The sequence below is a fragment of the Ochotona princeps genome, chromosome 22 (genome assembly GCF_030435755.1).
Source record: "Ochotona princeps isolate mOchPri1 chromosome 22, mOchPri1.hap1, whole genome shotgun sequence".
NCBI lineage: Eukaryota > Metazoa > Chordata > Mammalia > Lagomorpha > Ochotonidae > Ochotona > Ochotona princeps.
Genome location: NC_080853.1, coordinates 2,563,919 through 2,705,869, shown reverse-complemented (window position 1 = coordinate 2,705,869; position 141,951 = coordinate 2,563,919). Strand labels below are relative to the sequence as shown.

The 141,951-nt window shown below is 51.4% G+C and overlaps 2 protein-coding genes and 2 long non-coding RNA genes across 4 annotated transcripts; 1 reads left to right on the top strand and 3 right to left on the bottom strand.

Moving 5' to 3' along the window:
* Nucleotides 1-20,086: 20,086 nt before the first annotated feature.
* On the bottom strand, nucleotides 20,087-28,209 carry ANKRD60 (ankyrin repeat domain 60). Its single transcript, XM_004586105.3, has 4 exons — nucleotides 27,835-28,209; nucleotides 23,233-23,363; nucleotides 21,998-22,163; nucleotides 20,087-20,454 (listed from the first exon to the last, which is right to left on the bottom strand). The coding sequence occupies exons 1-4, from the start codon at nucleotides 28,157-28,159 to the stop codon at nucleotides 20,087-20,089; spliced, it is 990 nt and encodes a 329-aa protein (XP_004586162.3). The 5' UTR covers nucleotides 28,160-28,209.
* A 2,885-nt stretch (nucleotides 28,210-31,094) lies between these two features.
* LOC131482966 (uncharacterized) lies at nucleotides 31,095-40,485 on the bottom strand. Its single transcript, XR_009247445.1, has 3 exons — nucleotides 40,368-40,485; nucleotides 36,490-36,675; nucleotides 31,095-31,279 (listed from the first exon to the last, which is right to left on the bottom strand). It is a non-coding gene; the product is annotated as an uncharacterized LOC131482966 (long non-coding RNA).
* Nucleotides 40,486-51,710: 11,225 nt separating this feature from the next.
* LOC131482967 (uncharacterized) lies at nucleotides 51,711-92,714 on the bottom strand. The gene is made up of 3 exons (XR_009247446.1): nucleotides 92,520-92,714; nucleotides 51,873-51,965; nucleotides 51,711-51,779 (listed from the first exon to the last, which is right to left on the bottom strand). It is a non-coding gene; the product is annotated as an uncharacterized LOC131482967 (long non-coding RNA).
* Nucleotides 92,715-92,755: 41 nt separating this feature from the next.
* Nucleotides 92,756-128,590, top strand: RAB22A (RAB22A, member RAS oncogene family). The gene is made up of 7 exons (XM_058679493.1): nucleotides 92,756-93,094; nucleotides 93,928-94,007; nucleotides 112,251-112,332; nucleotides 121,884-121,955; nucleotides 122,043-122,149; nucleotides 123,116-123,225; nucleotides 128,011-128,590. Exons 1-7 carry the CDS (start codon nucleotides 93,059-93,061, stop codon nucleotides 128,106-128,108), a joined length of 585 nt encoding a protein of 194 aa, XP_058535476.1. The 5' UTR covers nucleotides 92,756-93,058; the 3' UTR covers nucleotides 128,109-128,590.
* The last annotated feature ends 13,361 nt before the right edge of the window (nucleotides 128,591-141,951 follow it).

The window sequence follows — 141,951 nt, the reverse complement described above, 5'->3', positions numbered from 1 at the left end:
CCTCTGCCTCTCCAGTCCAGAGACAGGAAATTCCTAGCCTTCCACGGGCTGCTGTGGCTGGAAGAGCCAGCACACACAAGCACAGCCCTTCATCTGTCACCTGCCCATGGGCCACAGTCGCCAGGAACTGTCACACTCATTAGGACCTCGGGAGGGGATTATGGGTAGAGATTTGCTGAAATGCTAACCTCTGGCACCTGGAGAGGTGAAGTATGCTAGAAATGAGGTCAGCGTAGGAGACTGGCCAGGAGGTCATGCACAGAGCACGGTGGTGTCCTACCCACTGTGACCCACAGGGGGTGGAGGACAGACCCTGCCGAGGGAGGAGGCTCCGGGGCACCGGAAGCAGAAATGGAAAGGATGTGTGTGGGATGCTGGGGATGCCGAAAGCTGCCCCCGCCCCGCCCCAGGACCAGCAGAGGTCAGGAAGGCTTCTGTGGGTGCCCTGACTTGAGACTTCAGGACCCCCGCAAGGTGAGAAAGTGAGTAAAAGCCCCACCTTGGTGTCCTTGGCGGCGCAGCCCTGGGAACTGAATCCAGTCCCAAACACACTGCCCCACCTTCTGCCCCCTTGGCCACCTGCCTCTGGTCATGCTTTCAGCGACCACACCACGTGGCCCCCTCCACTCTAGAGATATCTCCAAGCAGCCAGCTGTGTGGAGCAAGGCAGCTGAACAACCGAAGTTTGGCCAAGCCCATCCCCACTTCAGCCTAGTGTTCTGGCGTGGCAGCGTCCCCTCAGACAAGGCCCCTGCCCTTAACGAAGACCTGTTATTCTTCGTGCTCAGACGCCCCAGCCACGGAGAGCGAACAGGTCTCCAGCCCAGTGTGAGGGTCACGTTCCTGCCAAGCTGCAGACATGGGGCAGTTTGCACGTTGTCATGGGTGAGCATGTTCCCTGTCATTCAGATTCCCAAGAAATCTGGGCATGTCCACCAGGCAGTCCAGCAGAAAGCTCCCCGGCCTGTCCCGACCAGCCCGACCCAGCTGAAACCAGAACCAACTTTACCTGATGGGTCTGTGCGGAGTGGGGAGGGAGGAGGAATCCTGGACCTGTAGAAAGGAGGCTGGTGAGCGGGAATTGTTGCTGGAACGGCCTGCGTTGGGGTCACTGTGTGGACTGGCCGAGTGAGCCTTCGAGAACCCCAGCGGTGAACCCCAGCGGCGGAGGCAGTGGGCACATGTGTACCCACGTTCTGTCCACTCAAAGATGCACATGCCGTCAGGACACCTGGGTGGCTGCCCCACCCTTGAAGCGCCCATGGCAGAGTGGATGCTCCTGTGTTTAATTAACGCTCCCACAACCACCTCAACAGACGTCTAAGCACACTCGGCTCTCCTCAATGCACGGGAGTTAGAGGCCTCAGTCTAACCGACGCCAGAAAACCTCAGGCTGTGGGTAGATCTTTCATTCCCTGTCTCCAATAATGTATTCACCAACTAACCACAGAAGTGCTTTTATTTAAAGAAATGAAAACAAAGCAACAATTCTGCCAGGATCAGACTGCACAATTGTGAGCACAGCGCCTGACCCCCCGCACCCGAACCCCTTCTCTGGACTCTGAACCCCCTCTTTCTGCCCTCAACAATTTGAGCTGCACCCACGGGCTTTTTGTGGAGCCCAGAGTGTGCCCAATGGCTGAGCCGAGAGCCCACGTGGACAGCCCTCGCGGGCAGCACCCATGCAGATGGTCCTCGGGGATTCCCTCACCCCGAGGGCTGCCAACTTGACATTTAATCTATGGCGGACAACCACTTTGGGGCCCATAAATGTCACCACATGCCATATAATACCACAACACATGACAGGTCCATGGACTGGTGACCCTGCACATGCTGCGTCACTCTCCATCACAGCAATGGCCCACCCACTGGGCCCCAACCCACGTGGGATGTCCTGAGGTCAGGGACCCACAACAAATCAGGAGTGTTTGAGCAGGACGGGGAGGATGGGAGCAGAGTGAGCGGAGGGCAAGACACCGGCTCGGGGACACGGAGACACACCCTGGACTCCATGTAGAGACTGCTCAGGGACACGGGCGTTGAGGCTGCGACAGCCCGTGGGCTACGCGAGTCCTAAGCCCTCCAGCGAGCTCCGGCGAGCCCCACCCAAATGCTCCATTCATATTTTGTAGCGAGACTTGTCACAGAACTTGTCACGGAACAGAAGAAACACTCTAGGACATCACACCATCACTCTGGTTGGGACTTGCTGATGATCTAATGAAACTCTTCCTGGGCTTGGGGGCACTTGGGAATTTGGATCTGAGAAAGCATTTGGACTTGAAATTTTGCCATCACAGAAAACGAGAGGGGTGACACTTTTGGGTCAGCCTGACTATGAACTTCACAGGCACTTTGTTACAAGAGCAGGCGACCCCACCAAGCTGGCCAAAGCACAAAGAGAGCCCAGGGACGTCTGTGACTCCATGGCACCTGCTTCAGACCCAGCCTGATCGAGGATTGAAACAATGTCGCTGGGACCCAGGCTCTCCCATCTCCTTCAGGCTGCTCCACCTGACTGCTTTCCGTGATAGGAAAGGTGGCTCCCTGCAGAGGGGGTTGCTCAGACCACAAAGAAGAGGCCCAGGGGAGGCCCGGGCCAGGCTGCTGCTGCCCTTCCCCCAGCTTTGCCAAGCCCAGTGCCAGCTGCCCCCAACCCACACCCCTGTTGGTCTTTGGCAGCGGAAATGGAGGTTTGCTAGCCATTCAGCTCTGGAAATCATGTCTCCTTGGGCAGACTTGGGAACTAGGTCCCCCTTCTCACCTTGGCTAGGCCAACCACGCCAGCTTCTTCCCACGCTGCACTTGGGTCAGCCCACACTGCTCAGCAGGGGCCAGGGCAGCAGCAGGAGGGACCAACCCAGCAGGCACTGAGACTTCATTCTCAGGGTGGCTCGGTCCTCAGGACACAAGGAGGCTGCAGCAGCCCCCGACTTTGCTAACTGATTGCCTCAAGCAGGGTGGGGTGTCCAAGGGGAGATCCAAAGGCCACCTGCCACGATTCTCTCCTTGTGTCCGTTGTTCTGCCCTTTAAATAAATAAGCCTTAAAAAAGTAAAATTAAATCCTTCAGCCTTCTTGCAGGTTATGAAGATTTTTTTTTCCTCTTAAATATTTATTTATTTACTTGAAAGGCAGATTTACACACCCAGAGAGACAGATCTCCTATCCTCTGGGTTACCCCTAGGTTGCCATGATAATCGGGACTGGGCTATGCCCAAGCCCTGAGCTTCATCCAGGTCTCCCACACAGGTGGTAGGGCTCTGAGCACTTGAGCCATCTTCTGCTGCTTTCCCCAGGCTGCCAGCAGGGAACCGGAGCAGAAGCGGAGTAGCCAGCACTTGAACCAGTGCCACAGAGGATGCTGGCGCCACAGATGGCAGCTTCACCCTCTGCGCCTCAATGCCAACCCCCCCAGGAAACACGTCATCACAAAGTCCCTCATCACCCCTTGTGCTTGGATGCGATGGTCAGCACCATACTGCAACTTCCTGTGGGGCTTTTTGCCAAGACTACTTGGTTATGCATTGACTTATCCCTGAGCCCCCGCGAGGGCATGGCTGACGCGAAAATGAGGGAAAGCCTCAGAAAGTACAGGTGCCAGAAGACAGCCTGGGGTGTCCAGCCTGCCCACGGGCAGTTCACACGGGGACAGAAAGCAGAGAGGAGCGTGGGGTCTCTCCTGGAGCCTGGGCTGAGGACAATAGGACACAGGGTTTCTTTCCAGAGTGTATGACAAGGTGATGGCTACCCATCATTGTAAGTACAATGTGCATTTCATCTCAACGCTTCCAGAAGCTTCCAAGTTGTCAATGCTGTGATTTGTGTGAGTGTATTGTCTTCTCCTAACTGATGATATACACACATACATGTACACACATATACACGAATATGCTTATGTACATACACACAGTTATAAATATACACTCACAGGTGCTCATTCACACATGCCCACGTGTGTAGCTATGTGCCCACACATATATGTGCACATCTATACACATACACAAGATGCGCAATGATCTGTGGATGTATGTAATAGAGTCCCAGCTGCTAGGGTCAGTTAAGCCCATGGAGGTCATGACAGGGTCACTGCTAGGATCTTGACCATTCATCTTGCCAGCTGGCCATGTGGCCGCACCCCCAATGCACCTGCCGATCGGAAGTTTTCTGGCCTCAGGAAAGCAGCTCTGGTGGAATCAGAGATAAAAATAAACCTGCAGAATGTTTGGCCAAAGCCGCCAGACACGAAGAGAACATGCTGTATGCTTCCACTTATACAAAGTGCACAAACATGAACGCTGCGTGCTGGCAGGGACCGGGATCGGGGTGGGGACTGGGGTGGCGGGAGGTTGCTGGTCACATGCAGCTGCTCCCGGTGGTCGCTGGCAACACACCGTGTGTGCAGTGGGGAAGACGCATGGCTGTGCCTGTACGCCCGTGCACACCCTGTGTTAACTGTGTAACAAACAAAAAAACCTGTAAACCATCAAGTGTGCTTCATTTCCTGCAACAGATGGGCGACAGAGGCCTGGCCTTGGCTTCAGGGTGCCCACACCTGAGGGCTGAGTCATGGGTGCAGGCCTGAGCATACAGTGTTCAAATGCTTACCACAGCTTGTCTCCCATTCCAGCAGCCAGGACCTAACTCTGCCGTGGCCCCTGAGGACCAAGAGAGGGCTGAACACAGCTACCACTGTCCACTCGGCCAGCCAGCAACCCAGGCATCAGGGGCCCCCAAGTCACATGGGCTCCTTCTGGGCAGACCGAGACCCTCTGAGAAAACGGGAGACCACCCAGACCAAACCTCTGAGGGGCTCAGAGACGCAAGCGTAGGGAGCCAGCACTGGCCTGGGGCTCAGGAAGGTGCCTTCATGCCCCGGGGCATCCCTGGGAGAGTGGGGCAGTCCTGTGAGGGCAGGCTGAGGCCACTGCCCATGGGCAGTCACTGCCCCACTGCAGGCTTGCACCCCGGGCAGCCCTGAGCAGGCCTCTGGGTCCCTCAACTCACTTCAGGAGCCACAGTCGAGGTATCCCCTGGGCTGACCCTCAGGCGGCCCTGTCCCCTCAGCAGCCAGCAGCTCAGCCAGCGACCCAGACTCCAGCAACTCCTCAGCCACGTCCCTCAGTACCCGCCCCCGGAAAGCCCCAGTGCCCTGAAGCTGGGCACTGGGCTGCCCATTTATACAGACCGTGCAGGTGTGAAGCCAGGAGGCTGACCGGACAGAGCTAGGGGTCCCCTACCCCATCAAATCCCCTTCCAACACAATGCTCTCCCGCCACTGCCCCTCCCCTCCGTGCCTTTTACAAGATTTGTTTGTTTTGGAAGACAGAGTTACAGAAAGAAGGGGAGAGACCAAGGGAGAAAGACCTTCCACCTGCGGGTTCATCTTCAGATGGCTGCCATGGCTGGCAGTAAGCCTGACCCAAGCCAGGAGTGTCATCGAGGTACCCTGTGTCTGGCAGGGGCCAAGCACATGGGTCGATTTTCCTGCAGGCCATCATCGGGGACCAGGATCTGAAATGGAGCAGGCAGTGGCTTTACTGCCTAAGCCACAAGGCAGGTCCAAGTCCCTTAGAAAGTGAACACCAGGACAGGTACAGCAGTTAAGAAACGTCCACAGCCCCTACCAGCTGCCTGCATTGATGTCCCAATCCTAGGTTCCTGCTAACTGGCACCCTGGTAGGCAACAAGTGACCACTTGTGTGTTTGGCCCCCTGCCGTCCCCCTAGGCAACTCCAACTGGGTTCCAGGCTCCAGGCTTCAACCCCAGCCAGGAGTCCAACTGGCAGGTGGGAGCTCTCCATCTCTGCCTTCCCAATCAACCAAGTACACTAATAAATGGGACGCAAGAACAAAAGGGAACGGGCTGAGAAAACTCACGCTTCTTCCAGGTCTCACGCCCTAAGACAGGGAGGAGAAACAGCACAGCACACACCGGCCCTGAGGTGTCCTGGGCACAGGCACCTGCTGGAGGGCTCAGCCCTGGGCCAGGCGCCTGCTACGCCCCGATGGTGTGTCCCCCTGAAGGCGGCTCCCGAGGGACCCAGGGTCCCCGCTCAGGGGCTGCCTGGGCTCGCGCCCCTTCACGGGCCTCTGTCCTGCGATCACCACGCTTTAAATGCTGATCAGCAGGGTCCCAGCTGCCAGGGACCCGGTTCCCAGCCGGCCTTGAACCAGAAGCCCAAAGACCATGGACAAGCACGAGCCCACGCCGCCCCCCTGCCGTGCACAGACGGATGGCAAGCGCAGGGTCCGGGCAGGGGTCCGCTCCGCAGCCGGAACTGGGGTGACTCGGCTGGGAAAGCGTGGTGCAAGGCGCCCGCGCCCCCCAAACCCCTCAGGCCCGGGCTTGGGCGGCTGCACAGCGCCACGCGCTGGCCACTGCGGGAACCGCAGCGTCCTCCGTCCCCATGGCAACCGTCTGCGAGCCCGCAGCGGTAGCTGAGCCACCAAAATCAGTAAAATCTCACTCCAAACCCCTTCACTCCCGCTGAAAACGGGACCAGCGGGACTCCCACAGGCTGGGCCCGGCAAGGGGCTTGTGTGCATTTAAGGTGTCCCTGTTTATGTGTATGGTGAATTTGTTTTTCATCTTGTGATTGCATGCAGACCGAAGTCACTGACATTGATCACGCAAGTTGCAACCCCTGAGGTGAGGACCCAGCTGCCCCCTGTGGGTTCGAGTCCCTTTAGATGGGACTCCCTCCTCCCCTCCTTTGGGGAAGCTTCTAGAAGCTGCTGATATCAGCAGGGAGCCCTCTGGGGTAGCCTTGGCCACACGGCTGATCTTGGGCAGGCCATGCATTTGGAAAGTCGGCAAATTAGGGCCTGTGTTCACTTGCAGCAGCCAGGGGCCCCGATGCAGTCACAACATCCCAGCGGGTGCTGGCACCCCTGGCCATGACCCAGGAGGAGGAAGGGCTCCCCCACCGTCCACACAGCAACCCCAGCAGAGGCCCAGGCCAGGGTGGGAGCCAAGCAGCAGCTGAAACCCGGGCAGCCCCTGCCTCCACCAGCCCCCCTTATGGCTGCTGGCTTCTACTCCCCCAAATCTGACTCCAGGTCCCAGCAACCTCTCCCCTGTCTTGGTTCTCCATCTGCTTGTGATTGGCATTCAAGGCCAGGCCAAGGGTACTGCAGGACTGCCCCTTCTCCCATCTCGACATCACGTCACATACCATGAGGTGTACAAGTCCTGGGCTGGGAACCCAGTGTGTGCGGGGCCCTCTCAGCCTCCCACAGGCCCTGCGAGGCATGCTATGGTGCTCCCAGACACACCTGCAGGCCACCCCCAGCAGCAGCCCCTCACCCCGGAACCGCTGAGACCAGTGACTCTGGAAGCCCCAGTTTCTACAGGGGGAGGCTGGCTCTGCCCCCTTGGGTCCCCAGCACCAGGAAGATACTCTGTGGAGGTCAGTGTCATTGGTCAGTGGGGACCGATGTCAGAGATCGCCTGGTACAGGCTGCCCGACCTGTGAAATGGGGCAGTGGTAGTGTCCGACTCCCACACTCCTTGGCTAGAGAGATAATTCAGCTATGTGAATTGCAGTGTCGTCAAAAATGCCCACTGCTTTTAAGTAAAAGCCGTTGTCCTGGGTGACCTGGGTGGCCCTGGCCCCATCAGAGCACAGGCCTTAGGAACAGGGCTAAGGTTCACTGAGGAAGGAGAGTTGTCATCTGTGGACACAGCTCGGCCATGCCCAAGAGGGCAGGCCACCCATCCTCCTGGCTCCCCCAGCCCGACAGCCGGCAGAGCCTGCTCCTGGCCATCAGGCCTGGGACATGAATCCTGGGTCTGCACTGACCCCTGAGACAGAAGCGGAGGAATCGCCCCTCACAGGGCCAGGCAAGGAGCCAGCACAATGCATATGGCTTTTTTTAAAAAAAAGATTGATTTATTTTTATTGCAAAGTCAGATATATAGAGAGAGGAGGAGAGACAGAGAGGAAGATCTTCCATCCAATGGATTCACTCCTCAAGTGACCACAACAGCCAGAGCTGAGCCGATCCAAAGCCAGGAACCAGGAACTTCCTCCAGGTCTCCCACACGGGTGCAGGATCCCAAGGCTTTGGGCCATCCTCAACTGCTTTCCCAGCCTGCGAGCAGAAAGCTGGATGGGAAGATAGGCGCTGGGATTAGAACCGGCGCCCATATAGGATCATGGCGCCTGTAGCCGCTAGGCCACCGCGCCGGGCCCACATTTGGCTATTTTTAAAAGGTTTAAGATTTTATCATTTTCCTTGTATTTGAAACAAAGCCAGTGAAAGACCTTCCTTCTAGTGCCTTCCTCCCTAAATGGCCCAGCTCCAGCTGTTGTAGGCACCTGGGGAGTGAACCAGCAGATGGGAGCTCTCGCTGTCTCTCTGCCTTTGAAATAAAACATGCATTTTAAAAATATACATTTGAAAGTAAGCCTTGGGCTCATTTGGTTCTAAATGACCATTTCAGCAGTGCCCAGCAACTTACAGGATAAATCAGTAAATCGATAGTATGCTATGTGGAGCCCTCCTCCGCAAAGACTGACGGGGGCCGGGGCCCTGGCTGCTCAGGCAGCCCCTCCCTAGCGCCTCGGAGCTGAGGCCAGCTGCAGGTCCGTGAACCCACAGAACAGCCTCACCCTCCAGAGTTGGCCTGCTCCCAGGACTCCCAGATGGGGAACCCCAGTCCCACCATCCTCCTGCTGTCTGGCCCTGAGCAGGAAGGCTGAGCCATCACCAGCCACGGATGCCCCTGCAAACATCTGTTCTTGGGCGTGAGGGCCAGAGCTCACTGCGAGGCTGGCCTGGGTGGCCTTGTCTGCAAGGAGAAAGAACCCCAGGACTAGCATCTCTCAAAAGCAGCAACCCCTTCCTGTGATAACAAGGTGCATTGTGCCTGGTGCCCCCTGCCCTCTGGGTGCTCTCACTTCTGCCCCTTTCCTGGAACGGGACGGGCTTCCAGTCGCAGACCTAGCACCAGGGCGTCACCCTATGGGAGACGGCACAGCAGCCATCAGGGTTTGCAGCTGAGGAAAGCACCTCAAAGTGGGCTTCAAGCTGCTCCAAAGGGAGATTGCCCTGCAGAGCCACAGCCCAGTCTCCAGATGAGAACGCAGCCCGCTGACACCGGGTCTGGTCCAGCCCTGTGGCCTCCCAGGCAAACTCAGAGAAGCAACGCGGCAAGTCCCATGTTCAGCAGTGCCAGATAAAAAACAGGTGTTGTTTTAAGCCACTAATTGTGTGCTAATTTGTTACACTGCGATAGAAAACTAGTATAACGAACCTATTAAAATCTCTTTAAAATGCAATAACGAAGTGATGACACTGCAAAGAGTCTGGCACCGGACAGACAGGAGTCGCCGCCGCGTGCCTTGCAGGTGGCCTCACAGAGGCACTTTGCAAAGTTCCAGGTCTTCCATAAAGCTACAGAGCTGTGGACCCCACCACTGGTGCGGCCTGCCAGGCTGGAGCCCTGGAACCAACGGGGCAACCTGCCCCCGAGCAGTGACACCGTGTCCTTGTGGGCGTCTGATTCACTCGCATCTCTGTGTACCAGCTCTCCACTCGGGCCAGGCCACTACGCCCAAAGACACCAGAGACATTTGCCGGTAGCGAGCCCTCAGGTGGGCAGCGGAGTCCAGGAGCTTGCAAGCTGGGGAGCCAGGCACACGCACACACAGAAAAGAACGATGCTTCTGGAGTCCAGGAAGCAGCCAGCGACAGGGCTGTTGCTTTTGAAAAAGATGTTTGAAAGGCAGAATGACAGAGAGATATCTTAGCATTCCCAATGCCACAAGAGCTAGGGCTGGGCCAGGCAGAGGCCTGGAACTTCCTGTGGGTCCCCAGGTGGGTGCAGGGGCCCCATCGCTGAGGCTGTCTGCTACTCTCCCAGGCACATTAGCAGGGAGCTGGATGGCAGGGATGCTCAGGGGTTCTGCAGGAGGCTGAGGATGCTCCCCCGAAATCCCAGGAGCCACAGGACCACCTCCCCCCCCAACACACACACCACCACTGCTTTGGCCTCACAAACTTCCTAGCTCAGGTGCAAAGGCTCACAGCTCTTTGTCCAGCACCTGCCTGAAAGGCCTCACCTCCCAGGGATGCAACTTGGCTTTCAACTGCAATTGCGTTAATGGAAAAAAATCATACCCTGGGCTTTGTTGTTAATGAGCAGGTGCTGGCTCTCATCCCCCAGGCCATCGGGAGCTGGTCTCAGCCATTTAGTCCTGCTGGTATCTGGGGTAATGCGTCCCGCACTCTAATCCTCGTACCATTAGGGCAGAGAAACCCTGCGTGGGCCGCACCCGGAGCTGACGATGAATGCTCCTCCAGTGCGCTCCAGCCGCGAGTCAATCACTGCCCAAGTCCACCTGTTAGGAGGTCATCAGAGTTCTGGAAGTTTCTGAGATTGGAGAAAAGCTGCTTTTCAGATGGGTCCATCTGAGACAAAGAGGTATTCTTTAATATACATATATTAAATATATTACAAAGTCAGATTTACAACAGGACAGACAGAAAGATCTTACATTTGTTGATTCCCTCCCCGAATGGCTGAAAAGGCCAGAGCTGAGCCAGTCCAAAGCCAGGAGCCAGGAACTTCTTCCAGGTCTCCCAAGTGGGTGCAGGGTCCCAAGGCTTTGGACTGTCCTCAACTGCTTTCCCAGGCCACAGGCAGAGAGCTGGATGGGAGTGGAGCAACCGGGACATGAACTGGTGCCCATAGAGGATCTCGGAGCATGCGAGGCAGAGAACTAGCCAGTTAAGCCATTGGGACAGCCTGAGAAGACGGTCTTTCTCAAAGATATAAGATGCAATTGGTAGAAATACAAACTCTTCCTGTAAACTCCTCGCCCTGCTCCAGTGGTTCCTATACCTTCAACCACTTGTCCATCAGGGTACTCCTCACCACCACGTGGACCAGGTGGGCCATGAACCAGGCTGGCCAATCAAAGTACTACCTCCCACTGGGCCACAGGGAGGGGCTCCAAGATGGGCATGTGACCTAGATTGAGCCATGAAGAGCCCACACGCTGAAGATCCTGCTGCCCCTGTCCCCGGACACGTGGATGGACCATCTGCCTCAAAAGCAGACATGTGGAGGAAGAGAACAAGCCCAGGACACGCCCTGACTTCCACGAGCCCCCAAACCAAGCAACACCCCAAAACGCTGCTTTGTGAGCCAACCATGTCTTCTTGGGACCTAAGCCGGCTTCAGCTGCTTTTCTTTTTAAAATGTATCTATTTGAAAGGCAGAGGTACTGTGTCACTCCCCAAATGCCTTCAGCCACAAGAGCCAGGCCAGGTCAGGGCGGGGAGCCAAGCGCTTCCTCCAGGTCTCCTGTGTGCATGAGGAGCCCAGTGTCTGGGCCATGCTCTGCTGCCTTCCCAGACGCATTTAGCAAGGAGGTGGGCGGTAAGGGGGGCAGCTGGACTCAGCTGGTGCCCACATGGGATGCTAGCATAGTAGACCATGGCTTAACCCATAATGCCACAGCTCTGGGCTCCTAGAACTGTTCTCTTTGTGTCAGCTACACCCACATATGTCCTGGGCCTCATGAAGAACTTTGACCTCACACTCAGGAAACACACTGTGCTGGTCCCCACCTCTGGGCCCAAACCTCGCCTAAACCACAGCACGTGGCAGGGAGACGCTCCACACCACAGGAGCCGGAAGGCCTCCCTGTTCCTGCAACTCCGAGCCCGGCAGTGCCACGAGCCACACACTCTGAATGCGGCAGCAAAGCCAGACTCTCGGGCTCAGCACCCCTCTGCTTGGCACCCTCACACCCGCCACTCAGCCCAGAATTTACCCCAAGTCCTAGTGAGGGCACACCACTCCCCACATCACCAGCCCCTCTTCCCCCAGCACCCCTCTTGCTGAAGCCCCCATCCCTGCTCTGCCACACTGGGACGCCCAGGCCATTTTCCAGCCCAGAGACCTGCGCTTAGCTGCTCTGTCAGGACACTGCCTTCCACCACTCTGTGGCACCTCCCGTGGTACACACATGCAGCCACGTGGCCCTTTCCACACACCCAGACACAGGTCCAGAGCACATCCACCGGCACACACAGAGGTGTGCACAGGCATGCCCAAACGGACACATCAGTGTGCCGACATGTGCATGAACACCCCGGAGGCTGGCCCTGGAGGAGGAAGCGGTGCTGGGTGGGAGAGGAAGGCCGAGGGGAGGGTGCCGCAGCGAGCCAGAGATCACACCCCACCGAGTGCAGGATGCTGGCAGGAGTCTCATGAGCTCAGCTGCTCCTGCTACGCTGCAGAAACCATCGCCCACATGGCCGAAGCCGGGGCCTTGAGGCTCTCATTAGCACGCAGCGGCCAGGGAGGCCATCAGCTCAGGTGGTGCACATTACAAACCAGTCAGCTTGCAGCTTAGCCAATCGGGTACAGAAGCAGATGGCTGCGGTTAGCCACACCCGAAGCCTAGTGCTGCCCTGGGGTGCCATTAGAGCATGGTGGCACAGAAGCATCCGCCCTGGTGACGGCACAGGAGGCTGGCTTGGTCTACACCACAGGTCAGTCATATGTGGACAACTTAGAATGCAGGCGAGCCAAGGTTCCCTTGCAGGAACACAGAGCCATAGCAACCCAGTGCCCGGCAAGGGCCAGAGGCTGCTCTGGAGAGCTGGACGTGGCCCGGGACTGCCCAAGGGGACAACGGGAAACATATTGCAGGCTTGGCGGTTACGCTCGGGTCCCGATCCTCACTTGCCATGTGTCCAGGTTCGATGCCCAGCCCCAGTTCCCGATTCCAACTACCTGCTCCGGCAGGTCCGGGATGCATTGGGGGATCGCTCCTTTAGTTGAGTCCCACCCACATGGGGGACCCAGATGGGTGTCCCCTGGCCTGCTCCTGGCTTCAGCTGGGCCCACCCCGGCCTGTTGCCGGTACCTGAGGGTGAGCCAGGATGACAGCCCTTTCTCCTCTTAGACAACACAGACTCAACGAGGAAGAAGGATTGATGTGGATCAGAGGAGAGGACAAGTGGCACGGGGCAGGGCCTGGGTCATCCGGCTGCCCAGGCCGGTGGCTGGACAGCTGTGCCGGGGCCCACCAGCAGAGGGGAGTGGTGGTCCGTGGACAAGCCAGCCCTGCACCTGCCTCTGACACCAGGAACACCCTGCCACAGGGGAAGAAGCACAGCAGGGTGGGGGTAGCTCTCCTAGGGCCCCAGAACAGTGACAGTGATGTCTGGGCTGACCGCCCGCACTGCCTCCTGCACCTTTGCCCAGGCAGGTCACACCTGTGAGCGTCTGGACAGCCCACACGTCCTGTGGCCACCACACAAGCAGGATCTGAGACCCAGCGTCAGAGCACCCCCTCTGTGCCCCCAACACCGCCTCTTCCTGCCTGCACCCAAAGGACCTCCCCCTCCAAGGAGCCCGCCAGACTGCCTCTTCCTGTCTTGTTGGCTACTCCATATGCACACCTGTAAGTGGCTGCTCCCTGCCACCGTGGCTCTGCGCCCTGGGGATCCCCGGGTCCTGGGAGCCCTTCAGGATGCCCTCCCAGCTCTCCGTCACCTGTGGTAGCAGTAGCAGCTGGCACTGCTGACAGCCAGGGATGCCCTGCACACAGGCGGGGGCGGCCTGCACACGGGCCTCTTGTCCTCCTCCTTGGACCAGCAGGGCAGCGGGGTGAGGGACGCGAGCCTGCCGCCTTCTTGCGTTTGCAGGCCTGCCGCGCCACCCAGCAGCTAATGGGCACCCTGGAGGAGCAGGGGCAGCCCAGAGGCGTGGGTCCCTGCCACACACAAGGCCCAGGATGGGATTCCACTTTCTCGACTTGGGTTTGGCGCGGCCCCGGCAGTGCAGGCCATGTGGCCTGAGCCAGTGGGTGGGAAAGCACTCTCTCTCTCTGTCTCTCTCTCTCTCCCTGCCCCTATGCAGCCTAATGTGAGACACCACTCACAACTCCCTGGCAGAGCCAGTTACCTGAGTCATGGTTGGTGCAGACAACAAATGGTCAGAAATGACTGGTTGTTGAAAAGAACACGCTTTTCATGTGGAAGGAGAAACAGCCATAAAGTGGTATGCTGCACTCTCGGGAGGGACACACCAGGACAGGCGGATGACGGATAGCAGGGTGCTAACTGGGTGCACATCCGGACATGTCACACAGCACATGTCACACAGCACAGGAAGCTTGGAAGGTATACGGGGGAACCCTTGCTGGGAAACAGCCAGCTCCCTAGTGTGGCTTTTGGAAATGGAGGTTTCAGGGGGCCAGCGTGATGGCCCAGTTGGCTAGTCTCTGCTTTGAGAGCAACAGGATCCGTATGGACGCCGGTTCTAATCCTGGCTGCTTCACTTCCCATCCAGCTCCCTGCCTGTGGCCTGGGAAAGCAGTGGAGGACGGCCCAAAGCCTTGGGACCCTGCACCCACATAGGAGGCCTGGAGGAAGTTCCTGGCTCCTGGCTTTGGACCAGCTCAGCTCTGGCCTTTTCAGCCATTCGGGGAACAAACCAGTGGATGAAAGATCTGTCTCTCCTCTTCATAAATATGACTTTCAAATAAAAATAAATATTAAAAAATAATAAAACCAGAAGGAACGTGTTACTAGCATCTGGCACATAATAATGGCTCCACATCCAGTCAGGAGGATCAGTGGGAGCAAAATTCCTGTGACCAGCGCTTCCTGACAGGTGCCCACTGGCCAGAGCTGGTCACCCCTCACCCCTTGCCACAGGGAAGGTTGCTGGCTGTTCCCAGGGAAGCCCAGGCCCCCCAGTGCACCCCTCCACAGGCCCCGCACCCCCCCGCTGCATGGCACCTGTGCCCAGCCTGAAGTGTGGCAGCAGCCTCCCGGGAACAGAGCTGACACACCCCCTCCAGCAGCACACCCAGGGCCTGCAGCCACTGTGCACCGACTCACGGTCCCGTTCACTGGGGGAAAGGGGTGGTAGGATGGGAATTGGGTAGGAATTGGCACCACACCACGGAGATGCCCACCTCACCCCACCCCCAAGCCGCCTCCAGCAGGGTGAACCCGAGACGGCGGCCAAAGGCACAGCCACAAGCCCACTGGGCGCCTGCCCTGGCCTTGCCCCGCCCAAGGCCTGCAGCCCTCATTCTCCACCCGCCCCTAGGTTGCCCTGAGCCTGAGGTTCCCAGGGGGCTCCGGCCCTGGGAAGAGGGAGATGACTCTGCCCAGGGGTCAGGGTCAGGGTCAGATCCTTATCTTTTGCCCTGGACATGAAAACAGGATGTTGGCCTTGCAGGTCCCCAAGGACTGAGCAGAACTTTAGGGAAAAAGGAAAAAATAGAGCGAGAGATGGCAGACAAGATACTCGCGTCCTCCCCAGAGGCGGCTCCCGGCAGCCGAGCTTGCGTGGGCGAGGGCTCCGGAACCCACTGCAGCCACCTCGCTCGGGTTCTAATTCTAAACAGGCCTACGCAGGACCAGGCTTTCCCACAGTAAGTCATGGCCTCCAAGGGAGGTCTGAACTGCCCTGGGTCCCCCCTGCCACTCCCTCCCCACCCCAGGAACACACTGGGAAGTCTCCTGAGTCAGGCAGAAAGGCGAGTGGCTTCAGCAGGCTGTTCCTTTCTATCCAGTAGCTTTCTTACATGTAGCTAGGCTCAGGTGAGGAGTAGGAAAAGAGACAAAATCGAAAAAAGCGGAAGAAAAACCTGAAGGTGAAAGCCTGAGCCGCCTAGCCTGGACCTGCTGCTTTCGGGGACCAAGCCAGCACCTAGCCTGGGGGTGAGGCTGGTGGAAGAGGCAGGAGGGAGGGGGCGGCACTAGGGACAACTGAACACAGGGTGTGGCTGCTGCGCCTGGCCAGGACTCCAGACGTGCAGACCCCTCGGCCCACCCCTGTGCTCCTGGGGTGGGCAGAACCACCCGCATGTCAGCATGGCACGTCAACCTTCGGAGATGTGGGGTCGCTGCACCCAGCAGGCATCTGCCTCCGACTTGAGCTTCTCCACCCTCTCGAGCCACAAGGCGAGCGTGCGGCCCGGCTCTTGTCCCTGGCCTGGGAGCCCCTGAGGTGGGGGACCGAGCATCCTTCGGAATCCTTAGTGCAAATGTCACTGCCTCATATTCATGGTCCTTAACAACCTCCCAGCCCGTGAGCGGCTGCGATGCAGAGTTCTCAGTGCTGGTCTCAGAGTGTGAGAGAGCTCAGAGGTCCCCGCGCCGGTGGGTGTCCCCCCACCCAAGTACTCAGCAAGTACCCCAAGTGTCGGCCACCAAGATTTCATCTGTGGTCTCACGGCGCCACCTGCTGGCCACCACACCTAGTCACTTGCGGCAGCAGCGTGCTCCGGCGCCACCTGGCGGGAGGCACCACCGGGCGGCCCAGGTGACTTTCCTTTCTGAATCCAAAGGCCAGTGGGAACTGAGATCAACCCCACCAACCCCAGGAAGGGGCAGGAGCTGTGAGCGGGCAACTTAACCACTGTCAGTTATTGATTAGAGCTGTGGGGGTAGGGTCGGGACCAGCAGGTGCCGAGTGTCCCTGGGCGAGTTGCTGGGCAGGGCACTGTGGCAGGTCACAGAATTTGTCGACCACTCTGCGCCAGCCATGGGAGTGAACAGCACAGCCTCTCTGGACCCTGGACCCTGCCTCAGAAACCTAGCCGGTAATTCTGGCTCTGACTAGGCAAAGCCATTAGTGTTCACGGTTGTGGCCGGTGGCACAGGCAGCCCCGACTGGGTTCCTCTTCTGTTCCCATAAGGATCATTTTCTTCACAAAGTAGAACACGGGTTTAGCACCAAACAGCCACCCCGGGAGGCGCATGTACCCGGGGTGGTCACAAACGCACACAGCAGCAGCAGGGATGACAGGATCCCGCCCAGCTGCTGGGGCTGGGCAGCGCGAGGACCCGTGTCCAACAGTGCAGGCTGAGACTCGGAAAGAGTGTTTGAGTTTCCACCAAACATCTGGACCCCCAAGACAGAACGTGCACGGTCGGGGTCTCAGGCCGAAGCCTTCCAGTGGGACTCACTGTGCTAGAATGTTCTGAAGCTAGGTAGTCATGATGAAGGCATTGTGGATGGCCCAAACACTGTTGATAGTCGCTAGCACAGCCGTTTGTCACCATCTGAATGGACCTGGGGCTGTGAGATGGCCGCCAGGAACGCAGGACAGTCCTGCCACCCACAGGCGGATTGCACGTATTCTGCGTTGATCCCTATGTAGATTGGAAATTAGGCACATGGACACCCCTCGTGATGGCCCTGCACCTGCCCGTGCAGGCACAGGCACCCCTAAGAGCTCAAACTGCACCAGATACTCACAGCCACAAACAGTCATCAGGGACACATGTCCACACGTGTCCCTCCACAAGGAAGCTCGGCCAAGTCCCGGGCATTCCGGGCCTGTTAGTAACCTCTCGTCAGGCAGGTACAGCTTCCCTGGAGGTGCCAAGACTGTTCCACACGCACACACACACAGGCACATACACGCACACACACACACGCATACACACAGGCGTACACACACACACACACGCACACACATGTGCAGCCCTCAGCCCCACATGTTAGTGTGTGACTTGGTGTCCCCACCGGGTCTGGGGGGCAGGGCCAGCACTGGTGTCACTTCTTTGACACTGGTTACAGTTAAACCGCTTGCTAGGTGACCAGGCCTGGGAGCCCTAGGATATAGGATTGGTGGGCAGCTGTGCCCAGGCTACAGACACTTCCAGGGGCATGGCAGCCAGGCGACCTCCTTCCCCACTCTGGTTTGCAGGGCTATGTGGATGGCAGCCCTGAGCCCCACACTCCCTAAATGTTGTGGGCGCTGTCCTCTGCCAGGGGCACCGTGAGGCAGAGCCATGTCCCTGGTGGAATGTTCCAGAGCACACCCTGTGCCCCCACGGCACTGGCCCCGAGTCTGCGTGGGCTACCGAGGACACCCCATGCTGAAGAGCTCGCTGGGCAGGCTTCCGAGGAGTGACTTGGCCGCCTTAGGGGCTGCCGGCTCTGGCTGGAGACTCCTGATGTGCCGTCTGGGAACTGGGCCGTATCGATTCCCGGTGAGCAAATGCTTTAAGCAAATTAAATGCTGTGAGTAATCATCGCAGCCCGCACAGCCATTTATCAAGGGTCCGCTCTGGGGCCAGGCATCTCCACCAGGGACTGCCAAGTGCTCACTAAGGATGGGGAAACTGAGGTTGGGCCCCCAGGTGCCAGTGCTTGACCTGACGTCTGGGAGGCGACCATGTGCCCCAAGGACACACAACTGGTGAGGAACAGCCGGGCCTCAATTCCGGGCAGGCAGCATGGGAAACAACACCCGTTAGCCCAGGGCTGCAACCCTGGAGTCTGCTCTGGCAGGGACGTGGGCGTGAGGGTGTGAGGACGGCTGAGCCCACACGGGGGCCTTCTGGTGACAGGAGGGGACTGCAAGCTGTGGGGAGGGGGCTGACGCTCGCTCAGTGTGTCAGCTGGATTTAGTGCCAAGTCGGGCCTCCCACACCCCCATCCTTTGGACACCCTCCCCACGCACTGCGGACCCCGCCTAAGCAGTGTGCCCCTCTCTCCTTTCTCACTTGCAAAACAAACTTCTTTTAAAAATGGCTCTTGTGCGATATCCATAGACACTGCAGTGGCAGCTCGGCCAATAGCAGCCCGGGGCCTCTGGCTCCCGGCGAGCCTCGTGCCTGCGTTACGCAAGCTTGCTTTTGCAAATGGCATGTGTGCAAGCAAGGGTCCTCGGGGACCTGCCAGGGCTCACAGACCCTGCGACACACAGAGCGAAATGTCACCAGGCAGAGCTGAGCGTAGGCCCCACGTCTGGCCAAGCCTTTGATTAACTGGGGGGCAAATGGACAGGACTGCCGGCCACCCCCAGCCTCCACCGCCCACCCCAGGTCTTGGGCACAGGTGCCAAGCCCTCGGCCCTCCCAGGAACAAAGGCAACTGTGGAGTCATGCCCCTTGTTAAGCTAAAAGGGTGCCAGGCTTGCCCCCCTCTGCACACCTCATTAGCTAAATGAGCTGACCTCCTGGGTAGGGGGCAACTAATATCTGCCTGTGGACTCGGGCGAGCGTCTGCCGGAAACAAGATCTGGCTTTTGACACTGCTGATGCCCAGCAGTTTTGTTTTCTTTTTTCCTTCCCCTGACGGCGATTTGTCAGACAAATGGCCTGGCTGGCACAGCCGCGTCGTCTGATGTAAAAACCGCCTGAGCAGCTCAGACCTTCTCGCTAGGACAGCAGGAAATGCAGCCAATTAGCTCAAGAGCCAAACCAGGGCCCTGGGCTGCCGGGGTGTCGCGGGCTGGAGGAATGCTGCCCTCCGGGACTCTGGGCAGACAGGCCGGGCTGGGAGCGCCCAGGCCCCGTGCCCCCCGGCCAGGCCACTGTGGCCCTGGGCAGGTCTCGGGTCAGTTTTCTTGGTCCCAGCATCTTCAAAACCTTGATCTGCAGCTCTGAGAAGCTCTGGAATGTTCTCTCACAGAAGTGAGCTGTGTCTCCCACACTCAGCTAGCCCCCACCCCGTGGCAGCCACATAGCTGGCCTAAGACAGGACACAGGCTGTACAGGGAGAAAGGCCACCCAGGTTCTGGCAGCACCAAGTGACAAGCGGCCAGCGGGGCTGCCTGGAGGTCCGGGGTCAGCACAAGAGAAGTAGCCTGGTTCTCCCTGCCACGAGCCTGCTGCAACCTCCGGGTCTCAGGTCGACTCGCCATCTTTGCACAACCACAGTGAGTCATCAGATCCTACCGGCCCCGCTCCCCCTCTTCCCCACAGAACCTTCTGGAACACTGCTCGCCATGGGGGCCTTTGGACCTGGGGTGGGAGGCTGATGAGCTGCCGCTCACGGCCCACACGGCACCGACCTGACACAGAGGCAAGCTTGCTTTGCACCCTGGCGATAGCACGATTGCCGCCGGCGCTCTCGCTCCGGTTCTCACAGTGCATTAGGCGACTCCTGAAGACACGGAAGGTAATTGGCTCCCATCACCCCGGCAGCATGATTGGCGGCGCAGCACAAATAGCTCACAATTCAAAGTCGGCGTGGGAGCCTGTGCCCACAGTAATGGATCGCTAAGTGGGCACAAACTCACCTGCCATCAACACCCCAGAGGCCTCTGCACACAGGACGGAAGGGCCGCTCGGTCTCCCGCTCACAGTAATTGCCCTGTTTTCCTGCCCGGCTGCGCGCTCGGGGGCCCAATGGGCCGGAAGCCCTGACTGTCGTGGTGCGAAGCAGCCAGCCGGATTCCAGTCCTGCCACTCGGCGGGGCCTTCCACCTGGCCAGCTCGCGGTTCAGGATGGCTGTCTTGGCCATCCAGTGGAGGAGGAACATGCGGCGTGCGCTCTGCTTGCGGTTCAGGCGGTGTGCGATAGAAATTGGGGTCTCTCCCTTGGCGTCCTTCTCCCGGATGGAGGCCCCCGACTGGAACAGCAGGTTGATGCACTCCAAGCGACCCATGGCCGCGGCCGCATGCAGTGGCGTCCGGCCCAGTGGGGTTTTGCCGGTGCAGCTGGCACCTATGAGACGACACAGAGGGCCGGACAAGGCCGCTGGCCTGGGGCTTCACAGACACGCCCGGGGAGGCAGGACGGGGTGGGGAGACTCATGGGAGAGAGCCTGGAGAGTTAGAGGGGCTCCCCTGCGTGTGTCACAGCAGCAGCCTGTGCCCCTGCCCTGCCCCAATCCCAGTCCTGCCCTTGATGGGAAAGGGAGACGTTTTAGGGCTTCTCTGCTCCAGCTTGCTCTGCCTCTTCTCACTCCTACGCTGTCCTTGCCCTGCACCCAGGCTCCAGCGACAGCTGCCACACAGCTTTGTCCATCGCACAGACCCTGCCCCAGGCCCTTTGCACAGCTCAAACCCTTTGCGAGCCACACGCTCATCCTTCCTCAGGTGCAACTCGCTTCCTTACTCCCCCTCCCCCATGAGACCCCCTGAGGAGCTCCACAGACAGCTGTCCGTCTTCAGAACCTCCCAGACAGGATCCACCAACCCCAGGAGGGCAGCGTGCGTCATGGTTTGTCAACACGTCCTCCTAAACTCCTCAAGCACAGAAAACATGCTTGCGTTTGTCGCTGCCGTTGTCATATCCGCAGTGCCGGGAGACGACAGACGACCAGTGGCCTGACTCATAGGCCACTCCGCTTCGATTGGCTCCCTCACCACCCCTGCAGATGGACGGGCTAATGACAGGTGTCCAATGCGGACTTGTTGAATTGACTCAGATTCTGGGTAACAAATATCATGACACAGAAAAAAAAGGCAATTCAATTAAATCGAGCGGACACGGTGGGGCTGGCCTTTCTGGGCTGAGTGAAGTCTGAATCAGGCTTTCAGCATGCTGGCGCCCACCATGGCGCCTCTTCCCAGCAGCTGTCTACGGCGGACACAAAACTTTGCAAAGGCAATTATAATTTTTCATCTGGTGCCTTCCAATGCATCACAGCGCTGTCAGAGTGCAAATGCTCTCAATGAACGTGAAGGGTTACCAGCCTGGGCTGAGTTTCCATCTCCAGGGACAGGCCAGGCACATGTCGGGGAGACGAGGAGGAGGAGGAGGCAGGGGCTGTGGCCACAGAGGCCCTGGCCCCACCCTGTGATGCTGCCCCACCCAAAGAACGCTAAGCAGCCACTGTGTTTGTGAGGAACAGGGCAGAGACGGAGCTGCCAGAGGCCGGGGTCTGGCAAGGCTCTTTCTAGGCCTGCGGCCGTGGGCCATACCTGGGCAGTGCAGCCTGGAGCTAGGCCATGGTGTCCCAGCTTCAGACACAGCAGGCAGGACATGCCTAGCAGGCAGCCCAGTGAGAAACACCCAGGACTTGCTCTTGGCTGCACCTACGGCCTGATGACCTGAACTCTCCCTCCTGGCCACCACGGTCACCTTGCACGGGGCCAAGGGGACTGTGACTGGCCTGTCCAGCACACACCTGCACTGGCTGGAGTCAGGTCGGGGGACCAGAAATGCCACGGGGCACAGGGCTGCACTGTAAGAGCCTGGGGGCTGAGAGGCCACGGCTGTGGGGGCCTGGCCCAGGGCCTCCTGGGTTTCCTCCCAGAATTACCGTGTTCTAGAAGGTACTGGACAGCCTCAGCATGACCCCTGTGGGATGTCACATACAGCGCCACAAACGCCCTCTGAGCCGTCCACTGCTTCCACGCGGTGCCTTCCAAGTGCTGGGAGAACGGCGTGCAGTAGAAGGAGTGTTTGCCGATCCCTAGACAGGAGAGCTGGGGAGGTATGAGATGGGGAGTGCCAGTCAACACTGTCAACATTCTGCCGGCGTCCCTGCTGCGTGCTCGGGGCAGGCCAGTATGCCTTGGACATGACCCCAGCCCCTTATTTGCTCAGGAAACACAGGCTTGCCCCAGGTCAGCAGAACACCTTCCTGTCAATGTTTCTTAGGGGGAAAAATGTGTCCGGAGGCAGGCGGTCGTGACCGCTGAGGCAGACACCAGCTGGCGTGAAGCAGGGCCGCTGACACAGGGCCTTCTGCAGAGCCTGGGCAGGTGGCCTGCCGCTGCTCTCTGTGTGCGCTGGCTCCCAGTCTCAGGGACCTCAGGAAGTGTGGGCTCAGTGCTCATCACCTTGTCCGGAAAGGGGCCTCTGAGTGCGTGAAGGAAACTCTGGGTTTGCACAGAGGGGGACTCTGCCCCGGGCCCCAGAGTCAAGCCAAGGGGACATTCAGACTCAAGGCCTCAGACCAACAGAGGTAGCTCCCAGCCAGACAACAGGTGATACGGAAACGCCTGGGAGGAAAGCAGGGAAGACATCTGGGGGACCTAGGCCAACCACGGGATGCCCGTGCAGGAGGGTGGCAGCCCTATGCCCCTTCTCGGGCCCCTGGTATGAGTGGCCTCCACCTACCAGCCTGGTCTGTGTCTGAATTCCTTGCCTAGGAAGCACACACATGGACGCCTGCAGGCCCACGTGGGTCATCTCTCTGGTTTTCCTCTGTTCTTACTCTCAGTGCCCACCCCAGAGCAAGCCCTGAGCTGACCTGAGCAGAGACCTGGTAACAGCCTGCACCTGCTCACCCCAGGGCCCGGCAAGGGCTTGCCCACCACAGCGTGGCATGTAGGACCTGGAGCTCCATCGCTGGGGTGCTGGGGGGCCTTCTGCTCCGGGACAGGACAGTTCTTGCCAAGTCAAGGCGGTGACAGAGCAGGTGGGATGGTCAAGTCCTGAGCATGGCCCTCAGGGTCAGGATGTGCCCCGTCCGTGCTCCTGTCTCCCTCCCGCCACGGCATCCACCTGCTCCAGAACCTATACAACCTGCTTCAGGAAGTGGAAATATACCTTACTGGGGTCCCCGTCCACAGCAGCCAGCACCAGCTCTGTCCATCCGTCATAGTGCCAGACGCACAGTGAGATCACCCCGCCGGGGACGACGTCGTGGAACCTCAGTGTGCTGCCATCCATCAGGACTCCTACAAGGGAACCAAATTTTTTTTTCCTTTAAAACGTTGACTTTCAAAGATAAACTATTGCATTGGCTAAGAGATCATCTGACCTTGGACACCACAAAGGTAATTGGAGCATCTCGAACACAAATCTCCTTTGATGATTCCGCAAGAGTCTGTCGTCGCTAATGCTTTTTAGAAAATTAATTTAGCTTGGCTCAACCAGAAGCCGGGGGGAAAAAAGCATCTGTAATTATGACTTGTTCTATTGCAGAAAAGAAAATACATGAGCCGGGGAAGTTACTGTATGCGGCAAATAGATTTCTGCTTAAACTTGAAGTCACGGAGCCACCGTGTGGTTCTCAACTCATACAGGACACCAAGGCACCACTTGGCATGCTGCCATTAGCCAGCTAACAAGGTGACCACAGCAAAACAACTGGACCCTGCAAAAGCAGTTTGGCACACCGGGCACTCTGTGGGGAGGCTGCCCTGGGCTTCACAGGCGGCCTAGCAGCATCCCTGGCTCCCACCCATAGATAACAAGTCACACCCAGGACCCTGGGAGCAGCAGCTGTGACCACGTGTGACGCAGAGTCAGTACCCACCGGGGCTGGACTGCCTGGGGTGGACCCCAGATGCAGAGCCACGTGAGGCCGTGCGGCACGATGGCCTTTCCCGCTGTCACACACTCACTCCCACTGCCTTGCACAGCCACCCATGACGCTCCTTGGGGACGACAGACAGCACATAGGATGGACAAATACGTTTTCTTCACAAGCAAGGGCCTGGCACGGGGTGCCCGCTGCCCAGGTGGTACCCGTCTCTAACCTGTGTTGGCTGGTTTCATCAGCCCATGCTGGCTTTGTGCTTGTGGCCTATGGACCTGGGTCTGTGCTCACTTGGTACCTGCCATTTCATAACCCTCAGGGGTAACTTCCCCAAGTCAGGGTCGCTTTCATCTGCAGATGAACAGGTTGACAAGGCCAGCAAGCAGCCACATGGCCTTACAGGCAGAGCTGCCCTACCGCAGCACCGCATGCTCTGTGCTCTTGGCTGGGTGGGCACCGCCTGGGTCCCTCCCGCCCTCCCCCAACGCAGAGCACAGGAGACCTTAATCCACAGGTCTGTCCACCGAGTCCTGCTCTATGCTCAAACGTAGAGGACCAGTGGCAATTACTCTGCACAAGGCACCTTGGCTTCTAGCAAGTTTGCAAGCACCAAGTAAAACCCTGTTTCTCAGAGCCATGCAAGAGTGGGCGGGGGGGGCACTGTGCCCATGTTCAGACTGGCCCCTGCAAAGATGTGACAAAGGGCTGCTGTTCTGGGCTAAGCGTCACCGGCTCCATCGAGTCTCAGTCCCGCCAGCTCAGCCTTCTTCTGGGACCTCGCTGGCCCCATCGGATCATGGCTAAAGAGGCCTGCACACCCATGATCTCAGGGAGGTGAGCAGGAGAGGCGCCAAGCCCACGATTTACGGGCAGGCATCCAAATCACGGCTAGGCATCTACCAGCACCTTCTTGCCCTCCTGTTTACCATCCGCGCCGGGCACCGGAGCAGTGCAGGCAGGTCAAGCTTTTAGCCGTTGCTAAGTGACTGCTGAGGGATGGTACTGTGACATCAGCTATAGTCACCCCTTCTCTCACAGTCCTTCTTAGCACCCCTGAATTTACTGCTCAGTCTAGCTCATCGGGGGAAATAAATGAACAGAAGGGGTCCAGACATGTGTCACGGAACAGACGTCATTTTCTCATTACTTGTTTGGGGAGTCTTCCGAAGTTCTCCCATAACTCCTCACTTCTAGCACATGAGACGCAGACTGGGTCCCTGAAGCTTTGCGCTCCAAAGGAAGACTTCTTGGGTCCAGGAGCTTCTTCTCAGGGCTGCTACAGCTGCATGAACGCCAGGGAAAAACGCTCACCCCTAACGGCGGTCGGGCGGAAGAAGTGAAAAGCGCTCACCCCTAATGGGGGCAAGGTGGAGGAGGGGTGTTTGGGCCTGTACCCTGGTGTGGTACCTTCCTGAGTCACTTCTGTCTTATCAGAACGGCAGACAGAATTCTAGAGCTCACCCAGCTCTACTTTCCAGCTCAGGAAACAGGGCGCCAGGGCACCACAGCCACGCCCATGGTTACTCCGGGTCGCTGCAACCTCGGCAACAGGACCTGCATGTCCCCTGTGCAGCAATCCAGACAGCTTGAGGCCTGGGGCTTTGGTTTGGAAATACTTGGTTTTCTCCAAGTGTTCTGCTTTGATTTCAACTGGGTGGGGAGCTAACGGAGCCCAGGGCCTTTTATCCTGCTCCTCTATCCTAAATCCTGTAGGAAATTGGGGACGCAGGCAGCCACATGTCAGGTAGAGGGACTGCTGGAGGTAGACACGGAGGGGTCTCTCCCACGCACGATCTCTGTGGCTAAAGGGCCTGCGGTCCTGATTTAGCTGTGGTGAGTTTTGCGTTCTGACTGGCTGGACTAGCTTGGAGCTCCCAGGAAGACAAGGACCCGGCTAGGAATTGGGGTGTCTGAGACGAACTGGGTTGAAGCCATCATTGGGGTTTGCGTTGAGATCTGGGGTGTACACGGGGCAGAGTTTACTTGGGGTGCAGGTTCCGAGGAAGTCAAGCTCTGCTGTCTGGGGGTCCTATTGGAACGGGTCTGCTCTGGGATTCAGAATTCTTGGAAGGATGGGGTTAGTTGGGGATTTGGGGTTCAGATACAGTCCTGGTTCTGTGGCAGCTGGGGGGGTGGGAATCATACAGGTATGCCCTGAGATTTGGGGGTATTGGCAGTCACAGGATCTGATCCAAGACTCAGGATGCTGGTCTAGACCTCAGGGTTGGTTAAAACTGATGGATTTGGGCTTCAAAGAGGCGTCCTGTGGGTCAAGGGTGGGTCTGACCCTCGTCTTCCTTGCAAGCATATCCTTGCATGCATGTGGTCTCCGTGAGGCTTAGGGGTTTGGGTCCAGCACGTCAACTCAAGCTCTGCAGTCCTGTTGACTCTCTGGCTCTCTCACAAGGACCCTTTCCCGGAATGGGTTCTGAGGTGGTGACGGTGAGACTGGAGACTGGATTTCAGGGGGAAGACAGAGGCCGTGTTGAACACGAGGGTCCAGGTGAGGGCAGGGTTCAGTTGGAGCTCCGGGATCCCAAGGCAGGCACAAGTGCCTGGTGGGTTCGGGGTTGAACCTCAAACTGGGCACAGCTGCTCTGGGACACATGACGTGGGTCAAGCTGCTCTGAGAGTCGGTTGTGGGTGGGCAGAGGCAGCTTTGGCAACTCAAGTGTGCCCTGGCAGCCTGCTCTGAGACATGGGCCATGTTCTGGGGCTGGCAGGCTCTGGGCCAGGCCTGGCATCCTGGAGGAATCGGGGCTCTGGCGGTTATGGGTTAACTTGGGGGTTTGGGGCTCACTTTTGGCCAGGTTTATTATGGGATTGAGAAGCCCAAAGTGGGCAGGCTGTGTTTTGAGTTCTGATACCCTTGTGTGGACACAGTAGCTGGAGAAACTCAGGGTCCTGGGGTGGGCATGGTCAGCCTTGAGCCTCGGGTCCAGTCCCAGGCAGCTATGGCCTGGGTTTCGGGGTCCTGAGGTAGGGAGAGGATCAGCATTCTGGGGTAGTCATGAGTTGGCCTGGAGATTTAGGGTGCAATCTGGGGAAGTTCTGTACTCGGCTTTGGGCTCCTGGGATGGGGTTTGTTCCCCCCAGGTGGATGGGCATCACCATGTGGGCATGGCTGCTGGGGATTGCGGGCTAGGAGTGGTCCTGGTTAGGCTGGGGATTTGGGCTTCACATCTGCCCAAGTTTGTTCTCGGATGTGGGATCATGTGGTGGGCCAGGGCTGCACTGACACTTGCAGCCTGGCAGGGGATGGAGGACTCAGGGCTCCGGGCTGTCACGGCCAGCCTGGAGGTTACGATCGGGCCATGGGGCTCTTGGGGACAGTGGGGACTGTGTGGGGCTGTGGTATCCTTACGTGGACATGGCTGAAGGGAAGACATGGATTCTGGCACTCACAGCCCAGTTCTGGTACTTAGGGCTTGGCTTGCCTGATGTCTGGGGTCCTGAGTTTTGGAGTCCTGCTGAGATGAGCTTTGCTCCAAGCTTCCAGGCTGCTCTGTCCACACTTGGCCCGGTATTGTCCCTTGTGAAGAATGGGAATTTCCAAGTCTAGGCTGAGTGAGTGGGTGGATGGATGGAGGTCTTCTGGTATCAGTAGGACCCCTGTAGGGAGTGCAGACGCAGCCTGACCCAGGCGGGGTCTATCTCTTACCAGGACCGCCTTGACAGTTGGGGTCCAACGTGACGGTCCAGCCCCTGAGTGGCTCTCTAATCTATGGGTTCAAGGTATTGGAATTTGCTTTGTGACCCGCCCCCACCACCACCAAAGGCAGGCTTTCCTTTGGCACTTCAGGGTACCCGTGGACTGGGCAACACCCCCCCCCCCGACCCCGGTGGGGGCGCTCAGGAGACAGGAGAGGGGCTCGGGCAGGGGCCACCTTGGTCCAGGTACTGCAGCCGCTGCAGATTAAAGGGGATGCCGGCCATGAGGTCCAGCTCTTCCTTGAGCTCTCGCACGGTCATGTCCAGACGGCAGTTGGTCACCCGGAACATCTCCCCCGTCTCCTCCAGCCGCACTCGCAGGGAGAAGGCTTCAGGAGCCCAGTCGAGCGACGTGCTCCAGGCTTGCAGGTCACCAACAAGCCGCCTGCTCCCGCTGCTGCGAACCCAGGTCGGCGACGGCCCGGGCACACACCCGGGACCGCCCGAGCACACAGAGCCCGTCCGGGCCCCGGCTGCACCCCGCCGCCCGGGCGCCTGCATTGAGGCCGGGGCGAAGGACGCCCCCAGCCACGGCGCCGCCCGCGCACCGCCCGCCCCCGCAGCCGCCCGCCCCATGGCCCTGCGGCCGGCTCGCGTCATTCGGCGCCCGAGTGCGGTGGCCGCGCGTCATTGCCGCCCCCGTTCGGCCCACCAGGCCCGTGCGCCAGCGCCCCCGCTCGACTATGACGCCCAAGCCCGGCCGCCCCAGCCAGGCGCGCTGCGGGGGTCTCTCCGGCCGCCCCCCACCGTCTCCCTCTCTCCTGCCCCCATCCCGGGGCGCTGCCGAGGGCCCGATTCCCCGTGGACGCAGGAGACGGTTTGTGGGACAGTGGAAGAGGGCTTGGGCCCTGGGGCGAAGGGGTAGGTGCGCTGTCCGAATGCCCGACTAGGGGCGCCCACCCAGGGCTGAATTTGGGGTCGTGTCCCAAGTCCTCGCAGTTTCTGAGCAGAGCAGGGAAGCCGCAGGAGGGGTGTGGGGTACAGGTGGTCCGGAGCCTGGCTGTGGGAGCCTGTCCCCCTCCCCACGTGCCTCCAACCACGGAGCTGTAGAGCGCCCCAAGCAGCCTCAGAGGGGCAGGGGAGACGGGGCAAGGGGGCTGGAGGATCAGATGTGCTCATGAAAAGCGGACCCTGTCCTCCCCGCAGCAGGCCTGGGTCCACCTGGCACAGTGACCCTGGCCGCTCGGGAATGGGGAGGTGGACCTGCAGGGATGGGTGCACTCCTCAGACTGTTGGGGGGGAAACGGGCCGAGACACTGGCCCTGGGTAGTTGTCTCTTTGTTGTTTTGTTTTTGTTTGTTTGTTTGGAGGGCGTCTGCGACTTGCTCCTGGGCAAGGCAGGATGGGTTCCCTGCTGGGCCACCTGTGGGGAGCCTCACACATCCAGTCCCCCTGGGACAGGCAGGTCAGCACGGTGACAGGACCAGGTCAACCCTGGTCCTACCAGGCAATGAGAAAAAAATGCAGGCACGGTGGGAGGGCAGGCAGAACCAACAAAATCCAGAAGCAGTCTCAAATATAGGCTTTAAAAAATCCTGGTAAGAAATTACAACCATGTTTTAAAAAGTAAAACTTTGCATTATATAAAGGTACAAATGTGCATTGGGATTCAGCCAGCATGCTCCACACAGCACAGCTTTTTTTTTCCTCCCCTTAATGGAAAATTTAGTATAGAATATGAGATCACAGCCGAATGACTCCATTTCCTGATAGATCAACAGATTTTTAACAACGTGATAACCTTTGGACAGTTAAATAAATTAATAAAATTGTTATGAAGGCAAAACCATACCTCTACATGTTTATCATGGCGAGTGTTAAACAGAAGAGAGGATGGCTTTTGTTCCTAACACACAGGCTGCCCTGTGCCTGCCTCTGTGCTGTGGCCTACATCCATCCTGGGGGGCAGGCTCTTGGGGGGGCAGGCTCTCGGTGCAGGCCTTTTTAGAGGCTGGAGTATGGATCCTTCTTTGCTGTGTTGTGAAAATCTTTTCAGCACAACTGGAGGGAAATTTCAATATGTAGCTTCACAAATTTTATTTTCAAAACAAAACAAAAAGGACAAAGAATGCAATGCCAGGGGAACAGGACTGGCTCCGGGTCCTCCACACCCAGGCCCTGAGTTCCCTAGGCAGCTGTGGCCCATCCAGGCCCTCCCCTGCCCACCGTGACAACAAAACAGAAACAGAAAGTGCCCAGTGGCATGGCTCAGTCACCTCCCCTGCAAGCACCAGGATCCCATACCATCGCCAGTTTGTATCCCAGCTGCTCTACTTCCCATCCCTTGTGACCTGGGAAAGGAGCAGAGGATGGCCCAAAGTCTTGGGACCCTACACTACATGGGAGACCCAGAAGAAGCTCCTGGCTCCTGGCTTCAGATTGGCTCTGCTCTGGCCATTGTGGCTACTTGGGGAGTGAATCAGCAGATGGAAGATCTGTCTCTGCTTCTCTTGTAAATCTACCTCTCCCATCAAAATAAATAAATATTAAAAAAAGAAAAATCCAAACAGAGAGAACAAGCTGGACATACGTGTGCCTGCAAAGCTTCATCAAATGCTTAGAGAGCCTTGAATGATGAATGGGAAAATGTGTTGAAAGCTTTGCATTTTTTGCCCTTAGTCTGAGTTTGAAAAGCCTGAAATCCAGGCTCCGCGTATGTGATCCAGTCGGAAAGATATCTGATTACATTCCCCAAATCGGCGCCACTCATGGCAAGTGTGATGGAGACCAGGGAGTCCTGCTTGGCGGATGGTCCTAAAGCCTCACACACAGGCCCACAGCTCCATGGGCGCAGCCTCTGGGAGGCAGTGGGGGTGCTGCTGGAATGTTCCGAGCACGGTTTGTAACAAAAGAACAATATCGGAAAGACTGCCGTAAATCATTCTTTACTGGATTTCTTCAACCAGCCCATTTTTCAAAAGTAAACAAATCGGGCTATATTTGCAGCAACCCAAAGTAGAACATAAATTTAAATGATGTATTTGTTTGGCTCACTGATAGGAGACTAACACTACATTAATATATTTTCTTCTTGTCAGGAGTTATTTACATATGTACAGGATTTCAGTTAAAAATAAAATGCAATACCATAAACTATATTTTACAGGGAGGCAAAAATGCACATCTAGCAAATGTTTCCAGCTCACAGCACACTGCGAGGGGAACAGAGCCAAGCATGGGGAAGGCTGGCCATGTGCCACCTGGAGCTGCAGACACAGAGGGTGGCGCTGCATGGCACAGCCTCCGATCCATGAGCGTGCCCACAGAGGGTGGCGCTGCGTGGCACAGACCCCCTCACCCAGGTTATGGCTCCCTTTGGGTTCAGTCCCTCAGAACTGTTGATGGAAAGGGGGTCGGCCACTTGATCCATGTGATGGAAAGTTCAGGAATCGCATCTTGTTCAGTGGCCCTTCAAGTGATGGCAGTTGAGCAACAGGTGCGCAGCACGGGACGACCAAACCATCACACAACAGTTGTTACTGTATTCCTAACGCAGTGAGGTCGAGATAATGCCACAGCATTGGGTCTAGGGTGGCAAACCGGGAAAATTCTTGGTCCAGGTCTGATTGCAGAACGCATATGGTCTCTTCCGCAACTTCAAGATGAGGGTGACTGGCACTTCTGAAATATGGAGAGAAAAGGGGTGCTGTAGTCCCGTGTGCCAAGAACCGTGTTCCAAATATACTCGCATCTTGCTTTGAGTCAGAACAGGAAATCATGCTTCAGAGAACCATCACATACATGAGCCCTTGCAGAGAGTAAGCCACCTCAGTCGATGAGTATTTCTGAAATTCTAATGATGGACTCCCAATGGTTATTACGCACATTTTAAAAACTAGAGTAAAATTTAACGTTATCTTTTCTCCCTAAAACCCTGCATTATTGGTGATGTGTAGGATATGGGAGCTGGCAGTGGGAGACGGAGGCAGGAGCAGAAGTGAGAGGTCTCCCATGTGCATGGAGAGAACACTGAGCTTAACGTGGTCCCATTAGGGTCACAGGGACCGTGAAGGCGGTGACCAACGCAGTCTTACTGCTCACAATGAGAAACAGATTAGAAGGGGGTAGAAGCCGAAGCTGAACTTTGCCAACCTCGTGGCCTTTCGTTGTCTTCCACCAGAGTTCTCCTTGCTAGAAGGTCACACATTAGTCTGCATTCTGACATGCTTATGAAACACAAAGCCTGAATTGTATCCATTTCCTTAGCGATTTTATGAACACCACAGATACATACAAGTTAACACATGTGAAGTCAGCTGTCAAACTCCCCCTTTCCTGGAAGAAACCTGGTCATGGCCCTTAACAGCTGATGGAGTCCATGCCAACACATTCGATCCAACAAAGCATGCCACACACCCTTCTCCAGCAGCGTCTGCCTCAGCACGAGGCTGGCGGGACCCACACCGAGGCCTCGGCACGAGGCTGGCGGGACCCACACCGCGGCCTCGGCAGGCTCGGGAGCATGTGCTCGGCCGCATGTGCTCGGCCAACACACACCTCGCTGGCCATTGCCTACAAGGACAAGAAAGCCCCAGCTACGGGAGTGACGTCTCCTGGCTTCCTCCACAGTGCCCCCTGTAACGCCAAAGAGGCCACTCCCAAGTCTGCAAGGGTGCTTGCACGGCGGGTGGGCAGCGAGCTTCAACACTCAGGCACTGACGGGCAGCTAACCTGGCAGTGTAGCCCATGAGGCACTGGGCTCCACGTGCCACAACCAGTTACAGTGTAGGCTTTACTGCCTGGTCACTTGTGGCTGTGCACCCCAGGCGAGTGGCCCACCCTCTCTGAGCCTGTTTCCTTGCCTGTGTGATGCCAGGTCGTTTATCTAAGGCATCTGGCCCAGGACTGCACACAATGGGAGAGAAGGTGAAGAAGGGCTCACCAGAGGACAGGGGTTGTGGCTCAAGTGGCAGCCGAGCTGAAGCCCCCCAATGGCCAGGTCTCTGCAACAGCTGACACACTGCTCCGAGGCCTCTGAGGCACAGGCAGCTTCACGCGAGCCCTCCGCACGTCTGTGCCTTGTGGGGCCTTCTTGATCAGTGGGGAGAAAATCCACAGCTTTTCTTGAACCAGTGGTTGGTATCTGCCCCCTGGTCTTTATCATAGATTGCTGTAAGCCTCAAGTAAAGAATTAAAACATAAAAGCAAGAACATTGCATCCAGGTTTCTCCTGCAAGTGATTCCAATTCAGAACACAGACTTCAGCTGGGAGCCTGGGTGTGACCGTGATGCTGGCTCTGTTCCCTGTGCTTCCTGCAGGTGGATGGTCAGGAGTAGGCCCATGATGCCCCTCGGACCCAATAGGGGGCGCTACCAAGCCCTCTGAATGGGGTGCTTCTCTGGGAGAGGAGGGCCTTGGGGTTTGCAGCAAATCCCCGCTCTTGGGCTTCCTTAACACCACTCCATGTCCCTCTATCTGGCTGAAAATGTACATCATTTACAACACTTTAGCAGGAAAAGAAAATATTGGTTTTATACTTGCTGTGTGTCTTGAGCAAGTAAATCAACCTCTCTGGGCTTCAAATGCTACACTGGCTCAGCTCTTACTAGAAAAGCACCAGGCCAGAGCAGCGTTGTCTCCATGACACCAAGCAGATGGGGCGGGGGCAAAGGACGCACGGGAATGAATTTCAGCCCTTCGTGGGTTCAGTGGCCTCTGCTCTGGGGCCGCCCTCCCTCCAAGGCAGGCTAGCTGGTGTGAGGTGCGAGCCAGAGTATGCCAGGCACACAGTAGGTCCTACACCCTAGCGAGGGGGCAGGCAAGTGTGCCCTGGGAAGGGAAGGGGCCTGGGGGACTGGGACTCCCGGGAGATGAACAGGCTGTGATCCGGGCAGCCTCCTACAGTTGCGGCAGCATGGAAGCCAACGCCTGCCTTCCCACCGTTAGCACAGTGCTGGGAGTGCAGGATGAGCTCCTGGGAAACCAGGGGACGCTGGGAGCCGAGTGTGCAGGAGCTGCGGGGCTGCTGGCCTCTGACACCCGCCCTGCTCACGCACTCTTCCACCTACAAAAGGAATTTACAAGGACGGGGGAATTGCATACATATATATGTATTTTTTTTTGCCGGGTGTAATCATTAGAATGCAGAGAAAAACTGTTTAAATATACAGCAATACATTCATACCCAAGTCACATACAAACCATTTCCTAAATGGACATTAATAAAGTAGATGGCATCGGAGAAATACATTTGGCTTAAGCTTCTGAATTTTATAACACGTCCCTTTTACTTTTTAGGACATATCATTTTTGTAAAATTTTCATGTTATCAGATTATCTTAAAATCAATATTTCAAATAAAAAACATCTTTTGTCCAGTATTCATCTGGTGTTAAATCCACAGAAAAGAGGGTTAATTTTTCTACACTCGAGTTTTTGCTAATTACGTATTTTTTCCCTTAAAAGTCAAGCTAAAAATCCGACTTAAATTGAAAAAAAAACCCTGCATCGTTGTTTAAATAAAGCATTTCATGTATGAAATTATTTATCCACAATTTCCTTCACTGAAACATGCACTTTAACAATAATAGTAAGAAGAAAATCCTGCCCTGCCATTGACAAGACGGGCACAAGGTTCCGTATTTCTAAGCGTCCAAGCCCAGGGACCCCGGCAGGGGACGCCCGGAGGCGCCGTGCAGGAAGCGCCGCAGAGCCCACTGCAGCCTGAAGTAGAGAAAACAACTGTGTATTCTGCAGTCCCAGAAGACCCCTTGCTAAGTTCCTTTATTTTCCTTTGCCTGGAAGCTGCGGGGGAGGAAGCAGCGGACCATCCAGGCCACCCCGCGTGCGGAGAAGCCGGGAAGGCGCGAGCGAAGGCGCGCGGGGCGGCTGGCTCGCTGAGTTAGGCTGTGAAAATAAATGGCGTTGTTTTCGCCCGGGGAAAAAAAGCGACTGGGAGGAAGTTGGACGCAGAAGCGCTGAGCACCGGGGATCACGTCCATATGGAGCATCACCAACTGCCGGGGCCAGCGGCGCCCGCGATGGCCAGTAGCGTGGCCACCTGCCCGGCCACCTGCCCGGCCACCCGCTCGGCCCGCGCGCCGCCAGAGGGCGCGAGCCCTTCGCGCAAGACGCGGAGCCAGGCGCACGGCGGGCACCGGTCAGCGTCCCATCCAGGCGGGCCGACCCTCGCCCCAGGCGGCTCCCCATGCTGTCCTGGCTCTCCCCCAGAGCTCTGGGCCCGGGAAGGTCTCCGCAGAACTCTGGCTGTGGGTAAGATAAGCGGACACTGAGCAGAAAGGCGAATCTCAGCTAAGTGGGAACGAGGGCCTGCAATGGGCTGGCAAACAGCCACGCGGGCCATGGGACACACAAGTACGGGGTCAGCGGCGCTCCTGAGCCCCCCTTTATGCCCTTGGCAGTGGCCTCATTTTTCCAGGAGTTTTGACTACGTAAAAGTACGACGTACCCTTAGCGAGAGGCCACTCTCAGAATGTTCCAGAACGCTTCAGCAAAAATGTGCTCAGATTAACAGGGAGAAGTGGAGAGGGGGTGATTCATCACGTCTGTGGTTCACATCAATTGCCTTCGAGAGCGGCAGTGCGGCCTCATTTCAGAGTGACATGAGCCCTGTCTCCATCCAAGAATGATGGCTCCCTGGGGACCATGCCTTCGCAATGTACAGCCCTGGAGTTCAGTTTACACCTTAATAAAAACATAATCTCTTTATCCAAAAGAACACTGGTACTGCCGGCTTAGAAATCAATTACAAGGCAGGAAAATTAAGAATTATTCCATCTAATTTGCCTTCTCATATCCCCTGGTAGGGTGTTACTTACCCGGCGAGCTCACAGCAAAGCCTCCAGCCTGCCGCATTTTCCCACTAGAAATGCTTTAAGCTGGTGAAGATACTCTTCCTCTTGGCTTCATGGAACCAACGGTTTTAAGGGAGAGAGAGAAACAAAAGCAGGCAGTCTCTCAAAGTGGCCCGTCCCCTCCCTGCCCTGTCCCGCAGGTTTTGTGCCGCACCGCACCGCAGGCATCAGTTGTAACTGGTCTGACCAGGAACACGCCCGCTAGCCCGGGGCAGCACCTGCTTCACAGCGTCCCCCAGCGGCCTCTTCTTTCAGCCTCCTACCTCAGCCCTCGTGAGTGCATGACTGTAGGATGGCGTGCATGAGGTGACCGAGAGTGCACTCCTGCGTCCCAGAGCTGAGCCTGCTGTTCGGTGCCAGAGGGAGCCGCTCCGGCCCTGCTGGCGCATTGGAGGAAGTGGCTTCTGCAGGTCATTTGGCTCCTCAGTCCTGCCGAGAAAGCCCTCCCTGTAGGACTGAGGCTGCATTTCAGCCCAGGCCCAGCCCTGGTCAAGTCAGGCCCCGGCCCAGGGAGCGTGACGCGGTACGTCCACCAGCCTGCACAGGCACAGAGCTGCAAGGCTGACTTGCATGAGGAAGAAAGGCCTAGAAGGATTTCATCCTCAGACAGGTCACAGCAGCAGGGCTGCCACCTGCTGTGAGCCTGCCGCGGCCTCCCACTGACACCACACACACCACCCAGTTGCCTAGGAGAGGGGAGGCTGGTTGATTTTTAACCCTTCCTCCAACCCTTAGGGAATCACAAAGGTGTTTAAAAACCCACAGAAGATGAGCATCAGGTTAGCTGCATTAAGTGGTCCCCAGAATCCCAGCTCACTGACAGGCCAGACTAGGGGTGAGCAGGCGAGAACCAGCCAGATTCTCATTCCTGGAGCCACTCACACCTTTATTTCAGCAGCGACCAAAAGGTGCCAATTTGCATTCGCATGAGATTCTGGCCGGCTGCAGTCCTCCTTTTGTTTCTGCCGAGAGGCCCTCCGTGTGTCTGTGCGCGCCTCTGGAGAGGCTCTGCTTACCTGCACACTGCAAGCTGGCACTGTGCACGCGGCTCTCGGACAGCACCCAGCACCCGCAGTGCTGGCCCCTGTCAGTGTCGCCCCCGGGAGGCTGTGGTGCAGTGCTTAACCATGTCGCCATCCACAGTGTGGGCTCAAGCTGGCCGAGGATGCATCCTGACCCGGCAGAGGCTGGGGTATTATATCCTGGGAGACGGGAGAGACGGTCAGAGAAATGAGAATATTCATGAACAACAAGCCGTGTGGGCAATGTATGGAGAAAAGAAGAAAGCGGAGTGCCGAGGGCAGCGGGGACCTGGCTTTTTCAATCCAAAGAGGTTTTCACAGCTCAGTGCCGCTTTGGCTGTCCCTGGAGAATAGTCTAGAAACAAGGGTCTGCCCAGCGAGACACGCCCACCCCCGGGGAGGGGAGGCTGATCTGCTTTTCTGCGAGCCGGTGGGGGGGTGGTCCTGCTGCTGGGGTCTCTCTGCAGCTTGTCTCATCCCGTGTGAGAGCAGTGCGCCACCATGATTGATTCATTTCAGGAAAACTGCAAGGCACAGAAGCCGATCCACAAGACAGGACTGAGAGCAGATCCCATTCGGTAAAAGCAGCATCAGAAACGTCTTACACGGGAAAAGCAACATGACTCGTCTCAGTCGGCGCTGAGTGCCAGTGTCAGGCAGGGCGGTCAGCACCACAGTTACAACGCCGGCACGCCACACTGCAGTACGTGGGTTCGAGTCCCAGTTTTCCAGCTAGTGCACACACTGGCATGCAGTACATGGTGGCTCACGTGGGGCAGCTGGCCTTGCGAGCACGTGAGTGGACAGCAGTGCGTGGGGGCTGATTGTCTGCCTCGCTACCCCCTTTCTCCTCCTCTTTGTGGCTTCTATTTCTTTACCTTTCAAATAATTAAAAAATAGTATGGATGTCAGATCTCTTTTCTTACCTTCTTTCTCCTTTATTAAGCTACTATTCCAGATTGTTCAGAAGACTTTAAATACCACCTTAGAAAATTTTTTTAGTGTTAGAGGGAATGTTAAAAACATAAAGAACTAAGTTAACATAGTTAACTAAATTAACATAGTTGACATCTAGAGAAGAAAAATATGTGGTTCCAATGGCAATTCTTAAACTTCAGCAAATGGGGGCCCGGCGGCATGGCCTAGCGGCTAAAGTCCTCGCCTTGAAAGCCCCCGGGATCCCATATGGGCGCCGGTTCTAATCCCGGCAGCTCCACTTCCCATCCAGTTCCCTGCTTGTGGCCTGGGAAAGCAGTTGAGGACAGCCCAATGCATTGGGACACTGCACCCGTGTGGGAGACCCGAAAGAGGTTCTTGGTTCCCGGCTTCGGATCGGCGCGCAACGGCCCGTTGCGGCTCACTTGGGGAGTGAATCATCGGACGGAAGATCTTCCTCTCTGTCTCTCCTCTGTGTATATCTGGCTGTAATAAAAATGAATAAATCTTAAAAAAAAAAAAACTTCAGCAAATGGAAAGGCTTCTGGTCTTCAAGGAATAAGCCTGTGATTCAGATTTGTTCTCAGGGCGTCTGACTGCTTAGTCCCCAGGGGTCACTGGTTCTACCGAGTCCTCCAGGGCTACAGGGCGTGTTACTAACCCCGGTCCTCAGCATTGCTGGCTGGTACCAATTCACTCCTGAGGAGGACTGTGCCCCTTCTAGCAACCTCCTTCCGCGAGTCCAGCCCGCAGCTTCCCCCAGGCCATGGCCCCTGCGAATGTCAAAGTCGGCCTTTGCCGTTACCGTGACAGCAGTGCACCCAGCGCAGATATGGGGGGGGGGGCAAGAAAAACAGTCTCCATGGAGTCCAGCTCCAGGAGGACGTCCCTGCAACAGACTGAGGCGGAAGGTGAGCCTGCGACTGCTGCTCTTGAGGCCCTGGCGCCTCCCCAGACCACTGGCCAACAAGGCCCTCAAGTCACGCTCCCTGCAGGCTCGGCTCTGAGGCAGAGATGCCTGGGAGAGGAGTTCCAACAGCAGTCTTGGTGTTTGCGGGAACCAACATCCCTAATGTTTGCTGATGAAGCGTTACATTAGGTTAACAATTAAAATGAGAACATTCAGTGGTGACATATTGGTCTCTGATTGTTGATGAACATCAGCTGGGATGGACCTGACCTTCCCCCGAGCCCAGCATGCGTTTCCAACATGCACGGGAAATGTCATCCTGTCTGCCAGCTTAATGGACTCTGACAAATAAGCTCAATGTATGATCCGGGAAAGTCGATTAATACACCCATAGATGTCCTGCCTGCCCTGAGGCATGCAACCAGAACCTTCTGTTCCCAAGGTTTTCACCAAATTGTACTGTTTATTTGAACAGAGGACATGATGAAACAAATATTTTTGATATGGTGCCTCACGCCCTCAGCTTCTCCTAGCCAACAGATTCACATTCACTAAGAAGCTGGGCTGCTGGAGCCATTGTCACCCACTCAGCACGATGTCTGCTTCGGGACGGAGTGGCACCCACTCCAGGAGCCCCAGCAGTGCAGCCCCAGAAGGGACCCCCAGTCCCACCAGGAGGGAGCTCTCACATCTTGCACCCAGCCCACCCCGTGGCATGAACACGAGACACAAGCGTGGGCTGCGGCGGGGGCAGCTGGGGAGGACGGGTACAGAGCTGACGGCAGAGGTCTCGTTCTCTTCCAGAAACGTGTAGAGCAACACAGGCCCCTCTTGACACGGCCACCACATGCTGCCACCAGTCACAGAGGCAGAGAAGGGGACGGAATGTACACCTTGGGCCAGGCTAACCAGCCTCGACACCCCCACCCCAGGACACTTCTTCCTGGCACCCTGCCCATGCATTCTGAGTTTTTTGTTTCATCTTCCTTCTCCTACAACTGGAAGCAAATTCAAAGATCTCAGTGGAACCTGGGGACATGACAACCCTGACATGCCATGCCCAGGGCAAAGCTCGGTTACGCCCATTTGTGATTACCACCTCCTGAGACCTGATCTTTCTCCCCGACTTCTGCTCAAGCAGCCCAAATATCTCCCAGTCCCATAAGGCAAATATGGCCACAGCTGCCAACTCGCACTCCAGATGACACAGGGAGCTTTCTCTGGTGCAGACCCAGGCTAGCAAAAGAGGCTGTGGCCTCACTCTGCCCTGCCCAAAGGCAGCCTCTCCCAGTCCTCACCTGTTGACACTGTGCAGGTGTCTGCTTTCTTTACTACAGCAGCACTGCCAGCCCAGGGAGACGACCAGAGATCTGAAACTCTATCATGACATCGCCCCTGCTTGGGGGCAGAGAAACAGCTGGCCCTCCACCTTGAGCCCAGAGCACTTCCGGTGACACGAACATACACAGGCCCACCGTAACTGTCATTCTCTCTTCCTGCCCTGTCTGGTGCTCCGAGTGGGAGCCAGGTAGGGCTCGGGAAGGCACAGGCGCATCCCACGGCCGGAGCGCACTGCAGAGACTGCCACTCGGGTCCTAGGCCCTCACAAGGGCCAGCCCCAGAATGCAAGGAAAGGGCCACTGCTGGGGTCACCTGCCAATGTCGTTCCTGCACCAGGGCAACGGGGGCCTCACACAGGGACCCCAGGGGGCCCCCTCTGCTCTGGCTCGAGATGCAAATGCCTGCACAAAGTGACACAGAGCTTCCCCATGGTGAGGCGCCCCACAAGAATCATCTCCTGTCATCTTCGGAGAAGGTACCTTTTGATCCCCACCCTGTTTTTGTGGAAGAGAACCAGGGTTATCAATCACCTGATCGATTGGTTGTCTCGTTATCTAAAACATGACCTTAAGAATAAAATGAAATTCGCCATTTATCATCTCTGCTGGGATGTATTAATAAAAGAAAGCTGAGTGCTGTGATTTCTGTCCCATGTTGGTGACAGAGGGACAGGACCAGCACTTACCACGCTTTGTAATATCCTGGCCACGGATGATGCGGCTGACAGAGTGGTCCCATTTTCAGAGGCCAGACTGCATCTGCGACGGACACTTTGTTTAGCATCTGTCGGCGTGCTCGTGGGTCACACGCTGGCCAAGCGTGTGGTTCTTGGTGTAGCTGATAATACGTGGCACAGAGCTGCAGGGAGAGAAGTTGCAAAAATTTTAATCGCTTAACTTGGCTTGTGGGTTTTTCTTTTTTTTTTTTTTTAAAGAGAGGTCTTCAGTCTGACAGTGTTCTCTAGGTGCCTGCCCGAGCTCGAGTGCAAACACACTCTGTACAGCCGTGCCCAGGCTTGAGTGGGACCGGCAGCTCCCAGCCTGCAGCGGTAGCGACGGCCAGTCCCGGGAAGCTGGACACCGAGTGCTCCTGGAGCCGCTCACGGGAACCCACAGACCTCCATCAGGAAAAGCCCAGCTGCCCTCAGGGGGCTGCAGAATGCCCGTGTCTGGAAGGAGCAGTGACTCGGGGAGGGGCGTGTTGCTGTCCCACTTATAAAGCACACGCAGCCTTGCACGAGGAAATCAATAAACACACGGATAAGGAATGTCCTCACCTGAGCACCAAGCCCCAGGCACGTCCATCCTTCCCAACCACAGCACAACTATTGTGTCTGTGTGTACTTTTTTTTTTTTTTCAGGATCCATTTATTTTTATTGGGAAGGCAGATTTACAGAGAGAAGGAAAGACAGACAGATTTACAGAGAGAAGGAAAGACAGAAAGGTCCTCTTCTGGTTCCTTCCCCAAGCAGCTGATTCAGAACTAGGAGCCAGGAGCTTCCTCTGGGTCTCCCATGGGCCCAGGGTCGCAAGGCCTTGTACCATTCTCCACTGCCCTCCCAGGGCAGAGAGCTGGACAGGAAGTGGAGCAGCCAGGACAAGAACTGGTACCCATATGCAAGGTGAGGATTTAGCCACTGGGCCACCCTACCGGGCCCCACAGCACAACTATTTGAGAACTTCCTAACACTCAACATTAAATACTTCTTATATTTTTCTATAAACTGGGTGTTGCATGCCCCTAACATCCCAACACGTGTATACATACACACACACACACACACACCCCTCTTCCTATTTCCTACTGGCTAAGGTCATCATACCCCCACATTCAGTGAAACATTTGGAGCTCAGGCATGGCTCCCTATTGAGCCCCGAGGAGTGCTGCCTCTCCAGTGTCTCGTGCAAGGGCCGGTTCACCAATAAACCCACCCTTGTTTCCGACTCTTGGGTCACAAAGAAACCAAGTCTGCGTATGCACAGACCAGTGCACCCGAGCGCATGGAGGGGCACCCAGGACCATGAGATTCAGCCCTCAGCTCTCTGGGTGGGGCATTTCCAGGGTCCAGTGTCACCTGTTTCCCCAGATATTTCTTCTGTCCCCAGGAACCACTGGCGATCTGCCCTGTACTGCTGGAGCATTCCCTGCCCTGGTTCCACAGTCCCCACGCCCTGTGTGGCGGCCACCTCATCACGTCCTCCAGCAGCACTCCCCAGAGGCCACTGGACCAGTCATCACTGCCCTGGCATTGGGGATGCAGGCAGCCTCAGTGTGTTTCCCGAAAACAGGCCCTTGTCTGCAGCATTCGAAGTGATATGTTACGTGTGCTCATTCCTTCAGCAAACGCTGATTTAATTTCCTTCATAAATTTAAGGACCAGGAGCAATGACGGGCTAACTGGATTTTCACATTGCCCTTCCCGAAAGCTTCACCAATCTCTGCCCAGCAACAGGAGTGAGTGTTGCCGCCTTTCAATCTCTCTAACTCGAGCAAGAGTACAAACCCGGCACTGTGTACAGACAGATCAGGACTGCAAGGTCGGCTTCCCAGATCAGTCGCTCAGCAGGAGCACTGGGCATGAAATGAAAAATACCCTGAAGAAGAACTTGTACTTTTCCTTGCTGTACAAAGACAAAGACCTCAAAGTTTGGCCAACGGCTTGGTTACTAACACTTCAGAGGCAGCGCCTCCTCGGCTGTCCCAGCTAGAATGGGTGTTGTGCATGGAAAGTAACATGGCGGTGCCCAGAACCCTGGCTGGCCGGCCTCTGCCTCCACCACGCCCAGGCATGGCCTGCCTATCCACAGGGCTGAGTACAGAGGCATGCATGCGGGCCGACAGACCCTCACCCAGGGCCTGGGCCTAGCCTCCTCTGACCTGCTGGCTGTGCTGCAATGGCACCAGTCATTAGCACTGGGCACATTCGAGCAGGTGCTAGTGCCCAGTGAAAGCCTGGCCAGCTCAGTGCCAGCGAGGCACAGCTTTCCGTTGTGGCTTCTACCAGGCCGTCTGTACCAGCTAACAGAGCGGAAATAACACAGAAAAGCCCACAATTGCAACAGCTGGTGCCTCACAAGTAGACGAACGCCCGTCTACACTCACCGACCCCGCAGAAGGATGAAGGAAACTGCTGGAGCACACAGACGTCCAGCTGTTGCCCCCAAGTGCCCAGCTTGTGACGGGCCCTGGCTCTCGGGAGCCCTTCCCAATCAGGCACCTTCCTCGGTGCCTCCACCAGGGCACAGGCACTGGGAAACAAAGACCCGAGCGTTCCAAAGGGCTGGGTATTTGTTCACTACTTTAAAAGTCTGCAGAAGGAAGACATGGTGCCTGGGGCAGGAGCCAGTGCATTCTGATGGAGGAGAGGGTGCCCCCGGGTGAAGAGGGGCACACCGCTCACTCTCCTCCCCGTGTCCAGGCAACAATGACCAGAGGTGTATAGGCCAGCTCCCACCATCACAGGCAGAGGAGGGTGACAGCCAGCATGAACGACCTCGCTGCAAGCTCCTTTGGTGGGACCAACCAGTAGTGGTCAGGACGCCACCCATGTGGGCACAGGATGCAATCACGAAAGGATACACGAGGGGCTTCCCATGTCCCCCGAGTACATTTCCTAAAGAACTTCACTAATCAGAAAGAGAAAATTTTTCTTTATAGGTTATTTAATCACTGCTCTCAATGAATATTTTATCTAAATTTAGGAGACACCATAGCTTCATTATTTATAACCCAGTAGCCATGTTTCAAAATCATTATTGCAATTACTTTTTGCTTCTTCACATAATTAAAGCTCTAATATTCCATCTTGCCCGGAAGGCCAGTTACTCAAACTCAAGCAAGATAATTGCTGGGGTTTCAGGTGGATGCCTGAGGCGTAGCAGGTGCTGGCAGTGACCCTGGTGGGGCAGACCTGGCCCAGGAGGAGCCCCCACCACTGCCAGCACCCAAAGCCTGGCTGAGGGACTGGGTGCTTGTGGACCCGTCCTCTTCAATGTGAAGACCAGTGGCTTCTACCAGGCCGTCTGTACCAGCTAACACAAGGTGGACACAAGGGGGTTGACAGACCGGAAGACAGAACAGTACAAGCACACAGCTGCAGCCTGTGGTTGGGGGCAGCCCTGAGTCCAAGTTACAATAATCACCCAGTTACTAGATGAGCCACTGGGCAGGACAACATGTGTACGCAGACTGACTACTGGCCAACTCTTTCTCCACTCAAAATAAACTCGATTTTCAATGGAAAATAAGGGAGAAATTTGTCCTACTACGTATAGTTCTCATTCTCCAGCTGAAATAACACCAGCTTTTATAAAGTATTTGAATGAAACTTACCAATCATGACAGGAACATCATGATTAGGAATGAACAATTCAGTTATGGTTTTCCCTCCCCAGTTCTGGTTTCCATGACACCCACTTGCTGCTTCCTGCTAATCTTACTGTATCATTTGAGATTTCAGATGCCCTCCTTTGGACCTTTAAGGTTTGAATGCTTTCAGTAATTAACAAAATACACAGCCTCAGGTGTGTAAGCAAGGAGAGGACCTAGGAGTTAGATGCAGCTGGATGAGCAGGTGACATGGAAGGACGCCAGGGCTGCTAGCAGAGCTGCCACCCTCACCCCAGGGTGGACGTCGATGACAGGTTTGACCAAGAGCAGTGGACTTCGGCACGTGTCGGAGGACGAGGCTTGAAAATTAGGACATAAACTGCTCAGAACGAGTCAACACCTTTTACAGGCTGCAGCTGGCACCCCCTGGCAGCCACCATGGTCTTTGGCTGGCATGCCCTACAGCTCTGTGGTTCCAGAAGATAGTTAACAAGAGAAGTGCAGGTGTTCCCCAGGTGCACACGCTGTCCTCACCTGTCTCTCACGCCTTGACCTGGAGGGTGTGCAACGCCGAGTCCCTCATTAACCAGCGGTAATCGCTCAGTTTGCCCTTACTCACAGATTCACTCAAGAATGGTTTCAACATATGCTTACTTTATGTCTGTCCAGAAGTCATGATTATATATTTTTTAAAAAAAAGTATCCTTTAAAACACAAAACAACCTACAATGCTTCTGCAAGGGAGAATCTGATAGGATCCAGGCAATTTCGAGCTGCAGGAAGAGGAGAATGAGGCTTGCTACTGGCCTCTATTCCGATACATTCAGTAAAAGACAACACCGTGCTTTCAAAACAACAGCCCATTCAGAACCAGGCTTTAGAACTGAGTTGACATGCTTGTACGCAAAATCAGATGAGCTTCTAGGCTAAGTTTTAAATCAATTCAGAGAGTATACCTTCTGAGGTTAAATCCGAACCACTCAGGCAGCACATCCAATAAAATAAGCCCCACAAAGACTTCCTGAGCCCAGCTGTTTCGGTGCCTGGCTCTGACCACTCTCCCCCAGAACCAAACACAAAGCCAGAGAAGATGCCCGGCTAGCCAAGGGCAGTGTCCAGAACTGAGACAAGAGCCTGTGGGCCAGGCGCCACGGTATTTCCTTGTGCAGCGACCTGAAAAGGCAATAACACTCTGGATTTTAATCTGGAAACGAAGGAACATCCCAAGGGGATTGAGGCCAGAGGGAGAGAGAGAGAGAGAGAGAGAGAAAGAGCAGCAGAGAGGGGATGGGAAGAGAGCCAGAGCGGCCTCCACCCGTCCCACCAACACCCCGCCTGAAGCTTGGGGCGACCTTAACCTCGTTAGTCAAGAAAGTTCAAACTGATGGATGCTAAAACAGAGCTGCCATTCTGAAGTAGCAGACTCACCGACATGGAGCTCACCAGCTGCCTTTGAAGGTGCACTAGGAAACCAGTCGGCAGAGACAAGTGGCCAGAGTTCACCTGCCCAAACCGCCTGGGTGGCTTCTCAGCCAACAGTGTGACACGCCTCACCCAGAACTGTGGCACACACCTGCCTCAAAGTGGCAACGGGCACATCCATTATTCTCATCTTTCTTTTTGTCTTAACAAATTGTAGGAACAAGCAGGAGGCTTGAGAGCAATTATCCCTCTAGTTGGACAGCTAACAAGCCCTTACGAAGCACAGCGCCCACACAGCACTGGGCCAGGTGCCTCTGCTGTACAGAAAACACAAGATTTACAACAATGCACCAAAGCCCAGGACTGCCTGGCTCCTAATTGATCTTGATGCATAATGCGTTTGGTTAGCAACAGGGCAAGAGACCCTCCCATTCTCTGCCTAGGAAATGAGGGAGGCCGGCGGAGGCAGGGGCAGTGGGGTGGGCGGGACTCAGGGAAGGGTCTTTAGGAAGGAATGGAAACAGCTTCCCACATGAAAAATGTGGCAGCTGCCGACAACTGACCGGGAGAGAACCTGAGGATTGGGGCAACAAGGTCCAGCAAAGACCAAAGGGCTCTGGACGCATACAGTCACGCCCAGGAAGTGCCTAGAGACGCAGCCAGCAGGACATGGCCTGGCCAGGGCCTGGCTGTACAGCTGCACCCAGAGTCTTCTCTAAGGGTGTTTGGACTTCTAAGCGCAGTGAACATGAGGCACCGTGAGCAGACATGCTCCTTGCCTGGTTCCTGCTGGCCACACTTGCCCCCTAGTTTGTGTCTGCTGCAGATATCCATGAGTTCACGGGGAACCAAACCCGAATCACTGAACTTAGAGAGCTTGGGAACTCTCACCTTGCCACCATACAGAGCCCACAGACCTGAGGGAGCAGCAGGTGTTCAGTTGCTCTCTGACTCAGCAGGGCAGCCCCATCATAGGTTAGCCATGAAAACAAGAACATTCTCACCACTTGAATTGCCAAAGCTTGTAAGTCACAGCTGCCAATAAGAACATATGGTCCAAAAGCAAAACTTTCAAAATGCTTTCAAAATACCCAAGAACAAGAAACAGAGACCCTCTTCCCGGGGCCTCCCAGGAGGTTTCTCAATGGAAGGTCAAATATTCGTTTCATGCTACGCAGTCCAGCACATGGCTGTAATGGCTGGACCTGGGCTGATTCGAAGTCAGAAGTCAGGAACTGCTTCCGGATCTCCCATGTGGGCCATCTTCAGTTGATTTCTCAGGCGCATTGAGAGTGACTGTATCAAAAGTGGAGCATCCAGGACTCAAACTGATGCCCCTATGGAATGCTGGCACCACAGGTAGAGGCTTAGCCTACCATGTCACAGCCTCTGATCCAAAGCTTCAGTAACGTCTCATTTATAACATTGATGTCCAATCTAAAATCACTATTCATGTGTTTACAGCAGAAAAAAAAAGATCCGAATCCAGGATACACTGGAGACAAACGTCAAGATGACCCAAACACCCCAACTTCTAGACAAGGTCTTTGAATGAGCTGCTACAAAGACAGCCAGACTATAAGGAACTTGTGCCCCAAGAAGAGCAGTCAGAAACTGACATCACACGAGATCCAGACCCGTACAGACGCCACAGAAGACCACGATGGAAACTCCAGAGCCGGAAGGCGCCACTCAAACAAAAACTGCCAGGGGGGAGAGGCAGAGTCTCTCTGATCACACCTGAATATCAGAGAGGACAAGGGATGAAGAAAACCCAACAGGCCGACAACCAGGCACCCCTCCCCACGTGATCCGGGCTGCAGACTGAAAGAACCAGAACAGCACGCAAACAGCTTCTGAACAGCAACAGCCTGATGCTCCCGAACGTGCCCTGACCAAGGCCAGCAGATGCAGCCGGATAAACACTTGGGGTGCCGAGGTGAGAGATCACAGCAGCAGCCGGAGAACACGAGCAGGCTTCACACGCGGGCGAGCAAGCAAATGACAGCTTCCTGCTCATGAGAAACAGGCCAGGAGACAGAGATGAAGCAGAAAAGAGTAAGGCCCGCCCCCCACACCTCCATCACCAGCCACAACATCATCGAAAAAGGGAGGGCAAAATAAAGATGTTGACAGAGAGACAAGAAGCAGTAAGGATCACTTCTCAGCGCTTTGGCTAAGATCAAGTGTAAAAGGCAGTAAAGGTCCCTCAAGGCCGACCTAGGAACGAAGAGAGCTAGGTGGGCCCAGCCGCCACTCAGGAGTGGGCCAAGGAACCACTTGGGCCTAGGAGAGGAAGTCCCAACATTATCAGAGATGGTCAAGGTGGGTGCTATAAAAGCTATGTTTTTCTCTTTTACTAATTTCTTCAATAGATGTACCTGTTTATATCAAATTATAATACTGTATTTTCGGTTTTCTGTATATATGTATATATCACAAGGTGACAAAATGGAGTACCCTGTGATAAGTAGGCATTCTTTGAAAATGCCTACAAGAGGATTAAAACACAGTCCCTGGCAATTTTCAGTTTTGGATGTTCCCAAAAGAAGGCAGTTCAGAGCTAACGGGAGCAACAATCAGGTAGCATAAATGAAAAACAAACAGCAAAACGGCAGAAGTAAATTCAACATTACTGATGGTTAGATTAAGGATGAACGGACTGAATGCTCTAATTAACTGTTTTTAAAGGTTTATTTCCACTTGGAAAGTTAGTTAGACAGACCGAGACCATCCTTCCACCCCTCACTCACTCCCCAAATGGCCACAATGGCCAGAGGTGAACCAGTCTGCAGATGGGAGCCAGGAGCATCTTCTGGGTCTCCCAGGTGGGTGCAGGGAGCCAAGGCCTTGGGTCATCCTTCACTGCCTTCCCCGGCCACAGGCAGGATGCTGGGCTGGAAGTGGAACAGCTGGGATGCAAACCAGTGTCTGTACGGATGTCAGCGCTGCAGGCAGAGGATTCATCAACACACCACCAGGTCGCTCCCCACTCTCAGCTCACTCAGAACTCTCTAAATAATTAAAAGGTAGAAATTATGACCTGGGAGACCCAACAAGACGCTAACAAAAGCAGAGATGTTTTAAAAGTACAGACTACAGAGTGAAAGAACATGAGCACGCACGGGATAGTAACTTGGAAGAGAGAGTGCGTGCCTGGCTGTCCGCCACGCCAGCAGCCCACAGGTGCAGCGCGGCTGTCAGGGACACTGATGCAAGCACAGAGCACCACAAAGGCGCTAGAAGTGAGGCTTGCAACGCTTACCATGGAAAAGAGAAACTTTTAAAGCAGACTGAGAAACTGTTTCCTTCTTACAGAGCAGAGCACTAGAAAGTAAGCCAACAAAGGAAAAGGGAAGGACAATAAACAAAGTCAAGCACAAACAAAGCAGACACTAAGGACGGCTGACTCGAAGAAAACAACAATAAAACCAGTCAGTCCCGAGCAGGACTGAGCAAGAGAGGAAACCCAAATGCAGCGGGGTAACACTACCAAATCCTACAGACAATGGAAGAATAGGGCGATATCATGAACAACTCCGACCGCACAGACTCCAGGAAATGAATGTGTCCTCTAAAGTACACAACTTAACCCAATGAGACAGATGAAAGCAACTCTCAACAACCCTGGGTCTGAATTGAATCACTACCGCACAAAGAAAACTCTAGTGCTGGATTCTAAAAAATATTTAAGGGGAAATAATAACTCGAATCTTAGACAAACTCTATGAGAAGAAGAGGGAGTACTCGTTTTTTGAGACCAGATTAATCTTGATTCTGAAAGAATCTGAAAATTACCTACAAAAATCCTCTTGAATATAGACGTGAAAATCCTCTACAAAATGTCAACACATAATAGACAAGGGGACATTCGTGACAAGGGAAAGCCAACACGAGTCCTCCAGTGATCCCAGTGGGCAGGAGCTGGCTGGAGGACAGAGCGCCTGCACAGCTGCACGCTAACTCTCCCGGATCTTTCCAGAAGCAACAGAAAGCACCTGAGGAAATCGGACAGGCATCACTTCCGGACACCAAGTCCTCAGAGTAGACATCAGCTGTCTCCACAGTGGTTGACTCTGGCCACGAGAAGCCCCCCAGAGTCCAGCGCAGGGCCTTCTACCACAGCCTGGACCTGGCTTCTCACAGCACCAAAGAAAGGAACACATTCCCAGGGCAGAAGGCAACTTCAGGCAAGCAGGGCACCCAGGCCACAGCCTCGAAAGAAGCCAGTATTCATCAGGGACCCTGGGTGAGGTCCTTGAGGCCTGGACCACACTGGCCAATTTCCCAAATGTAACTCTATACCACGGTTGTAGAAAAGAGAACATGTCACTTGGGACACCCACACTGCTGATTGAAGGAGGGCCTGGGTTCGAGTCCTGGCTCTGTTCCCAACTCCAGCTCTGCTGATGCACTCCCTGGGAAGCGGTGCAGATGGCTCACATGGCTGGGTCCCTGCTCTCTGCCGGGGAGACCCAGGCTGAGTGTCCAGTCCCTGGCATCTACCTGGCCCAGCCATGGCTGTTGCAGGCAAATGCACAGTGAAACGGTAGATGGATAACCTCGATTGCTCTCTCTTTCAAATAAACAAACATTTCAAAGGAAAGAAATGAACGCAGGCGAGCAGAAACAAAGGTGCCCTGTACCCGAGAAGCCTGCCTCTCCGTGCTCAGGACAGACACCGGCATGGCCTTCTCACAGTAAAGAAGCTCTGGCGGCACCACCCACCCACCTACTGAGGCCTTTGGGGTTTGCACAGGAGCAGACGAGGGGCTGGGGAAAGCGGTAGCCAGCTGCACACAGGGCAAGGCTCGTGTGTGGGGGCTGAGCCGCCACAGTCAGGGAGGCTGTGAGGCGGCTGTATCCAGGGCAACAGGCAGCAGGAGAGGGTCCAGCGCTTCTGCCCACCCCTCTCCACCTGCCAGACCCACATGACCTTCTTTCTATCCAGTCTGAAATACTCCCAGCATCATTAAAACCCAGCCCCTCGTGCCCCATGAGATAATATTCCTGTGGCCCTGGGAACTGCTTGGATACAAGGACAACTGCTTTTAGTTGCTGGGAGCCTGCTATTCCTCACAGTATAAAACCACAACATTCTTTCTAAATAAATGCACAAATAAAAATGACCTTAAACACAGGGATGACGTAAAAAAATGAGGAAGCTGTAACATGAATACATGTGGAGAGAAATGCGGGCTTGACAATTAGTTATCATCGCAGAATGCTAATGGGCTCGCGGCGAGCAGGCAGCGTGAGAATGGTTCTCGGGGGAACTGTTTGTCCTGTCTAGATATAATTACAAGAGACTGCGCTTGCGGTTCTTACCGATTCATTCATCCAACAACATTTATTTTGTACCGACTGTGGGCCTGGCAGTGTGCTGGGTGTTGATGCGGTCAAGACGCATGGCCCTGCGTGGAAGACATTTACCATCTTCAGGGAGGAATAAACAAACAGCTAAGTCTGAACCACAATTACTAAGCCCAGAAGACAGATCTGCAACAAGCTTGCTGATTGTATAAAGGAGTCACTGAAGTGGCTTGTGGTGCCTAGAGAGACTACCCTGGGAAAGGCGCATACGGGAAAGCAGGCTGCCAACCTGTGTGCCTAAGCCCGACATGCAGCCTGGGCAGCCCCGGGCACACACAGGTGGCCACCTCTGGTTTTCTCCATCAAGTCTGCCCTAGAGTTGTCAGTGTCAGAACTGACCAACTGCAACTTCGATGAGAAGTCTAACAGAGACAAATGTTCCATGCGTTACGCTGTGCAGCTTTTCATGGGCAACAGAAACAACTCCTTCAAAACAGCACTGTGCCAAGTGGGTGTGTCTCCCAAAGGCATAGACGTAGCAGCTCTCAGCTCCCAAGCACACAGGGTCTAGGGGCAGCTCAGCTGGCTTCTTTCCTCATCTCTCTCTAAGAATCACCTCCTAAGAAACCCCAGTTGGGGTCCACACGTGTCACTGAGAGCTAAACCAGGTCCTGCCCTCCTGGGGGACTGCTACAAAGTACCCCACCCACACTGTCACTGCTCAGCTCTAGCTATGCTCCTGGTCCCCTTCTTAGAACCCTTTGCCTCCAGGCTCCTGAGCAGGACCAGGTCAAAGCATGCAGGGGCCAGATAAGACATCCCATGGGTGGTTCTCGGGACGGGGCCAGGAGAAGTGGAGAATCACAGGTGGGCACCAGCCTGCAGGCTGAGCCCCGGGGGTGCAGGAGTGCTTCTGAGCTAGTGCTCAGCCACACGTGCAAGCCGCGACACAGCAACTCACCCGAACTGGAGACACAGTCCACGTGAACTGACTGGGTCTGTGCGTGAATGGCGGATGTGAATTTCCAAAAGCTTGCTATTTCCAAATATTTCCACCAGAAAAACAAAAAGGATTATTGCTTGACAAGAATAGAGTATTTGGAAACAAAACAAAACAAAACTCACACGAAATTGCCCTTAGCATCTTTCTTCCTGGTGTTATCAGTCTTTGGGGATATTTGGCTGTCAGTCGTAACCTTGGAAACTCGCCTATCCAACCTGCAAATGGAAACAAAGATCTGGGTGACAAAGTTCGCTGCTCAGCTGCCAAGTCCCCCCACCTAAATGCTAGGAGCCAGGTTCATTTTGCAAACTAAATTTAATTTCTTACAGGGAAACTCGAAATTTATAAAACAACCCTGGAGAATTTGAATTTTAATAATCAATTATTCCTCAGCCTGATTCATCTTATAAACATATGGAATATGCAAAAAATTAAATTAGTTTAAAAAGCCAGACCTTTAACGCATAGTTGAGGAAAACTTTTACATAAATGAAGAGTAATTGCCAAATACTCTGGTGCTGTAATACAATTTTTCAGCTGCCTGGTGTATGATGTTTCTGCACTTTGAAAAGGAAAATATTCCCTTCTCTGACGCTTTTCTTTTTCAAACAAGAAAACAACTCTCGTCTGTATCTTTTATTATATTCATAATGAAGACTTATTACTTCTAAGTCCTGTAGGTATGATTTTTTTCCCTAAAAGTACTGGAAAAGTCCTGGAGCTATTCGTACTGTAAACAGGAAGCTTACACCGATGCGGGCGGCGTTGGATGTGCAGGTTAAAGGAGAAGTAGCGGCCACAAAAAACGGGGACCCGTGGTGACCTCCCCAGGAGCCACCAGGCAAAGGCGCAAGAACAAGCCAGGCCAGCCAGTCTGGGCTGTGAAAGCTGGCACGGGCTCATCGGTGGCCACAGCCCTACAGCCAGGGCTCCAGCAGTGAGCAGACAGCCCTGATGGGGAACTCCCCGGTGCGCAGCCTGTGATGACCTGTGACGTGCTACAACATACTATCATTGTTCGTTGAGTGGAGTTCAGACACATCAATGCAGCACTTCCCGAATCCGTCCAGACTCCAGCGTCATCTGCACTCCTCTTCAGCAAATCTCACTGGCGGACAGCTCTGTGTGGTCCTAGCTACGGACAGTACGCATGCCTGTTAATTGTTTTCTTAACTACACAAGCACCACCGAAAACTTTCACACGGCACCAGGTTCTTCCCTTGGCGAAACGAGGCCTGTGATCCAAGCAGGTCTAAGGATTGCCCTGAGTCTCATCACCGTGCCTAAGGTCTGGGCTGGCTGCCTCAGCTCCACCCATCACTCTGCCTCCCCAAGCCTTGTCTTCCTAACAGCACGTGATGATTGGTGAGTGCTCCAAAGCATGTGCAGAGCCAAGCCTTGACTTCCTGGCACCTGGGCAGCCCCACCAGCCCCTGCTGCCCGGGCTGCCCTGCTGCCTCCTGACCGCCTGACACAACCATTGCTCCACTCTCAGCCCAGAGCCCAGCGAGGCCAAGGTGTCAGGCCACACCTGCACAGTGCCTTTTCCTTCTGACTCACTTAGGCACACATATGCAGTGCCACAGATGGAAAATACTCAATTAAAAAAAAACTATCTGCATTGAACATGTAACAACTTTTCTTATCATCTAAGCAGAACTATTTATACAACAGTGACACTGACTGTGCATTATAAATCTAGAGATGACAGAGTACAGGAGGGTGCACACAGGCTATATGCAAGTATGACACACGTCTACCTAAGAGCTTTGCACGCTCTCAGACGCTCCGAGCCAGCCCGAGCAGCCCAGGCGATGGCCGCGGGCGCACATCCTCCACTATGTCTCATTTTTGCTGCCTCTCCACTCACTGCAAGGCGTGGCCTCAGAGGGCAGGTGCCGCATCTGACACCCAGGACCCTTGCTTTCTATCAGGATTTGCTGAGTGAATGAACACGGGCGTTTTCTCCTCTATAGCCCCCCATTTAGCCCTCTGCACACCCCAGTACACCACACCTGCAAGGTGAATTATGTGTCATGTGGCAGGCCACAGGGAAGGGACCCAGCTCACGTCCCAAAGACTGGCTACCTCAGCCACAGACCTGGACCAGCCCACGTGCCACCTCTTTGGACACCGAGGCCAGGATCAGGTGCTGTCACGTCACTCTCCTGGAGGCCTCAGCAGAGAGCAACTCTGACTGGCTCAGGTGTGTGGCGCTGAAGTACCCAGTTTGTGGAGTTAGTCATAACAGTCCCAGGAAATGAGCCCCACAAGCAGAGGAAGGGAAGGAGAGGGGCCTCTCAGTGGTGAGCCCTGGAAAGGCCCAGAAAGGAGAGGCCTGAGGGAAGTAGCCCAATGGGCAGCTGAAGGGCAGCCCTGGTACATACTAAGGAAATCATATCCCCCTGAGACCACTGGTGATGATTTCTGTGCAATGAAGAATCCCGACGGTTTGCAGTCACTGGAGTGACGACACTCAGCGCAGTGAGGCTGACGGGGACCTGAAGCAGGCCTGCAGCTTCCGGAGCAGGCCAGGGGCTCCTGCTCTGACAGCAGGGCACAGCTGAGAGCACCACACGGGACACAGAATCCACGGTGACTGACATCTTTGTCCAGGCCACAGGAGACCAGCCAGCCAGCTAATGCTTTGTTTTATAACAGTGTTGAGTACTAAGGTAAGTGATGGATTACTCGCTTGAAAGTGAAAAACAGAGTGGCGGTGAGCGCGCACTGTTACCATATCCTAAAGATGGGCCATCCCAAATGGGGGGGGGGGTCCTTCTCAGTGCCTGGCTGTCAATACTGTGGGGCAGAGGCAAGGGCTTGGAGCAATGTCTGGGCACAGGACACCATTCTCCTGAGCAGTGAAGGGAGGAAAGCAGTCGGCAGCCGCCGAAACATCTGAGCACACGTCTGTGCACTCCTTGGTCACTCCCTCTGAGGTGTAGAAATGGCAAATGCCCAGGCGGCCTTCAAGGAAGGCTTTTCAATTCGCCCTCCCTCTCCAATCGGCACAAGTGGATCAAGTGGAGGCAAAAAGAAATCACTGGATAAGGAAATTATGGAAAATACATAAATGCAACGCTATAAAAATCAACAGATGAGCGGGAGCTCTGAGTCCATGTGGATGAGTCTAAGAAAGGGAGGAATCTGAGAAATGGGCCAAAGAGGACACGTGGTCTGAAGCTGTCAGCATAAGGGCTCAAGGCACCGACAAGATGCCAGGTCACTGACAGCTCTGCCACAAGCCAGGCGACGGGGAAGACTCGGATAGGAAAGACATATACCATGTCCCAGGGGAGGGGAAGGTGCCTCCTGCAGGTGAGAGTGTGTCTGCAGGAAACAATTAAGAATAAATGAAACAAAATTAAAACTAGAAGGTATGAATTAAAACTGTAAAATGCTAATATTTATTTAATACAAAGGTATATGAATGCTAATTGCATAAGTCCTTTGTGTGTAATTATGATATTCCAGATTTTAAAAACAAACTACAGGGCCCAGCATGGTGGCCTAGAGGCTAAAGTCCTCGCCTTGAATGTGCCAGGATCCCATATGGGGGCCGGTTCTAATCCCGACAGCCCCACTTCCCATCCAGCTCCCTGCTTGTGGCCTGGGGAAGCAGGCGAGGACGGCCCAGAGCCTTGGGACCCTGCACCTGTGGGCCAGACCTGGAAGGTCCCGGCTTTAGATCAGCACAGTACTGGCCATTGCAGTCACTTGGGGAGCGAATCATTGGACGAAGATCTTCCTCTCTGTCTCTCCTCCTCTCTATATATCTGACTTTATGATAAAAATAAAATAAATCTTTTAAAAAAACTAAAACTACATTAAAAAAAAAAAAAAAAAAAAAACAGAGGCCAGTGTTTGGCCTAACAGGTAAAACCAATGTCCTTACAGAAATCCCTGGGTTCAAGTTCTACTTCTCCCAGTTCCAGCTTCTTGCTGGTGTGTCCTCTGGAAGACAGCAGATGACAGCTCAAGCAGCTGGGTCCCCCACATGACCTGTCCCCTTTGCGACCTGTCCCCCGCACGGCCTGTCCCCCTCGCGGCCTGTCCCCCTCGCGGCCTGTCCCCCACGCGGCCTGTCCCCCTCACGGCCTGTCCCCCTCGCGGCCTGTCCCCTTCGTGAGCTGCCCACACCACACTTCTCTGCCCTGCAGTTGCCTCACCTCATAGACAGAAGAAGTGATGAGCAGTGCCCACCCCCAACACACACACAGGATGTGCTGAGGGGGCTGAGGGGCAGCAGTAGTCCCAGCAAGAACTCCCAGCCACCCTGAACTTCAGGCCTCTCCTGAATGACCGTGACTGTGAAAACAGGCCAGCCTGAGAAACAGACCCTGTGTGGGCCCTGATCTTCCCATCCCACTCTCTGCCCCACCCCGACAATAACTCACCTGAGCCTGCTGAATCCCAAATCCTAGCTTGCCAGGGACCTTCAGGCACCCCCAGGGACCCCACTGCAGATGTCTGCCAACACAAGCATCTGTCAGGGGAGCTGGTGGGAGCAAGAGGAAGAACAAGCGGTCAGAATGAGCACATGACAGGGCTGGGCTGACCCCAGGGACGCTCCTGGTGGGACTGGACCTTTGGCTGGCAGAGAAGTCCAGGCTGTGCCTTGGGACACTCAAGTCCAAAAAATGTTCTGGAAACGAGAACTTCCAGGGTGTGGGACCTGTGGGATGAAGGAGGGAAGAAAGCAGGGTGTGAGTGTTCCCTGGCTGTTGTGCTGGGGCTCCATTCACTGCCTTTGCGGATGAAGACTGAAGGCCTCTACTTCCTCTGGGACGCAAAAGCCAAGGTCACCTGCCCGGTGTGAGGCAGGGTGAGGCGAGGGACCTGATAAAACGGCAAAGGTCTAGACAGCTGTCAAGGATCATGTGAAAGGCAGCTGCCACAGGGCAAGGAAGGGGCTGGGCGAGCCGTACCGCCAGTCCCGCCGCAGCTGAAACTTATAAATTTGTGATGGCGTCAATAAATGAAGGAAAAGGAGCCAGGGTGTGGGGGAGTGAGTATGGCTATAGCTCTGTCCAAAGGGAAAATAAAACCATGGAGGGCAACTGGTAGGCAGGGACTAGAAGAGTGGGTGAAAAAGGCGGGGCTTAAGAACAGGAAGTACACACCTGGGACGCAAGGGCCCACGGCCAAGGCGGAGGGCAGACGGCAGGCTGTGGGGGCACAGCAGAGGGCAGATGGCAGGCCACGGGGGCACAGCGGAGGGCAGACGGCAGGCCGCGGGGGCACAGCGGAGGGCCATTCCTGAGTGTTCAGGCCGATTGTATGGAGCACTTTGTCCCAAACACAGAGCCACCTAAGCAAACACAGATCAAGTCTCACCAAGGCCCAGGGGTCAGACCTGTGATAGATCCTGGGTCAAGAACCAGCCTCTGGGTCTGACACAGTGGCCTAGAGGCTAAAGTCCTCGCCTTACATGTGCCAGGATCTCACATGGGCACCAGTTCTAATCCCAGCAGCCCCACTTCACTTCCTATCCTGCTCCCTGCTTGTGGCCTGGGAAAGCAGCTGAGGACAGCCCAAAGCCTTGGAAGCCTTGCACCCGCGTGGGAGACCAAGAAAAGGCTCCAGGCTCCTGGCTTTGGATCAGCCCAGTTTCCCTGTTGTGGCCCCTTGGGGAGTGAACCAGCAGATAGATATAAGATCTTTCTGTCTGTCTCTCCCCTCTGTAAATCTGACTTTGCAATAAAAATAAATAAATCTTTAAGAAAAAAAGCACCACCCTCCCTGCATATACCCATAGGACCAGGATAACCTGCAAAGACACACAGCAAAGGTCAAGGTTCATGGCCCAAAAGAATCTCATTTTCAAGAACATATATTTAAAGGAAAAAGACAAGTCAACGGAGAACAATACTACATCCTTGACAACATTCACCTAAACATCAGTGCGATTCAAAATATAAGGACTGTGAAAACACAGGGTGAACTGCCTTGACACACAGTGAGCTTCCAGGGCAGGAAAGCTATGCGCTGCTCTGTCCCCACGCACAAAGTGCGGTGCTTGGTTCTCAACAGGCTCTTAGACGGCGTCAAAGCGAAAGGCACCGCACCACATTAGGATCAGCGCTGGGGGGACAACAGTGACCACCTAGAGGAAACTGCAAAAAGAAATCAAAAGATTCCCATTAGGAGGGTGGGAAAGGTCAGCTTTTTTTCTTTTTTGAACACTCCATTAAATCCCACCACACTCTTTCATGGGTAAAAATGGGTATTTACACTTTTTAAAATGCTTAGATCGAAGAAATTCAGAACAAAATTGCACAATTTCATAAAGATAATGAAAAGACGGCATGTCATTAAGAATTAAATATATCTACCCTTTGTGGAAAGCCATCCCCAGAGTACGTATGCACAGGGGAATTGCGGCAAGGCTATTTGTTGCAGCAAATTAATTGCAAAGTGGCAAAGGGCCAAAAATGAATAACAATAATAAAAATAACCATGAGCTCTGCCAACAAACTACTCCACAAAATGCAGTGTCCTCTCGGCCAGGGAGGAGCGAGGCTCAGGGCGGCAGGGAGAGCGGCCACCAGGCACCCACGCGAGGGACGAGAGGGCGCAGGACACGGGAAAGAGCCAAGGAGCTGCTTCCTGCATGGGCACGGCTTGAAACAAGAAGAAACCAAAGAAATGGAGCCTGCTGTGGCACAGCGAGTAAAGCCGGAATGTAGGGCCCGGCAGCGTGGCCTAGCGGCTAAAGTCCTCGCCTTGAACACCCCCGGGATCCCATATGGGCACCGGTTCTAATCCAGGCAGCTCCACTTCCCATCCAGCTCCCTGCTTGTGGCCTGGGAAAGCAGTCAAGGACAGCCCAATGCATTGGGACCCTGCACCCGTGTGGGAGACCTGGAAGAGGTTCCTGGTTCCCGGCTTCGGATCGGCGCAGCACCAGCCGTTGTGGCTCACTTGGGGAGTGAATCATTGGATGGAAGATCTTCCTCTCTGTCTCTCCTCCTCTCTGTAAAAAAAAAAAGAAAAAAAAAAAAAAAGGCCAGAATGTTCACATGCCTAGTCCAGACGCCTGGGTAACCGCCCAGGCCTGGGAGACGCATTAGAGTTCCTGGGTCCTGGCTCCGCCTTGGCTCAGTCCTGGCTGGTGCAGCCCTTTGGGGAGTGAACCAACAGCGGGTGGAAGATCTCTATATATAATTCTACCTTTCAAATAAAGAAAGAAATCTTTCTTAAAAATAAGAATAAACTAAAACTTAAAAGAAATGGTGACCAATTGGGATGGAGAAAGAGAAGACAACGTGAGTAATACCTCTCTGGATGTTTTAGAGTTCTGACTTTGAAACCCGGTAAGCATTTTAAATAAAAATACAAAAGCTAAAGCAATTGAAAAAAAAAAAAGACAGATGAATACAACCATGTATCAGGTTGGTGGCTTAACCATCAGACAACGAATACAAGTGACTTCAAAACAAAGACTTGGGGCCAGCACCACAGCACTGCAGGTACCAGCCCCACCCATGAGTGCTGGCTCAGCTGCTCCGCTTCCCACACAGTTCCCTACTGAATGTTGCCAGGACAACAGCACAGACAGCCCAGGGCCCTGGGTCCCTGCCACTCCCATGGGAGACCCAGACAGAATTTCTGGTTCCTGACTTTGGTCTGGCCCAGCCCTGGCCATTGTTGTCATTTGGGGTGAACCAGTGAATGAAAGATCTCTTTCTCTCTATTTTTCCCTTTATCTGAAACTCTGCCTTTCAAATAAATAATCTTTTTTTTTTTAAAAAAAGGCATTAAATAAAGAACCACAAACATCGCTGTGTCTTTAATAGAAACAGGCCTAAAAAACAAAACAAAGGAATCTTATACTAGGCTCAGTAATCCTATTATACTGTTATTAATAACACTATGTTTTTTTAAACACAGAGTAACATCATTATAAGCAAGATTTATATCACGGAAAGGTATAAAATCGAAGACATTAAATAAAAACTCTAATCCCATTTCAGTTGGAAATACCAGAATCCTTTCATGAGTTTTTACTAAAAAATATCTATTTTTCCTTTGTCACTAGAGGCAGTGAGCACCCCCAGAAGCCACATTCCGGTTTCTTATGATCACTTCTCTTGCAAAGGTACCCTATCTCCCTGGAGAAACGGCCAATTCCCGGTGGCAGCACCATCAGTCTACTGGGGCACAGCGGAAGGTTCCGGAGCCAACTAGAGGACACTTAGCTGATAAGCTTTGTAGATTGGCAGCAAACCAACCAAGTACTCTGGAAAGTAGGAAATCAAGTGGGGGAAAAGCCATTTACCCTGTCTTTTCCTTACGGACTGGCTTTCAGGGTTACCAGCTGGTTGACAAGGGCAGTTCTTGGTCAAAGAATTCTGGAATTCCAGCTATTACACTAAAGTAGCACAGTGGAGAGTTAGTGGGTCAGAAGTGACCGACAGACCCTTGGAGCTCACAGGCTAAGGGGGCCACCTGTGAAGGGAGGGGCTGGCAAGCCCTGAATCCAGAGAGCGAATGCAACATCAGGAGAAGGGCCAGAGCTCTGGGACCTCCCAGTGGACGCAGCAGCAAAGTGTTCTTGCTAAAACAGTGACCCCAGTCTCCTCAAGAAGCAAACAGCAAAGGGGGCAAGAGGCAGCACAGCCGTTAGAAACACGGAGACAAGAAGGGGACCCTATTTGTATTCCAACCAGAACAGATAATACTGATGAGAAAATTTGGAAAATCTGACTAATAACTACACCCTAGGTGATATTAACTATTGATGATCTTTATAAGTACTGACACAGTCATAATGAGCTTTAAAAATATATTTATTTGAAAGTTACAGAGAGGGAGACGCAGAGAGAGAGAGACCCTCCATCTGCTGGCCTTTCCCCAGCTGGCCACAACAGTTGGGCTAAGGCAGGCAGAGGCCAGGAGCAGAGGCCCCAGCACGGAGGGTGGCCCTCCACTGCTCTCGCGGCCACATCGAGCGAGCTGGCTAAGAGAGCAGCCCAGACACAAAGCTTTGCCCATGTGGGAAGCCGGCACTACTGGCGGTGACTTTACACACCAGCCACAGCGCTGGCCTCAGACATTTCTAACCTGTCAGAGAGCAATCCTAAAGTGTCACAGCTGAGATGATACGGTGTCTGGGAACTGCTTTCATCTAGGTTAGATTTCATCCGGATAAGAGCAGCGCAAAAGGCTGGTCAGATGTTAATGATGGTCGGAGCCAGCTGAGGCGTACGGGAGCGTTCATTCGAATATTCTCTTGACTGCTCTGTGAGTGTGAAAACGTCCTTCCGAATCAAAAGTTACAGAAAAAAGGAACAGCTCATGAGAAGGAAAATGAGTGCCGCCTGTCTTCCACACGACCACAGCCACTGGGCACACAAGAAACGGCTTTGTGAATTATGAAGGCCAGCTGAAATCAGACTAAAGGGGCTTCATGCAAGGCAGCTCCAAGTTTTTCCACCTTGATTGTTTGGACCTGTAAGGTGCCTCACGACCACAGGCCTGAGGCGTGCAGAGGACACCGCAGGAAAATCTGACGTGTTTTCTTATAAGGAGAACGGCAAGGGTCCAGCTGTGCCATGAGCTCGGTCCCGCGGCGGGCGCCCCCGTGGGAGAAGGGGAAGGGGAGGGTGGCAAGGGCAGAGAGGGCACGTCCACCGAGTGCTCCCGGCTCTCCTCACCAAAATACTTCATCAAGAAAATTGGACAAATGCAGTTTAAAAATCATTTCCCATTTAGAGTATTTATGCTACAGACAGGCTTAAAAAGCTAATAAGCTACAAGGCAATATAAAAACATAAAAAGAAGAGAGAATGACAAGTCTCTTCTAACAAGCCATATATAAATCGAGGAGAAGAAGTCTGCAGGCTGGGCCAGCTTCCAAAAGCCATTACAACTAATGGCTTTGGTGGCAGCCCTATGGGTTGTGCTTGTTTAAATCCCAGCCAGAATGTATACATTATAAATAATCCCTTCATAAATGCACTCCCCCACAATCCACATATCCCAATTATTTCTAAGGCAAAGCATTAAACACAAGAGCGACTCCAGCTCCAATCTACAACATTAAATTTAACACAGATATATAATTGCTGCCGCCCCGTAAATGGTGCCTCGTTTATAAAGAGAATCCATTTAAAGACTCAAAACGTCCACTTGGGCCTTTTTAAAAGCTTTGTGTCACATTCCTATGAATATTTTAAACTAATATGGGAGCTATATGGAAGGTTTATTTTTCTATTTTCAGTTAAAATGATCAAATTCTAAAGCCAAAGACCTGTGAAACTTTGGGAAGCTGCCCTCCACGCACTGAGAATGCGCACGGGGGCTGCGGGGCAGCTGTCGGAGCTGGCAGCCCGGCACCGTTTATCTTGCTTAGCTGCAGCGTGTGGTGGGGGTGCAGGGCAGACAGCATCCTAGTGTCTGCATAGGATGTGCTTTTCTCCCAGAGGAAAAAGAGAGAGGGAGAGAGAGAGAGAAAATCAAGTTTAACCCACAAAGATCAGAGGTGAGGGAAATGAACAAGTGGGACTGTTCTAACCCGAAGGATTTTCTTTTGATTTGATATTTCTTAGCAACCAATAGTCTGGCCTAGGTTTCAGGGCAGGGAGCATCCATGGTCATCCACCAGCTTGCTTTCCTAACACTCAGGACAATTGGAGTCATATTCAAATAAGAAGTCCATTCTTCATGATGAAATGCACCCATGGTTAGGCACTGCAGAACATCGACCAATTAATAAGCCAGGTTTTAAAAAACTAGCTACCATTGGTTAAATATACTGTCTTGGAAGAAAAAATGTATAAAACAAAAATTACACAGGAATGATACAGACCTGCCTCTCTCACAACCTGGTCCTAATCTCCATCGCGGCTCTGAAGTCTTCATGGCTCCTGAGCTCCCAGCTGCCATGGAGGAGCTCTCTGGCCATAATGGCAGTACAGAGACAAGAATGAGGCAGGCATGGGGGCCATACCCACTCAGGACTGCTAAGTTTCAGGCTCTGTGTTAGCAGCCGTAACATCCACGGAGCAAGAGAAAGCCAGCACCCTCTGTCCAGAACAGGGAGGCACTGTCAAGGAATGCTGATAGTCACTCCAACTCGCTCAAAACCCCACCAAGAGAGACCCACATCTTCCTGTCTGCCTAGAGGGTTAAACTGACAGCTGCAACGCTGGCATCCCATCTGAGCACAGGTTTCAGTCCTGGCTGTTTTACTTTCACTCAAGTTCCCTGCTAATGCACCCAGGAAAGAAGCGGGAGCTCCCCAAGTGCTGGGGTCTCTGCCCCCGTTCCTGGTTTCCAGCTTCGGCTTGGCCCAAGCCTGGCCAGCAGGGCCATCTGGGGAGTGAATCAGTGACTAGGAGATCTTCCTCTGTCTCTGTAACAGCCTTCCAAATAAATCTTGAAAAGAAGAGGAAGGGAAAGGAAGGGAAGGGAAGAGAAAGGGAGGAGAGGGGAGGGAAGGGAAGGGGACGGAAGTTGGGGGCCAGGACAGGAGGGGAGGGCTGGGAGAGGGAAGGAAGGGGAGAGGAGGGGAGGGCTAGGGGAGAGGAAGGGAGGGGAGCGGAGGGGAGGGCTGGGAGAGGGAAGGAAGGGGAGGGGAGGGGAGAGAAGGGAAGGGGAGGGGAGAGAAGGGAAGGGGAGGGGAGGGGAGAGAAGGGAAGGGGAGGGGAGGGGAGAGAAGGGAAGGGGACACTGTGTGCTTGAGAAAAGGGAAACCTCTTTGTCCTTTTTGGATTCTTCAAGCCCAGACACACTGGACAGAAAGCCCCCGACACGATCAACATGGGCGGGAGAACGGGTCCAAGAGGCAGCCAGCGTCTCCCAGGGACTGAGTGCGAACCACAAATTACAAAAGCCTGCAGGAATTTTTTTAACTCAGACAATTCCCCCTGTTTATTGCTTTTCTTTCCCCATCTTCTGTGCTGATGAACTATGAAGCCCACCAAACAAAAAAAAACCCTACACGCCAGGTTTTGAGGAAAACAAGGTTGACAGGTTGCAGAGGTGCTGGAGGGCCACAGCGACCAGACTGAGTGAACCAACGAGACAGGAGAGAGACACTGACGGTGGTTAAACAGGCCACCTGGAGCAGGTGCAGCTGAGGGGCAGGCCTGGACTTTGGAAGAGGAGGGTAGCTCCAGGTAATAAAGCACCCAGGAACACTTGGGCATTCCAAACAGAGGAAGCATGGCCATCGGGGATGAAAACCCTAGCACAGGAACAAGTGTCCCTCGCTCATCCTCGGCAGAATTGGACCCAGCGAAGGCTGAACGAAGAGCAAGGTCCAGGTCTCTACTATGGCCAGGCCAGCTGCCAACAGGAACCTCTGGTCACTGAAGGACCCCAGGGATGGAGGTCACACGTGGCTGGCCACACGTGGCTGGTCTTGAACCACCCAAAGGTTGGGAATGAAAAATATAGGTTCCTTTACTCTGAACAACAGAATGGATCCATTGCAAAGTCTATCATGTAAGCAGTGTTAGAGGAAATCTTTTAGGCAGAAAGTAAATGATACCAGACGGAAAGCCAAATCTACAGGATGAAGGAGAGAATACCAGATACTACAGTTAGCAAGAAATACAAAGCCTTATCTCACTATTTAATCTATTTAAGAAATAATTGGCTATTTTGTATGTTTTGTTTATTTACTTACTTGAAAGGCGGAGTTACAGAGAGAGCAGGAGAGACCAGAGATCTTTCATCTGCTTCACTCTCTAAATGGCCACAACGGCCAGAGCAAGAGCCAGGAGCCAGTATTTCCTGCAGGTCTCCCACGGGGCTGCAGGGGCCTAAGCACTTCAACCACCTTCCGCTGCTTTCCCAGCTACGGGTCTTGAACCAGCACCCACATGGATGCCAGTATCCTAGGTAGAGGCTTAATTCACTACGCCATAACAAGTTGACTATTTAGATAAAGATAATAGCAACACATTGTGGATTTACAATATAAGGGAAATGCAGCAGAAAAAGAACATAAAGAGTACAAGATGGGAAATTAAGTCATACTATTATAGCATTCTTTTTTTCCCCATTCGCTAGTGTTTTATTTGATAAATATAGAATTTATTTGATAAATATAGAAATGCTACAAAGTTTAAGCAATAGCTACAACAACAAAGTCATAACTCATAGTTAATAAGCTGCTTTAAAAAGACAAACTGAAATTGCAAAACATATTCAATGAGTCCAACAGAAGGCAGACACAGAACAAAAAAAGGAACAAAATAGATGTGACAATATAAAAAAAAATCAGCCAGATGATCGCCTTAATCACAGCAACGATTACATTACCTGTGAATGATCTACACATTCCCACTAAAAGACAGAGTGTCAGGGTGGATCAACAACACAGTGCTCGGAAAAAGCCTACCACAACTGTGAAGACGGGGTATGACAGTACCTCAGCAGCGGTCACCGCTCGGGATCGCCACAGCTCAGCCAGTGTCCTGCCTCTTCCACATCCAAGCCGGATTCCCGCACACACCACAGGAGGAAGCAGGTGCTGGCACAGGTGGCTGCATCCCTCCCACCCCCTGGGAGAACCAGATGCAGCTCCAGGCTCTGGCTTGACCTGGCCCAGCCTGGGCTGCTGCATCTTCCAACCAAAAGACAACTGAAATGCCTATGTTAACACCAAGCACCACAGGCTTTAGGACAAATCTCATCACTAGGGATGAAGAAGGCCATCATAGTGATAAAGGGGCAGACTGACGAAGAAGAAATAAAAATTCACAATGTTTATGTCCCTAATAACAGAAGTTCAAAATACATGGCACAAACACCAATAAAACTGCAGAGAAGGAAGTAAGTCACTGTGAGAATCCATGGGCTAACTCAGAAGCTCTCCAGTGATTTCTCTTTTATAAAGGTGATCAAAAGAAAGGATTATTCTTTCCAAAAAGTAATGCCAGAAAACACACATTCATATAGGGGGAAAAAAATAAAACTGGGTATAGCTCAGTAGCTTACGCTGCTGCTTGCCATGCAGGCACTCCTCACTGGAGCACTGGCTCCTGTCCTGCTGCTCTGCTCTGACACAGCTCCCTGCTCATGGGCCTGGGAAGGCTCAAGGACGGGAGTCCCAGCCATCCCTGGGGGAGACCTGTATCTTGGCTTTGGCTTGTCCAAATCACAGCCACTGCGATCATTTGGGGAGTGGACCAGCAGATGACGTCTCTGTCTCTCTTTGTCTCTCTCTCTCCCCACCCCCCGATGTCATCATGATCTTCAAATGAATAAATTTCTGTTTAAAAGGCTCAATCTGACTCTTACGTTATACCATACACAAAAAGTAATTCAAAATGGAGTACAGATCAAACATAAGGACCAAAACATAAAGCTTCCTGGGCAGAATATACAAACTGCAAAAGGAAAAATTAAGATGATCATCAGCAAAGTTTAAAACTTTATACCCCACTCCATACCATTAAGAAAATGGAAAAGATATGCCACAGACTAGGTAAAGCAACTGACGAAAGATGCGTATTTAAGATATCTAAATAGGCCTTACACTCTTAGAATTTAGTAGTAATGAGCCTAGTGTGATGGTTCAATTGGCTAATCCTCCACTTACAAGCGTTTGGATCCCATACGGATGCAGGTTCCTGTCCCAATTGCTCCACTTCCCTTCCAGCTCCCTGCTTGTGGCCTGGGAGAGCAGTGGGGGACGGCTCAAAGCTTGGGAGCCTGCACCTCCATGGCTCCTGGCTCCTGGCTTCAGATCGGCTGAGCTCCAGCTGTTATGTCCATTTGGGGAGTGGACTGGAGGATGGAAGATCTTTCTTTCTGTCTCTTCTCTCTGTAAATCTGCCTCTCCAATAAAAAATAAATAAGTCTTAAAAAAAAAAAACTTCACTAATAACGAAACAGCCCAATTTTTAAAAAGAAAATTGCTCATAACTGATCCCAGTACCATTATTCATAATAACTAGCAGTTGGAAACGGCCTAAAATCAATCAACTGATTGATGAATAAGCACAACACAGCCCAACGGACCATTTCTCAACAAGGAGCAGGAATGAAGGATTGATAACTGCTACACTCGGGTACATCTTGAACACAGCCAACCTCAGGCCACAGAATCACATTTCTGGACAATGTCTAGGATAGGTAAACCAAAAGAGGACCAGTGTAGGCTTGTTACTGCCTAGACCACGAACCATGTGATTGCATTCATACCAAGTGCTAGAAAAGACAAGACCCTGTGGAAGCAGCAGACAACACAACAGGACCCGTGCAGCGGGGCAGGGGCGGGACTGCTGGGGCCCAGGACCCAAGCAGCGGGGCAGGGGCGGGACTGCTATGGAACCCACAGAGCTTGCTGGGTAATGGAAATGTTCCCAATTGATTGTAGTGATGACTGGATGAATACACAGTGACCCCAACTCCTCCAAACAAATGCTTACAAGTGGGAGAGGTTTTGTGCATATAAAATATGCACTAGTACAACTGTTTTTTTTTTTTTTAAGATTTATTTATTTTTATTGGAAAGGTAGATATACAGAGAGGAGGAGAGACAGAGAGGAAGCACTTCCATCTTGTTATTCACTCCCCAAGTGACTGCCACAGTCGGAGCTGAGCTGATCCAAAGTCAGGAGCCCAGAGCTTCTTCCGGGTCTCCTAGGGTTACAAAAAGACAACACACAAGACAACACAAGACAACACGCAGTGGGTCACTCTTGTAAACAGAATGCCAAGTTTATTTGGGGTCAGCCTGCATCTTTTATAGTCTGCCTAGTCCCTTCCAGTATTATCCCAATGCTCAATCAACTCCTAAGCTCCCCTGGGGGCATCTTAACAAAGAGGAAGCAGGGAAGAGTAACTTGCAGTCAAGCCAGGGGCTAAAATGCATTAGGCCAAGATTGCCCATCCTGTTACCCCTTAGAAACAAGCTAAGCTGTGGAGTTAACCCTTGGGAGACCGGGGCCTGCAGGGATTAAGGGGTGAGAGCTGAAAGCCAGGGGGCTTGGGAGAGTCCAGACAAACGCAATCGAGCCCTGATTAATTTCTCCCACCACATTCAAGTCAGCCTCCCTTGGGAAATCAAGGACTCAGATCCCCAGTCTGCTACCAGGGCTTCAGAATGGATAAACAAATCTGCAGCCCAGCTCAAGAGCTCACAGGGGACTGCTCTTCTTAAAGAAAGAGCAAAGGCTAAGAGATGGCCCACAGAACAGGGACGAACCCATCACAGTGAATACAGAGCAGGAGAGAGCAAAAGGCCCAGACACAGAAGGACGCTTTAGAAGCCACCATTTGGTACTGACTGCTTCACCCCAGAATGAGCTGGAGAAGCACAGGAGATGGGCAGAACCCCAAAGCTTCGGCCGTGGGCCCTCCCTGTCGGCTAAGCAGCCAAGGCCTGCGAGAGGGGTACGAGAAGGCACACGAGGGAATCTGCACATGCTCTCTGGCACAGGTAAGCCCTCCAAGGCAGCAGCCCTCGGTGCTTCAGGGAGATCGAAGGACTGCAAACAAGCTCACTGGCCACGACAGCAGGAAGTTTACGTAAAGTAACATGTATGTACTCCTCGGCGTACCACACAACTGTTGCTAAAGGGACTCGTTAAGTGTGTACTAATTTAGAAAGGTAACCATGAGACAGTAATTGGAAAAAAAAAGACTTGATGGGAAAGGAGGCCATGCCTGGACACAGGAATTCTCTGTACTTCATCCTAAATGTTTCTGCAAACTTTTAAATGAGTTCTTGTCATAAAGTTGAGAGGTGGCTTTGTGGCACATCAGGGTAAGCCCTCTTTCTGGATCTTCTTCTCCCTTCTCTCTTTTTCTACATCTATGTCTTTCAAAACAACCAAAATACTCTTTTAAAGTAAGGAACAATACAGATTAGAGCAAAGCTTAAACAAACAATACAAAAAAACCCACAACAATAACCAAAGCCAAAATTTGATTCAACCAATGATATTGTTATTAACATTCTAGTAAGAGTTACCTACAGGAAAAAAAAGAAAACAACAAACAGAACACATGATGCAGACCATCAACTTCCGAATGTGAAAAACCAGACAGCCTAATGACCCCTCAGTAGAGTGGTTTCAGGTGAGTGAAAGCTGAGCCACTGGAGACTCAGAGAGATTGTGATCCTCTCCAACAGGGCAGCAAAGCCATGCACACCCGGAGAACCAAGGCAGCAGAACACGTGGACCTCAGTGGGTCACGATGCAGAAACCATCAAGGCAGGCTGTGGTAGTCTAGCAGCTAAAGTCCTCACCTTGCGTGCACTGTGATCCCATATGGGCACCGGTTCTAATCCCGGCAGCCCCACTTCCCATCCAGCTCCCTGCTTGTGGCCTGGGAGAGCAGTCGGGGACGGCCCAAAGCCTTGGGACCCTGCACCGCATGGGAGATCCAGAAGAGGCTCCGGGTTCCTGACTTCAGACCGGTGCAGTTCTGGCCACTGCGGCCACTTGGGGAGTGAATCATCGGATGGAAGATCTTCCTGTCTCTCCTCTTCTCTATATTCTGACTTTACAATAAAATAAAATAAATCTTAAAACAAAGGTACTGCAGATTGCCTTCAAAACACCCCAGCAACGGCAGGCACTGTGGCACAGCACACCAGCCACGGTCAGAGAAACCCGCACCTGTTAGAGTGTTAGTCCGCATCCTGGCTCTTCTCCACTTCTGACCAGAAGCCCTGCTGATGTGCTGGGGGGAGACCTGCTTCCCACCTCCTCTTAATGTCTGCAGAGCTTCCCCAAGGGGCAGCCACCAGCGTCAGCTCCCACTAACACAGCAGGGATGCAGGAGGGCTTACCAGCTGAAGATGTCACTGAAAGCAAGTTTTCCCAGACGAGCGAATGAGGGCAGATTATCCGGGCCTGAGACATGAAAGAAGGCTGCTCCCCTCACACCACCTCAATACGGACCATCGTCCTCCAACCCATCTATGGGAAGATGCGAAAAAGCTATACTCAGTAATGGCGCCCCAGTACCAACTGCCCCTCGGGCAAAGAGGGGGCCCTGTGCCTGCCATCCCTTCACAGCTCTTTCCAGCAAAGCCTCCAGGAGTTGCAAACTGTGGATGCATCTAAAGCCACACGGGCAGCTATATGATGCTGAAGGAAGGGATGAGGTCCAGATCATCAGGAAATGCTGGGTGTTTTCCTTGCAGTGTGGACAGCGTGTCATGGGCACCAGTTCTAATCAATGCCAACTGGGAGTCACCCTCACCAGGGAACTCAGAAGCGGAGAACCGAGCAAATCTGACAGAGCCTTCTGCACCTGTGTGCCCTAAGTGTCTCACCCAGCCTCACCTACTCTGGGACACCAATTCCCTGCGCAGGGATGTGTAACAGCTTCCTCAAACGCACGCTGGACAAAATCTATGCTTGCTCTTCCTCCCTTAGCCTGTCCTTCTCTGCAGGCAGCCCTCCATCTAACGTAGTGTATTGCTGAGCTCATGGGCTCTGGAGCCCAAAGCACCCAAAATGGAATGAATCACTTGATGCTGCTTGCTAGCTGTATAACCAGAGTGTGTTACTTAGCCTGTCTACACTTCCATGTTCTCATCCAGCCTTGGAGCAGGTGTCTGACTAAGAGGATAAACACCACATCGCAGTGCCTGGTTCAGCTGCTGGCCCCAGCCCCCATCTCTGAACGATGCAGTCCTGGGGGAAGCCACGGTGGCTCAGGCAGTGCGCTCCTGCGATTCATGTGGGAGACGTGAGCAGGGCAGCTCCTGGCCCCTGGCTACAGCCCAGCCCCGGCTGCTGTGGGCATTTGGGGAGCAACACAGCAGATGAACGCTCTCTCTCCCTTCCTCTCCCCATCCCTCCTTCCCTCTCCAATAAATAAATACAGATTTTTGTAGAAGAAAACCTCTGCCCTTGTCAGTCAGGTGAGTTCTGGTCCCTCCCCCTGGCCCACTTTACTCGGTCGCCATCTTTTCTGCACCCTACCTCTGGTCTGTTGGAACTACCACTGGCTCTGATAACCCCCAAGGACCTTCTGAAAACAATAGTCCCAGCTACTCTCTGCCATGTGGACTTCTGGTCTTGGATAAGGCGCAACCTCTCTGGAGTTTCTACTGCCCTGAGGCCTCAGGTGCCCCTGAGGGTGGATGCCCAGCCAACTGGCAGGAGACTCTGGCACACCACAAGTTCTCCAGAGCGGCATGGTGTTCAGTTGCCATGAGGTTCTCCCAGTCTGGCATCTTGCTTAGCACATAGTGGGGTTCACTAAACACACAGTGGATAAATTCACTTGGAATTTATGTATTTCACCAAGCGAGTTCTTAGCCAGCTAGTATGTTAGCTGGATTTTCGTGGGTACACTCTAAAATACAGTAATGCCCAGGTGTACTGGACAACCATAATGATAAGGCTACTCTCTAGGATGCTAAGAGGAGCTGCTGTGGCAATAATAATAGTAAAAGTGATGGCCATAGTTTTGGGGCACATGTAATGGGGCCAGGGTCAGTAAAGCACCTTACAGGTCTGTTTTAACTCCCAAACCAAGTCAACCAAGCAGACAAACAAGCAGATCTACACCTAGAGACACCCAGGCACCCTCCCTCGGCCAGTCAGCTACTCTGTCCACCAGCGGCGGGCTCCAGCACTGGGCCAGGAGACCCTGCTCGCTGGAATGCCTTCCCTGGCTCCCAGATCTGCTCCTGCACATCACCCTTCCTAGCTTGACGGCATTGCTTGGTGAAATACCGTGTGAACCAATGACATACGACATTTAAAATAGTTATTCCCCAATATAAGTTTAAATTCTCCAGAAAGATGTGAAAAAGACAAATCATTGAGACTCAGCTGTCTGATGAGGTGTGGAAGACAGTGCAGAGGTACTGGGGGAACCGCAAGGATCTAGGTGGATATTCCTCGGCACAGGTGTGCTCGCACACGACTCTGCACCTGGACAGCCGCTGTGCAGCCGAGGTGTGGCCCAGGAGGGCGAGGGGAGTGCCCCCAGCCAAGAGGAGGCCTCAGCACGGATCGCATACTTATTTTCAGCTTAATATAAAAACAATTAATATAATTACAAACGTGAGCATCTTTCTTGAAAACAAAAACACAAAGAAAAGCAAACTCGCATGTCCTACGAAACACATATCTCTGGTCCCACACGAGACGCTGGCTTTCGGGACAAGGCGGGCAGGGAATTTCCTGCACTCAAAGTCCAGTTCTCTGGAGGTCCTCACACATCCAAGAGGCTGCCCAGCTCTGTGCACACCCAGCGGTACCCTCCCTTCCACATAAATCTAGAAGAACAAAGCAAGAGAAACAGCTGCCAAGGTCTTCCCTGGGGCTAGTTTTTGGCAAGACAGCTGCCTCAACAGTCCACTTGGGGCAGACTGGCCACGCTGCACAGGTGTAAATGCATCCCTGTGGCTGGCTGGGCGAGCCGCACTGCAGGTATGGAAGGTAACGGTGTCCTGCCTGATGGGTGATTCAGGCAGTGACAATGAGGACGGAAGCAAGAGATGACAAGAGCGTGTCTAGCCCAACTGCTGACTCTTCGGAATATGAACCACTTTACTCCAATGAATTCTTGTAGTCTGGTAATAAGAGCATATGAAAATTCACACTAAGAATTTTAACAAAGAAATGCACACATGAGAGAACCACACATGCCAATCAGGCGCGTCGGCGCTGGTTCACGGGCCTGGTCAAGCCAATCAGGCGTGTGGGCGCTGGTTCACGGGCCTGGTCATGCCAATCAGGCGTGTGGGCGCTGGTTCATGGGCCTGGTGCGGACAGGCCCCCGCTGGACCATGGCCCATCAGTGACCACAGACCCCACTGCAAGCTTTTCCATTGCAGCCTTCAGTCCCCAGACATCCAGACATCCCATGTCAGACCCAGCCTAGGGTGGGCCTCCAAACAGCAAGTTTAAAACAGGTATTCCCGACCTCCCGGAGATAATTTCAGAACCCCAAGATACTCACAGACACACGGTCAAAACTTTCCCCACAAAGTCAGGTGTCTCAAAGCTCCTCGAAGTCCACTACATAGTTGAAACGGGTTAAGAACCAACTCGCTGCTTTAGGGTAACAGAAGGTATCCAGCTAAGCTTCGAGAAACTCTGAAATAACAGAGCTAAAGGACAGAAGAGTGCTTTTAACAGAATAACAGCAATGGTCCTACAACACCAACTGTGTCAAACTCTGGGAAGTCCAGCTAGTAACCCCAAAATATTGGATAACAACTGAATCTTCCCAGTTACTCCCTGTAAGTTAGATGCTTAGAGTTCAACAGCTAAAACTGGGTAGTTCTGAAGTCAGGAGCCAGGAGCTTCATTCTGGGCCTCCCACGTGGGTGCAGGACCCTGAGCACCCTGACTACCCTTTTTCACTTTCTCAGACACACGGGCAGGAAGCTGGACCAGAAGTAGAAAACCTGAGACTCAAGCAAGTGACCACGTAGGATGTCACCGTCCCAGGCAGAAGCTTTGCGTGCTATGCCACAACATTAGCCTCTATTAATTTCAGTAAAGTTGACAATAACCATATTTTTCCCATTTCTATTAAGAAAACCAGAGGTCAGACACGTTGAAAAAGTTGCTAAAGGTCCCACAGCTAGTCGCATACTCTGAAGTTAAACCTAAACAGACTGCACATGCTGTACTGTGTTCGACTGCCAGAAAAGAAAACCAGAGATTTCCAGTTCAATCCACTCCACTTCCCTCTCTTCCATCCTGGCTGTTCCCAGGGCCTGGGACACTCTCACTTCCTAAACCCTGGCTTGCATCCCAGTGATCTGAAGAGCCCTCACCCCATGTAAAGCCCATCCCACCCAGCCTCTGTCTCCTCTCTGTAAATCTGTCTTGCCAGTGAAAATAAATCAATCTTAAAAAAAAAAGTTGGGCCCGGCGGTGTGGCCTAGCAGCTAAAGTCCTCACCTTGAACGCTCCGGGATCCCATATGGGCGCTGGTTCTAATCCCTGCAGCTCCACTTCCCATCCAGCTCCCTGCTTGTGGCCTGGGAAAGCAGTCAAGGACGGCCCAAAGCTTTGGGACCCTGCACCCGTATGGAAGACCCAGAAGAGGTTCCAGGTTCCCGGCTTCGGATCAGCACGCACCGGCCGTTGTGACTCACTTGGGGAGTGAATCATCGGACGGAAGATCTTCCTCTCTGTCTCTCCTCCTCTCTGTATATCTGACTTTGTAATAACCTGAATAAATCTTTTTTTAAAAAGTTGAAAAAAATTCAGTGAATGACATTCAACACTGAAAGAAATGAATGTTATACTACGGAAACATAACAAAGCAAGAAGAAATCTCAGAACATGTCTCAATATGCTCTCCTTTTATAGACCAGCAAACAGATATGTCTGAAAACCAGCAACAAACCTGGGATTCTTAGAATCTGAATGTTCTGCATTCCAGATGGTGGTTTCAACAGGTGGACAGGACGCCAGCTGAGGCTTCCCACGTGAGCGGCAGGAACACAATGGAGTCTTCACCGTTCCATCCCAGGGCCTGCATCACAGGCAGTGTGAGCGTTGGCCACCAGAGCCAGGCACTGAACCACCTCTCCAACTTTGGACAGGAGCATCTTCACCAGTGTCTCAACTGGGAGACAAAATGTCCACTCGTGACTGTTTTTTAATCTGGAAAAAATTACATAAGCCAATACATTGAGAGAACTCAGTGAGCCCCAGGCGGAATCCACTTACGGAAGTATCACAAAGTACATCATGACCAAGTGGCAAAAACCAACGACAAAGAAAAAAAATGTTTTAATTCCTGTCTTATTTTAATTGACAAATAATACTTGCACATGCGGTATTAAATACAATCTGAGAAAACAGACATGTTATATTACACATGCAGAAGTCATGAAAGAACAGCAGATTTTTCATTTAAAAAAATGAAGAAGAAAATGGCAAGAAGACTTCAGAGTACGCAAAGGAAAACCATTAGCCAACTTTTTGTCTTTACCCAGAGCAATGGCTTTCAAAATATAAAAGGAAATGCTGACTTTTAAACAAACAAAAGGGAGTGGCGCATTAACTCAACTGGGTAATCTGCTACTGTTGAGTGCCAGCATCCCACATGGCTGTTGGTTTGTGTCCCCGGCAGCTTCACTTCGCTTCCAGCTCCCTGCTGCGACCTGAGAAAGTGGCAGAGGATGGCCCAAAGCCTTGGGACCCTGCGCCGACGTGGGAGACCCGAAGAAGCTCCTGGTTTCAGATCGGCTCGGCTCTGGGTGTTGTGGCCATCTGGGAGTGAACCAGTGGATGGAAGATCTTTCTCTCTGTCTCTCCTCTCTGTAAACCTGCCTTCCCAATAAAAATAAGTTTTTAAAAACATTAATATAAAACAAAAGCTGGAAGACTTCACCACCAACAGACAGATATCCCAAGAAACACTAAAGTTTTCAACATGAGGGAACAGGGCAGCAGATGGAGATCTGAAATGACTCAAATGGGTAAATCTAAACAAGATTTTTATTCATGTAAGACATCTCTTTAAAAAGCTAACTGACTGCCAAAACATAATAAAGACAATGCACTCTGGGAGCTGCGGTACAGGCAGCAGCAAACAGCAGTGAGGCACAAGGGCATCTGTACGGCACACACAGAGAGCGGAGGGGGAAGAGCAAGCCGTGATGCACAGCCAACGGCTTCAGAGAGGGTCCAGAGGAAACTACCTAGAAACGAGGACTGGCAAGGGAGCTTCTGCAAGACTGCCGATCAGTAAATTCTTTAAAAATATACCAGCAACATAAGATGTTGAGATCTTTTTTTTTTTAAGATGTATTTATCTTTATTGGAAAGGGAGATTTACAGAGATAGAAAGAGATAGAAAGAAAGACCCTCTGGTTCACTCCCCAAATGGCCACAATGGCCAGAGTTGAGCCGACCTAAAGCCAGGAGCCAGGACCAGGAGCTTCTTCGGGTCACCATTGCAGGTGCAGGGTGGTCCCAGGGACCCAGGCCATCCTCCACTGTTTTCCCAGGCCACAAGCAGAGAGCTGGCTCGGAAGCAGAGCAGCCAGGACACAAACCGGTGGCAATACGGGATGCCAGCATTTGAAGGTGGAAGATTAGCCAGTTGAGCCTTCACACCAGCCCAGATATTAAAATCTTTGAAATGCTATTTGTGGGGCCAGCACTGGGACAGTGGTTACGATGCCACATAGGACAGGACATCTCATGTCAGGTCCCAGTTCGATCCAGCTCGCTCTTCGTACACATCCTGGGAAGCAGCAGACAGTGGTCTGAGTCCTTGGTATCTGCTCTCCGTGTAGGAGATCCAGATGGAGCTCTCAGTTCCTGTCTTGGACCTATCCCGGCCTTGACTGCTGGCAGCATTTAGGAAGTGAATCAGTGGATGAAAGATCTCTCTCTCTCTCTCTGCCTTTCAAATAATAAAAACAAATCTTAAAGTTATATAATTTATGATGCCAACGCAGTGGCACAGAAATTAAAACTGCTGCCTGTAATGCCAGCATCCCATATGGGCCCTGGGTCATGTTCTAGCTACTTTGCTTCTAATCCAGATCCTGTTAATGGCCAGGGGAAAGCAGCCAAAGATAGCTCAGTGCCAGGACCCTGCTGCCCATGGGGGAGGCCAGGGGACAGCAGCAGAAGATGGCCCAGTGCCAGGACCCTGCTGCCCATGGGGGAAGCCCAGAAGAAGTTTCTAGGATCTGGCTTCAGCCTAGTCCAGGCCTGGTCATTGCAACCAACTGGGGAGTGAACTAGAAGATGGAAGATCTTAACCTCTTGTCACTCCCTCTCTGTCTAACACTCTGACTTTCAAGCTAACGAATAGCTAATGATAGCTGCAGGGCTGGGGCAGGGCAGCAATCCAGAGAGGACCTCTAGCCCCATCTGTGTGGCAAACTTCAAGCCAAGGCTCAAAGACCCGAGATGCTTGACTCGGAAGCCTCCACCACAGAAAAGCAAGCTAGCCATCTGACCTCAAGTCAATTTAAGTGTCCACTAGAAAAATAAATAGCAACAACAACAAAAAATAAACAACAGTCCTAAAATCAGGACTCTTGGGCAGCAAGTAGCAGAATCCAGGCATTTTACAACACGTAACATTCACAAAACTCATGGTACAATACAAGGAAGAACAAACAAACAAAACAAAATGGGAAACGTGAATTCACTGCAAGAGAAAAAAGTAAAACTGACTCTGAGAAGATTCAAATGCTTAAACTACAGACAAGGATTTGACAGCAACTATGACAATGATACCTGGGGATGGAAAAGAAAATGTACTGCTGCCGATGAATAAAAACACAGAATCCCAGCAAGAAAACGCTAAACATAAAAAGGTACCACATAGAAACTAGTAGAATCGAAAGAGCTGGGACTTTAAAATTCACCACGTAGGCTTAACATAAAAATGGAGATAACAAAACAATGACCAAGATGGCTTCCCATATTGGACTATGAAGGCCCAACTACTTGCCTTCTCATCCTGCTTCCTGCTGGGCCTGGGAAAGCAGCAGAGGATGGCCCATGTGCTTGGGCTCCCGCACCTACACAGAGGCCTGGTTGGAGTCCCGGGCTACCAGCTTTGGCTTGGCCCAGCCTTAGCCATTGCAACCACTCAGGGAGTGGATCAGCAGATGGGAGCACTTTCTCTCTTAGGCAGCCTCAAGAGAAGAAACACACAGAAAACCCCGCTTAGGCATGTCACAGGCCAATTGCTGACAACCGAACGTGGCGACTCGGAACAAACACACTGGAACAATGAATACAAGGCGCTCTCCCTCTGCACCACAAGTCCTAGGGGCAGAAAGGACAAGACCACATGGTAAAAGGATGAAAGGAAAAGTGGCTGTTCATAACAGGAAAGGCTGTTCAGGGAAACATCCTTCAGTAATGACGACAAAATAAGGGCATTAAAAGACTTTTTAAAAACTAGAAATCACGTGGCTGGTGGTCTGGCACAGCACTGACATCCCACAGGGGTGCTGGTCGGAGACCAGGTTGCTCCACTTCTGACCCACTTCCTATCAGCTCCATGCTGGTGCACTGGAAAAGGAGCAGAGGATGACCCATGTGCCTGGGCCGCTGCACCCACGTGGGAGAGCTGGACAAAGCTCCTGGCTCTCGGCTTCAGACGGCCACTGTGGCCATTTTAGCGTGAACCTGTAGACCCTCTCTCTCTGCCTCTCCTTCTCACTCGGTATGTAACTCTGACTTTCCCCCCACTCCCCCAAATGCCTGCAGTGTTATTTCTAACACACCATTCTACCATCGTCTCCCAACACAGACGCCAGGAAGTCCTGAAAGTTGTGCAGACTAGAGCAGAGAGACACCAGTCAGCCATTCTCATCTTCAAACGGACCCAGGAGCCCTGGGCATGGGAAACAACCAGAGCCCCTTTCCTCCTGTGTAGAGGTGACACTGCGGAATTCCTAACAGAGAGGTACCATGAAGGTACTTCCCAAAGTTCAAGGAACACCTAGGCTGTGAACGACTATCTGGATTTTAATAGAATAGTTCTTAATTACAACTTCCCTGAACTTTTTGAAAACATCCTTCTACATTTAAAAAGGCCGACACAAAGGGTATGGTGAGAAAGGGACCTCTCCAGTCATTGGCTCCAGCCATTTATGGAAGGGGGCCGAGTGGTGACCTGCTTCAGCCCCCACTGCTGGCCGGGAGGGCCCTGAAATGCTGAGCCCACGTCCCACACCATCCCGCACACAGCGCTTCATCTTGGCTGCCAGACAATGGATCTCCCGAGCCTGATGACCAACACAGCAAGTCCAGCTCTCTCCTTGCAAACCTGAGGGGCGGTCCAGGTCACCCAGGCTGCGCCCACGCCATGAGCTAAACAGCAGCAAAGACACCAATTAATTTTCTTCTGTTTACAAAAATGAGACAGCTCAGCTTCAGAAATGAGAGAGAGAGAAAAAAAAGCCCAGTCCAAAACTATTATTGAACTGCTTCAATAAAATTAATGAAGTCCCCAGATTTAATATAATGTATGAGTTAATCAAAAGACTCAATCATCCTAACAATGAATATAGAATTAAATTTCAGATATTCATGTTAAGTATTAAGGAGAGAACAGACGCATAAAATTCATCTGAAAGAATAAGAAATCTGAATTACGGGGATTTTTGTTGTATTTTAAGAAATGGAACTGCAGTCTTGGTCCTAACAGAATAAAAGCACTAGGCTGCTTAACTGCCGCCTCGCTGGGAGAGCCCCCATTAACACAGTTGGTGCCAATCACAGCCCAAGGACAGCTGGTCCCCAGTCCGGAGCTCCACCTGGCCCCATGCTTGGGCAGCTCTGACACCAGCCAGCCACGCTGCAAGTGCGCAGCCCAGCAGCCGGGCCTCAGTGCACAAACTGCTGGGGACATGCCGAGCTGTCCTTGGAACCCTGGTGTCCTGTATTCGGAGTTCCAGATTTGAGTCCTGCCTACTCCATTCCCACCCTGGAAAGGCAGCAGATGTGCCCGACTCCGTCCCCCATGGGGTAGTCCCGGAGGAGGTGCTTGACTCTGGCCTTGCCCAGCCATGTCTGCTGTTGTTTCCATGTGAGGAGTAAATAAGCTCTTCTCTTCTTCATGCTCCAATTAAATCAAAGAAAGTTTCCTTTCGGTAGTAGAGTGTCCTGAACACTTCCTTAAGACTAATAATTTTCCTTACATCAAGATTATTATTTCTTTTAATATGAAGCAAATTTCATCCTCAAAATCACTTCCAGGCAACTGTGTCTGTTTAGAATTTAATAATGCTATTTTATTGCTACTTTATCATATTTTAGTTGAGTTTCATTAGGAGAAACTAATACGAGACTCCCTAAATGTGTTTAAATAAAAGAAATTATCTATGACGGCAGCTCAGACACCCGCGGGGGTTCCCAGGGCCCTTGACGGCCTGCTGCCAGGCACCCCCAGGGAAGGCCTCAGCCACTCCAGGTCCTGCCACCCACAGGGTTTCACCTGGGCCCAAGTACTAGCTGTTACGGGCATTTGGGAAATCAGTCAGCAAAGTAGAAGCTCTCTTTGTCTTAAAAAAAAAAAAAAAAGGAAAATCAATTTTTAAAAAAATACAGGTGCTGCATTGATAAAATGAAAATATGAAATATGGTATATATGTGACCCAAGCCAAGGAAAATACTCCTACTAAGAAAGGAATACATACACAGAGAACAGTACCTGTTATTTCAAGCACTGAAAATCAATTTTTCATGTAAGCAGATATGTTCCCTAGAGCCTTTCGACATTAGAAGATCCACTAGCGTCCAAATTCATGAGATTAGCAGAAAGATCGTTACTGTTTCCCTGTGCATCGTGTGTTAATTTCACTACCACTGCCAAGTACCAGCGCTCACTAATGTGTGTGTGCAAGCAAGGGCAGCCGTCCTTTCCTCCAAGCGAGGACAGCCGCTGCTGTCAGCCCACTGTCCGCTGGAAGGCATCTGACCGCTGCCGATTTAATAACCTCTTCCCCTGACGTTTTAATGGCTTTTTTTTTCTTTATTAAGTCTTCAAAGACAAACAGCTGATGAACTATAGAATTATAGGGCAGCATTTCTCAGGCTTGGCACTGTCTGAGTTCTGGACAAAATAATTCTTCACCATGGGGTGTCCTGTGCATCGTGGGATGTCAACAGCAAGCCTGGCGCCAGGCACACTTCTAAGTGTGGCAGTGACAGACATGTAGAGTCGGGGGTGACGACCCCCCCAGCTGACAGGCACTGTCACATGGATATGTGTGTGGGATATAACAAAATCCCCCCAGCTGACAGGCACTGTAACATGTATATGTGTGTAGGGGCATGACATAACCCCCCCAGCTGACAGACGAAACACGTATGTGTGTGTGTGTGTGTAGAGGTTAACAACCCCCCAGCTGACACTGTAACATGTATGTGGGGGGCAGGTACCAAAACATCTTTAGCTGACAGACACTGTAACATTTGTGTGTGGAAGACACAACAAAATGTTTCTAGCTGACAGACACTATAACATGTACATGCGGGGGGGGGGGGGGGGGGGGGGGGGGCGGAGGACAAAATCCTCCCAGCTGACAGACTCCGTAACAGACAAAGACCTGTCTAGCACTGCAAGGGGACAACCTCTGGCTGGTGAGAAAGACCAAGCCCAGCCTGCACCTGCTCTGCCCGCCGCCCACACCCTCCCTCCCTCCTTCCATCACCTGCAATCTTAGGGCCTCTTGGGAATGGTTTTTCCAGAAGTGCAGTGGCTTCTCCAGTCACCGGGCATTGCACTGGCTGTCCCCTCAGCCTGGACCCTGAAGGTGGCTCATCCCCTCAGCACTCTCTCCTGGGACCACCTCACTCTGAAACTGAAGCCCCTCATCCACACCCCACTTGCCCTGATCTACTCTTCTATTATTCCAGGAAACTCGCCTCCTGTAACACCTGAAACAATTCCTTTCTGTTTACTGTTTCTCAGTGATATCCACTCCCCCCAACCCTGCCTGGGCAGGAATGTTTGATTAGTTCATTGATATGCCTGGCACAGAGCACCACTCAATAAATGCTGCTGAGTGAGTGGTAAGGAGCCCCCACCTACAAAGCTATGCCCCTGACAACCACGATCCCAGCTCCGAAGAATTTTCCAGCATTTACATCTCCAACCATTGCTGAGACAGTGTGTCATTTGGCAAGTGCTGACCAGAGCAAGGAGTGGAGGTCCACGTGGCGGTAGCACATGCACCCAATAACCCCCCAGCCCGGCAAGTGCAGGCCACACATAAACATGGGGCATCTTAAGCATTCAAGTCAGAAATGAAATACAAGGCAACATATAAATAACTCCCTGCTCAAAAGCTTAAATAATGCAGAAAAGTAAAGCTTTGTAAAGAAAATCTTTGTAACACAAATGTCTGCTTTCCTGGTTCTTTTCAAATACGGATTATACTAATACCAATCTGCCATCCTCACCATGCTCAGCTCGGGAGCAGCACCTGTCACATCTCAGGGCCCTGGCCAGCTGACACAGGACTACAACCCAGCAAGAATAGCAGGGTTAAGTTGGGAAGACTCACAAGCGCCAGCGTCTTTCCCTCCATGCCACACACTCAGTACCTGGTGCCTGGGCTGCACACACAGACAGCCATCTCCCTGGCTGTTGTGCCCAATGTTCTGGAAGCTGCTGCAGCAGTCGGCTGCTTCATGCCCACTGGGGCACAGACTGAGTTCAAAGTCAAAGCCACAGCCAAGACCTATCAGTTCACCTCACTGCCCAGCCCAAATTACAGTGGTTCTGAGCTCACACAACCAGACCAGGCCTTTAAGCAAGCGCCTGCCCACTCTGTCAAGAATAATAGGAATATTGTTTAGCTCTGATTCCAAGTAGCTAAGTATAAAAACAACAACAAATTGAACTCTATCTGGTTAAAAGGCCCACAGAAAAACAAAAATAATCAAACAACATCACTTTTCGGCCTTTTGGCTAAGATCAAGTGTAAAAATAATCAAACATGTTTCTAGAACCTATCATTCTGGGAGGAAAATGAGGTTCTCTTCTGGTTGTTTTCAAGGTTCCTTGCCAGATTGACAAATAAAGGCAGTGTCCCTGTTGGACATAAAAGACTGGGACATCAAACAAATCGAATGAGGGCACAGCAGCGAAAATGTGCCGTGGAACCTCAAGTTCCTGCCTGTACAAGAGGTCTTAAAACCAGCTGAGGGCAAATTAGCATCCTACATCTAATGCTAGGTGAATGTACTTCACAGGTTCATACGAATACAAATCAATAAAGGAAAGAAACGGACAACCCTTTGACACTGAAGTGAAGATGGCGCTCGGGACACCGCTGTTCTGTGTGGGAATGCTTGGTTTGAGTCCCAACTCCACTTCTGATTGCAGCTCCCTGCTGACATGCACCCTGGCAGGCAGCAGGGGACAGCTCCGTAGCTTAGGTCCTTACCGCTCCAGTAGGAAACCTGACTTTGACCTGGCTCAGCCCTGGCTGCTGCGGTCATTGGGAGTGAAACGGCAGATACAAGATCTCTATGTGCCTGATTTTCAAATGAATGAAAATAATCTTTCTAAACACAAAACAAAAAAAGAACAAATAGAAATTTCTCAGGTCATTTCGCAGCCAGAAATATTGAAAAGGTTGGTGCAAACACAGAAGCCTATTAATAACAAACACATCTGAGACACAACCCGTCCCCTTCACACTCGACATCAGGTAACAACAGTTGACTGCAATTCATTGGGCTGAGTACAGGAGAGTCCGAGAAGACTGGATTCCTGTACCGAAACAGTGCCCACGGAGACAGAGGTCACTGCATCAATGCACGTGCCCACCGCACAGCAACAGCTGTGTGTGGGATGCAGCTACAAACGGGGTGAGGAGCAGAACCAGTGCTGCCCGAAAGAAAGTGGAAGAAAAGCACCCCTAGAACAGAAGGGACATGTGAGTTGGGTCCCCAAGACTGAACAGGACTCTGCCATGGGAAGAGTCGAGTCTGGGGGAGGGGAAAAGAACAGCCCAGACAAAGCCATGAGCGCAAGAGGAAAGCAACATGGTCTGCCATCTTCAAGAACTCTGGGGAAGCCTGAGACTTTACATGAGGCCATGGGGCTCGAACTGAGACCCCAACACTAAAATTGGTCTTGAAAAAGTGATATAAAAAATAATAAACACAATCAAACATACTTAATGAGATGCCTTTATTGGCCCAGGCAGGAAGAGAGCTGGAGCTGGAGGCAGAATGTTATGGCACGTCTATCCGAGCAAGCATTTTCATTAAGAATCCGTTCTCCGGGCATTCCCAATATTTACGATTCTCCATTCAGCATGTCATCCTGTCACTATAACTCTACGTGAGATGTGCCACCCTAGGCCAGACCAATTATCCATACGATTCAATATTCTGTCCCTGACATCATACTAGTGGAGACCACACGGGGAACATGATAGATGTGGCCACTATGTTTAGGCTAGAAGATTGGTTCACGGCAACCAAAGGTTAGCCCTTTCTGAATAGTTTGTACTTAAAAAGAGAGAGAGGGAAACTTATTCATGTTGAACTTTGAAAAATAGTGATTTGTAGAAGGTATCAATTGCCACTTTAGGATCAACAATAACTTACCAGAGTCATCGTGATCTGGGCGTTAACTAGGATCAACCGTTCTCATGCTGTTTTGTTCTTTTTTTGCTAATTGGCTTATCAGTATTAATGCAGACCCCCAAATTGAGACTACTGCTAAAGGCCAGACTAGAAAACCCTGACCCGTGGCCAATGTCCTAGATTCTTCACTGGCTTTTGAGAGCAATCGGATCCCCTCCGTGCTGCAGGTTCTGGTTGACTTAGCTAAGTTCCAATGGCACGGTGCACAGGCAAGCTTGTTCTACATATGAACGTCATGCTCTCATAACCCATGATTTCTGAGCTCTCATCTGAGCAGCTCCAGCCAATGGTTAATGTTTAAACTGTGTATCTTTGAGGGCTACCTGTGGTTGTCTGCAGCACTGTGCGGTGGGCTGCATAACGGATCAACCAAGCTGCACAGCAGCGTTCTTTCCACACCGTGCATACATGGAAATTCCTCTTTGATTTGTAGCTTTAATCAAGGCTTCCAAAACCTGTCGTGATTTACGACTCTGACTTTCACACTGACGGTCAATGGGAAACATTTACTTGAATTACCTGCCAGGAAGAACCCTGCAGCTGGAAGAAGTTCATATACTCACTTCCATATTACACATTTCAATTCTCCTACCAGCTCACCTGGTCGGGGCACAGAAATAGAGGGTGGGAGGCAAATGATTGGGGCAGAGTCTAGACAAGATTAACAAACAGGACAATAGGACTAAAAAATACACCATTAGCCAGACTTGAGGCAAATTCAAAAATGAAAAGAGGTTGCAGAAGAAAGCCAGCAGCCCTGGGACTGGCATTGGCATGCAGTAGGGTAAATGCTGGCATCTCTTACCAGAGCGCTGGTTTAGGTCCCAGCTGCTCCACTTCCAATCCAGCTCCCCGTGAAAGCACACGGGAAGACAGCAGAGCATGACGTCACCCATGGAAGACCCACGCAGAGCTGCACGCTTCTGGTGTCAGCCTGGCCCAGCTCCCCAGCCATTTGGGCAGTAAGCCAGCAGGTGGGGGAGCTCTGTCCCTGTTTCTCTCAATCTCTCTCTCTAAAATTCTGCCTTTCAAACACACACAAAGCAAATCGTTAAAAAAGGGCCTTCATCAGTGATTTTTTAAAAAAAGATTTATATTTAAAAGGCAGTTATAGAATGAAGGGTGGTTGGGCCTGGTGGTGTGGCCTAGCGGCTGAGGTCCTCACCTTGAGCACGCTGGGATCCCATATGGGTGCCGGTTCTAGTCCAGGCAGCTCCGCTTCCCATCTAGCTCCCTGCCAGTGGCCTGGGAAAGCAGTCAAGGACAGCCCAGAGCCTTGGGACCCTGCACCCGTGTGGGACACCTGGAGGAAATTCCTGGCTCCTGGCTCCGGATCAGCACAGCACCGGCCGTCGCGGCTCACTTGGGGAGTGAATCATCGGACGGAAGATCTTCCTCTCTGTCTCTCCTCCTCTCTGTATATCTGACTTTGTAATTAAAAAAAAAAAAAAAAAAATGAAGGGTTGAGAGACAGAAAAAGAGAGAGATCTTCCAAGTGTTGCTTCACTCCCCAGATGGTGCAATAGCTAGGGCACGGGCTGAGTCAATGCAAAGCTAGGAGCCAGCAGTTGGGCCCGGGTCTCCCACATGGCAGTGCGGGCCTAAGCTCCTGAGCCTTCTTCCACTGCTTTCTCAGGTGCACTAAGAGGGAGCTGGCTGGGAAGGGGAGCAGTCGGGACTCCACCAGTGCTCATACGGGCTGCCAGCATCACAGGCAGCAGTTTTATCTACAATGCCTCAACACCAACCCCATTTTAGAGTTTTCAACAACCTTGCAGCTGGGTGGGGGTGTGCTATTTTCCGATAGTTCAAAACATGTCATCAGAATGTTGAGCAAAATAAAGCCAAGTCTCTATCACCAACCTTGGCCAAAGTGCCAGAGGCCTGTCGTCTTCCTTCCAGAAACCCTAAACTTCTGAGCAGCAAGGCTGAGGGCCACGCAGTACTTACATGGGGCAGCTGCTGCCCGGCTCCCCCGCTCCCCACTCTGCCCCTCAGTCCAGCCATATTCATTTTAAAGCTTTTTAATTGCAGTATTACACACAGAAGAATGAGAAACTAATAAATACACCACTTCAGTTTCCCCAAATGGAACACAGCTGTGTAGCCAGCGCTCCGCTCCCAGACAACTTACCCGGCATCTCTAAAGCCATCTCATGCTCCCTTCCCGCTTCCCAGGTTAGCTCTGCTGCCTTTTGTTCTAGATAATTCATTCTATAACAGTGCTTTTCCATTGTGTAAACACACTACAATTTATAATCCATTATACTCACAATGGATGTTTTGAATAGATTCGTTTCTGACTCTTAAGAGCAGTGCTACTATGAACAAGTCTTTTCCAGCACATACGTTCACTTTTTCTTGCGCATTTAACCAGGGGTAGGAGCATTAGATCCCTCAAATCCTTTTGTTGTTGTTGTTAAGGTTTGTCGAGTGCGTATGAACCATGAGAGTGGGGTCTGCACTCTCTCTCATCCTTTCTGTTACTCTACCTTTCAAATAATTAAAAAAGAAAAAGAAAGTAAAACTGTCTCATGGATGTTTATCCTTAGGTTAAAAAACTAGAATACTCAGAAAAGAGGCTGGCACGTGGCATGTTTGGGTTGCCTGCCTAATAACTGCACCCCAAAATTTAGAGTCTCCACCATTCCCGCATTAAGCCTAAAGCTCACTGGCTGGTGAAGGCAGCCTGAACGGCAGCCCCTGCCCCTCTCAGCCTCTTTCCTTCTTCCCCTCAGCACACCGGTTCCTCCCCAGGCTGTGGCTCACTTGCCAAGCCTTCTCCAAACTGCACCTGAGCACAGAGCCCATGCCCACTAGAACTCCCTTTCTCAGCCAGACCCAACTCCAAGGTAACCTCCAGTCAGAAGCGTTCCCTTGGGCGCCGGTTCTAATCCCAGCAGCCCCGCTTCCCATCCAGCTCCCTGCTTGTGGCCTGGGAAAGCAGTCAAGGACAGCCCAAGGCCTTGGGACCCTGCACCCACATGAGAGACCCGGAAGAGGATTATCTGGGCTCCTGGCTTTGGATCAGCGCAGCACCATCCGTTGCGGCCTCTTGGGGAGTGAATCATCGGACGGAAGATATTTCTCCTGTCTCCCCTCCTCTCTGTATATCTGACTCTGTAACAATAATAATAATAATAATAATAAAGAAGTGTTCCCTCTACTCCCAATAGGCCGGGTCCTTGGTCCTTCTGATGCTCTGCTTGCTCACTCCTCCACTATGGCAGCCCTGGGCTCTGGGACTCTGGGACATCATTCTTGCAGGCCATCGGTGTCTCAGCAGCGGAACCCGCGGCTTCCCCATAGCCATGTGCTCAGCACCGCCTGCCGTGGGCCCCCCCAGGAGAAGCTGGAAAAACACCTGCTCCAGGCGTGACTCTGCGGCTCGCCCTTGCTCTTGGCCTCCGCCCAGAAGGGTGAGGACTAATGCACATTTTGAAGGTCAAAACCACTTTCTCACACATTAGCTAGGTTTTGTTGCAAATTTTCTGTTCAAAATAACCTATTTTGTGTTCAAAGTCCTTTTAAACCTTTTTTTTAAAGCAGATAATTTCTGATGCTCCCCTGCTTGCCTCACAAGAAATGGAAGGTATTAACTAAGGTCACTGCCAAGAAGGAGTGCGGGCAGGCAGATTCTACTCCCACCACTTGCTCTTTTGGTCTTGGTCTCCTCGGGCTGGCAGGAAAGAGGCTCACATTTTTATCTCCAACACATTACAGCAAAAAATGAGACTTGAAGCTCGGGCAACCTGTCACTGGGTATTCAACAAAGCAGAAGCGCTACCACAGAGAGCTGGCTCTTTTTCTTTTTTTTAAAGATTTAGTTATTTTTACTACAAAGTCAGATATAAAGAGAGGAAGAGAGACAGAGCAGAAGAGCTTCCGTCCGATGATTCACTCCCCAAGTGAGCCGCGACGGCCGGTGCTGCGCCCAGGAATTTCCTCCAGGTGTCCCACAAGGGTGCAGGGTCCCAAGGCTCTGGGCTGTCCTTGACTGCTTTCCCAGGCCACAAGCAGGGAGCTGAATGGGAAGCGGAGCTGCCTGGACTAGAACCGGCACCCATATGGGATCCCGGGGCGTTCAAGGCGAGGACTTCAGCCGCTAGGCCACACCGCTGGGCCCGAGCTGGCTCTTTTTACTGTTCCCAGGTGTGGAGCTGGGATCAAGGCTGCTCAGTTAATGCGGACTCAAGGGCTTGAACGAGATGAGACCAAGTTTGACTTAGGGCCAAAGGGAGCAAAACACCGCCGGTGGGCCAGAGTCAACCCAGTGCCTATATCTGCACATAAAGTTTTATTAGGACACAGCACATCACTCACTTATGCACTCACCTATGTACTGCTTATAGCGGCTGCCTAGCTACAACAGCAGAAGCAAGTGGCCATGTCAGACACCTGCCCAGCAAAGCCTGAAACATTTATTGTCTGAAAAAAAAAAAAGAGCTTGTCTCTGATTTAGAGAACAGTTTAATGCCTGGACTGTGTTCTACTTCCTAAGAATTAAGATATTCAAGTATTTCCTCATCTTGTTCAAATTATATCAATTAACAGAGATTTTTTCGTATTAAAAAAATCAACAATGATTCAAGTTTCCAGGAAATTTGGGGAAAATATTCAACAGTTTGGCTGAGGGCTCAAATCATGATGTGTCTCCATTTGGAGCCACACAGGTTTGTCACGGTCCCGGTAAAGAACATTGTTACAAACATGGAACAAGTGGGCAGGTAGAATGGAAAGCCTTTCACTCTGGAAGATGTCTTTCATTCAAGGTTGAGCACACACTGCTTCTTCCAGGAAGATCTGAAGCCTCGGCTTACACTCCACTGCCTGGGCTAATCCTGCTCGCAGCAAAGCTCCAGGCATGATGTGCTGGCACCCTGCTATTCTTACAAGCAAAATTTCACTTTCTTCCAACTTCTCCACAGCTTCCTCTTGAAAAGTGAGCATTTGGAAAGAAACACACTGCACTTTAAACACTAATTTTATCAGCCTTTGAAAGCTAAATGCATCTTGTAATAACTTTACAGTTACTTCAGAATTGAAACACAGCCTTCCAGCTCTACCTGCGAATGTCTGATCAGATGTGACACTCTCATTTCATTTTATAAAAACCTTTTGCTATGGAAAGTTTCCAACATGTGCAAGAGCAGAAAGAACAACCCCAGCTTCCACAAGAATCTTAATTATGATCCTTTTTCCCATTTATGCCTCCTCCTGGCCTTATTACTTATTGCAGTATTTGGAAGCAAACTTCATGCATCAAATCATTGCAGCCATCAATGTTTATTTCTGTTAGGTAAAGTCCTTTTACCTTGAACAAAACAATGATACTGCTATCATAGCAAACAAAAGCAATAAGTCTTAATATTTTCTAATACCCAGCCCAAGTTCAATGTTCTCCAACTATCTCAATAATGTCTTTTGATAGTCAGTCTGTTCATCCAAGGATCCAAGTAAAACCATACACTGTCTTTCGCTGATATGGCTCTAAGCTCTCTTTTCATCCACCCATTTAAACTCCAACTCCACGTGCTAGAGGCGCCGTGGACACTCACAAACACGGACAGCTCCATGTTCTCCACACAACCCAACCGACCGAGCAGCATGGGGCCTTCTTGCCATCTCCCAGGCCATCTGCTCGCAAGAGGATGAATTGAGATTGCTTTAGCAAACCAATTCTCTAAAATGAAATCTCTTCTGAGTTGGGATGGCCTGAAGACTCCTAAGTGATTTAAAAAACAAAGCATCCATGTGAAAATAGTGAAACTTCATCAAGACTCACACAGTCAGTCAGAGGAGCCCCTGATCCATTCCCATTAACTGCAGCACTCGGGCAGGCAGGATGTTCGTGGAAAAAGCAACAATGCCCAAGCAGGAGAATGACACAACCTCACACAACCAGCCCTCATGCCAGCACCCAGCTAAGGGTACGGCACTAAAAAGCACAACACACAAGACTATAGGAGTGTGACCATTGGCCCCAGCACCTGGGAGCCATGCCATGCAAGCTAAGCTAAACTTTATCATCAGTAAAAGAGTAGTAGTCCCGCCTACTTCCCAGGGTAGCAGCTACCAGCACCAATCTGGAAGATCCCCAATGAAAACCCAGTAAGAAGGGTGAAACCCATGCTCCCTGCGATAGAGGCTAACAGGTCTGTGAGGTACTGACTCATCTAAGCTTCTCACCAGTCCTGGGGGTACTGCTTAGTCTTATGCCATTTTCCAGAGTGGGTGGAGCTAACACAAGTACCGGTGTGGGAAAACCAGGATGCAGGAGACAAGACACTACAGGTCTTGCTCTCAGTCATACCTCCATGGGGGGACACAAGAGTAGGACCCAGAGGAGCACTAATGGGGGCAGGGCAGAGCCCCTCATCTTATAGCCAGGAGATCCACTTACCATGAAGTCGTGGGGTACAGTATGCTGTCCCTCCCCAACTGCTGCCCAACTAGAAGCCCCAGGAGGCTCCCATAGCAGTTCCTTCCAAGGCACAGAGATGCTTGGAGTCAGCCTGACCAATGATTGGTCTTCAGCCATCTGGAAGCCTCTCTTCCCACAAGTTCCAGACACCCAGTACTCACTCAAACAGGCCCAAAGTAAAATCACAATTTTCTTCCTGTGTAATCACTTAATTCTCTTACAAAAAGCCTGAAGGAAACTAGCTTCCAGAAAAGGAGTTCAAGCCATAGGGTGTGCTGTGCTGTGAGAAGACCAAGCTGGCTGCTGACAGCTCGAAGCTGTTTGCTTCTTAGAGTTCCCAGTGGGACCGCAGGAAGCAGAAACCCCAGTCAACACGGCACATGGCTCAAGCCGTTGGCTTAGACAATCAAATGACCAGAAATGGGCTTTTCCAGCCAGGCCAAGCATCCAGTCTAGGAACGAGACGCCCCTTGCCTGCGGCTCAACACTGCCCACCCACATGCCTGTGTCTATGTTCCTGAAGACACCCATGGGCTAAAGCTGCCAGCTCTGCCACCCCATGAGTGAGAATCCGGTCAATATCTGTAATAAGGACTGTTGCTGTTACTCGTGTTTCTGCACAGGGATCTATGCTCAACCCTCAGTCATCCTAGAGGGGGCACTCAGGAAGGGACCCCACTTCTCAGGAGCACCTGCAAGCCTGCACAGGCCAACACTCCCTCCAGAACCGCAGCACCTAACCTTGAGCTTGCAAGCACCCCTTTAAGGCTCAGGCTGCTTGAATGCCATTGTGCCTGGCCTGCACCACAACTTCTACTATTAGGAAACAGAGCTGCTGGTGGGACGGGGCAGTGTACAGAACGCCCCCAATTCATGTTGGTGGTGTTGAGGATCTGCTGCGGCGGGTCCGCTTCACCAAGCAGCCTGCTGCCAGGGTCTTGGTCACCCTCAGCTGGCAAGTCCCCTCTCCTGCCTGCCCTGGCCCCAGGGCTCCTGGGGGCTGATGGCTGCCCTTGTTGCAGGGTGCGAGCAAGATCACACCAGACATGTCTAAGGTTTATTAAGGAGTCTTTATTAATCAAGCTTGAAGACAACAGAGCACAATGGCAAATTACTAGCCCATACAACAATCCACCTAATCATAATCCAACCAATCATAATCCCAAAAGAAACAAATGGTCATCATCCTTAAGTCCATCTATTAAGCTGAAGACCTATGTCCCAGCTTCCCCAACAATATATGTTATCCTAAGAGACATGCAACAAATAACCGGGACACACTCACAAAGAACCTGGACACGCTTACAAATAACCGGGACACACTCACAAAGAACCTGGACACACTTACAAAGCTGCAGACTTTCACCTTTGCCTGGCTTCTTTGCTCACATTCTACTACTGCTAGGCCTCACCCCTCCTGGAACTCCTGATAGCACACAAACCAGTAACATTATTATAACCGTTGTCCCATCTAAGCAGCACACAGGGACCATGCTCAGGGGATTACCTGTCCTGGGTCAGCCAAGAGTCGAGGTGCCAGAGTAACAGAAGCACCTGGCCAGAAAGAGAGTGAGGCCCCTGCTTCATGCGCCTTTTTAAAGGGGCTTGTGAGGGGAGTGGTTACACAACAATGTAATACCGTCCCCTCTCAGTTGATAGGTGAGTCACAGGTGGGCAGGAGCGAATACCCAAGTGTTGTGGGCTAAAGAGTTGATTAATGCTCGTTAGGATGGGCAGGAACAGGAACTGGGCTTGCAGCTAAAAACACCTAGACTAATTGGACTTCCAGTATCCTGGCTCATTTAGGATGTGGGGGAAGTGGTTGAGGATGCAATTACTATTCCATTGTGTAGGACCCACCTTCAGGACAGAGGTTGGGGGTCACAGCCAAATTTCATTTGCCCACTGTCAATGGGTGCTGGCTATCACTGGCTGCACCCCATAACACCCTGACTCATCTTTGGAAGTCCCTGGTCTGCATCAGCAGGTGCTGACTGCACAAGAAGTCAGAGACTACCTGCCTTGACAGCCTGACCCTCCCAAGCCTCCTGCCCCAAAGACTGTTGCATTGAGGAGAGGGCAGAGGCCGTCCACCTGCAGGACTTGACAAAGTCCACAAAGTTTCCCTAGCACAGCCATCCTTGCCCCAGAGTAGAGGGCGTGCCCGCCCAGTGAGGAGGTCCCGCTGTGCAGGTCATAATACCCAGCGACAGACCTCTCGCGCTGTGCGCACCCCCGGGATTCTGTGACAGGGTCCCAGGGAGGGGCGGGGCGCCCCAACTGTTACTTACAATCATGTAAGTCATCCTGCAAGTCCAGAAAGTGCAGGGTCATCCCTCAAAACCAAGAGACACACACATAAGGAGCTGCTGGGGGCTGCTGCGCGCCTGGCCGGGCGCTCTCGTGAGGAGGGGGCGGGCGCGTCGGGCGCCACGAGAGCCCGGCCCCACTCACCCGCCATCTTGGAGTGGGCGGGGCTCGGCCGCACGCTCCGCCCCCGGGCCTGCCGCGCCGCTCGGCTCCGCCCTCGCGGCGAAGGTGGCTGCCGGGGTGGGCGGGGAGGTCAGGTGACCCGGCCGGCGTCCCAAGATGGCGGCCACGGCGGCGCCCGGGAGGCCCTGGTGGCGTCCCGGCCACTGAGGAGGGCTCCGCGCGGCTGGCGGCGGACGGGCCGGGCCGAGGGCCGGCGGGTAGGCGGCCGTCGTCTCTCCGCGCCCCGAGGCCGGGGCTGGGCCGTCCGGCGGCGTCGCCGGGGGATGCTCCTGCTGGGCCCGGCCTCTCTTTCCTCAACTTAGGGCGGCGGCGGGCCCGCGCCCCTGGGTCCCGGGCCATGGCGCTGCGGGAGCTCAAAGTGTGTCTACTGGGGGTGAGTGGTGACAGCTGGCCAGGCCGGGCGGGCCGGGCGGGCAGGGACCCCCGGCGCCTTCCACCCCGATTCCCGCCTCTGTCCGAGCTGCCGGCAGCCCTCCCCGCGGACCCTCCAGCCCGGGCCGTCCCGCCCACTTGGCTGCGTCGTTGGGACGGTCCTGGAGGCTGCAGGGACCCTCCCGGTCCCAGACTTGGCGCCTGGGAACTCTGGCCGCCCCCCAGTGCTGACAGCCACCCTGGCTCCCCTGTGCAACTGGGTGAAGAGCATTTCTCAGTTTCCTCCCAGCCGAGGTACCAGTTGGAAGTTGGCCAAGTCTTCCAAAGTAAAATCAGTGACAGGGCTTGAAGTTTTGCCGGCACCCTTGGCCTCCTTTCCCGTTGTTTAGGTGTGTGTCTGAACTTGTGGGGTCCCCCTGACACTTGTCACGGAGTTTCTTTGCCCAGAAGCCCTCCAAATCAAGAAGCCCCCAAAACACGTTGGAAACCATGGCTTGCTGTGTTGTCAGCCCCCGTGGCCACTTCAAGGCCTTCCTCTGGAGGTGGTTGCTCCGTCCAAGTTTGTGTCCTTAAGCATTCAGAGAAACCCTGGAGGCTGGTCTTGTGCCCCGGTAAGGTGGGGCCAGATCTCATCAGGAGCGCCTGGTGTTACTAAGACACATTTGTCGCTGGTCTTAGAACCTGTGTGGCCCCTCCTCTGGCGTGCACTGTGTAATCTCCTCCTTACTTCACTGGTTGTGTAGCAAAACCCAGCTTGTAAAACTTACATACCATGTTAACCTTGGCTGCACAAGGTAGTTAAACTTCTCAGTCACCCGTCTCGCTCTCTTGCAGGACACGGGCGTAGGTAAATCAAGTATTGTATGGCGGTTTGTGGAAGACAGTTTCGATCCAAACATCAACCCCACAATAGGGTAAGGAATGAAGTTTGTTAAATGTATGTGCAAAGGGGTAACAGGTGTGTCACGGGTCAGGTGTCAGCCCTGCGGGTTCACCCCTGGGGGACTCTGAGACCCTGGTTCCTGTCAGTTGTGGAAGAATCCAGGCAGGGTCTGTGTGTTTTCAGGGAAACTGCCTTCAGGCTTGTGGGTGAGGCTAACCTGACTATAGACACAGAAGCTCCAGTCAACAGTTGCACCTTAAAAGAAGGCAGGATAAACAGACCCTGGAAGTATGTTTCAGGAGCTGGCTGCAAGGAGGGGGTTTTTGTCTTTCCTGGAATCGAATAGGATTGGATCCAAATACGCAGTCCCTACACTAGGGGCAAAAATGGATGGATACAGGAATGTTGAAATGTAAGGGGGTTTTGTTTTGTTTTCTTTCTCGATGTCTGGTTTTTCGGAGTAGTGAAGCTGGCTGTTCTCTGAGAGAACTCCACTGTGTGTGTGTGTTTCTCTCTGTGAGAAATGTCATTTCTAGGCTTGCCTGCCAGGCCTGGAACTGAACCGCCAACAGGGAGAAGTTTTCCGTGGTCCCTCACACAGATAGAGTATGCATCTACTCTGTGTAGGGTAGCCTGCCTCACAGAGGAATGCTTCGCAGCCGCTGAGGGGAGCTGCCCAGAGAGCACCCCTCTTGCAGTTTATGCTCTTGGGTTTCCCACATGTTTGAAGGCATGGGAATGAGACCACGTATGAAGTATGTCTGCCATTGAAATGCCTTGCACTACCATTCAAGAAGGAACTGGGTGTGTCTCCCCATGGAAAGTCTGACTTCATCTGCAGAAGGGCGTGCTTGTCCCTACCTAGGACAAGTGAGATTGCCAGGGTGTGGACTGCCAGGAGCACTGCTGACTCAGTGACTGAGCACTCGGAGCACCGCCCTGAGGCGTGGCCTGAGCAGGTGAGGAGCAGGGGGAGGAGCACGGAGGCAGGAGCTGTCTGCCTCTGCGGCTCCTGCCCGACCTGCGCTTTGCCTCAGCGGCTCCCAGTCTGTCACCCACTCGGCTCTAGGAGGTCTTGCCTCACGTTAAAAAAAAAAAAAAGAGGATTTTTTGTGTGCTGGTTCACTCTCCAGATGGCTGCAACAGCTGGACTGGTCCAAAGCAAGGAGCTCTGTTTCTGGTCTCCCCCAGCAGTGTAGGATCCCAAAGACTGCTTTCACAGGCCACAGGCTGGGAGCTGGATGAGAAATCGAGCAGCGGAGAACCAGCCGGCCCCCGTGGGGGATGCTGACACTTCACACAGAGGCTGTGGCTACTACACCAGGGCTTTCGGCCCTTGCCTCACATGTCACAGGGGACAGGAATGCAAGGCCTTGCCTCATTCCCTTCCTTCTAGCTTTTCTTTGTTGTTCTTCAGCCTCAAATCGTGGCATCCTCTTGCATGGCCCACCCATGCAAGGATTCCAGGCTCTGAAACCCAGCATCTTTGGCCCTTCCCCCTCAGCCCCCAGCACTGTCCTTTCGAAGCCTGTAGACAAATCCCCCACCTGTCCTCCTCTCCTGTAGGAGCACTGTGCCCACCCTACTGCCCAGCTCGTTGACTCCTGACAAAATGTTAGCATTTCTGTAGTTGCTGCTCCCTTCTGGATCGTTGGCAGCTACGTGTTTCCCAGGCTGCATTTGCCAGCTGATCACCAAAGCCACGGGCATGTCTACACTTTCTTCGTTCAGTGAAAGCTTCCTGTGTGCCAGGAAAGCAAGGGGTGTGGTAGGACAGCTTCCTACTGTTGGGTGAATTCGTGAGAGGTGCATTTAAAATGCTCAGCCAGGTGCCGGGACACTGCTGGTACTCAGTAAATTGTGCTGCCTTTCATTTGTAAGATATTTAAGTCTTCTAGAAAGTCTTCAGAATTATTTTTCTTGGGGTGGGCATTTGATGCCATGGTTAAGACGCTGCTTGGGACACCCACGCTCTGCTTCCCATCCAGCTTCCTGCCAACACATGCTGGGAAGAGCAGGGAATGGCTTGTGTTCGTTGTTTTGGTCCCAGCCACCCAGGGGATGGGGAACCCAGATGGAGTTTCAGACTCCTAAAGTTCGTCTCATCCAGCCCGGCTGATGCAGGCATTTAGGGGTGTGAACCAGCAGTTGAAAGAGTTTTCTCTTATCTCTGCTTTTCAAATAAAATGAAAATCAAATTTTAAAAAACATTTTTAGGTAAGATGAAATTATTTTTATCAAAGCATTATTCATTTGTTTTTTTGCAACAAAAAATAATGTTAAGGGCTGATGAGTTCAGCTTAACGTTCCCTAGTGACCTTGGCTCTGTCTGCTGGAGGCATTTAGCCACAGGGCATCACCGCTGCAGCTTCTTCAGGTCGGGTAAATGCTGACAGGTTGTGGTCGCAACCCCTGCCCTCCACACTGATTTGTTTTTCTTCGGAAGGTGGAATTAAGCCATCCCTCTGCTACCTCCTCCTGCTCGTCCGCCTCCTTCCTTTGCCTTACAGTTCTGTCATCTGAGGGAAAGTTGTGCCTTGTGTTTCGCGTTTAGACACTCGAGCCAGGCTCCTGCTCCAGTTCAAGCCAGGCTTCTGGCTGCCCTGTGGCCTTAGGCAAATCATTAGACATTTTTGTGACTAAGTTTGCACCAGTGGGAAGACTCGCACTGACAGTGTTGAGAAAATCCAACAGAAAGATTACTTAGAATGATACTTGCTGTCGGGAAAGCATTGTTTTTATTTCTTAGTTTTTTTTTTAATATGCTAACATGGGTTTTCATTTCTGCATGACTAAACCAGACAGTGTATTGATATGTCCTGTGCCTGCTTACAGGTGCGGGGTGGTTCCTGCATGCTGTGTTCACGTAAGGGGATTCACCTTTGTCTCTGGGCCATTGGTATCCTATCGTATGATTAGAATCAGACTTGACTAAGGGTTATGCATTTGCAGTTGGACATCTGATTTTCATTGAAGGCTTTTTTACTCAGTTCTGTGAATATTCTGGTCCCTGTGTGTGTGGATTTTGGAGAGGTATGTGCAAGCAGGCTTCAGAAAGGTCGTGGGAGTGTGTGTTATGTTTTTATTTCTCCATGACCTGTGTGAAGCTTGTTTGTGTCTGTCTTTCCATCTCTAACACAGGACATACTATGAGGCTATTTCAGAAAGTTTGTGAGAAAACAAGATTAAAAGATAAGTTGATTTTGACACACATTGTGAGCTTCTTGAGCCCCTTTCTGCACCCTCAGCTCTAGCCCGTGCCCTCTACTTACGCTGCTACCACCTGCTTTGCACCCTCCATCTGAGCGGGTTTGCACTGTGCATGCCAGAGCCTCGGCCTGCTTCCCCGATCCGTGACCATGTGGCTGAGTGCCTGTGCGGGGCTGGCGAAAGAGTCTCACCCTCTCACACCTTGATAGGCACTGTCTGTGCCTCATGGATACTTGCTCTCATTGGTCTGTGCGCTACAGGGGTTTATCTCTCTGAAAGTCTTCGTCAACAGAGTGTTTAGTTTTAATCTATTCTGTGTAATTCGCCCTTTCCTTTGTGGCTGATGCTTTTAACAGGCTGGTACTGTGTAAGAAACTGATCTACTAAGGGTGTGGAAAGACTTTCCTCTTTATTAGAAACTTTACTGTGCAGATTTATACTGGAAATTCATCTGAAAATCATTTCCAGATGAAGTGTGAGCTGTAGGCTGAGTTATGGGGAGCAGGCTGGTTTTGAGTCTGGACATGCAGTGGGGATGTGCAGATCTCATTGTGGCGGCCGTCTGTTCTGTGCCATCGTTGTCTTAAGATGCACTAGCTGCACCTTCAAGCCTCACCCATCCATCTCGGTTATCCGTTGGTCTATGTTTTTATTTCACTTTAGTAAGTATCACATTCAGTAAAATGCACCTGTTTTAAGTGGACGCTTGGTGAATTTTCCCAGATTTGGACATCACTGCCACAACCAAGCTGGGTCTGTTTCCCTCCTTGGTAGATTCCCCCTGGCTCGTCCTGCTCAGCTCCATCCCTGCCCGGCTCCAGGCTGCCACTGAGCGGCTCTCTGTGCTTGCTCTGTGTTGAACAGTTGTGTACAAATGCAGCTGTGTATCTGTATGTGCTGATGTTGTGTGAGATTCACCAAGAGTGTTTTTCAAAGTTTGCTTATTTGAAAGGCAGAGTGACAGAGATCTTCTGTCTGCTGATTTGTTCCCCATGTGGCCACAGCAGCCAGGGTTAGGCCAGGCAGAAACCAGGAGCCAGAGTTCCCGCCAGGTCTCCCACGTGTGTGCCAGGGGCCCAAGCCCTTAAACAGTCGGCTGCTGCCACCAGAGTATTCTGGCAGAAAACTGGGAGGGAAGTAGAATATCTGGGATGCAAACTACCTGTAATGGAATGCAAGCATGCCAAGTGTTGGCTTAATCCACTACACCACAACATGTACCCCAGTTAGTTGGCACTGTCAGTTTGATCAGCTTTTGCAGGTTTCAATTTGCTGTGAGGTGGAAGTGAAGGATTGTGGCTCTGAGCATGTGTCGTTGCAGGTACCATAGCAACGTTCGAGAATATTGGATTCAGCACTTGCTGCGTCAGGTGCTACTTTGCATCTTTCTCAGGATAAGTGTATGTGGGGTGTGTCCCCATCTGTTGCATTGATCTGTTTACCCTTCACAGTGAGGTCATGCTGATTGCTGTAGAGTACGGAGAGCCCTCAAATCAGGTAGCTATGTCATGCAGTTATACTCATAGTTTACACATTTGTTTGACTCCTCCACATCACGAGTGGGGAGCCATTTTTCTGCCATTTGGATGACATCATTTGTGGGCCATACAAAATTGTCAACTTAAAAATTAGCTTGCGATAAATTTATTGGCTTTCAAGTCCCACCTGAAGTTGCCTCGGGAGGACCAGACCAAGCGATTTTACGGGTCTTAGCTAGCTGGGAGCTCTGCCCCCTCTAAGCCTCAGTTCATGTGGCCAGGCTGAGATGAACTCTGGCAGTTCTCTTCCCCTAGGTCCCATGATGTCCCTTTATCGCAACAGGCATCTTTGTTTTGTTTTTTTCTTTTAAGATTTACTAATTTGGAAGGCAGAGTTAGAGAAGGAAAGACATCTTGCACTTACTGGTTCCCTCCCCAGATGATCACAGCGCCTGGAGCTGGTTCAGGCCAAGCAGGAACTTCTGCTTGTCTGTGTGGACCGTCTTCCGCTGCCCTCAGAAGTGGAGCAGCTGAGACTGGAGCCACTGCTCAGATGGGCTGCCAGCATCACAAGCTAGAGCTTAGCCCACTGCACCACAGCATTAGCCCCTTAGGCCATTGATTTTGAGGACTTCCTCCCTCCCCCCACCCCCCATGAACATTTAAAAATCGAAATTACACTTCAGTAAACCTCACAGGCTTTTAAAATTTGTAATTTATTGGGGCCAACGTTGTAGCTCAGCAAGTTAAGCTGCCTTCTGCAATCCAGGCATCCCATGTGAGTCCTGGTTTGAGTTCCAGCTACTCCGCTCCTAATCCATCTCCCTGTTAAGGTACCTAGAAGGCAACAGAAGATGGCCCAAGTATTTGGGCCTCTGCCACCTGTTTCGGGGAGACCTCAAATGCGGTTCTGGGCTCCTGGCTTCAGTCTGCCCCAGCCCCAGCAGTTTGGTGGGGGAATCAGCAGGTTTGAAGCATACTCTCTCTCTCTCTCTCACTTTCACTCTGGCTTTCAAATACATATTTTTAAAATAAAAATAAAATTTGCATTTGTTTGAGAAACAGAGCTCCCTTCCTAAGGTGTCTGCAAAGATCCAGGCTGGCTCAGGCTGGCCCAGGCCAGAGCCAGGACTCCATCAAGATCTCTGCTATAGACGCCAGAGACCCTGTTACTTGAGTCACCACTTCCTGCTACCCAGCATGTGTGTAATCATGAGCAGAGGTAGGACCTAGGTAGCCCACGCAGCGTTTTTTAAAGGATTTCTGTTTATTTATTTGGAAGTCAGTTAGAAGGAGAACCAGAAGGCCACATAACCAAGGCTGGACCAAGTCAAAGCCAAGAACTAGAAGCTTCATCCCAGCCTCCTGCATGGCTGGTAGCGGCCCAGGCATTTGAGCCATCCTCAACTGCTCTTCACAAGCCACCAGCAAGGAGCCGGCTAGGAAGTGCAGCATCCAGGGCCTAGCTGGAGGCGCTAGGGATCATATCACAGGTGGAGATCTTGTATCTGCTGATTCACTGCCTGAAAGGCTGCAGTGGCCAGGCTGGACCAGGTCAGAGCCAAGAGCTCCATCCAGAACTGCTGCATGGGTAGCAGGGGCCCAACCACTTGGGCTCTCTTCACTGTCTTCTCAAGCCCTTTATCAGGGAGCTGGATTAGAAGTTGAGTAGCTGAGGCTCCAGCTAATGCTGTGCCACAGTAATGGCCCCGCTTGTAGATCTGAATGTTTGAGGTTTTATTTTCATTTAGTTCTGACAGGTTAGAATTTATTTTGTGACTTCTTTGATCATTGATGGTTTACAAAGTATGTTTTGTGAAGCTAAGCATTCACCTTTGGTGCCAGCTTCCCATGTGGGCACCTGCCTGGTTGAGTTCCGGCTCACATCTCCTCTCTGGCTCCCTGCTTATAACCTGGGAAAGCAGCACAATATGGCCCAACTCCTTGGGCCCCTGCACCCATGTGGGAGACCCAGAGGCACTGCTGGCTCCCAGTTTACCCTAGCCCAACTCCAGCTATTGTGGCCATTTCGGGAGTAAACCAGCAGATGGAAGATCTCTCTGTCTCTGCTGTCTATAAAATCTACCTTTCATATTAAAATAAAATACTTTTCTTTTAAAAAAAAGTATGTTTTGTAATTCCCAATTATGTGTGAATTTTCTAGAAATGTTCCAGTTATTGACTGCTAGTCTAAATCTATTAGGGTCACAGACCATACTCTGTGTTATTTCAAACCTGGTGTGTCTGACATTTGCTTTAAGACAGAGGATATGGCTTGTCTTTGTGAATGTTCCATCTACACTAGAAAAATATGTGTGTTCTTCTGATGTGTGGAATGTTCTATAAATGTTAAAGAAATAATGAGCTTGGTTAATAGTGTTCCTGGTGCCTTGTGTCGCCCTGCTACCTTGTTTTGCTTATTTGCGGTGAACAGAGTGCAACTAATTAAGGGTTTGTTTCTTTTAATCAATTTTTGTTTCGTGGATTCCATGACCCTTTACGGTCATGGAATGTCCCTCTTCCTTGACAAAAGTGCTGGTTCTGAATTCTGCTTTGTCTGATTATTAATTGAGTCTCTTCAGCATTCTGTCTGCCTGTCTCTCCCCATCCATTTGTAGCTTGATGTTAAGTAGACAGAATTAGGGGGTTGCTTTTCCTGCCTATCTGGCCGTCTCTGCACTGTCTGCTCTGCCTGCCACCAGCCACCTGTCAGAATGGAAAGCCAAGACCTTCGGACGTCTGTCTGGGGCGCAGCACACAAGCTCTCAAGCCAACAACCAGTAGATCAACTTTATTTATCACAGGGATCAGTGTGGATGAATTTATGCCGGCCACCTTGCTAGGTTTTTATCTTTGACTCATGTTAGAGTTTTTATTTTCATTATTGTCTTGTTAACTCCTTATTTTTAAAGTTTTTTTTTTTTTAATCAGATTTACAGAGAGTAGGAGAAACAAAGATTTTCCATCCACTGGTTCACTCCCGAAATGGCCACAGTGGCCAGAGCTGAGCTGATCCAAAGCCAGGAGCTTCTTCTAGGTCTCACACATGGGTTTAAGGTCCCAAGGCTTTGGGCCGTCCTCCACTACTTTCCCAGGCCATAAGCAGGAAGCTGGATTGGAAGTGGAGCAGCCAGTATATGAACTGGTGCCAGTATGGGATCCCAGTGCGTGGAAAGTGAGGACTTTAGCCACTAGGCTACCATGCCAGGCCCTTGTTTTTATTATTTCAGTGACTGGGTGAGGTTTCCCAGTATATTTCTTTCTCGGCCCACATTCAGATATTAACTTCACACGTGGTTTAAGCGTCCTGGTGTGCTTCTCTTTCGCTTCTCCACCCTGCATTTTGTTACTGTTAATTGTTCTGTGTCCACATACGATAAAACCATAACGCACACATTTGTTTTCCTCAGTGGTGGGTTTTTTTTTTTTTTAAGATTTATGTATTTTTGGGCCCTGCATGGTATGGCTAAAGTCCTCGCCTTGTACACACCAGGATCCCATAAAGGTGCTGATCCATATCCCAATTTTTCCACTTCCCATCCAGCTCCCTGCTTGCGGCCTTGGAAAGCAGCAGAGGACAGCCCAAGGCCTGGGGACCCTGCACCCACTTGGGAGACCTGGAAGAAGCTCCTGACTCTTAGCTTCGGATCAGCTCAGCTCCAGTCGTTGCGGCCACTTGGGGAGCGAACTGATGGATGGAAGCTCTTTCTCTCTGTCTCCTTCTCTCTGTGAATCTAACTTTCTACTAGAAATAAAATCTTTTTTTAAAAGAAGAATTTTGACTGTCCAGTTTACAGACATTAGAGTGTTGAGACACTGTGCTGGTGTCCTCAGCCTTGCGCGTGGGTGGCTCTGTGGTCCCTCTGCGTCCCCTCGCTCTCACCTCCGCCCCTCAGTGCTTCCCTGAGTGTGCGCATCCCCCTCCAGCTTCTTGGAAGAGATGATACTATCAATGTTTCCTTTATCAGTTATATTCCATAGATTTTATTTTTTTATTATTATTATTATTAATTATTTTGCATTATGTGACAGTTTCATAGGTTCTGGGAATCCCCCCCCCCTCCCCACACCTCTCCCCCCTGGTGGATTCCTCCACCTTGATGCAGTATTACAGTTCAAATTCAATCAAGATTCTTTCCTTGCAAACGTATACCAAGCATAGAGCCAGCTACCCGTTGTCCAGATGGGTTGAACAGTTTCTTGGGGAGACCATTTCTGGTCCGAAGTTAGAGCTGGTAAAATATCATCCCAGTCAATTAAGAGTCCCAATATAACATCAACAGCTGTTTGCAACATTATGGAATTGACATGGTTGTGATATTCCATAGATTTTAAAACTACAACCAGGACTGCTTCGGGACCCTAATCAGTTTTTATAACCATCATCTTATTGTTACCCAGTTCAAAATACTTGCCGGTTTTTACTATAGCTTCGTCTTAATTCAGGTATCATTCACGTGCGTTTTTCAGTTCCCAAGCATAGATAATTTCCAGTTAACTTTTTGTAGTTATTGCATAATTATTTTGAGGTCACATAACGTAGTTTGAATGATTTAATCTTTTGAATCTGTATAGTCCGGCTGTGGTCAAGTTTGGTGTTCAGTGTCTGTCAGAAAGGATTGTGTGTTCTGTAGCTGTTGGAGGTGTGTTCTAGAATGGAATTAAGTCAAGTGTGTTAGTCCTGTTGGTTCCTTTCATTTTCCTTGCTGAACTTTTGTTCTCCCTGACTTTATCGCTCACCAGGAAAAATGCACTCAGATCTGCCACTATCAGGCTTCATTCGTCTATTTCTCCTTTGCGTCCTGTCACTTTGGCCTATGGAATGGTGTCATAAAATGATAATAATAAGATGAAGCAAGATTTGTTTAAAAAGCCTTTGATCTCCCAGCTCTTCCTCAGGACACTTCCTGAAAATAGCCTTTCCTCGTTCCAGTCACAGATTCATAATTGCACAGGTCTCACATGGCGTTGTTAATTACTAGGCTCTCAGGATATAAATTACAGTGTGATCACTTAGTATAATATGGTAAAGGGAAAAGGCTCGAGAAAGCATTGCATATCCTATCAGATGATCAGATATATATATGCTTGTGTGGGTGTGTACATGTGCTTGCTGTGTAAACCTAGCTTGTGTGAGGTGAGCGGTTGAGGTGCTGTCCTTTGGGAGCTGCAGCCCATGTTTGGAGTCGCTGTGGGTTGGAATCAGAGCTGTACTCTATTCCAGCTCCTGCTAAAGCACTCCAAAGAGGCAGGAGATAATGGTTCCGGTTCCTGGGTTCCTGCCACCCAAATAGGAGATCTAGACTGACTTCTAGGCAATTCCAGCTGTTGCAGGCATTTGGGGAGTAAATTAGCAAAGGAAAGTTCATTCTCTATTTCTCTTTCCTTCACTTCCCCTCTCTCCTCCTTTCCATCATTCTCTCATTCTTTAGCTCTTAAATAAATAAAAATAAATCAGTACTTTTTAAAAAAAGTATATATGTGGAAGGCAGAGTTACCAAGAGAGAACTCTTCCCTTCTCTGATTTCTTCCACAGTGGCTACAGTGTCCCAGGGCTAGACCATGCTGAAGCTGGGATCTTTATCCAGGTCTCCCACGTGGGTGGCCTGGCCACATTTCCAAGCACGTTAACAGGAAGTGAAGCAGCCAGACTGAAACCAGGGCCCATGTGGGACGCCAGTGTTACAGATGCAGCTCAACATGCTGTGCAAGAATTCTGGCCCTTAAAGCAAAATACCTTTTTTAAAAAAAAAAAATCATTTATTTATTTATTTATTAAAATTTTATTTATTTTAATTGGAAAAGCAGATCAGGTTTACAAAGAGAAAGAGAGATAGAAAGATCTTCCATCTGCTGGTTCACTCCCCAAATTCCCAAATCGCCACAGTGGCCAGAGCTGAGCTGATCCGAAGCCAGAAGCCAGGAGCTTTTTCTAGGTCTCGCACATGAGTGCAGGGTCCCAAGGCTTTGGCCCATCCTCTACTTCTTTCCCAGGCCACAATCAGGGAGCTAGATCAGAAGTGGATCATCCGGGACATGAACTGGTGCCCAAATGGTATCCTTGTGGTTGCAAGGTGAAGGTTTTAGCCACTTAGTCATCCCACCAGGCCGACATTTATTTTATTTATTTTAAAGATTTATTTGTATTTTTACTGGAAAGGCAGGTCCAGTTTATGGAGGGAAGGAGAGACAGAGAAAAAGATCTCTCTGCTGGTTCACTCCCCAAATGGCTACAATGGCTGGAGCTGAGCCAGTCCAATGCCAGGAGCTTCTTCCAGGTCTGCCACACAGATACAGGGTCCTATGGCTTTGGGCCGTCCTCCACTGCTTTCCCAGGCCACAAGCAGGGAGCTGGATGGGAAGTGGAGCAGCCAGGACATAAATCAGAACCCATATGGGATGCCAGTGCTGGCAGGCAGAGGATTAGTCAATTGAGCTATCACGCTATTCCCTAGAGCAAGACTTAAAACTGAAGTATTTCTGAAGAAGATCTGAGAATCTGCTGTGCTCAAGTGTCCAAGCAGGGGGAACTGGTGGTTGGAAGGGTTGGAGGAACGGGTTTAGTGTGTGCCTGGTACATCGTGGAGTCAAAGCATATAAATGAATCACTTATTCAAAAAATAAATAGTACAGTTGTAGTTTGGAAATGGGTGAAATAGCAGACCCCACTTGGTCGCTGGAGCTGATGGAGCCTGCCCCAGGAAGCTAAGCTCTTCGCTTTACACCAGTCAGAGTTGGTGGGGTTTGCCCCTGCTGTCCCCTCATGCCATCAGCCTCCAGCCACCTGCTCCCTTGCTTGGGTACCTTTCTTTGCCCCTTGATCCTGTCTGGCCCATGTGCACGCAGTGCTTTGGATTCGCAGCTGTGCCCACAGACCAGTGACTGTCCCCTGCCTCACACACTCCTGCACAGCACAGCTGCATCTCCCTTGGTGGCTGGTGTGAGATGTGCTGCTCCCAGAGGACACACCCCTCCTGCTCCTCGGGGCTTCCTCCCACTTTCAGCTCTTTCCAAAATGTCCCAGAGATGATTCTAGATGATACACAGGTGACTCTATCTGTTTAGTTTATATTGTTAAGTATTTTGCTGTCTATTGAGAAAAATAAAAATCATCCATAAAACCTGTGGGCTCTTAATTTTACCGGTTGGTGTGTTACTGGTTAGACAGTCTCAGTTTGAGGAGAGTGACTGGACCGACTGAGTATCACACTGTGCCTGGGGACATGCTGGCATCTGGAAGCAGGGCGTCACACCGAGGAGGCACCCACAGTGCCCGGAGCCTTGCCGTCCTAAAGTCTGCCCTGCTGGATTGTCTGCTCTCACTGCTGAGTGGATCATGGCAGGTTGGCTTAGCACAGGTTTCTCTTTCACTTTCTGCAGGCCCTTAGGCCCAGACCAGTTAGGCTATGAAGGAAGCAGGTTCCTTCTGCAGGCGCTCAGTGTGTTTCCAGGCTGTGACAGTTAGCTTTGTGTTACTGTGACAAGTGCCTGAGGCAACCTAACTTCCTAAATGAGGCTTGGGTTTGGATTACAGTTCTAGGAGTGTGGAGTCATGCTCAAGCGGGCCCTGTTGGGTTGGTGTCTGGTGGCACAGGGCATCACCGCAGGGACTCGGGTTGCACCCCTGAGTGTGTGTGGTCTCTGTCTCTGATTAAACCAGGAGGCTTCCGTCATGGGCTCCACCATCATTGTCTTCCCGACTCAGTCACCTCCCAAAAGCCTCTGAGCACCCAAGATAGATAAAGTTTGCCTCATTCTTTCTCTGCATAAATATGATCTGCCTTTCCAACAAAAATAAATAAATCTTAAAAAAAAAAAAGCCAAAACCCTACCCTGTTTGATGACTTCATGGCTAAATCCTCACCTTATAAGCATGAGGATCCCATATGGGATCATGTCCTGGGCGCTGCACTTCCCACCCAGCTCCCTGCTTGTGGCCTGGGAAAGCAGTCGAGGACGGCCCAAAGCCTTGGGACCCTGCTCCCATGCGCGAGACCTAGAAAAAGCTCCTGGCTTCTGGCTTCGGATCAGCTCAGCTCTGGCCACTGTGGCGATTTGGGAATTTGGGGAGTGAACCAGCAGATGGAAGATCTTTCTATCTCTCTTTCTCTTTGTAAACCTTATCTGCTTTTCCAATAAAAATAAATAAATCGTTTAAAAAAATAAATTTCACACCCTCCTCACATCATTAACACAAGATTTGGGAGACCAGACTTTTATTAGAACTAATACACGAGCCCCAGCTCTAGCCTTTTCCGGCTTCTAGTGGCCTACAGCACTCACTGCCATGGCCACACCCAGTACAAGCCACAGCACTTGCCTTTTCTGGCTTCCGATGGCTACCGTGGCTGATGACTTGCACTGCCATGGCCACTGCACGTTGACATCCCCCGCTCCTCTGATAGCCTTTCATCAGGACCGTCACAGTGTTCTCAGCTTACTCCAGCCTTTATTCCACCTCCCAGACTTGGCATTGCCATCAGCCTGGGAGCTTACCCTTGGCTTTGGCTTTGTGCTTGCATTCTTGGTCCCTTCCTTCCTTGCCTTATATTTGCCTTACAGTGATCTATTCACTTGACCACTTCACCCGCTCTCAGCCTCTGGAGGTCAGGCCAGAACACATGCTTGTTCGCCTGGCCTCGAGTGCTAGCTACAACTCTCACTGGCTTAGTCCTCAGTGGCTTCTCCACAGAGCGGTGGGGAAGAATTTAGACCAAGCTAAGGACCACCTTAAGGGTTCGTGGAGCACACAAGTCTCACTGAGGCACAGCTGGTCCTAGCAGCTGCTTCTCTCACTGATGGCACAGGTTTCACTGTGCGTGATGTGGAAGGGTGTGTATTATGTAAGTCATTCTTGGCAGGCTCAGGAAAAGGGAGGCCAAAATATTTATTTAGATATCTGTGTTAAGTATTTTCCATCCTCTGCTTCATTCCCCAAAAGCCCACAGCAGCTAGAGCTGGGCCAAAGCTAAGCCAGGAGCCAGGAGCACCGTCTGGGAGTCTCCAGTGGGCTGCAGTCACCCAAGTATTTGGGCCCTCATTGAATGCCTTGCCTGGGCCAGCACTCTGACTTTGGCATACAGGTGTTGGCAATTGAGCACCCTGCACAGAACTTTTGGCTTTTTGTGGGTACTCTGATGAGAGAAAGATAGGCCCTTGTGCCCAACTAACACTCACCAAAGTCCTACCAAGTTCCAAACCTTCCTGAAGTCCGTGGGTGTCTCTTTTGAAGGAACTACTCAGCTCAATTTCATGCACTTTTGGCCTTTATATGTCTCAATCTTATTGTATTGTCTGGTGTTCTGTCGACATAATATCACTAAAGATGCAGCTACCATTGTGTGTATGTCATAGTTGGGCTCCTTTGTTGGTGTATGAGCTCAGTGAATTGTTCCTCTTCACAAGGCGCTGAGCACCATGATGGTCACGACAGCATCTCCTCTACTCTTCAGAGCTGAGGGCCACGGGAAGTGGAGGTGTTGGAATAGGATGGCAGAACACACCTGAGTTCCAAGAGTGCTGACAAGTCTGCTGAAGTTAAAGAAAGGCATTCTTGAAACATCTTGTAGCAAGTGTTTTCATTGGAAACACGTACTCTGACCAGAGATCGTGACTACTTGGTGTGCATGAAACTCATATTTTCAGAATGTCATGAAAAATGGAAAAGTATATGAAAGGCATTCTAGCTTTAGGAAATAATGCTGGTAGGGATTTTAGATTAAAGAGGTAATAAGATCTGCCTGGGCAGAGTGAAGAGAGACGGTTTAGTAGTGAAAAATAAGGTTATCAGGCGAGTAAATGGCAGGCTGGAAAATAAAAATGTATCATTGCAATGGCGGGAGTTGTTGCCTGTTTTTCAAGAAGCAAGATATTGAAGTTACTGTACCCCGGCATCATTTAACTGCAGCCTTCCTGGAATGAGCCAGGAATTCGAGGGACAATGGCAGGAAAAATGTAGGAGTCCCACTCCAGGATTAGGGTCCGGTGTGTGGTTAAATTTCAAACGAACAGCAAACTGGATGCAAAGGTCACGGTGCGGGGAATAATTGCAGACTGGTTTGCACTTGGTGGGGAAAGAGACAGCATTTCGAGACTGAGGCTTGGAATTGGGGAAGGCTCTGGGCAGGCTGGAGGAAAGGCCTCACGTGCAGCATGCTGGATGTGAGGTGGTGATGCTGTGTCTGCTTCAGTCAGATCTGGAAGAGTGCTGTCCTCAGAAGGCAAGGCCTGAATTCACTTTGCAGTTTGTCTGGAAGCCTTCAGCCCTAGGGCCAGCCTGGATCTCAGCAGGAGCATTTGGGCAGAACAGCAGGCAGCGCCCTCTCCAAGGGCTGATCCTGAGTGCAGGTGTTAGGGTTTAAGTGCACTGAAAAGTTGTTCAAGTTCTTGCATTGTTACGTGCAGCTAATTCCTGTGACCAAGTCCTCTTTTCAAAATTAGCTTACCACAAGCCAAAATCCCAGATGCTGCAAGGTGCTTAGTAGGTCCTTTATTGCACCTGGGTAGGCATGGGAGCAGGGGTTGAGGGGGAAACTGGAAGGGACATGTCTCCTGCCACGGTGGGAGGAGAGCGGCTTCCAGGGCAGGGAAAGGGACAAGATGGAGGGGACGGGGAGAGCCAGGCAAGAAGGTAAGGGAAGAGTGGGGGGGAAGGAGAAGGGAAGGGCTGTATGAGCTGTGTGCTTGCTCAGGGGACTGGGGACTGAGACGATCCGAGTGGAGACTAGGGGGAGGGGTCAGAGATAGGGGAGTGGGATTCTCAGGTAAGGCATCAGGTTACATCTGTGCACACTGTGGGGAAAAGGAAGCGGGAAGCAGCGCTGGGTCCAAGATGGGATGCTAGAATCACTCCTCACAGCAGGTGTTCCACTCTGCTTAAATGCTGAGAGGAGGAGTTGATTCCCGTCTCAGAAAAATTATCAGAGATTGGAGGGAAAGCCTCCTCCCACCTGGGTTCTGAGGCCAGTTGTGATCCAGCTGCTCACCAATGCCCTGAGAAAGCAGTGCCCAAGTGACTAGGCCCTTGCCAACCATGGGAGACCTAAATAGAGTTCTTGGTTTCAACCTGGCTTGGCCCTGACTTTTGCAGCCACTTGGGGAATGAACCAGTAAGGTCCCTTTCTCTATAACTTGGACTGTCAAAGAAATAAATGAATTTTAAAAATCAGAGATCAGAGATGCCCTTGCTCTAAAGGGACATCATGAGGCCCCCAGCGTAGTGATGATGCTGAATGGAGAAGGGGAAGTCGCAGCCGGTGGTAGTGACCGGCCACATGTTCTTGTGGGACATGTTAACTGGAGAGCTAGCGGGAGTCCTAGGGCTTGTCTCTCTGCTTCATCTGATAAGGCTGCCACAAGCTGGGATCCTAAAAAGAGGAGAGTAAGAAGGGGTTTGGAAAACTCAAAAGGAGATGTAAGGCTGTGGCACAATGGCTGTGTAGACGTGAGAATGTGGTGAGAAGGCCGAGGAGCAGACTCAGCTGACGTGGGGAGAATGTGCCAGCCCATAGAGCGTTTTGATTTCTCTCCAGCCAGCCAGTCAGTCACTGTGGGTAGAGAAGCTGAGGCTTCTATGGGTAATTTGGATGAGACAGACAAGATGGCCAGCAGTGTGAATGAGTGGTGCTGGTGATAAAAGAACTGGAAGAGAGCTTTGGGCCCAAGAAGAGCTCAGGGTGACAGGAAGGAGGCTCAGTGAGGGATGGCTGATAGGATGCCTACGAGCAGAAGTGGGAGTTGAGTTTACTCCTTGAAGATACCTTCACTACATCATAGTTGCCATTTGTCTCCTGACTTGGTGACAGGTCTGTTTTCATCAAAGGAAATGGATTGGCAGATAGGTCGAACTTCAGTGCTTTGAGTGCTGATCCTATAATGAGACATGTCTCTTAATTGAGGAATATTCCTTTCTAAACTGTGTACTTGATACATATTTCTTCTCCTATCCTCTGAGCAGCCAAAGTGGATGTGTCAGAAGTGTGGGCGCTGTAACAGGCTTCTGTTAGAAGCTGTTGTCACTCAGGTGTCACACCACCACCACAGTGTGTTGGGATCACCCATAAGCTTCTAAGACTAATTGCAAAGTCTAAACTAGAACATTTCCTGGAGCAGCCTTTAAGCAATAATAATAATAATAATAATAATAATAATGTCTTGATATGGTGCTTTGCAATTTACAGAGCACTCTCACATACCTCAGCTCATCTTATCTTCATAGTAAACAGTGGTTTTTGAATGCTCAGGTCTTTCCTAAGTGAGAACTCATGTTGCACACATGGCCAGCTGCCAGAGGTTATGATACAATAACTATTCACCCAGTACCATTATGCACAAACCACTTTGTTGAGGACATCCAGGGGTCAGTTTTCAGTAAGTAAACAATCAGTAAGTAGAACCTGCCCAATAACATTGATGTTGTGTCCTAACTCACTTTCCTTTCCTCTTTGCAGCCAGTGTTTGAAAGCTACTTACTGTGTCATCAGTTGGTTTAAATGTTACCAGGAACTCATTGTGTCAGGGTTTTGTGTGTGAAGTTTTTAAACCCAGGGATTGTGATTCTTGTCTGAGCTCAGGAGTCATCAGAAAGTCACTCTATTACCAACTTGCACTCCCTTCAAGATTATTGTTTGAATCTCAAAGAAAAATATTTGAGGATGGCAACGGATCTCAGCCTGCCTGGCTTTGTTGTTCGGACAGTTTGGGGATAGTTCAAGCCTCTCGCTTGGCTCCGCCCCAGGAGGCCCTAGTGCAGAAGATTGGTTGTCTCTGGGTTCCAGGAGCCAGACTTCCTGAGGCTGCCGTTAGATGAGATGAGGCAGAAGATAGACCTGTTAGGGGAACTCTCTGGGACTCTGCCTGGGAGCTGTTCCTTGGAGTTCCCCAAGTGCCCAGGCTGGAGCTCTGCGCCCCATGGCTCCTTGGATCATGCGGGCTTTGAAGTCGTGGAAGATCCTCACCTTCAGAGCCGCATTGTCCAGAGCAGCTGGGACCTTCACATGGGATGCCAGCCCCAGAAAGGCTGGCTGCACCATCTCAGGGCCTGTGGGTGCCACTAAGGAGTCAGTCTAGTCCTTTGCACAGCTCCCTCCTGCAGGCCTTCGCTCCCTTTGGGACCTTCTCACTGCATTAACTTCAGCCTTATACTCACTCTCACATGGCTGTTTATGGGGCTTGGGAGCTGGAGGAGGATAGACCCAGGCAGCCTGGTACTTCATGAGCACACGTTTGCCTGGACACTATTATTTCTAGAGAGGTCCATGAAAGCATCTTTAAGTTCCAGCATCTCTATTCTACACAGGAGGCCAGTGTTAGGATTCCTAAACTGCCTCGTGCAATTTGGAGCTGAGGCCTTCCCGAGGCATAGAAGGGCAGATCTCCCTTCTCTGTCAGGCAGGTGTGCGTAAGGCTTCGTCACTGGGACAGACTGCACAGTCAGCGTCTCAGCAATCCGTTGAGCTCCAGAGAGGGGCCGGTCACGAGCGGGTGTGCTGCTGAGAGCAGATGTTAAGGCTAAATGGTGTGCCCAGCTGCGGCTGGAGGCAGGCTGTCCATGACTGTGTTCTGATCACTTAGGTCTCTCTTTGTAGGGCATCTTTCATGACCAAGACTGTCCAGTACCAAAGTGAGCTGCACAAATTCCTAATCTGGGACACAGCAGGACAAGAACGAGTAAGTCACTCTTTAATTTACTATGTGTTTTTCTGAGGCCCAAATTAAAGCCCCAACTAAACTGTCAGCATCCCTGTCGTCTCATGTCAGGCACTTCTCTGTGCACCAGGGACACATTTACTTCCATTTGCACAGGCCAGCCTGTTTCTTGTCAATTAGAGCTGCATTGTCCATTAGTGGAGAAAGCGATAATGGGCTCTGAGGGCGTCTTTATACTTTTCAGTGTCTTAAAGCAAATGCTGACTGACAGACCTGATAAACTGCTCTCAGAGCGTAGCGTGTGATTCAGGCCTGTCCTCCAGTGCAGATATAAAAGAATCAGCAGTACAGTTAGAGTCCACACAGCTCATTTATAGCTGCCTTTTTAAAAGCTACAGAGGGAACTTTATAGCAAATAAGCTTGGAGATTTAAGTGAAGCAGGTAGCTAATGCTTAGTCCTGCAGTGGGTACTTAATAAATGCTTGGTGATAAACATTGGCCACGATGGTTTTCTGCTATGGAAGGGTCTGAGCCAGTGAGGAGCCTGCCTGAGCAGTACAGGGCCAGGGCGGACAGGAGGCAGCCTTCCCAAGGCACAGACTCGTGCCCATGGCATTCCCCACTTCCGGGGCCCAGGTGGAGGGGCGGGGACAGGAGGCAGCCTTCCCAAGGCACAGACTTGTGTCCATGGCATCCTCTGCTTCCAGGGCCTAGGTGGGGGAGAGGGGATATGAGGCAGCCTTCCCAAAGGCACAGACTTGTGCCGTGACATCACCCACTCCTGGAGCCTAGGTCCCTTTTCCCTGCTGAGTTGTCTCCAGCGGCCACTCTGTTATTCAGCAGCTGTTTAATTTTGTTTTTAAACAGTGCCATCAAAAATAATGATTGGTGCACAATGCTACCTTATTTATTTTTATTAAAAAGACAAATTTACAAAGAGAAGGAGAAACAGAGAAAGATCTTCCATCCACTGATTCACTCCCCAAGTGGCCACAGTGGCCACTGATCTGGTCCACAACTAGGAGTCAGGAGTTTCTTCTGGCTCTCTCAAATGAGTGAAGGGTCCCAAGGCTTTGTGCCATTCTCCGCTGCTTTCCCAGGCCACAAACAGGGAGCTGGATGGGAAGTGGAGCATTCAGGACACGAACCAGCATGGGATCCAGGTGCCACTAGGCTACCACGACAGGTCCAGTGGTATCTTCTTACAAGTATCCCAAAAGTTGTCAGGAGAGGGAAGTCTGCCAACGCAGCCTTACCTGGGAATGAAAGGGGAGTCTGCCGTTGCAGCCTTATCTGGGACGGGACAGGGGATCTGCCATGACAGCCTCAATGGGACAGGATAGAAACACAAGTCATGGCAGACAGAGTAAAGCGGCACAGCGTGACTGCCCTCCAGGGTGGAGGCACTGCATGTGTGTGTGAATTCATTATCTTCAGTTTTTTTTTTAAGATTTATTTATTTTTATTACAAAGTCAGATATACAGAGAGGAGGAGAGACAGAGAGGAAGATCTTCCATCCGATGATTCACTCCCCAAGTGAGCCGCAACGGCCGGTGCTGCGCCGATCCGAAGCCGGGAACCAGGAACCTCTTCCATGTCTCCTGCACGGGTGCAGGGTTCCAAGGCTTTGGGCCGTCCTCGACTGCCTTCCCAGGCCACAAGCAGGGAGCTGGTTGGGAAGTGGAGCTGCCGGGATTAGAACTGGCGCCCATATGGGATCCCGGGGGCGTTCAAGGCAAGGATTTGAGCCGCTAGGCCACGCCGCCGAGCCTGATTATCTTCAGTTTACTTTGACTTGTTCTGTTTTTGATGCTGGATTTCACGCTCCTGTCCAGTGGCTCATCTGAGATGCATTGGCAGTGTTCCTTCCCCTGCTCTGCTCTGCTGTACATGCATAGTGCAGCGCCTTTGCTAGCCAGCATTCCTACTAGGGAGTGGCCCTCAGCTGAATCCCGTTAAAACTAACTGTGGCTCTTCCTGCTAGTACCCTGTATATCCCAGTACGAGATCTCATGTTTCTGTTCCCAGCTCACAATATGTGATGATACAGCAAAGTTCTCAGCTAAAGAATCCCACTGGGGTAGGCTTGTGTTGCAGTAGCTAAGATCCTGCATGTAACACTAGTATTTGCATGTGGAAGTTCCTAGTTCAAGTCCTAACTCCACTTCTGATCCAGTATCCTGCTATGCACATCCTGGAAGCAGCAGGTGACGGCTCAGCTGCACGTTCCCTGCCACCCATCAGATCTGGGCTGAGTGCCTGGGTTCTGGTTTCAGCCTTCCTCTGCCCTGACTTAGGCATTAGGGAAGCAAAGCAGCAGACAGAAGATTTTTTTTTCTCATTCACTCTTGCTCTTTCTCTTTTTGTCTTTCAAATTAAAAAGAAAATAAATAAATTTTTAAAAAAATCATCCTGCAGGGCCAGCACATGGCACAGGCAGGTTAAGCTACCAGCTGTGATAGCAGCATCTCCAGTGAACTCCAGTTCATGTCCTCGCTGCCTCTCTTCTGATCCAGCTCCCTGCTGACATGCCTAAGAAAGCAATGAAAGACGACACAAGTCCTTGGGCTCCTGCCACCCATGTGACAGACCCAGATGGACTCCCAGGCATCTAGATTTGGCCTTATCCAACCTTAACCAATGTGGCAATGTTGGGAATGAACCACCAGGTGGAACATCTCTTTCTATTTCTCCCCTCTCTCTCTGTAACTCCGCCTTTCAAATAAATAAGTAACTCATAAATAATGCAGGTGACTTTGACCCACGCCTGTCCTGATGTCCTCAGTGGTGATGACATCTCCATTTTCTGGAATGTGAGAGACTAGCAGGGGAGTAAGCCTTGTGACAGCACAGTCCCTGCTTTGCCTGCCCGCTCTTACCCCCTTCATGGGCTTTTCTGTGGGAACAGTGGTTGGGATTGAAAGCCGCCTTTATCCCTGAAATACTGCCATGCAGCTAGAGTGCAAAGGTCCTGCTGCAGGCCAGGGCCACTGCACTGATCAGGAGGCCAGTGCTGGGAGACAGCCAGGAGAGACCTTGCCCCTGGTAGGCGCACGCTCCAGGCGACTTGTTCCTGGACAGGAACACATGCTTAGAGCTACTGGATCATAGGGCCAAAGAAGAAAAGATAAACATGGGACAGCTTCAGAAATGATTGGAAATGTGAAATCACACAGAGCACATCTGTGAGCCAGCTGCCCACTTGTCCCGGGCACAAGGACTGCCCACCTGTCCCAGGCAAGAGCTTCAAGGTGCTGGCAGCACCAGCCAAGGCCTGAGTCCGTCATGTCTGCTTGCCCGCCTATTGTCAGTACCAAATTGCTCCCCCACGTGTCATTATTGTTTCATCTTTTGCCTTCAAAACCCTCTTCTGAGATCGCCTAGTTGGTAGTAGCTTTTGCTAACTCTTCCTGGTGGTCTCAGACCGGGAGCCCCAATGTCCCCACTCATATCATGAGACCAAAGCTGGACATGGTCGGAGTCCTCCCTCAGCTGTAGCTCTTCCTGCTGCTCTCTGACCTCAGTCCATCTGAGACACGCTAGTTTCTTTCCACGTCCCTGTCACCTGATTGTTCCTTCAGAATTGTAAGCAGCCTCCCTGCTTCCCTTAACTCAGCCCTGACCCATGGTGTTTCTCATGGGGCACAGAAGAAAACACCCATCAGAGCCTCTTATCGCCCCCCCCCGGCCCCCTGCAGTAACTGCCTGGAAGCCGTGTTCTGGACAGAGGCGTCTGCTGAGCTCCCCCCGCCGCCTGCCCTGGTCTGCACCTCTCTGTGCCCTCTTGGCCCACCCTCCCACTGCCCGCTGAGTCCCAGCCCTCAACTGCCATTCAGCCCCTTCACACTTCCTGCCTCTGGACCTTCACACCTGCTCGTCCTTCTCCCTGGAAGGCTTTTCTGTCCACTTGAAACATGACCAGCAGCTCATTACCAACCGTTGCGTCTCAGGTTAAATGTCACTCTGAAACTTTTCCCAGTGCCCAGGACCTTAGCAGTGGCCACAGCTCCTTCTCCATCACTGTCCTTTGTGGTCTCTCTCGGACAGTCCCATCCCGAGTTGTAATTAGGCTCTCTGCCTATTCTCCCTTCGTGATGGTCTCTCCCACCAGGCTGTAAACTGTCAACATTGAGACCACAGTGGGGAGAATCCCAGTTCCTATGAAATTACAACACAATGTAATTAATGAATAAATTTAATAAAAAAAAAATTTTAAAAACCATTGAGACCACAGTGGTTACTACTGCATTTGCAGGATCTAGCACATCAGTGGCCGCCACTCGGTACTCCTTCACTAGTTGGATGAGTCAGCAGCAATCTCTGCACTTCCATTGTAGCCTGCACAGTCTTGGTCCCCATCATAGGACCATCGTTTTCCCCAGCCTTGTCTGCCTTCCGTTGGCCTGTCTTTTCTGTGGGACAGGAACCCTCTTCATGTCTCTGCTCTCAGCCCCAGGCAAAGGGTGTTGATGCCAGAGAATGTATGTCAGCTGATTGCCAGCCATAGCTGGGCAAAGATAAAGACAGATCCTCTTTCTGCTTTTATCATGTGAGTATGCAAGCCTCAAGTTGTCAGTTTGTGCTTTTACATGTTTATTATTTAGTTCTCTGTAGTTATAAGGTTCATTAGGGAACCAGAGTCATCATATTTTAAAGTGAAAGTCCTTTCTGATGAACTGATTGTTCAGATCTCCTCCCCATTTGACCCTAACATCTTTTGCCACAGTTTTTTCCCCCAAGATGTTTATTTAAAATGCAGAATTAGAGAAAGACAGTGTTTTGTTCCTGGCCATCTGCTGTTTCACTCCCCAAATGGCCGTAGAGCCAGGCCGCAGTCAGGAGCCAGGAGCTCCCTCCAAGGCTGTCACGTGGGTGTAGGGGCCCGAAGGCTCGGGCTGTCCTCCACTGGCTTCCTAGGCACACTGTCAAGGAGCTGGATTGGAAGCGGAGCAGCTAGGGCTCTAGCCAGCTCCCTTTAGGGTGCCGGCATCACAGGCAGCACCTCAGGATGCTGACACATGATTGTCTTCTTCTGGTCTTGTTGCCACTGGTTGCAAAGTAATTTCATTAAGTTGATAAGTTATTTTGGAGAATTTCTCAAATACATGTGAAGTTCTTGACCATAGGTAGGGATCTTGTAAAACTAAATGAAGAGAAAAATACCAAGGTAATGATAAAAATGGCTCACAAAATAGAGGTTTGTGTTTCCAAGGGTTAAGGGAGTCCGAGGAAAATTGATGGAGCTCTCAAATATTTTTTGTAAAAATTATTGTTTTGATAATAGGACTCTGAGAGTTAAATATAAAGTGAAGGATATTGCATTGTGTTTGTGTATAGTTTTATCAGAAAAATCATTCAAGTTATCAATCAACTTTGATTCAGTGTTCAACCAGAAAATTGGCTCCTGACTGTAATAATAAACCTGAGTGTTTTCAAATGCCTAGTAAAATGAAACTTGTCTGCATGATTTACATTCCTGTTCTCAGGAGAGAGCCTTTGTGGGACCTTTGTGTCTCTACTATTTGCTATCCTGAATAAATTCATTTCACTGTTTTCTATCAATTATCCTTCCCTAGCTAAGATTCCTGTGGTAGTACTGAGACACAGCACAGACATCAGCAGGCACCATCAGTCGGTACAGCAAAACTGCCCAACTGCTTGCCGTATTCCTGTGTGATTGTATAAAAGAAAGCTCTCGGAGTGGGCATGTAGCACAGCAGTTGAGACAGCCACATCCCATGTCAGAATGCCTGGCTTAGGCCTCATCTCCACTTAGAATCCAGCTGCCTACTGGCACGCATCGTGGGAGACAACAGCCAAAACAAGGGAGACCCAGATGAGGTCTAAGCTTCCAACCCATTATGACTGTTGAGGTCATTTGGGAACAAAACAGCAGGCCAGAAAATCTGTCTCTTTATGTCTGTCTGCCTTTCAAAATACAGATTTTTAAAAACAAAAACCCTCTCAGGCTTCTCAACTTGCATCTCAAACTCAGTGAAAATCCTACATCTTCATTAGTCTCCTGCTGTCCAGTGAGCTACGATCAGAACAATTGCACATCCAGGAGGAAGTAGAATAGAATACAGCAGTGAGTTTAGGATTTGCAGATGTAGAATTTAAGACACTTGTTTGAGATGGTAGAAGTTGTATTAGAAATACATTGTTTTGGCAAGATCTGCCTCCCCAAGTGCACAGGAGCAGGGTTCAGAACCCCCTGCTCCAGCCCTATGCTGGTGGTCTAATCGCCACCTCTGGGAGCTGACCCTGGTGAGACGTCTTCAGGTCTGGGGCCTGGCCTGGGCAGGCACTTCTCCCTAGGAGGCTACTTCCAAAAGTCAGGAGGGCTTCTCACACACCTGTGGTCATCCTGTGCACTCTGTGGTTGTCAAGTCCGCCAGCAGCCAGCCCCTGCAGCCATCATTCTTGAACAGCAAACCTCTAACTGTACACCAGAATAACCTTCTCCCCAGGAGACTTCCCCTAGGTGTATGTGTATATATTTATTTATTTTTATTTATGTTTATATTTATATTTTTTAAAGATGATTAATACTAGTAGCAGAGGGAAAATCTCACCAGAACACAAACTGATGAAGAGTCAGATGCAAGTATTAAAACAGAAAATTGTAACACCAAAGACGAGCAGTTCACTGGATGCCTGATAAACTCGTTGGGGGAGCAGAGAGCAACTGGCAGAGCAGGAGCAAAGCCTCGCTGTCTCAGAAAGAAATGGAGCCGACGGTGTCAGTCATGACTTGGAAAAGCAGGTAGTGGGGATCTAAAACATAACTGAAAGATTGGGTAAAATAAATTGCAAATCCATAAAGGTTAGCAAACCTACCAATCTAAAGAACACCACATTGATGCCTCATCAGATGCTGATACCAAACAGGAAGAGAAAGTCTTAAAACCTCCAGAGTGAAGAGCACATGGTCCACAGGGGAACACTGAGGCGAGTTCTGCCTGACTCCTCAGGGAAAGTCTGGGAGCCGGGATTCAGGAGAGTTTGTTTCAAGTGCTGAAAGCTAGACCCTGTCAGGCTATGAAAAGCATCTTTCTGATATGAAATCGAAGTAAGGATATTTTCAGAAAAGCAAAACAGAATGCAGCAGCAACGTCCCCTGAGAACTGTGCAGACTAAAGGGAAATGACACGATATGGCAACTCACATCCAAGGGGAGAGGTATGATCTCTGAACATAGGGTGGCCCCCCCTTTTTCTGCTATGTTGCTTTAAAGGAACTGGCTGTTTAATTCAAAAAGTACATCAAATTGCACTGTTTATAGTGCGTATAGATTTAAAATGTTTGACAATAGCAGCATAGAGGAAGGGGCATAAAGGGAATTCTTTCTAGACCCTGATATTTTACATGAAGTGGCTTGTGTTAAACTATTAGACTGTGGGAAATGTGTATTGTTGTTACATGGCAACCACTTAAACAGTAATACGAGAAATTACAGCTACAAAGCTAATAGATGAATTAATATTTAAATACTAAAAAATGTTGCAAAAGGGGAGGAAAGGAAGAATTTAGATATCAGTATGTACATTAAATATAAAGGAATGGAATATTCCACTTGGAAGACAGAGGTCATCAGCTTGGACAGAAAGCTGATCCCAACAGTGTATTGGTTAAACACGGGTAATGTAGCAAGACAAAGGCTGGAAACAAGGACTCGCAAGGGATGCGCTGTGCAGATCACAAGCGTGTGATGAGGCAGTGTTGGTCATAAAAATGTGGGGACAGGTTATATCAAGGTCACAGAGAAGTACGAGCCAACTTTCTGCCTGCCTTGGTGGCTGGTGCTTATGGGCGTACAGGTTGTGCTTTTCTCTGTGTGGCTTTGACCTTGCACATTGGTGTTACGAGAAAGCAGATGCGGTGGAGAACCTTGTCAGCATAACTGCGTGGAAAGGAGAACTCGTGCCCGTCGTGCCAGCTGTATGCTCCTGACTTGTGGAAATGAATTCAGCACATTATGTCTTTTTTATCTAATAAGGTTGCTTCCTTTTCTACAGCGCTTTCTTGCTTACAACCTCTGTTTTCTTCTAAAACCAAACAGATCATTTTATTGGAAATCAGCAGGCTCTCACTGCAGAGGCAGGCAGTTTTCTCAGAAAGCCTAATAAACCTTTCTGTGTGGGGGTCTAGCGTGTGGTCTGACTGCCCCCACACTTATCCAGCTCTCATTCAGGCAATCACCAGTTCTTGGTTACCCACAGCGTGCCAGGTGCTAAGCCCTGAGATCAAAGTGTGCATTAAATAGACAAGCTGTCTTCTATTCAGCAGTCATCATTTTACTTTTGTTCTGAAAAACCAAGTTACTAGGGGAGCTTAGAGCCAAAAGATTAGTAAACTTGTTGGATAAGAAGTTCCAAAACATGGGCCCAGCACAGTAGCCTAGTGGCTAAAGTCCTTGCCTTGCACGCGTCAGGATCCCATGTGGGCGCTGGTTCTAATCCCAGCTGCTCCACTTTCCATCTAACTTCCTGCTTGTGGCCTGGGAGAACAGTCAAGGGCGACCCAAAGCCTTGGGACCCTGGGCCGGCTGGCACTGAAGACCCAAGAGGGGGCTCCTGGCTTTGGATTGACTCAGCTCTGGCCATTGCAACCACTTGGGGGAGTGAACCAGCAGACGGAAGATCTTTCTTTCTGTGTCTCCTTCTCTCTGTATATCTGCCTTTCCAATAAAAATAAATAAATCTTAAATTCACAAAACACACAGTGTTTGTGAATTGCATAACTATACCAGTTGTCTTCTGGTGATGACAAGCCTTACTGCCTGTGCTTGGCCGTGGAAGCGGAGCAGGACTTGTAGGGTCCAGGTGTGAGTCAGACTGCATGCAGGCATCTGGTTTAAGATGCTCACACTAGGTCATCTCCCAGGAACTCAAGATAAATGACCCACCTGGCTATTTAAACAGTTCTCCCTCTCTCTGTTCTTCCCTGTGTTGTGTGTAGTGGGGCAGGGGACAGCAGGTGACAGTAGGATAAAGCTGACAAGGAGTTAAACCCATGTAAATGAAATGAGAGACTTGCCTGGCCTTTGGAGATGGCCACACGTATGGTGATAATCGCAGCATCAGGTTGCAAGCTCGTCCGAGTGGGCAATGCAGACGCTCACTCCAGGGGGACCGTCGGCATCGCCATTCCAGCCCTCTCTGTGACATCTAAATGCAGCCACTCCTCGGAGAACCACTTATAGCATCATTTGTATCTCCTTGGTAGTTTGGGAAGCCAAAGTTTAAAGAACTATTGAACAAATGAATTTAGGAATTATAACATTGAGTTCAATTAAAAAGCCTTTTTAGCTGAAACAGTTGTTTATAGCACCATATTTAATTCCTATAAAACTGTATTCTAAACTATCTTCCACGAGACATTTCAGTGTTACATTAAAAGTTGTTGCCTTTGGTGATTACTGGTTCATTTGCTTTAAAGCATCATGTCATCATCTTTGGCTTAACAGAAAGATTACCTTTTGTGCCTGGATAATGGGCTGAAAAAGCCTAGTAAAAATCGCATATTTAACCAGTTTCCCCAATTCTGTTTTTTATTTTCCCTCTACAGTTCCGTGCCTTAGCGCCAATGTACTATCGAGGGTCGGCCGCAGCCATAATCGTGTACGATATCACGAAGGAAGTAAGACCAAGTGCAGTTGTCTTTGGGCTGTTTGCAAAGTGTTCTTTGAGTTGCTCAGGTCTGCAGCTGTTCTGCTCTGTGTTACAGGAGACATTTTCTACATTAAAGAATTGGGTGAAAGAGCTCCGGCAGCATGGGCCGCCTAATATTGTAGTTGCCATTGCAGGAAATAAGTGTGATCTTATCGATGTGAGGTAAGTTATTAGAACACGAGATTGCCGTGCCGATGTGTGTTCCTTTTCTTAATGAATAATATCCACCATCAGCCTCGCTTTTATTTTATCTCTGACATTGAAAAATTTCTTTTGTCACATGCTTGCCATCCTGAAGTTTCAAACTAAAATTGAGATTCTGAGTATTTGGAGTTAATTATATTATTTATGTAGACAGGTGTGTAATTTACTTAAACATTGGTTGCATCGCACTTGACATTATCTGAAATCAGTGCGGCTCCGGGCTCCCATGACATAGAATACTTGAATACACCTACCACATTTGTTGGCAGTTTGTCTGTGTCGCTTGCATGATTCCCAAGGCCAGGGCTGTGTGGATTTTTGGTTTGTTTTTTTGGTTTGGAGGGGAAGGGGAGCACTTGCCTTTCCTGGCTTTCCATTGGCTTAGCTGCATTGCTGCTGGTTCTGAGTTTTGAGGTGTTGTTTTAAAGATTTATCTATTTTATTACAGTCAGATATACAGAGAGGAGGAGAGACAGAGAGGAAGATCTTCCCTCCGATGATTCACTCCCCAAGTGAGCCGCAACGGCCGGTGCACGCCGATCCGAAGCCGGGAACCAGGAACCCCCTCCGGGTCTCCCACGTGGGTGCAGGGTCCCAAAGCTTTGGGCTGTCCTTGACTGCTTTCCCAGGCCACAAGCAGGGAGCTGGATGGGAAGTGGAGCTGCCGGGACCAGAACCGGTGCCCACATGGGATCCTGGCACGCCCAAGGCGAGGACTTTTAGCCGCTAGGCCACGCCGCCGGGCCCTTGAGGTGTTGTTTTTTAACCAAAGAAGGGATGCCCTGGGAAACCATGTGGTCAGGGCTGCAGCCATTGCCGTGCTGGTCATCCCGGGTCAGTACACACCTGATCAGTGCTAGAGGGGTGGGGTAACATGAAGACCGTTTTGGGTATGCTTGCTGACTTGCAGTGTTTGCCTTCCAGAGAAGTCCTGGAGAGAGACGCTAAGGACTACGCTGACTCCATTCATGCAATTTTTGTAGAGACCAGCGCGAAAGATGCAATAAACATCAATGAGCTCTTCATAGAGATAAGTGAGTATCTGTGTGCCTTACGAGTTGAAATAGAATCCTGTTCCTGGCGAGAACTCCCGCCTTGCTCAGACTAGTCTGGTCTCTGATAATACCCTCAGTGAACATCAGAGTAACAGCCGCTTTCATATCATCTTGTAATTGCTAGAGAGCTGCTGCCTGATGACTGTAGCCCTTCCAGAAAGATTGTTGCTATGGCATAAATAATGCTCGGGGTATTGAGGACTTGGAAGCCATGATCTCTCCCGCTTTGTCTATTTAAATGCTTGAATTAGTTGTTCAAGGTCATTGAAAACGAACAAAATAAATAGAGGGAAATGAAATGCAGGTGTAATTTCACTGAAACAAAAACCTGGACAAGTTAATAGCAGGAGAATGAGAATGAAAGGTAAGCCCTCTCCTGTCCACGCTCCTCTTCCCGCAGCGTGAGGAGGATGGCGCTGTTGGGGTCCAGTCTGCTGCAGACTCTCTGCTTACTCGTTTCATTCAGACTCGTCAGAATGTTTATTTGGAGCTGTCCCAGGCCCAGGGGAGTGGCACGCAGAGGGGAGACACAGCCCTCGCCCTCCTCCAGCGTACGTTCTGTGGAGAGGTGGACCCTGAGCGCCGGATGCGCGGGGTCATTGCGGAGAGCAGCAAGTGATGCAGAGGACCTGCTCAGGGGAGGACTAGAGAAGGAATGTGTGCAGCTGTTCCGGAGGTGATCTTGGAACCAAGGTCTGGAGAAACAGGCCTTGCTGAAGGGTGTGGATCCCCATAAACTGAACAGGGCCACCAGCCTAGAGCACAGCACTTTGAGAATGTTGCCATCCCAGGAGCTTCGAGCTGGCAGGAGGGGCACGAACTTGAGTGCCTGCCAGGCACAGGTGGTCTTGGGAAGACTAGGCTCTCGAAACACTTGGGACCCTCACAGACAACAGATTGGGCCCAGTGACTGCAGCTGGAGTTAACAGCGGAATGCAGACCCCTGACCCACCAGGCTTGTTCTTGTTGTGATAGCATTTATTCAGAGAAACCAGAACTGTGGATTTTTATATAGCATATCGCATTGTTGGGATCTGACCGCTGGAGTACTCTGCTGTGTGGCTCACCCTAGGCCAGCCCCTTCACTTCAGTGTTGGAAGGTGGTGATATTTCTGTTGAGCTCATTAGAAACAGTAGGTTCCCAGAAGCTACCTATGGCCAGTCAGAGCATTTTCACAGTTGAATCGGAATGGCCTAGTGTGTGATGTTATATGTTAGAATTTTATCACGATTTTTTAAAGTGTTCTTTTTTTTTTTTTAATTATTTATTATTTAACTTCAGTAATTACATTGTATTATGTGACACAATTACATAGATACTTGGGTAAAGTGTTCTTTATAATAGTATTAAAAACAGGAAGACAGTAAACTATACCAACAGAAAATTCTTATGTAAAAATGAGTGTGTATGGACTCATTTTAGCTGAAGAACAAAAAAATAGATACGTGCCTTGGAGTGAGTGTTGTGGCGCTGTGGGTGAAGTCTCTGCGTCTGACGCCAGCATCTGCCCCCCACGAGGGCCAGTTCAAGTCCTGGCTGCTCGACTTCTGATGGAGCTCCCTGCGATGCTCCTGGGAGTGCCTAGTGCTCGGGCCTCTGCACCCCAAAGGGTGACCCGGATGGAGCTCCTGGTTCCTAGCCAGGGCCTGGGCCTGCCCATTGCATAGTGAACCAGCAGATTCTCTTTCTGCCGTGTGTGTGTGTGTGTGTGTGTGTGTGTGTGTGTCTGACTCCCCAGGAGCTCCGGGCCGCCCCGTCGGGGTGTGTGTGTGTGTGTGTGTGTGTGTGTGTCTTTCTCTCTGTCTCTCTGCCTTTCAAATAAAGTAAATCTTTATATACTCCTAAGATTAAAAGATTTGGGAGACATAAGTAGTGTTTCTTCGCTGGGTCTGGTCGTGAGCACAGTACTGGACATCCAGACCTCGCTGAGGGCAAGAGACAGAAAGTGCACATTCCCCAGGACAAAGCTCACTGACCTCTGCCTGCTGCGGCTGCACTCCCACTGGAGCAGTCACTGCTCCCCCAGGGCCCATCAGCCCGGCCCCTCCCTCTGCCTGTTGTTTTTTCCTGGGGTGGGCTTGTGTATATTTTGTACTTTAAAAAAAAACTATACTCCCCTCTAATGGGAAAGAAAACATCATGTCAGAATGACTTCAACACATATCACATGTGTGAAAGCTATGTGAGCCTGCCTTTATTTATTTATTTTAATTCTTTCTTTATCAGCGAGACGGGCGGGCTAAAGAGAGAACTGTTCGCTGCGGGGCCCCTCTGTTTGCCTGTCATAGCCAGGAGCCAGTTCTTCAGCTTTGGTTTCCCACACCAGTGCCAAGAACCCAGCTGCTTGAGCCGTCTCCTGCTGCCTGGCAGGATCTGCACTAACAGGAAGCCGAAGGGAGGAGTCACAGCCAGGGCCTGAAGCCAGGCACTGCAGTGTGGGGCACAGGTGTCCTCACCAGGCCAGAAGGCCACCTCCTCTGCTTGCTGTTTTTGAAAACATGTTCTATCTGCCCTTATGCACCTGGCTTCTTCTGCTCTGAGTTGCGTTTTCAGGTCACCTGTCAGGTTGAGGGCAGCTGTAAATGAGGTGCCCTCGTGGCCAGTGTATGTGTGTCCACAGCCGCGTCTGAGATGGGGAGGGGGTGCAAGAAGAGCTGTGGTGATGGTCCCTTCTGCTCTTGATGGCATTTAGGCAGTTGTTTCCGATTGAGAGCCGTTAACAGGCAGGACTGTGCACATTCTGGTCATAGCCTTTGGTGGACATCTGTATGGGAGTTGGTTAGGGACATTCCTGCCCAGAGGCAGACTCGCGGTGTCACTGAGTATGCATGTGTGTGAGCCAGCTCCGCTGCGGCAGGTTCCATAGGGCTGGTCGCAGCAGTGGCTCCCACACCGTGGTGCAGGAGAATTCAGTCCCTGCCTGTCTCCGGGGCAGGCTAGGCGTGGGCCGCGTTTCTGTGGCAGCCAAGGCAGTCGCACACCTTTCCGGGTGCTTACCTGTGTCTCCACGATTTCTGGATACTTTCCTGTTAAAGTGCCTGTGAAGTGTTGAACCTGCTTGCCTTGGGGGTTACTCACCTTCTTCGTGTTGGGTAGTTCTCTGTTGGGACGTGAGTCCCATGTTAAATATGGGTATTGGGTATTCATGCATATTATGCTCTGTAGCTTGACTCCCATCTCAGTCAATTCCTCAGTGAAGGTTTAATGTTAGCATAATGTGTTCGTCCTCATTCTCTTTGATGGTTAGCATAAAGGGTTTTGGTTGCTCTTTAAGAAATCTTGGCCAAGTCACAAAAATGTTTTTCTCTGCTTTCTTTTAAAAATACTGTTCGTTTTAAAATTGGTTACACGTCCTAGCCTGCCAGTGCCTCAGAGATAACAGCTGTATTTCAATATGCTGCTGTGGAAAAGTCCAGAACGACAAGCAGCTCTGCGATAAACTTGTCATCTTTCCTCACGAGTCAGCTGTCAGCCTCTGAGGAGCAGCCGTGCTCCGTTCTGGGGAGCCCAGGGATCGTGTGCACCTGCACAGGCTGCCTGAGTGGGCACTGAGAGCTGGCAGCCATTTTGGCATGGTCAGTGTCAGGTATCCATGCCCTCCATGTGTTTACAGAAGAGCTCTGTGCCACATCGATATGGAAACCCTAGACAGAGGCAAGTCCCTGCCCTGCCAGAGCCGGGTTGACTGTGTGCCTCTGGGATCCTGCCTCAGATCCTGTGGTGTCTGAGGTGCTGGGGCAGAGGGCGTGGGAGGGCAGCAGGAGAGCCTGTGGCAAGAGGGGCCCTTGAGTCGTCAGCCAGGGAGGTGGACAGTTGATGAAGATTTCTCTCAAAATTGGCATTATGCTTTGCTGAGCAGTAAAGTGAAACCTGTTCATTGTCATGCATTGTTGGTGGGAGAATAAAGTGGCAGAGTGTCCTCAGGGAGCAATTTGGCAGCATCTGTCAAAAGTGAAATTGCATGTCCTCCTTGCATGTGTGCCAGGTAGCCATGGAAGTGCACACGTGGCTCAGAGCCTAGGAGCAGCAGTCCGTGACCCCGCTCCTTGACTGCATGTGTTCATCCTCCACTGTGCAGTTGCTCTCAGTATCCATCAATAAAGGAGTGGTTAAATAAATTACAGTATATCTACATCGGATGGCATTTTCGAGCTACGAAACAGCAAGCAGCTGCATGTGCTGTGATGGTGCAGTGCCCAAGGCACACGAAGTGACGCCAGCAGGCAGGGTAAGAGGGCGTGCCGCCTGCCTGCAGGGGGAAGTGGGCGGGCTGGAGGCCCCTACGGATGATCCGGTGCCATCCTGAGCTGTGTATCAGTTACTTCAAATATTCTCAGCATGGAATTTTTTTTTTTTAATTAAAAAGCTTGGGCCACACAGAATAGGGTGTCCATGTTTGGATTCTGAGACACAAACAACAGCATGGGAGAACCGTTACCTCTGACAGTGCTCTGAAGTCAGTTGCGGTGTGGCGTGTTGTTCATTGCCACAGATAGCCCTGGTGGATGCTCGTGTAGGCTACCAGCACTTAGGGAGGTCGGGAAAGAGGTAGACAAGCTCTCTACAGGGTCCTTGCAGTGTTTCTATGTGAACTTAAAATTACTTCAAAGTGAAAAATTAGGTTTTCTTTGTAAAAAAAACTTACATGAAACCTGTCAAATTGCATCTGAAAAATTATTGGATGAGAACAAAAAGATTTGAAAAATTAAAGTTCGTTTCTTCCTGCCTCCACCACCAAACCCCCCCCACCCATTTTGGTTTAGGTCGAAGAATTCCCTCCAGTGACACGAACCCGACACCCGGCAGCAAGGGCTTCAAATTGCGCAGGCAGCCCTCGGAGCCCAGGCGCAGCTGCTGTTGACTGCAGGGGCCGCTCCGACTTGAGGATGAAGTGCGTGGTCCTGCAAGTTCACAGGCTTGGGGGACCCCTGCCCCAGTTTTCATCTGGTCGGATGCACAGACGTGGAGCAGCTGTGTTATGTGAGAAGACCTCAACAGCAGCGTGCAGGCTGTGGACCTGGGGGCCACGAAGGCCTGCTGTGTACAGAGAGAACGCACCGTTGGCTTTTGACCTCGCTGACAAGGAGCATATAATTATATGGATGTAGGATTAAATTGTTGAGTAGTTTTGTAATCAAGATTTTTATGTAACATTTGTAAAGGGAAAATTAGCACTTTTCAAGGTTCTTGAGGGAAAAAGAGACCTGGTGGAGATTGTAATCCCCTTATGTTTCCCATTACCACTGCTAGAAGGAGTTGTGCCATTCAAAATGTGGGTAGGATATGGTAAGTGGAGGGATGGCAGTTATTATTTGAAGCTAAAATGGGTTATTTATAAAATGGCTGGAAACAATTTCATCCCTCCCGTCTCTGAAGTACTTCTTACTGACCGTGGGAGGCTCCGAACCCCACGGTGAATCAGCTGCACTCGGCGCGTGCCTCACTCGGCCCGTGTGTGCTGCTGACCCAGCATGCCGGTGCCACCTTAGAGACAAGGTGTCATACCGAGGTAGTAGGGCTAAGCTTTCTGGAGTAGATAAAGTGATATGTGTTCTGAAATGCCTACCAGTAAGAGTAAAGACAGGGGTGTAAATGCTGTCGATTTTTTTATTTAATGCAAGTATTTTGGTGGGTAAACAGCTCTCTTGCTTAGCATATGTAAAGTTGTAGTCTATATTTATGAGACCGTTGCTTACAGGTGAGAAATTATGTAAATACATTAATAAATTCTGAGTTTCATTGAGCCCTCCATTTAGTCTTGCCCCCAGTGTCACATGTGCCCAACCATTTTCCATCCTGCCCGTGGGAGACACTGCGACACCATGGGTGGGGTGCCGAGGCACACGGCACGTAGCTCACAGTCCTCAGAAGTCTCTGTCCTCCTTCCACCCACTGCTGTCCCCTGCCAATCCCTTCTGGAAGTCATAATGAAGACATAGGCCACTTGGACAAGCCTGGCTGGGCCTCCCTAGCCTGGGGGAAAGATGATGCCCCAAGCTCCCCCAAGCTCAAGTCATTGGCCTGGTCTTGGTAATAAGTTTCTTTTTAGCTTTCACAGCAGCCTCAGCCCAAGCGTCTTAAGAGACCTTTCCTTGTTAACAGTCTAGCTTATCTTTCTCTTTCCTTTATTTTGCACAGCCTCTGTTAGCGGTTAACACTCTTTTTCCCTCAGGGAGCCTAATGAGGTTTTTAATATAATCTAAAAATAAGGCACTGAAGTGGGGTTGGTGAAAATTTGTTCCTGGTCTAATTTGGCACCCTTTCAACCTGAGTATTGTAAGAGAAGGAAATTTACAAGATTAAATAGGAAATGAAGCAACTTGAATTTCAGACAAAATTGTGTTTTCAGAGTATCCTTAAACTGAACAGTCGAAACTTTTAAAAATAATTGGCGTTTCTAGGTGCCCCCCCATTTGAAGTGGCTAGATTATAACGGGAAAATTATAACTCACATGAAGTAAAAAGAAAATCCTTTTTCTCCTTTCTGTAGCTGAAGCATTTGCAGTGATTTTATTCTTTTATTGACATATACAAAGAATGTATGCTTCATTTGGATACATGCTTCCCACCCAGTGTTAAATTAGCAAACTGCTGGAGGAAACATGCCATTTCCAGGGCTGGACTGTTTACACCTGAGCTGGTTGGACCTTATTTTACATGCAGCCCTGGCGGACCCAGGGCACGCAGCCACCGCCCGGGCAGGACTCCGCTGTTCCAGCTGCCGAGCCTCCGCCTCCTTGACGACAAAATGAAAACGGAGGGCGGCTGGCTCATTGCCAAGGAGGCCGTGTGTTTGTGGCCCTGCTTGTCTTGTGTCACCCAAAGATGACACAGAGCGATGAGCTCCCCGAAGCTGGCGGTTACATGGCTCTCGCTGTGCGGGTCCGGCACGGTCTCTCTTCTGGACTTGTTCTTGCTGGCCAACATCAGCGTGCCTTTCACCCTCATCCCCATCCTGAAATCTTGCTGTGTGTCGCACAGTGTGGCCTGTTTCCGGCCCCTTGCAGCTGGTTCCCAGCTGTGATTTCTCAAATTCCTCTCAAGCCTGGAGTGTGGGTCCACTTGGTTGCCCCCCACAGTATGTCATATACAAAGAATGCATAGTGAGGGCCTTGGGCCTGGGCATCTCTCGGCCCCTTCCCCCTCCTCCTTGACAGTCTGTTTAAGAAACTGGCATGGCGTCATTCCTCGCGGTGTATGTTTTTAATGCTTACCAATAGCAGCAAGTGGCTGTCAGATCCAAAATCCACACGCAGTGTGAATGGATGTTCACTTTCAGAATGCAAAGATTCATATTAAAGCAAGACGCCATGCTTTTGAAGTATCAACCATGCTAAGCCATGATCTAATTCACATTTCATATTTTCTTTATTATTTCTTACAAGAAAAGACTAGATTTCCAAGGAGCTGAGTCACAGCCCATCTACAGAACTCTCGATTCCCCTAAGATGTGGTGACCAAACAGACGAAAAAACTCCTCCTTAGCCGCAGTGTAAATTGATTTCTTTCAGAGAAAGTGAAATAAGCTCTTTGCAGATGCCCAGTGCTAGAACCTGCTGTCCCCGGGCCTCCCCTGTCACGTAGTGTTTTTCTGCTCCTGTGATAACTACTTAACTATCACTGGACCATTAAAGGAACATAAAGTCCGTGTATGACTAAGTGTGCTTCATTGTAAACTCTGCTAAGTGACGGGCCGGGGGAGGACCTACTGCGAGCCCTGCTCGTCAGCCATGGTCAGGCACAGCGGCTGAGCGATGCACTTCCTTCTCGGCCCCGTACTGCCCTGCTACCCGCTGGTGCTGCTCCTGCTGTGCCCTGGCGCCTGGAAGCCACCTGCTCCTGAGATGTGCGGAGGCTGAGCGCCCTCAGCGGGCCAGTGTATTTCTTAAGGCTGTCAGTTTCCTTTATTTTTAAATACATAAGAAGAAAAAAAAAGAATACTGAATCCCGGACCTCCCCCTTAAGTCTCTCATTTCATTTCTGCTCTCAAGAAAGAAAGATAGGTATAAGAGTTCTTAAACCCTGGAGCTAGTCATGAAATTCCTAGATAACTGTTCCATGGCTTTCCTGTAGCTGCCAGAGCAGAGTGCACATGTTGGTGGCATCGTGTTAAAGCAGACATGCTTTCCAGGCTCTGAACTCGGCGAAGCGTCTGTTCCTTGCGCGAACTGAGAGTGAACCGCACGAGACGTTAACATCAGTTCCTCTCAGCACACTGCCGCTCACTCTGTGGTTCATGGGCCTTGCAGGATAAGCCATGCAACAGATGGGGCCTTGGTCAGTGGTTTGGCGAGTGAGGGAGCCCTCTCCCTCAGCCTGAGGTGGTAAACACCGGCTTCCGAACGCCAGCAGGCCTCCCCGGCTGCTGGTTCATGCTGAGTCCATGTGGGAAGCTGGTGACAGTGTCAGCCTGCTACAGCCTGCGTCTTGTGAACTCTTTAAAGGAACTAGTAGTAGCACGACTTGTGCTTGGCTGCAAGACAGATGCAACCTCTTGGGTAATATTTTTAAATGAAGACATAGGCTCTACCTTCAAGCAGTGAGCTGTTAAGTACAGCCCTGCCTTCAGTTCTTAGCTCATCAGGAAAAATAAGCCCTTTAAGGCAACATTTGGGAGATTTGTCTTAACTCCTGGGGTACACAATGATTCAAAAAAAAAAAAAAAAGCCCGAGCAACAAATTATCTGAGAGCTAAACCTGATTGTGTATGGTTTCAGAAAGACCAGGAAGGAGTGGGGGAAAACGCAGGCAGGACCCACAGAAACAACCCTGCAAACTTCTGACAGCAGAGGAGCTGGGCTTGACTCTCGGGGGTGGAAATCAGGCAATTTGATTATCTGGTTTGCAACAAACGTTAATGGAATTCTAGGGCTTTGTCCTGTTTTATGTGCAAATGAAAGTCTAAAAAATATTAGAAGGCTATTATGTTTTTCAGGAGCCTCCATTTTTTCCATCTAAGAGAATGATAAGAGACCTGTTGTGATGAAGTTTCATTAAACATAATAAGGAAAGTGAATAAATAGAACACAGAGCCTCCATATTGCCCACTGTCCAGGATCCTCTTAACATACAGGATTTACACTGCAGAGCTGGAAGGACTTCTGGTAGCACAGATGAAGTTTAATTTGATGGTTTGTACTGTCAGAAATAACTAAGATCTGTTCTTTCATTTCAGAGTTTAATCAATTATACGTATGGCTTCAAAACAAAAGAATTCATAAGTTCAATTAAATCTCAGACCTTCCATCTATTGCTTTTCTTATGGTGAACATGATAAATAGTAAAATTAGACTGTATTATCAGCAAATGGTAAAATTAAAACTATGGTGTCTAACAAATAGTTTTTTTATTATTATTTAGCTGCAAGGTTATTTAAAAATCTGCATGGTACCCAGTGCCTCATCAGGGGCTTCATAATTGCAGCAACAAAGTCCTGGGTAGCTTTCTATGGAAGGGGATTGCCGTGCCAAATTCTCTCAGCCAATTAATGGAAGTGCTAAGATAGTAACGAATTTTTGAACGAGCTTCTTTAATTGACAGCTTTAAACTGTGGACATTACTGCTCGCAGGGGTCCTGCAGCGGAAACAAGCCAGTCTGACTGAGGCCACTTCTTCATCTAAGAACTTTGCACTGCTTCAGGAGACAAATGGTTTAATGTGGGATTGGGGAGAAACTGTCTTCATAAAATGAGCATCTTGTATGTGGGAGGCCAGTAATCTTTACTCTGAACTGCACTTGTCAAGGAAATTCCTGAAACACCACAGCTCCTGTCATCTGCGAGCTGGGCACGCTTGCTCCTCCAGAGCTCCCTGGCCACCCAGCTGCCAGGGTCCCTCCGTCACGGGCGATCATCGGCCGGGACCTACGGCAGTGCTCGACTTTGCTTGGTGACCATTCCTTATTTTACGCTGTGTTTGAATCTGAAAAAATGCTGAAACCTCCTATATGAAGTTGCTGCAGAGTTTGTGACACTTTGATAATATAGCTCACACGCACGACATCTGAAGGACCAGTTGATTAAATGCGGGGACATGATTAGCAGGTGGCCGCTCGTCAGAGCCGCTGATGAGTGGCTCTATTTTTAAACCATTTGTTGTACTGTGTAGACAGAACTTTATTGCCCCCGGCAAAGATTTTTTTTTTTTAACTCATCCAACTCAGTCTTTCCATCATTCCACTGTATGGTCACTCGCAATCGTCAGTCATTCCTCTGACCTTCTGAAGAATTCACGTCTTGCCTGCTCAGTGACCAAAGCCCACTGCTTTATTTCCCTTATTGTCATCTGGCTGTGGGCTCTCCCTAGGAGTTGCATAGTTCTCCACCCCTCCAGCCCCCGGGTCACCTTCTCAGCACAGGACAGGCCTTCCGTGGCCGTTGGTGGTGAGAGGCGGGGCTGGCACATGTTGACAGAGCCAGGTGGAGGTGAGCACCCTGGGCGGCAGCAACCCTGCGAGTGAGAACAGGTGGCAGGAGAGGCAGCGTGCGTGTCGGAACTCCGGGAGCTGGTGGCAGAGCATCCGTTCAAATGTGTCCAAGTCCAGAAAAACAGCCGTGGAGAAAAACCTACACGTTTCCTAGCAGAATAAACAAAAAGCTAAGCCGTCGTACCAGCAAGTCTCATTTCTTGTAAAAAATGTCTTGCCTTTCTAAGACCTGATGCAAGGAGTGAGATTTTTGTGCCTTTTTCTAATAGTGTCAATCATGGGAAAGTAAGACGAAGTTGCTTACAAGTGTGGCTGCGTGGTAGCCTGGCAGTTGGCTGCTGCCTAGCGCCAGGGCTTGGTTGCAGGGCCCGGTTTCCTGTCCTGCCGGTTCCCTGGGCTCACGTGGGTGTTTGAAGACTTTATTTTTGCAGTCTTAACCTTGGGCTGGACCTAAGTCTATGTAAACTGTATGATGTCTGTATTGTTTAGAGACACTGATGAAACAAAGCTAGACCTGTGAGTTTTTTGTTGTACGATTTATCTTGTCGTCCTTATGCCAGTAGTGGGTAGTTTGCAAATACAGGTTGATTTGTCATCCTTTTAAACAAGATTGTTTTAGCTTGAGTATCCTGTGCTTTTATAGAGTAACATGCTGAGTCACTATACACTTTGTTGTAAGAAGGGTGTAAACATTTTGTTAATAAAATGCTATGTTTACAAATGCATGCGTCTGCCTTCCAAGTGGCGTCCTATGCTGCCATTAACCACACACGCTCCCTAGGCAGGTCCTCTCCAGTCATTTCACACTGGCATTCAGACTCCAAGCCTTGGGGCCAGGCGGGCAGCACATGCTGCTGTTGGCAGCGTCTGTATCTGACCCTGCACCTCACTGTGGGGTTGGGGGGGCACCTTGCTGGGGCAGGACTGCAAGCCACCAGCCAGAGGGAATGCTGCACCCCCACCACCAGCTCCAGAAACAGCGGCGAGGTGCCTTGGTTCCTGGTGGCAAATGTTTTTGCTAACAGTCCATGGGGGGGTAAGACACCCAGTGTGACCCTTGGTCCACAGCTCCCGGGTGCTGCTCGGTGCCTGCGGAAGCACCCCATCTGCTCTGGCTGTGCCTCTCGGCGGCACATGGGCCTCCGGGCTGCTTGTTCACGTGAACCCACCTGAGACCAGAGGGAGTTGGACTCTCAGTGTAGCCCCTGTGTGGATTGTGAGAGTCTAGGTCCCCACCCCCACCCCTGTGGGTGATGCTGCTTTCCTTTCTCCACGCAGGGAGGATAAAAGCTTACCCCATGTGACTGCATTGACAGAACCCTGTGCGCTGCATCCAGCACGGCCTTAACAAAGAGCGGGTACTCAGAGGGTTGCGAGAGCCACCTCAGTAATCCCTTCTGAGCTAGTTAAAAGCCACTACTCCATAACATGTGGGTGGTTTGCTATTGTGTGACTAGAGCACGTGCAGACACCGCCATGACTCTTGGGTATAGCTCAGTGTATTTCCAGAAGCTCAAGGCACTGTCCACACCCCAGAAACCCTCGCCCGTGCCTCCCTCCAGACTCTGCTGCTGCCTATTATTATTGTTTTATTGAAAAGGCAGATTTACAGAGAGAAGGACTTACAGAGAGAAAGGTCTTCTGTCTGCTGGTTCACTCCCCAAGTGGTTTCAACAGCCAGAACTGAGCTGATCCCACGTCAGGAACCCAGAGCTTCTGGATCTCCCCTGTGGGTGCAGGGGTCCAAGGCTTTTCTCCTGTTTTCTGACATCAAACAGCAGCTGTGTCTGGTTTTGAACTTTTTTAATTGATTGATTTTATTTGTAAAGCAGAGAAAAAGACATGCAGACATCTTCCATTGCTGGTCACTGCTGCCCAAAGACCTGCACCTGGGCCAGACTGAAGCCAGGTGCCTCCCGTGTGCAGAGCAGGGACCGCAAACACCTGCCGCCCTGCCAAGGTACACAGAAGCCAGAGGCTGGCAATGGGACTGAAAACCCAGGCCCCCTGATGTGGGATGCGGGTCCTGCCCAGCAGCCACCCTTGGGGCCATGCTCTGTTTGCCATGGGACCTCATTCCGGGATCTAGCTGTTTCCACTGGGCAGTGCTGTACAGGACTTTACAGGCCTTCTCTGCTGTGGAATGAACACACCACCAGTTACATATCCATTCTATGTGGATAGGCATTGATGTTGTGGTCTAATCAGCTCAATAACCACATTCTTCAATGTGTCTGCTGTATATAAGCATGTCCTGGGAGTGGAATTTCTGGGTCATGAAAAAGAGAGCTCCTCTCAGTACCTGTTTGTTTCCCTTGCATTTTCCCAAGCAGTATTTCCATGTTCTTCCCGCCAGCGGATGTGAGAACTGCACTTGCTCGGCATCCCTGCCGGCACTGATACCAGCTCAGCTTTTCAAGCCTGTGCCCCAAGCTATTGGCGGTGTATCTGTGAGAGAATATACTTTGGGGACAAAACTGTCGCTTTTCTTTTCACTTGCTACTTGTGTGTACATCATTACTTGTAACATTCTTTACTCTGTGTGTGGATTCCTTTTTACTGAAAGGCAGGAGGCACAGTGGTTAGGCGTCCTCTTGCGATGCCCCTCCCACAGCACATTGCTGATGGAGTCCTTCTCCACTTGCAGTCCAGCTTCCTGCTGCCACGACCTGGGAGAAGCAGGTGAAGAGTCCTCGGATCCCTGGAGCTCTGGGGTCCTGGCTGCAGCCTGGCCCACCTCGCCGTTGGGAGTGGACTAGTGCTCCCACTCTGTTTCTCTCTCCTCCCCCTACCCCCGCCTTTCAGAAGCAGGTGGAAATAAACCTTAAAAACAAAATCAGGAACTCCTGCATCCCAACCCTGTGTTCAGATCTTTAACAAAAATTAACCCAGTACACTGAAAATGGCATGTGGTTCATTTTTCCTTTTACTAATACTTGCATCTGTTCAAACATATCAGTAAAAAAACTTTATGGCCAGATTTGGGGCAAGTGTGTACAGCTTTACAGCATACATTCGTTTCATTCTGATACCTGACATATGTGTTTGCGTTTAAAATTTACTCATTTATTTATTTGAAAGCGCTAACAGAGACAAAAGCAGCATCTTTCATCTTGCAAAATGGCTGCAATATTCAGGGTCAGGCCAACCGAAGCCAGGAGCCAGGAGCTTCGTCCCACACGGATGCAAGGCAGCTGCCCACCACTGTCTCCCCAGGCACATTAACAGGGAGCTGGATTGCTAACGGACCAACTGGGACTTAAACCGACACACAGGTGGCAGCTTTCACTGCTACACCACAACACCAGGCCCTGATATGTATGTTCTCAAGGTGCCTTAAATCTTCATGGAGGAATAGGGTTAGGGGGTCTTAACACATCAATGTTAAGAAGAACAATGTTGTGTGATGTGCCAGAAACCAGTCTTCATTTCCAGATACCGAAAGAATGATTCCATTGAAGAGGAAGAAGCAAATGACCACACCCCCCAGACAACCAGGGGTGTTTCATGTGCACACGCAAAACAGCTTGCCTTTGTTTTCCCGGAAGCAACTGACCTTAGAGCATGTGAGACCTCTAAGTAAGCTCAACATTCTTTGCCAAATTTTCTTCCGTTAGAATTCAAGAAGCAGATTTCCATTGAGATAGGAAATTAGAAAATACGGTGCAGGGTGTTTTCCATGTTGCCATTACGTGGCTTTTAATGCTAGCAAAACCATGATTCTGCTCTGAAAATGTCAGTGTTGGTTAGGGAGCCGAGCATCGCTGGCCTTCTTGATCTGCCAGCAGGACTGTTACCACTTAGCTTCGCAGCGCTGATGGAGCTGGGGAGAGAGAAGTCACAGCTAACACCTTGTCAAGATGAGTCACTTCGCTAGGATTTTAATCAGGCCTGCAGTCATTTCGATTTTTTTATTTTCAGAGCACCTTTTCAGTCTCTTCCAGGAATCGGCGTAAGGATGCAAAGACCTCCTCTGGAGAAACGGTCGCAGGGATGCTGGGATAATCTCAGGGGTTACTGCCTCCCAGCCGCGGGGCTGCTCTTGTTTCGTGTTGCAGGCAGCTTGGCTGAAAATGTGGAAATTTACCATGGGCAGGCAAGCAGACCTGCACTCCACTAACCAAAGGTTCAAAGGTGATTGTGGGGTCGTGAGGAGAGACTGCAAGTTCATACACATTGGTGAGGCACAGATAGTGCGCCAACGGTACGCTATCCCCACCAACATGAAGGCACAGATAGTGCGCCAACGGTATGCTATCCCCACCAACATGAAGGCTGCCAGAGCTGCTCAACTGGTAGGGCCACGACATGCCTTCTCGTGCCTTATTTAACAGGAACACTTGGCAGTTAGGTTTTTTGCTTTTCGGGGTGTGTGTGTGTTTTCTTTCTTTTTCTGAATGAGCAAAGATTGCAACACTCTGTCAACCAAATGGTTTGCCACCGCATCAAACGTTATATGCAAAAAGCCAACTTACATCCAAGCCGTCATACTGTATACCATCCCGTCAGAAATGCTGCTTTCGAATTATGACTTCCTTTTCAGCTGTGACAGCCCACACCCGACAGTTAGGGTCCCTAGGGTTTTCTTTTCTTTCTTTTTTTTTTTTTTTTTAAAGATTTTATTATTATTGGAAAGCCGGATATACAGAGAGGAGGAGAGACAGGAAGATCTTCCGTCCGATGTCTCACTCCCCAAGTGAGCCGCAACAGGCCGGTGCTGCGCCGATCCGATGCCAGGAACCAGGAACCTCTTCCGGGTCTCCCACGCGGGTGCAGGGTTCCAAAGCTTTGGGCCGTCCTCCACTGCTTTCCCAGGCCACAAGCAGGGAGCTGGATGGGAAGTGGAGCTGCCGGGATTAGAACCGGCGCCCATATGGGATCCCGGCGCGTTGAAGGCGAGGACTTTAGCCGCTAGGCCACGCCGCCGGGCCCGCTAGGGTTTTCTTTCTGTGTGCCTTGACTGGTTTCTGGGGGTGTCATGGGAGGTGAGAGTGCTTGATGGCCAGGTGGCAGGTTGTAGAAACGGCCTGCAGAAAACTTTGTGTGTGCTGACACCAAGGCAAGTTTTGAAGCTTGGTGATTATTCTGTATTTCAGACTCTTGGGGGTTAAAAATAAGACTCACACCGCCACTGGTGGCATGTGCTTCTCAGATCGGGGTGCTGGTTTAAGTCTCTGGCTTCACTTCTGATGGTAGCCGCCCTGCTGATGTGCCTGGGACGACAAAAGCTGCTGGTCCAAATGCTTGGGCTCCTGCCACCCACATGGAATACCAGGGTGGAGTTCTTGGCTTGGGAGTGAACCAGTAGATGGAAGATTTCTCTCTCTTTCTGACACACTACCTTTAAATAAATACATATTTTTTTGGAAAAAAAAATAATAAACCCAGTCACCCGGCGGGCAGAGAGGAGAACCCCAGGCACAGGGCAGAGTTCCTGAGCAGTGACCAGTGTTACAGGGTTAGCCCAGAGGGACCCTACATCTTGCACGGGACGTACCAAGACGCGGGCTGGAGTCCAGTTCCTCAGTGAGCCACTGAGCTGCATGGTGGGGTTCCTTCCCCACAGTGAGTTTTCAAGTCAGCTGGTAGGGGCCGAGTCCGTGAGAACACCTCTGTTCCTTGGGTGTGATTTTATTTATTCAGTGTCAACAACCCTGTGGCTAACTAGTGAGCTCAGGAGTCTGCACAAATCAATATTATTAATTGTACCAATAACCAAGGTACAAATCCCATTAGGAACCCTCGCCGCCGACTGCCTGTTACAGAGCCGTGCACGTTCAGCATCCACTCTCCTCCGGTGAGTCCATTAGGGGCTACTTTATTGCTTCGATATAAAAGCCTGAAAAGATGGAAGAGCTTGTCTTCATTTTTCATAATGCTGTAGTTGAAGCGGAAGGAAGGACACCCACACAAGCTGTGTGTACACACGCAAACAAAATGAAGAAAAGATAAATGGCCAAAATTGCCAAATAAAACGAGAAAAAGACAAAGGCTCCTGGTAGCCAAGACTACAGAAGAATTGTAGGGTCAGGGGAGCTGTGTCCAGAGAAGTGAGGTGCCAGCAGGGGGCAGAAGGGTGGGGGAGGGACCCAGACGGCCGGGAACGGGGTGCAGGGTCACCCAGAGCCGAGGTCACTGCCGTCCCCACCCCTCCTCTCCCAGGTGCCGACTGTCCCAGGCTGATCCATCATTTATTGTTTCATTAAACGTTAAACCTCCCTGCCATGGCCAAGTCCTGCATCTCTCTGGGGAATAATTAAAGGAGAGACTCAGGCTGAGGTTTTGTGAGTCATCCCACACACCAGGCCTTACCATGACACACAGCAATGAGGACCTGCCGAAAGGGTGTTGACCTGAGAAATAAAAATGGGGAGAGGCTCTGCTGTGTTTCCTCTCCCCTCCAGGAAATAAGGTTGTCACTGCATCTGTCAGAATAAATGAAGGTTGTTTGCTTTTATTCGGTGACATTCGAAGAGTGGGAGGGAAAGAGAGAAAGCTCAGTGCAATGGCTCACCTTGCAAGTGCCAGCATCCCATATGGATGGTGATTCAAGTCCTGGCGGCTCCACTTCCCGTCCAACTCTCTGCTCGTAGCCTAGGGAAGTAATTAGAGCATGACCTAATGCCTTGGGACCTTGTGTCCGCATGGAAGACCCAGAAGCTCTTAGCTTCTGACTTCAGATCAACTGAGCTTTGACTGTTGGCCCTTTGGGGAGTGATCCAGTGGATGGAAGATCTTTCATCTCTCCTTCTCTCTGTAAATCTGATATGCCTTTCCAATAAAAAGAAATAAGTCTCTAAAATAAAATAAAGGTCAGGAGGGCAAGGCTGTCTTCCCAGGTCACTGTGATGACGGACCATTGGTTTGGAATGCCTTCATGCCTAGACGCCATTGGTCCTGTTTGGGACGAGGGGGTGCCACACAATGGTCCTGTTTTCTTCTAACTGCACCAGCCACAGTGTTGGAGAGCACCATGGTGCCCACGTTCGCCCACAGCAACCAAGTGCTAGCCCGAGGAAGGCTGGGAGCGCGCATGGCAGCCCTGCCTGCTCCCCACGATGGCTCATGCCACATACTACCATCCTCTGCTAGCTGAGTTTGCATCTGCCCAGATCTGAGCAGGTACTGACTTCTGTTGCTGCCCACCTTGCCAAGTACAGCTAATGGCTGAGACGGTGAGGGGCAAGCAGGCCCTGGCAGCTGGAGTTGGCCATGGGATGCTATCCTGCGGAAGCCTCAAGTCCCAGGACACCCACGTCCCTCCAGGCCACTGCTCTGTGCTCACGCCTGAGCCCACTCAGCAGCATTGTCCAAACTGCCCAGATGGCCACGCAGCTGGTCCAGGTTGGCTGCTGGCTGCCGCTCACCATGCCTGCTCTGCTCATGGCCTCAGCCTGTGTCTGCCAGGAACCAACCCAGAGCAGAGCTTCACGTCCCTAACCCATTCCCCAGCCCACCTCCAGCCTCCAGCCTTTCTAGTGCCCCTTCCTCTTCCTGGTCACCCTGCCTGTGCTGCTACAGGCGTGACCTGGGTGGGTTACAATCCCAAGACTCAACTGCTGCTGCGGGCAGAGGGAAAGCCAGGAGCTGCCGCGCTAAGCCCGGGCCCCCCACCCCTGCCACAGCCCAGGGTGCCACGGCAGTGCCAGGCTCCCGTACCAAGCTGGTCAGCTCCCGCCCAGAGATTAAAGCGTCCTCTGCAGTGTCCTGGAGATGGGGATGGGAAACGGCTTTCCAAACACCCTCCTGCCCCGCCCATCTTCTCTGGTCACGTTTTGGGGTGCTGCCTTCACCTACTGTCTGAGGGACCTTTTGTCTTGGCTTTTCCTGCCAGGTCCTGGAGGTGAGTTGGAAGACAGGTCTCCTGGCCCTGCAGAGCCACTTATGTCCAGTCCTGCCCGCTAGATGCGGCGATGGGTCTGTCACACCTGTGACCGGTTCCCTTCCTCTACTCTGTGCCCCCCGTGACATCTGCTTCCGAAGGGAGGTGCCAAGGAGGAATGCGCTGTGCTGGGCTCCATGCTCCCCTGCACCCTACGATGCTGTGGGACCCTGGCAGGCTCCCTGCAACTCAGCCCACATACCCTCCCCACCCCCACCACAGTCTTTCGCGCATGAGGCAGCGCAGTAAACACACTGGGCCCACCCCTGAGCACCGTGCAATCTAATTATTTTCTAGAGATCCTTTGGGAATCCACTTAATAAATCAATATGAATGATTTGTAATTAGAATATCAATTATTTGTATGCAAATGTGGCCTTCTGGGTGCTTGGGAAC

Bases quoted from the DNA above. Each gene is read 5' to 3' on its own strand.
- RAB22A (XM_058679493.1), top strand. From the start codon at position 93,059: ATGGCGCTGCGGGAGCTCAAAGTGTGTCTACTGGGG. The intron at 93,095-93,927 runs GTGAGTGGTGAC...GCTCTCTTGCAG, and splicing joins TCAAAGTGTGTCTACTGGGG to GACACGGGCGTAGGTAAATC. The intron at 122,150-123,115 runs GTAAGTTATTAG...TTTGCCTTCCAG, and splicing joins TGTGATCTTATCGATGTGAG to AGAAGTCCTGGAGAGAGACG.
- ANKRD60 (XM_004586105.3), bottom strand. From the start codon at position 28,159: ATGCAGGCGCCCGGGCGGCGGGGTGCAGCCGGGGCCCGGACGGGCTCT. The intron at 23,364-27,834 runs GTGGCCCCTGCC...GTTCCCTTGTAG, and splicing joins GCTGCAGTACCTGGACCAAG to GAGTCCTGATGGATGGCAGC. The intron at 20,455-21,997 runs GTAATTCTGGGA...GTCGTCTCATAG, and splicing joins CCAGTACCTTCTAGAACACG to GTGCCAGCTGCACCGGCAAA.